A 144,179-nucleotide genomic window follows, 5' to 3' on the forward strand; every position below is an offset into this window, starting at 1 on the left:
TACAGTGATCTAATGAGCAACTAGAGTGCTAACATTCAGAATTTATGGCAAATGTGTGACACATCTGAATGCCTTCTTGATGGAACCAAAGTAAACAAGCACTGAAAATGCAATAGGTCTCGGCCTCGTTTAAGTTAAAGCAATTCTGATTGTAATTAGGTGGCTTTTTAGCTTTGCTTGTATTAGTCTTTTTCAAACTTTCATGTACATAACATGCATATGTATGCATATATGTATATGTATATTTATGCATGCATTTATATAGATATGCAGATTATATATATTTTCATATATGTATGTATATATATAGTCACTGAAAAAACCATAGGTTTCAGTGACGTTATAGTTAGAAATTAGCATTTAAAAAACCTTAGAAATTCACAGAAAAAAACATAGGTATCAGGGGTGTTATAGTTAGCTGGCCATTTGACTCGTACAAAACCATAGAAATTCTTCCGTTATAGTTAGTTCTGCTAACTATAACTCGCGCGCCCGCAATGCGCTGCTGATGATGTCACATATTGCATCATTCATGACATGGTCAGTGACATCACTGATGACATCACTGATGACATCTCAAATGACATCACTGATGACATCATCCAGTGAATTTCGTTTAGTTTGAAATTTAAATATGTATTATATATATACCAATCTGTATTGAAGATTGATTGGATATATAACAGTCTGGATGGAGGATTTAGTAGCTGTCTGACTGTCTGTTTAAGTGAGTAATTATAAGTGTCTAACTTAATACATGGATTAGTAACTAAACTATGTGAATGTGTGCATCACTGTCTCTGTTGCTGTATAACATGCTGCATCAGTTGGTCACTAACTACATGAGTGTGTACATTAGTTATTGATTAGTTGGGTGAGTATTTGTATGGGACACTGAGTTTGTGTGTGGTTGAATGGGGCATGTGTAACTATGCATAGATGTGTGAATGGTTGATTGACTAGGTGTATAGGTTTAAGAGTGCATTCGGAAACAGTTGTTTGGGTGACTGAGTGTATTTATTTGTGTGTTGGTGAGCGAATATATGTTTTAGTTGTACATCTTCAACAAAGTAAAAAAATAAAAGGCATTGTATGTGAGAGTTGGTGTATATAAATAAGTATGTGTAAGAGTCAGTGATTGTGAGAGTAACTATATGAATGAGTGTATAATTGTAATGGTGATTTTTTAACATATTGACTATGAGTTACTATGTGTTTGAATAAATGAGGTGTTGTTGGATAATTGTGTAAGTGAGTAAATGTAAGTGTGATTAATTTTTTTATGAGTGAGTAGGATGACTGCATAACCGACTAAGATGACTGCTGATGTGTCAATGTCTATATATGTGTATAAGTGCATTTGATAGTGTTCTATTAATTAGTGACTGCATGTATAAATGATTCTGTTGTTGAATGGGGAGTTGTGTGTGCAGCCTTAGGAATCAGTGAGTGGGTATGTAGTAACTGGTATTGGTGTGTCAATGGTTTCAAATATGGTACTCTGTATTTTACAGTGAGTGATGAAAGGTTATACTAGTGTAAGATGAGGTGTATCAGATTGTCACGTGGCTGATGTCATCAGTGATGTCATCAGTGATGTCATTTGAGATGTCATCAGTGATGTCATCAGTGATGTCACTGACCATGTCATGAAGGATGCAATATGTGACATCAGCAGCAGTGCATTGCGGGCGAGCGCGTTATAGTTAGCAGAACTAACTATAACGGAGGAAGATATATATATATATATTCACTGAAAAAAACATAGGTTTCAGGGGTGTTATAGTTAGCTGGACTTTTCACTTGTACAAAACCATTGAAATTCCCCCGTTATAGTTAGTTCAGCTAACTATAACTCGCGCGCCCGCAATGCACTGCTGATGACGTCACATATTACATCACTCATGACATGGTCAGTGACATCACTCATGACATCACTGATGACATCTCAAATGACATCACTGATGACGTCACTGATGACATCATCCAGTGAATGTGTGTTTTTCTGAAAATTAAATATGTTTTATATATGTATATCTCAAGGTCGATGGAAGAATAAATGGGTATATAAGTGTCTAAATGGATGATTTGTTTTTGAAAAATTGATTGTGTAACTGACTGGTTAAGTGTATCATAGTGAAACATGGCTTAGTGAGTAATGTTTAAATATGTAAATATCTGTATCAGTCTCTCACTTTGTGTATAAGTGGCTGCATGGGTTGGTGAGTAGCTACATGGGTGTCTATATAGGTTATTAGTTGGTTTTTTGAGTATCAGTCTGAGTGTCTGCATGGTTCGGTGGGGGGTATTACGTAGTGCATAGGTGCATGAATGAGTGACTCACTGTTTGTATGTGTTGAACACAGCATGTGTGCAGGACTGTATGGGTGGATGAGTGTGTGTATGGGTGTGTTAGTGAGTGAATGACTGTCTCAATAGTGTCTTTATGAGTAACTACATATGTTTTAAACTAGTATATGTGACTATTGGTGTATATATGTGAGTATATGTGAGAGTGAGAGATTGAAAGATTTCCTGTATGAATAAGTATGTGTTTCTATAAGTGATTGTTTAAAAGACTAAGTATGTGTAAGTTTCCGTAGAAGTAAGTGTGGTGGTGTGTGTATATAACTGTATATGCAAGTAAATGTATGTTTGATTCTTTATTAGCATGAGTGACTATGTGTGTGAGTAACTCTATGGATGAGTGGCATTGTGTAACAGGATGTATAGGTGCATGAGTACATATGATGAGTGAGTACATGTATGAGTGACTGTATAGGACTGTTGGTGAATGAGTGGATGTGTATGTGGATCTTAGAATTACTGAAGAGGTTGTTGTAACTGGTATTGGTATGTCCATTGTTTTGAAAATTTTAGTCTCTATTTTTTTTTTTTTTTTTTTTTTTTTTTTGAAACCGTTTATTGCAGTTTATAAAAGTTACAGGTATGGGCCTACAACCACCCGGCCGGCCGCTAGCAAATCAAAAGTATGGTACACATGTACAGTAAGAAGTCTCTCAGCGGTACATTGTGGGAAAGCAGGAGCAATCAATGGTGCAGGCCTCACCGCCACAAGCCCACAGTACGGTTCCATTTTCTTAACACAAAACAACATCAAAAAACCACACCCGCAAGGCAACCCATGATCCAAAATGACAACACGTGCTCCAGTGGTGGGGGATCCAAACCAGCAGCTAAACACTGAGGAGGGGACTGGGAATAAATCAGGGACTGGGGGACCATGTGCCCGTGGCCGGGGGAGGGGGCCCATCTAGGGAGAAGGAGCAGGCGAGGCAGCCGGCAGCTGTGGCGGCTCACAAATACCCCCTCGGTAGGCGTTCCAGGGGCCCCAGATTTTCATCCACGCCCCAGGCTTACCCCTCGCTACATACACCACCTTTTCACGAAACATACACCAATCCATGTGCTCTTTCCAGGCCGACACCGCAGGGGGCCTCTGGGATCCCCACAACTGAGCAATATCACGCTTCGCGATCATGTATCCCAGAGTCACCCACCGCGTCTGTGGAACCGAGTAGTCATTCGGTTCCCATACATTCAACAAGCACCTCCTCGCTTCAGGCAGCAGCGCTACACGCGTGACCACACGCAGGACCTCATGCACACCACGCCAGAATCGCTCCACCCTCGGGCACTCCCACAGAATATGCATAAAGGTCGCCAACGCACCACAGCCACGCTTACACAGTCCGTCACCGGCAAAACCCATACGTAGAAGCCTTGGCCCCGTCACGTAGACCCGGTGAAGGATCTTGAGCTGGACGAAACGAAGGCGAGCCGGGATGGCCACCTCTTTTGGAGAGGCCACCGCGGACATCCAATCCTCGTCGTCCAGCTCCAGCCCGTCGGCCACCCAAGCCTCGCGTAGACTAGTTAACAAGCACGCTCTATCATTAATCAGCTTCTTATAGATGAGGGAGATCGTGCTGTCCGGGACATGGCCATCTAGCACCCTGTCCTCTAGGGGGGATGACTCCGGAATGGATGCAACATCCGGGAAGACGGAGCCCAGCGCATGGCGGACTTGCAGGTACCGAAAGTACTCAGTGCCCTGCAGCTGAAACTCCGCCTGCAGCGTCTCAAAAGTTTTGAATCCCCCCCTCGTCCAGAGATCTCCCACCGTGCTGATGCCGATCGTGTCCCACTTCTCGAAGCCCTTCGATGTCCACAGGGAGCCCAGCCGCTCCGACGCATACAGCGGTGACGCCCGGGTCAAACGGTCCTTCCACCCCATAGCTGCATTAGCCGCGTGCCAGACACGCACCATGACCCGCGTCGGTCCCGTCAGACGGGAGTCGGGCGCGCCAGAGTAGAGCGCTCGATTATAGTCGCCACCGGGCAGGAGCATCTTGTCCATCTCAAATGCCGGGTTCAAGGCGGGCCCGTAAAGGCCATGATTAATTGCAGCTAGCTGGGAGGCCCAGTAGTACCGTTTAATGTCCGGGAGGGCGACCCCTCCATCGTACCACAGAAGCGTCAGTTTAGCCAGCGCAATGCGAGGTCTCCCATCCCAGAACAGGCGCCGCTGGAGGCCCTCCACCTCACGGAAGTAGCGAGCCGGCACCAAGTCCATAGTATTCTGGAGGGCGTAGAGGAAGCGCGGCAGGGACATCATTTTAAACAAGGCCGCTCGGCCGAGCGGCGAGAGTGGCAGACGCCGCCAGCGCACCACGTCCTCCTTCAGACGCTGGAGGGGGGGCAGCAGATTCCGCTCATAGCGGGCCACCGGGTCAAGAGTGATGTATATACCCAAGTACCGGAAGCCCTGGGAGGCAATCTGGATAGGACAGTCCCGCGGGAGGACCGGAGCCTCCCCGGAAAGCACATAGACACAGGATTTCGCCCAGTTGATGACCAAACCTGAGTTGCGACCGAAGGAGCGCAAAACATCAACTAGGACGATTAGTGATTTGCGCGGGGAGGCGAGATACAAAAGGATATCGTCCGCATAGAGGGACACACGGTCCTCATGCTCGGGGGTCCAGCGGAGACCACGGATAGAGGGGTGCCACCGCAGCCACTCCGCCAGGGGCTCCAGGGCCAGGGCGAACAGGAGAGGCAACAGGGGGCAGCCCTGCCGCGTGCCCCGCCCCAGCACGAATGGGGCCGAAACTCGCCCATTGACCACCACCTGCGCCAGCGGGTCCGAATATAGCAATTTGACCCAACTGATGAAACCCGGGCCGAACCCAAACTTAGCCAGCATCGCCCAAATATACGGCCATTCAAGCGTGTCGAACGCCATGGTGGCATCTAGGGATGCCAGGATGGCCGGCTCCCGTATAAATGGGGCACGCGCGAGCACTCCGTGCAAGCGCCGCAGATTAAGCGCCGTGTTGCGGTGTGGTATAAAGCCCGATTGGTCTTGGTGGACTAAGTCGCCCACCACGCCAACCAACCGGTTGGCCAACACCTTGGCGAGGATCTTGGGTTCCGCGTTCAAGAGAGAGATCGGCCTATAGGACGTGACCCGCTCACGGGGCTTCCCCTCCTTGTGGATCACCACAATTGTGGCCAGACGCTGGTCCGGCGGGAGGGAGCCCTGCGAGTGGGCCGTAAGGAACATCGCACGCAGGTGGGGCGCCAACACGTCCGGGCGTAGCTTGTAGAGCTCAATGGGGAGACCATTGGGGCCCATGGCCTTGCCGGATGCAATCGAGCGAATAGCCGAGGCAATTTCGTCCGAGGTGGGAGGGGCGTCCAGCGAATCCCTGTCCTCCACCGCAAGGGAGGGCAGTGCAATATCCCGAAGCAAGACATGTGAATCTTCCTCCGAACAGGAAGAAACCGGGGAATAGACTCCGCGGAAATAATCCGCAAAGCAGGAGACAATGGCTTCCGGCTCAGTGACACACTCACCATCCACACCCTCAATCACAGGCACCACACGGCTCGCTCGCTCCCTCTTATCCAACCACGCAATCAATTTGCCAGCCTTGTCACCCACATCATACAATCGCCCCTGCTGCTCTCTACTGAGGCCCCTGGCCGCCTCCGTGACGAGGGCCCGATAGGCCGCCTGCTTTAATTGTAGAACATGCAATTTGGCCTCCGTCACCCCGCTCCCCAGGTCATCCTCCAGTTCTGCAATCTCGGCCTCTACCCGGGTCACCTCCTCCCGCTCGCGCCGCCGGGCATGGGAAATAAAGGAGAGGGCCTCCCCCCGAAGGACTACTTTGAAAGCCTCCCACAGGGAGATGGCAGATGGAACCGACCCCACATTCTCCTCAAAATAGCGCTGCAAGGATTTGATCAAGTCGGCACGAATGGTGGGGTCGCGCAGATACCAGGCATTAATCGGGGCCACCCTGCCATCCCCCCTCGGGAAGACATCGAAATGCAACAACACTGGGGAGTGGTCAGAGATACCCCGCGCCAGATGGCGCACCTCCCCCACCCTCCCCGCAAGGGCCGCTGGAACAAGGATGTAATCGAGTCTTGAGAGGCTACCATGGGCACCCGAGTGGAAAGTGTACTGTTGCGATACGGGATGCTTTAAGCGCCAACAGTCCACCAGGCCCAGTGTGTCTAAAAGGCCAGGCAGCCACGCCTGTGCCCGGGGGAGGTCCCTAGGGGGATGACGATCCAGAGACCCAGAGGCCACCGCATTAAAGTCCCCCCCGACCACCATCAGGCCACTCGGAAGCTCCAAAAGGAGGCGCCCCAGATCCGCAAATGTAGTGGCTTGCAACCCAGGCGGGACGTACACTGACACAAAAATAAACACTCTACTCTCCATTCGCCCCACCAGAACAGTGTAGCGTCCCCTCCCATCATGGCGCACTTCGTCGATCTCCAACGGGAGCGAGTTCTTGAGCATAATACCCACCCCCCGCGAGCCCGAAGTGAAGCCGGAGTGGGCCACCAAACGATATCCCCTCCGATTCATGGCGTGAAAGGTGTTACCAATCAGGTGCGTCTCCTGCAGAAAAACAACATCTGGGGACACACGTTTTAAATACTGCAGGACCACACCACGCTTGATCCTATCCCCCAGGCCATTGACGTTCCATGATAATACAGTCAAATCCCTACCCCCCATCATACGTCGAAACAATCGATCGTCCCCCCCCAAGCATGCTACCAACATGAAAACAATTGCGGGCTTGCCTTGCGGTACCAACAAACAACACACCCCCCCCACCCCCCGTTCCCAACAAAACTCCCCCCTCCCTGCACCCCTGCATGAGCCCAGACAGCCCCCCCAAAGTGCAGTGTGCCTGTCGCCCCATAGCTAATACTAACTAGTCCCCCAGAGGAGGAGGGAAGCCCCCAGCAGACCTCACCCGACCTCCATGAGAGGGCAAAATACAGATGCAAAATATCGAAAGGGAAGAATGTCCAGAGCAGGGCCTATACAGTCACCCCTCAATTCTGATCTGGCGGGCCCTCCTCGCCAGCCGCTCCCCCCCCGCCCCGACCCCCAGGCAAAGTATCTAACCAGTCCCCAGCCGCCTCGGGCCGGTCAAAGAAGTGCGTACGACCATCCACCTCCACCCGCAGCTTAGCCGGAAAGAGCATCGAGTACTTGAGGTTTAGGTCTCTCAGACGACGTTTAATCCCAAGAAAACTCTGTCGCTGCTTCTGCACCGCCGGGGTAAAGTCTGGGTAAAAGTGCACATCCATGTTGTCCATCCTGACCGGTCCCTGCTGCCTGGAGGTCTGTAGGATGGCGTCCCTGTCCCGAAAATTAAAGATCCGGGCAATGAGAGGCCGTGGCGGGGCACCGGTCTTGGGGCGGCCCCCGGGGACCCGGTGGGCACGTTCCACCGCAAACAACTTACTCAGCCCCCGGGGCTGGAGATGGGTCAGGATCAAATCTTCAACAAAGAGATCCGCCGCCTCCGCCTCTCGTCCCTCCGGCACACCGATGATACGCACATTATTCCTCCGGGCCCGACCCTCTGAGTCCTCCAGTCGCCGGTCCATCAGGGCGCTTGCCTGGCCAAGCCGGCGCACCTCCTTCTGGAGGGCCACCACGTCCGTTGTGAGGCTCGTTGTGGTGTGGGTCAGGGAATCAACTCGGTCGTTTGTTTTCGACAAGTCCGCCCTCACAAGGCCCACATCCACCAGGACCGAGTCGATCTTCTGCGCCAAGGTGTCGAAGCGCTGGTCTACTGAGGCCTTCATTTCGGCGATAGCGCCCATGACGTCCCGGAGAGTCAAATCCACAGGATGGGCAGAGGCCTCCGTCGGGCCCGCCGGGGAGGACCGCGATGCCTCCGGAGAACCCTTCGGAAGGGTGTAGCGGTCCATACTATTTGCCTGGTGCGCCGTGCCACGGCGGGTCGTCTTTAGCTTTGCCCGGTCGCCATCTTGTTTGGTGGACATGCTGGCCCTTCCACCGTCGTGTCAAGGTCTCCAACCGGGCCGCCACACCAAATCACGGGTGCCAGGGGGGGGGCGGGGGGCGACCACCAGGCGGGCCAGTAGGGCACCCGGACAAGGCCGCACCACCGCACTCCGCACAGCAGCCCGACCTCGCCACAAGGCAGGGAGGGCGCAAAAGCGAAAGTGAAAGTGCGGGGTACGCGAGCCGCCCAGCGCCGCTCGCCGATGTTATTCACCTTGTCCCCGGATCGCCCCACCACTCCAATCCGGGGGGCCCGCGAGGGGTAGGCCGCAAACTTCGGTCGATGCTCCCACCGGTGTCCGGGGTCCAAATCGAGCCCAAAAAACGGGTGGCGCCTCTGCTCGGGTTCCCTAACACAGTCCCCTCGACAAGGACAGGATGTCGCCAGGATTAATTAAGGAGGTCGCGGAGGTCCTCGGGAGCCTCGCACCTACGCGGCCATCTTGGTTGCGCGCTAGGCTCCTCCTGTAGTCTCTATTTTTGAATGTGTGTATCAAAGGTTATATTAGGGTGAGAGGAGGTCTGCCACTCTATCACAAGGATGATGTCATCAGTGATGTCATCAGTGATGTCATTTGAGATGTCATCAGTGATGTCATGAGTGATGTCACTGACCATGTCATGAGTGATGTAATATGTGACGTCATCAGCAGTGCATTGCGGGCGCGCGAGTTATAGTTAGCTGAACTAACTATAACGGGGGAATTTCAATGGTTTTGTACAAGTGAAAAGTCCAGCTAACTATAACACCCCTAAAACCTATGGTTTTTTCAGTGAATTTCTCAGGTTTTTTAAATGCTAATTCCTAACTATAACGTGCCTGAAACCTATGTTTTTTTCTGTGAATTTCAAAGGTTTTTTAAATGCTAATTTCTAACTATGCCTACAGAGATAGCACATGTGAAGAAAGAAGAAAAAATGCACAGAAAGAAACAAAAGAAGTGCAGAAAGAAGCAACAGAAGTCCTCAAATACGAAGATAAGTGCAGGAAGAAGGATAACGTGCAGAAAGAACAAAAAGAAGAGCAGAAAGAAGCCTTGTTGCAAAATCATCCTGTACCCTCAACTTTTTCAGACGGATACTGGTGGTAACTGAGTCTGACTAGCCAGTCCTAGAGCCAGTGCTATGTTAAAAGACACTTAGAATACAGTGAAAACACCTACATACACTAGGGAACATTATGCGTTGGGGTCCCCCTGTGATTAGCAAGACCTCCTCTGTAAGCCCCTAGTACATAATAGGGCATGGGGATTAAAACTACCTCTTAAAACAGGCCACAGGGCGTTTTTGCACACGTTAACTCAGGCCCCGTCCCCTCCCTTCACCACTGTGTAAACACGCCCTGTGTCCATTTTTAGTTGGGAGATTAAGTTCATTTGAATCCTGAGGGTCCCTAGGGTCCAACTAGCCCACTAGGTACCTCCAGTAAATGCCACAGAGCTGTGTTGCAGAGAGGTGTAAAAAGTGGCACGGCCTGGACCACCTCCTTGCAATGCAGCTCAGTGGCGCTTACTGGAAGCACTTGGTGGGCTAGTTAGCCCCCAGGGGCCCTCAGTATTGAAGGGAAATTATATCCCCAATTTAAAATGTGCCATAGTGCGTGTTTGCACACGTCACCTCAGGCCCCGTCCCCTCCCTTCACCACTGTGTAAACGCGCCCTGTGGCTGTTCTAAGTTGAGAGATTAAGTCCCCTTGAATCCTAAGGGTCCCTAGGGTCAAACTAGACCACTAGGTACCTCCAGTAAGCGCCACAGAGCTGCGTTGCAGAGAGGTGTAAAAAGGGGCTTGGCCTCAGAACACCTGTCTGCAGCGCAGCTCCCTGGCGCACACTGGAGATGCCTGTTGGGGGCGCGTTTGCAGAGTGCTGCACGGAGGGGGCATGGCCTCCGGCACGATGCCAGTCTTTTATTTATTTTAATTTTTTAAGAAGGGGGGCTGTGTGGTTCCCCTTCTTATTCTAATTTATTGGCCCTGATGACCCCATCCCCCAGGGCCTGTCTCCTAATTATATTTTTTTGACCCCAATTTCTAGGGCCGGCCACTGTTTTTTATTATTTTAAAAAAATATTTATTTATAGACACACCTAGGACATGCTGGACAAACCGTACGTACCTATCACCATGACGATTTGCGGGATATTCATTAAAAGGCGACTATGCATGCAATGAATCCACGTGGAATGTATTTACACTACTAGTGAAGCTCTGACATGTCTGATGCCCTACCGTGCCTAATCCCGGTAGACACCCTTGTCGTTTATTTATACAAACATGGGTAGCTATTGACGGGCACATTTAATACACATGCACACCAAGCCATTCAAAGGGGATTCGATAAAAATTCGACCAAAACTATGCAAGAAACCCCCCTCACGGTTAATAAAACACACATCCACTGCCGGATGTGTAATACTTTTTATTTTACTCTCTGGAAAGGGGAAGAACATCACTTGAGAGTCACAGCGCGCTCCTGACAGAGCCCAATGCTGTGTTACACCCACCATTGCCTGCCGAGTGCCACACACCTCTGTGTTGTATTCCACTAGCTAGTGCATATGCTATGACACTCTCTAGCCCATGTGCACTGTAACACCACCCCGTGAATATGTCATGCCACACTTGTCTTCGCACGGGTTATATTGCCCCATCTAACGTGCCTTCCTCGATGCCTATGTTATAACGCACAGTGCTATGCCATACATATTACAATCTGCGATCCATATCTGTGTCACAGTGCATATGCAACGTTACACTCCCCAGCACATATTTTATATTACAACTTTAGAGACTAGTTAGGTTACACAACACTGCCCTGTGCATATTACACTCCAAGGCGCATATCGCATAGCACGCGCTAGTGCCTGTGCTATCTCGCGCTCTCCAATGAATCTGTCATTGCGCACAATGTATTGCATATTATATTTCACGCCCGGTTCATCTTATATCACACTTTTTGGTGCATAGTTTATACCATACACTATATCTAGTTTTCATTTTCAATCGTGCTCTCAGGACTATGTTCTATATAACACTGTGTTCACCTACCCTTTTCACGGGCATTACATTTTGCGATAGGGGGTGGAGGGTCAGGGGGTGTTTCTGCCAAGTGAGCCCGGAGTCACAGTCACAAACGTCCTCTTCTTCCTGAATAAAAGTGAGATTATGCTGCATACTTGTTCATATTTTAAGTAGTTCGCACAGACTCAATGTTTTAAAAACAATAAAGTTCCTAATACCCGCCTTCTCTGAACAGTTAGCTTGCTGCCCCATCCCCCTCCTCCCTATCCTCTGTTGTGTGAATCCATGGAATAGCCTCCTCCCTCCTGCCATGCATGGTCTGATGTGCTGCCACTGCCCTCAATTTAGTATGATGTACCAGTCCACTCCTCCTGCCCTCCATTGCCCAATTCTATGCCCCATCATTGACCTCCTTCTTAAACTCTGTGCTTAGCTTGCTGCCCCTATTCTCCTTCCCCCTGCCCTCCGATGTCTTTGTGCATGCCCCTGCTCCATCCTTTTTGCCCACCATGTCCCATGGACCTGCCACTCCTATCTACTCTGAGTGTTCTGTTGAGCTGCCACTCCCCTCCCACCTGCCTAGCATTGTCAGATGACTGTAACCTGTCCCTGCCACCTCCACCCTGCCTGTCCACATGCCATGCCCCTATCCTCTTCCTCCTGTCCTACATGGTCCATTGTACTGCCACACCCTTCTGCCCTCCCTGGTCTGTTGTGCTGCAACTGCTCCTCCTGCCTGCCCCGTGTGGTCTGTTGTGAGGTCCCTTCCCCTGAACTTTCTTGTCTGTGCACAGGTCCTGACCCTCCCTTCTATCCTCCATCGTCCTTTGTGCATGCCCCTGCACCCTCCTTCTTGCCCATCATAGCCATTGGTCTTCTGTGCTGCCATGGCCCCTCCCACATTCCCTGTGTGGTCAGTTAGCTGCCCCTGACCCCCTCCCACCTTCCCTCCATGGTCTGTGTGTATGCCATCACAGTCTCACTGTTGCTCTTCATGGTGTGTCTTGCTTCTAGTGCCCATCCTGCCTGACCTCCATGGCTATCTTGCTGCTCCTGCCCTGCCCCCTTGCCCCCAGCCCTCTGTTTACATGTGAAGACCCCTACTCCCTCCCTCCTGGCTTGTCTGTTCCATTGTAATGCCCCTGATCCGTCCCTACTGCCCTTTATGGTCTGTAATGCTGCAGCTTTCTCTCCTGTCTGTCCATTATGGTCAGCTAGCTACCATTGCCTCTTGCCCCTCTGTTCTCTGTTGTCCATGTGCATGGTCCTGTCCCCTCCCTCTTGCTTTCTATGGATTGTTGTGCTGCACTCCCGTCCTGCATGCCCTGTGTGGTGTATTGTGCTGCTGCAAACCCTGATGCCTGCCCTGCAGGGTCAGTTTGGTGCACCTCTCCATGTCCCTCTTGTCCTCTGTTATCCAAGTCCATGTCCCTATCCCATTTCCTTCCATGATCCAATGTACCATACTTGCGAACATTTTGAACTTGGTAAGAGGGAGATTTTGAAAAAAAACTGGGGTATTGATTTTCCCCTTTGAGTTACATTGAAAAAGAGGATATTGTAGACAGGAGACAGATCAAATAAAGCCCATTTGAGCTTAAAAACATTGGACGTTTCCTGGCTGAATCGGGTCTGTTGGCATGTATGGTTGTACTACCATTGCCTCTTCCTTCTGCCCACAATGGTCTATTACATTGCCACAGCCTTGAAGGAGGGTAGATTGTGTATCACAGGGGGCCCCTGGCCCGTTCTGTCCACACCTGAAGTATGAGACCCTTGTCCTTGCCCTGCCAGCCGCATTTGTAGGCCGTATTAAATTGACCAGCGGGTCCTGTGTTGCTATATAATTATCCTGAGACATCCTTACGACTCAGCCAGCATAAAACCCCTGTGTAGGCCCTTCTGTTCAATATGTAGGCCTCTTTGTTAAATTGACCATAGCTCTGCAATTTTAGTGTATAGCAGTCTGAAGGCAGGTCTGCGAGGCCTTCTGCTCCAAACTAGTAGCCCCCACCCTACCCGAGTGCTCCGTGCTCGGTATCAAAGTTCAACATCCCACTGAAGCTGTCGACATACAGTAGGCTGCATCCTGGACTGGTACTTGCTTCCTGGGCAGGTTTCCCGCTTTTAAGGAAGTGGCAACCGCAGAGCGTCAAGTTAGGAGAACTGAGGAGATTTTGTACATGAATATATTGAATTCCCGTACAATACCCATTATTTTCTGCTTGCTCTATGGAACTTACGATAAGCGATTGGCCTGAGAGACTGACCTTTTCACCCAGTCCATTGTCAGCATTAAGTGGGTAAATGACGAAATGTCTGGTAAAATCTGCAGACGAAGCTTTTGGGTAGCATACGTAGGTAGATGTAGCGTGCAAAGGAGCCCACAAAATGATATAAAAAGGGAGCACCCACAGATATCGACGGACTACCTCGCCGTCTGTATGTAGGTTAACAGGCTGTGCAGGTTTTCCCCAAGAGCTGGGAGCTCTTGTCTTCCTTTGCTTAAAATGTCTTGCTCTGCTTTGCTTGAAGTATCTTATTCTATTTTACCTATATGAAATGTCATGTTATGTTTAACCATTGTTCTCTTTACTTTTGCATTTAAAAGATTTTGTATTGTAATTGCAGGAATGCTTGCTCTAAGAGTAAACGTGAGTGTTCCTAGGTAACATTTTCCTTGGTGTAACTTGTTTCTCATGATGCATTTATAGATGTGTTTTCTCTCTCTCTCTGTCAGTACATTAATTGAGATACAGAGAATATCATGACAGCTGTATGATTATCTGGATTCTGTATTTTGTACTTTATGTCTCTATTCTGCGGTTTCTTTGAAGTTGTATCTTCTCATTAAACTGCCATTGTATTCTGCCACCAATTCCATGTCTCATATGTCTGTTTTCTTCATTTTTGGAGCAAGCGTTCCTAGGCACCCCGGCTCAAATTAAGGTGCCCCTTTTGTCCCTGACTCACTCTCCTGCTCAGTTCTGTGGTGGCTCCCGGGGCTCTGGGGACCGCCTCTAGCTTCCTTGACCCGTAATAGATCTTCCCTCCAACAGCCTCTCTTGCAAGTCCTGTATTGTTGGTTTGTTGCCCCTGCCCCCCTTTCCACTGCCCTCCATAGTCTGTTGTGCTTCCACGGCCCTTCCTGCCTGCTCAGTGTGGTTAAATTGTTGCCTTTGCACTCTCCTACCTGCCTTCAATTTTCAGAGTCCGTGCCCCTGGCCTTTGCCTCTTAACAGTATCCCAATGAACAACTAGATTGCTAACATTCTATATTTATTACAAAAGTGTGGAACGCCTGACATCATCTTGATGTAATCAAAACTGTAATACCTAGAGCATTTCCTTTAGAAATTACATATATGAGAGGGTCTTATTGGCATCAAAATTATGGTTAGTGCTCTAAAAGACTAAAATAAGGACATTTTGTCTGAGTTTTCAAATAGCGACAAAGCACTTTTAAATTATTTGTTATCTTTATGTTTTTTTAACCAGTTGACCACTTGATTAAATGTTGCACTTAGGGGAGAGGATGTGGTGTTACTTCCAGAACTGCAGACTTTGCAACTGGGGAACCAGGTTGAAGTTTCTGCTTCAGCTCGACATTCTGTGATTCTGGTCAAATCACTTAGTCTCCCCATGTCTACAACCAAAATGAATATGTGCTTGTGTGATGTAACCAATGCTCATGTAAAGCACTCCAATACCTGACAAGTCTGCACTATATAACACTGCAAAAACACTAAATAATAAGTGTTTTGCACACTTCTGTCATTGGGCTATATTTGGGCTACATCTGGGTGATTTTGGGCTACATTTGGGCTCTTTTGTCTCCGGTGGCCATCTTGGGAGATTTATTTGTTATGAAGTTTCCTAATTTCCTCATGTACTGCAGTCTCCTCAGTAGGAAATGCTTTCAGTTTTTTACGTTGATTCCATCATGAAGGTATTCAGATATGTCACACATTTGCCATAAATTCTGAATGTTAGCACTCTAGTTGCTCATTAGATCACTGTAGTAAAACTACTGTTCACCATGGAAGTCTGCTCCTGGTATTAAAAGTGCATGTTTCAGTCTGCATGTCAGAATTTTTTAATGAAATAGAAGAGGATTTGAGAAGTCACTCAAAATGTGCCCTCATTTTTTTTCTTCAGCATTAATGATAATTTCTATGGCAAAATGAACCCCCTCATTGTGTTCCTTTTTAAATTAAATGTTTTAAGTGTTACCAGTTTATTCCAATCAAGATGGCTTCAGGTGTGCCATACTTTTGTCATAATGAAGACAGTAAGCGCTCTAGTTGTTTTTAAGAACATTCTGGGACATTCTGTCATTGGGCTATACTTGGGCTACATCTGGGTGATATTTGGGCTACATTTGGGCTCTTTTGTCTCTGGTGGCCATCTTGGGAGACTTATTTGTTATGAAGTTTCCTAATTTCCTCATTTACTGCAGTCTCCTCAGTAGGAAATACTTTCAGTTTTTTACTTTGATTCCATCAAGAAGGCATTCAGATGTGTCACACATTTGCCATAAATTCAGAATGTTAGCACTCTTTTTGCTCATTAGATCACTGTAGTAAAGCTAATGCTCACCAGGGAAAACTGCTGCTGGTATTGAAAGTTCATGTTTCAGTCTGCATGTCAGAATTTTTTAATGAAATAGAAGAGGATTTGAGAAGTCACTCAAAATGTGCCCTAATTTTTCTTTCTGCAGCACTAATCATACTTTTTATGGAAAAATGAACCCCCTCATTTTGTTCCTTTTGAAATTAAATGTTTTAAGAGTTACCACTTTATTCCAAGCAAGATGGCTTCAGGTGTGCCATACGTTTATCATAGGTAGGACTGTTAGCGCTCTAGTAGTTCTTTGGAACACTCTGGGAAGCTGCAGTAGAACACAATGGAATCAACTGACAGTCTCTGCCCTTGTTGGATGTACATGTTTTACTGAGAATGTCAGACTTCATTCTCACATGACTGAGAAAGATAATGTGAATTTACAGAAAATAAGCTCTCAGTTTAGCTCATAGATCACCTTCCAAACCTCTGTGGTAAAATCATGAGAAAATATTTTTCTCTCAATCATGATATCCCAGCAGAAGGCTTTTTCACATGGTGAAATCACCTTAGAACATACCACAATTCCTAAAATGAGTATGGTACCATCAACAAATGATTTATAATGTAACTAAAGTCTTAAAACCTTCTATTAACTGCAATGCTTTTTAATGAGGTGCTATCATGTATATTGGTCCCAAGATGGCTGCCAACACTTCTTGGATGAAGTGCTGACAGCCAATCAGATCTCAGGATGAGATGTGTGGTTAGGCTCCGCCCACATATATATATGCTTTTAAATGCTATTTTCTCAGGAAATACTGAACAGATTTACACCAAACCTACAAAAGGCACTTCCTTGACCTGAGGACTACCTCTCTGCCAAATTTCAAGTAAATCTGTTCAGCCGTTCGGGCTGTAGCCCTGTCTAAAGGTCCTATGGAAAAATGCATGGGAAAAACGCATTTTGGGACCCCCCTTTTATCTCAGCCCCCGCTTGACGAATCCCCCCGAGACTTTCAGGGTAGGAGCGGAGCGTAGCGCCTCACCTATTTTGAAAAATTCGCGAGAATTCGTCGACCGGCGCCAAAGTTATTCAAAATAGAATGTTGCGGATTTCCTATGGAAAAGGGGTCCTAACTATAACTACCTACTGGCGACCGCCAGTAGGTAATATATACACATATGTTTGACATACATATATAGCTTTTGGAGTAATGACATTCCTTTCTTTTGGTGTGCATTTTTAGATTTCTTAAACCTGATTTTTGGAAGCATTCTATGGATAAGTATAAGCTCAGCAACAGTGACTATTTATTCCTATGATGGACATTTTGGCAGGACTTCTTGTGGTTTTTGTCCTTTTGCAATATACTTTATATGCATTGCACTTTCTGGTCACTGGATTTCTCTTTCTTACATAAGTCACTTGTGTTCACGTTGTTTGGTGAACCACACTCTGGGGCATATGCATCAACATTAGCATTTGCGATTCCTTATTAGCGAAAAATAAGGATTCGCTAATAAGGAATAGCAAAAGGCTATGCATGTAGGAATCGCTATTCAAATAGCGATTCCTTAACTTTCCTTAATTGCTACTAGCAAATAGCGAGTAGCAATTAAGGAACGCCGTCCCAATCATTCCTATGGGCCTCCAGGCCCATAGGAATGAATCGGAGATTGCATGAGCAAATAGCGAGTACCAGTAGGTTCTCGCTAATTGCTCATGCAATTTCAAGGGTGCAAGGGTGTCAAAATGACACCCTATAGCACCCCTGAAAATGATATGTGCACATATGTTGCACACACACATGCTCTAAGGGCATGTGTGTGCGCAACATGAAACTTTGAAAAATGCACAAAAGTGCATTTTTCAAAGTTTTTGCAAATTACCATGCAGTTCATCTTCATGGTAATTTGCTCCCCCTATTAGCGAAATCGCTAATTTTTTAACTTTGATGCATTGCATTTAAGGAATCTCACTTTGGGATTCCTTAAATGCAATCGCTATTTAAGGAATCGGTATTTAAGGAATCCCTATTTAAGGAATCGGTATTTAAGGAATCCCTATTTAAGGAATCGCTATTTAAGGATTCCTTAAATAGCGATTTCTGCTTTTGGGTTGATGCATTGGGATTGGGTATTTTTAACTTAATACCGGGAGCTATTAGCGAATCGGTATTTTACCGACTGGATTTTGGGTTGATGCATGAGGCTGATAATTGTTTAATTCTCATGTTTGAGGCATCCATTCAAAAGCTATACCTTCTTTTATGCAGACTCCATGGGGTTAATTATTATCTAAGCATTATCCTGAGGATGGTCTCACTTATTCATTAAATGAGAGACTGAAACCTTGATGTGTTGTCACTACCTGCCACCTCAAAAGCTTAAATTGCTTAAATTGGATTTCTTTTCCAAAGGATTATTGGACTCTTGGCAGGAGTGCATCAGTATTCACCTGATCCCAATTTAAAGAGATGTGTCTTAAGAACTTAATGAGGGTCATCTGAGTGTTTTGTAATGGAAAACACAACTCCATCTTCAGCTACTGAGCTGGACATATTCGTGCAATTTTGACTGGTCAATTGCATTTGTTGTTTTGTTGTCTTAATGAGTAAACCACTTTTTTGTACATGTACGCCTCTGGATTTATGTTCGCTAATTTATTACTAATTGAGTTAATATGCAATGATAGCAATTAAATGAATTGGTTATGAATGCTTAAATCTGTCTTAATAGACATTGTTCTTCTGTTTATGCATGAACCCATTGTTTGCATGTTCTGTTATTACTGTTTACTCGGACTGTTGCGTACAATGGGGTATTGGGTTTACTTGGGTCCATCCACATGAGATTGCATGGTGTACAAATTAACAATGGACTGAGTAATTACCATAGGCTGAGATTGGTTCAAGCATTCCATCCATCATTTTTTTGCATCCTGCACTGCACCCACTGCATTATTAACGCCGCTGCCGTGCTTGGTGAATACAGTGAGTTGGGCAGATTCAAGAGGATATTTTGGAAATATAGTGTTGGGGTAGAGATATCTTCTCGTCAGGCTGGTGACTCTGAAAAACCGGTAGAGCCGGTGAAGATCCTGTCTCGGCGCCAGAAATTTGGTGGTGCCTGTAGACCATCACTAGTTATCCCCACTATCTCTAAAACACTTGTCTTTCCACTGCTGTTCATGGGACCCAGGCAAAAAGGCACCCTTTGTTTGCCTGATTCCCAATGGCATACATAAGGCTCCGTTGCAAACATTAGTTGTGAAATAAATCTATTTTACCCAAAAAAACGGCAGCACAATTGACACAACATGGGCCTAACCACTCTGTTGTTCGTCTGGGACGGGAGGCCACAGATAGAATGGGTGTGGAGTCTTACCTTCCCCTTTGAGGAGGTCTGATTCTGAGCAGTGTGCGGCGCTGCCTCTTCTGTAGAGCAGGATCCTAGGTTTCCAACCCAACCCTTTTCACCATCACATAATCCATCACTCTTTAAATTTAAAAGGTACATACAGTATCTATACATAAAACTAAGACTACTGTATAACTTCTTGTTACTAGGCATTTCTTTTATAGATTGTTATTATGTATGACTGTTCTTAACCAATGCTACAGACCCCAAAATGCAATAATGTTATAAATGAAAGCCTTAGATAGGAAATGAGAAGCTCTCATAACACGGGGGTCATATGTTAGCTTTATCAAAACACCATTATTAACTGCAGCATACCCCAAAACTGTGTAATCCAGGGCAAATGAACACCCAGTCTCTGCACAGTCTGAAGGAAACACTGGTCCCTAGTGCGAGACATTCAGGACCCTCTTAGAGGTCTGCAGCTCCAAGTGACTGCAAGTGACTGCCTGTTCTCTATTTCTATCAAATCACCTTGAGGACCTTGTTTCCAAGAATCCTATGTTTAAATCTCTGCTCTTAACCAGAGCTGGTCTTTAGCATGGGCAAGCTGGGCCCATGCCAATGGTTCCGACCTGAGGAGGGGCGTAGGAGCTGTCTGCAGCAGTCTCCATCTAACTTGACTCTGGAGAAAAGTGCGTTAACCACTGTTTCTATAGCCTGCTGGCATCGGTGACTACATTTCTCCTAACATCTCTTAACTCTTGCCCACCTCAACTTCCCATACCCCTCCTATTTCTCGAACACACCAACAATTAGAGACATCAGGTGGGAGGGAGTTCCAACTTTGGGTTCGCCCAGAGAGCTGTTTGTGCAAACGCCACCTCTGATTCCAACACCACTGAAAAAACAAATGCTGATGATCATCTAGAGGCTGGCAGATGAGGGACACTTGCCAAATTTCTGCAATGAGTGGCACTCTACCTCCTCTAAAGGTGTTGGAACCAGTTGTTTTCTGTTGTTGGGGCTTATTCTTGCTCCGCCATTGGAAATCGTTAGCCAGAGACACATCCGCAACAGAGCTGAACCTCTACTGCATGCGCAGGGCTGCTCTATCTAGAGTTAACCTTTTGACACACATTTGTTGTGTTTAAAACTGCCATGTACCCCATATGAAAAATGTGTGCATTTCCCCTATGCACTGGGAAAATTCTTCCAGCACATCAGGAACATTACTTTTTTGTTTTTATAGAAAACAAACCTCAACTTTGGTGATTTATTTGTATAAAAACAAAAAAAGAGTGCCGGGCATGCCACCATTTCATGATGGGCCTCATGGCATTGGATTTTCACTGAGAGTACTCCGGTCATTTTGGTGGGGGCACCTTGGACCAAAATGCTCCACCAGAGTAGTGGCACACTAAGATGTTGTGTCATGGTTTGCCGCTGGGTTTTCAGAGGCAGGACTTTTGCTGCCCCCTCGAATTGGGCAATAGTTAATTGGGGTTTAAATGACCGCTTTAGCCATATGTCTCACTCAGAAGAAGGGTCACACTGAAATTCAATGCTTTTGGCCCACTTCTTACCACCGAAAGGAAATTTTTATCAAAATACAATGGTGTTAATTAGTCTCAAACACCCACTCTCCCCAGCTCTCTGCACTTTGCAAGAACTCCTTTATTCTTGAAATAAAATCCACAGTTGACAATTTTTTTTAAAGAGTACTACAGATAGGCCCAGATATACAAAGATGTCACACAACACAAAGCTGCAAATAAAAATGCTATACTGCGTTTGCTGACTGAGGGAGAGAGAGCAGAGAAGTGCCATATCCTTCCTCCCTCGAGTTGGTACACAATCAAGCAATCTAGTGCCACACACACCTTTGCACCATTGTTCAAAAGCCTCTGTGTCATGTCTAGCAAAGGCTTTGTACTAAAAGGTTACCCCTTCAGTACTAAATACCTTGCTTAGACTCATTTTGAAACTCTTCCCACTTCAGATGTGTTGTACATTGCAGCACACATGTTGCAAAGTGGAAAATGTTAGAAGAAATAAAATCATTTCTCCTTTTTAATGCCTGCTTCAAAATGGCATTATTTCTTGGCACAAAACACTGTCTACTATTGTTAGTGGATAAGCATTTGCATCAAAAACCACAAATGGTTGCAAGGAAATGCCCATGTACCACCAATGGAACGCCCCTTGACATAGAGTAATGCTGCTTTGTGTGACTTTGAAGTAACTTTCCACGTTTTGCACTGGAAAGTAAATCCAAAACAAATACTTTGAGTTGGTTTGAGTCACTTTTATGACACAAACTGAGATCAAAATGTTTCTAAAAGTGGGCCTTAGAGTTTTGGTATGTCGTCTTTTCTCTATTATTACTCAAATAGAGGCAGTGTGTCTGGACATGGAAGAATACATTCTTATAATGGCGAGTTGATCTTTGGTGCTCTATCAAATGAATGATTTTTGTATATGTACCTATTATGTTTTGACATAAAAAAATAAAGCACATTTTATATCTTTTTTTTATTGCAAATTTGATAGGACATATATAACTGATACTAGCTAAATACTTTGTATACATAGCCCTCTTTTTTAGGTCTTGCCTAGGCAGCGCTTGCGCTGTCTCTTCAAGACATGCTGTATTCAGGATATGGGCATAACGCCCGCCCACTTTCCGCCCATCTTTTTAATTGGCTCCTGTCCCAGTCCTTTGTAAATGGTGGCTTTTCATTAGTCAATAAGCTTAGTAGTCCCCCTTAGTACCGTCTTGTCTCTTCTTGTAACCTCCTATGAGGACATCCCCTGTTACATGTGTTGTTACTCCCTAGGTTTTAATTACAGTCTCAGAGCACTATTTTCTTAAATGGCTTCAGGCAGGACTCACACTTGGTCCTAAGGAAGGCTGGCAGTGGTTACTTTACTCAATAGCACATCTCACATTTATATGAGACTTTCTATAATTTTTCCTTCATCAGCTCCACACTGAGTACAACCTAAGCCAGAATTAATATAATGATTCTTTTGTCACATCTCAAAGCTACTAATTGTTAATGTGGACATAGATATTTGAATGTACTTGTGGTACTGTCTTGCTTGCAATGCGTTATGGGCAGGGTGGATTTACCATATCTTCTGCAGGTTGCAATACAATATGTGACCAAAAGAGGTTACCTTTGACCTCTTTTGGCCACATATGGTACTGAACCCTGCAACATGGCTAGGTAAAAAACATTGGCATTTATAATGCCAATATCTCTAACTTTGCAGGGCACAGTACTATATGTGGTCAAAAGAGCTCACATTGGACCTCTTTTGGCCACATATGGTACTGCTCCCTGCAACATGGCTAGGTAAAAAACATTGGAATTTATAATGCCAATAACTGCAGCTCCAACAAATGTGATACCGATAGAATTTTCAATGCAATAGGTCCTGCATTTATTAAAGTTAGAGCTGTTGGCATTGAAAATGACAATTTGTTTACTTTTGCTTTTTTTATACCATTGGCAATAGTGCTACGTAAAATATAATAACTCCACTCCAAAACAAAAGTAAAAAATATTGTTATATTCAACGCCAACAGCTCTAACTTTAACAAATGTGAGACCTATTGCATTGCAAATGCTTGTTTACCTTTGTTTAGAGATGTGAAGTTGATACCTAATTTCCTTTCTACTGAGGTTTAAGAATTGATTTAGTTGGAAAATGAGAATATGAATTTCTTCAGTTGCATAAAGAAAAGGTCGGATACAGAACCCTGAAGATGGTAGGCTTTACCAAAGTGCATTGGGTGTACGCTACTGAACTATGCATGCAACACAAAAAATATTGATCTATGTATTGCTGGTACTCCTAAAATATTTACATATTTTTGGTAATAGAATCGGCTAAAAAAGAAGTGATTAAGGGCCTTATTTTGGAGTTTGGAGGACATGATGCACCATCTCAAATGTGGCCTACGTCCCATTCACCTTATTGAAAGTGCAACATAGACTATGGCACTTGTGATGCAGCAGAAAGGCTATCCAGAATGTTTTGACAGGGTATCCTATGCACCAAACTGTAAATAAGGCCCAAAATATTTCCAGAATTGGTTGTAACCTATATGGCGATATTTCACTACAGAGTGCACCTCTTATACCGATGCTAGAAGTAAATTGTTAAGTTAATTTCTTCATTCAGAGACTTGGGCTGAAGTCTCTTTGGATAGGAATGAAATCATATTGTATTCTGCATATTTTAAGGTTTTAATTATTTTTGAATGCTGGGACTTACTTTTTTTGGTCTGGCCTAGAGATAGCTTTAGCTGTCTCACCAGCCTTGGATAATGAAAAAATTCATAAATAAAACACTACCTGCTACATACATACATAGAGGGGCTTTAGGTCAGTACTTTTCATCCAGTGGTGTGTTCAACTGTCATAAATTCTTTTTTTTTTCTTTTTGTGGCATAGCCGTACAATAAAAAAATGCGCACACACTTGCCAAGGCCCGAACTACTGGCTTTAGCAATGCTTGTTCCTGAGGATTTACTATTGTTTGTCTTCTGTAGCAGGTAAATGTGTGCTTAATGGTGCCACATACATGGCTAGTATCAATCATCAGGGTTGTCATATTTTCAGATGTGAGAGTGCTTGATCACCCTGTAGTTAACGTTGCTACACCACTCTCCACTCTGTCTGCTGTGAAGGCAGAACACGCACACAAAAGAGGGCATTTCTAGCTCTGTGCACGTGGTAAAGACCTGATTATGATTCACTGACACTCCGGTTGCCTTCTATTGAGGAAGAGGCCATCTACCAGGGCTGCACCCAGTCAATAAACCTAGGGATAAAAGGTGGGTGATATATACAAGCAGAAATTCATGTACTATGGGTCAGAAATATTTTATATTCATGCTTTTCCTCAAATTGAATCACATTATTGGGCTCTCTTCATGCTCTTCCTCAAATTGAATCATATTATATGGCTCTCTTCATGCTCTCTCTCAAATTGAATCACATTGTATGGCTCTCTTCATGTTCTTTCTCAAATTGAATCATATTATATGGCCCTCTTCATGCTCTCCCTCAAATTGAATCACATTGTATGGCTCTCTTCATGCTCTTCCTCAAATTAAATCACATTCTATGGATCTCTTCAAGTAAGCTATTATTATTATGACAATTTCTTGTTGTTTCTAACTGCTGTGATAATTTGCAATCCCTGAAACTTTCTTGAGGATATAGCATATACATAACATATCTGTACAATATACTGGTAACTTGTGTAATATTCATTAGGAAACTCTCCTAATAACAGAAATGCAGGTTTAATAGTGCATGTCAAAGGGTTTTGTCCAGTATCAGCAATTTTATGTATCAATTACAGCTGTTTACCACTGAGTTCTAGAGGCCTAATTCTATTTTGGGCACAAAGGTGAGCTCCAAATATATCCATTTGATACTTGAACATCAGTGTAGCAAAAACAAGCAGTACAAGGCATTACTCAGGGAGGTGTTATGGTTGGAGAGTCTCTGAATTCAATCAGGACTTCAGTATATGTCAATACATCAAAGTCAAGCCATGGCTCCCAAATCTGAGGGCATATTTATCAAAGTTTTGCGTTAGCCCTTGCACCCCACAAGGTAACACAAGCACAACACAAAACCTAGATATTTACCTAAAGATTTACTAAGCCACCCCAGGCCACCTTGTGTGGCCCTGGGGTGCTTGGTAAATTTGGAATAACGCAAGGCAGAACAAGTTATTGCCTTGCACTACTCTGCCTCAGGTAGGCGTTCCATGGGTGATGCGTCCGTGTTCCCACAGCAGTTAGAACAGTAGGACAGCATTCCAGTTCTGTGGCCAGTTCTGGGCAGTTCTGAGCTTTTGGGATTTCCATGCAGACTGGTCCTGCCATGGTTTCTATAATAAGTATGAGCTTGGAAGCAGGGGCGAGCAGGGAGTTTCCTCTCAGAAGCAACCCTTTACAAGAACACCAAGGTGACTGAGGATGCCCTACCTCTAACTACCTACTAATCTGTCAGGGGAATGGCCTTTTCCAGAGAAAAATGTGCCAGGTAAGGGCAGGGGGATCTTCCTAGCTTCAAGGGGACCTTGTGCTTCTCTTCCTTCCTTAACACTCCTGTGACTGACTCACTGAAACGTATCCCTGCAATGTTCTGGTCAGGAATCCCTACAATTCACATCTGCTATCCAGATTCTTCCACCTAACCTTCATTGTAGGTACCACTAAAGTATAGGCAAACTCAAAATGAAAACCCAGTGTGGCCAAGTCACTTGTGTACACGCTCCACATGCATCCTCTACATATGCAAGTGAGGTACATGCTCATGGAACCCATGTCTCACATATTTGAGCAAAGGATCCAATTGCAAGGGACTAGCAATGCAATGTGAAAACACAGGGGAGGTTTGTAGGCTACTCTGCCAAGCAAGTGACAGGTACATTGGGCAGTCCTGCTATTCTAATCATTTTTCTCCCACTACAGTCAGTCATCTACAACCCGGCGAGCTGACAGTAGTCACTTCATCATAAGGAAGATGCACATGGTGTGCCCCTTTGAACACAGAACCCTTCTCTGGGTATCGCTCCATATTGCGGAAAAGCCTCAGTGCGCATGTAGGATCATCATCTGTGCTGACTTTAGGATTGTTATTGGGAACTTAAGGCAGGAGCGCCAGCTCTCCAGAGTTACGCAGGGAAACTTTCTCCATCCCAACATGCATATATGAATTCTTATAGTATTGTACTGGTTGCATTATATTTACCATTCAGTGTATTAATATATACTCATTATTTTCTGCCATAGAAATTTGCGCTAGAAGACTGATTCTGACAGTTGTAGACATATGTCATTATAGTTCAAACTTGTGTCTCTAAATTTTAAGTGTAAGAGATTCATTCAGGTTAATTCATGTATTGATAAGTCTGGAATTTACATAGTTTACTTCCTCTCATGTTTATATTCTGACCGTTTCTGGTGTGGTGTGCCACATTTAAGAGCTCTGTGAATAATTAAATTAAATAGTGCAATTTTATCATAAAATGTCACTTTTAAAGGCTATTCTGCATTTTTCCCCAGTATTATGTGTTACATATATATTCACAAACACGCGCATATATTCAGTGACAAAAGCACAATTAAAGGATAGGCATGGTTCACTGAACACAAAACTGAAAAAACCCTAACGTTCACCAGTTATGGTGTGCAACACACAATGCTCATAAGTTACACCCCTGCCATGTTTTTCCCTTTATTTTTACATGCCATTAGCTAAGGGGTGCATTGAGTATGGGGAGTGAGTCATGAGTCATGATGCGCATTATGCATCGCACTCCATAACCTGCGAATATTAAGCCTTTTCGGGTTTTTTTGTACACAGAACCATAACTAACCTTTAACTGTGTTTATTCAGTACATTTCATGGGTTTGTGTGACATCCACTTGCCATGTACCCGTTCTTCACTTTGTTCAGCCACACCCATGCTTAAGCCTATGGTCATGTGCAGCAGGGAATAGTCAAACACCTGCCTGTTCTTGGATTGTGCTGAATTTCTAATATTTCACACTGATTGATCAAACAGTAACAAAGCAACTTGCATAAAATTGAGAAAACCAAGAGTATGCTAAAAATGCAAAGCCTTAGGCATATTTTGTGCAGTTCCATCAAACAGGACTAAAGTTCGAAAATCTAAATGTTTTGACCCCACCCTTTAACCTTGACACCCATTGGATCTGCATGAAACCTAAAACACCTACCTTAGGTGTAAATGGTAATTACCAGCCACATTTATTGAACATTTTTCATATATCACTAAAATTAAAAGCAAATGAACATCTTAGTTACCCCATTTCAACGTTGATCCACCATGGTGGATTGGCACAAGTTTTTGAATTACTAAAATAGAAATCACTACACGCTTGGGCAGATTGTTACACAGAGCCCAACAAGCAGTGTTTTGACAGACTCTCCCTCCCCCCCAATTTAACTGGGCCAATTTGATATAGCTTCACAAATTTAAAAACATTTTAGTGTCTGCCAGATTTCATGAATATTCATTAAACAATGCAAATGCTATAGGCAAACCATCAAATGGCTTTTTAATCAACAAGATATTCAAGCCCACTTCTTTCAAACCCTCTGGCAACGGGGCCACACCAAAAACTATGTCCTGCACCCAACCCTTCGCAGATGGCCAATCCATACTGCGCACATCCTTCAGCAGTGGAAGAGGATGTGTCAAGGTCTTGGGATGTTCACAATGGGATCTGCCCAAAAGGCCTGGCCATATTCCAGGCTCTGTACCTGTCTGCAATCTTGGAGTTTGTGCTCTCTGGGAATCATTTCAAGGGTTGCGGGGACACAGTCACATTTTTCCGACTCCACGAGACAAACATGCTATGGGCCGGCCTTGGAGACTGTGACAGATGTCCCAGTGGAGGCTAGGGAGGGGAAGGAGGGTGGAGTCACAGGGCAATACAGAACACCACTTCAGGAGCAAGTTGGAAAGAGCCAGAAAATTCTGGAAAAAATAGAATAATCTGGAAGGAGCAGTAGGCACCCAGACACATCTTATTCAGTAAGAATTATGAGGATTTGAGCAACACTCACAGCGCTACACTTCGCCTGTCAACAGCAGTTGATGGGTTCTCTACTCTGGTGGCTTAGTTTCCACACTTTGCATTTCCTGCACCTTTGTTTGTTTTGCCTCCGTTTGGTTCACTTGGGGGGATAGGCAGCTCAGGTTAATTCTTTCCTCGACAGATGATGAGATTTGTTTGCTACCATTACAGAATTCCTGCTCTAACTTTGAACACACCAAGTCATCCTGGCTCCAGACGTCCCTACGGTTTAAGGCTGACCTTCCCATTTGTTTCCTGGACTGTGTCCTGGTAGTCTGGGGCTAGTGACAGCCTCTCTGTTTCCATCCCCATGTAAACTATTCTACTGTTACTTACAAGACATTGTATCCTGTTGTACACCAGTATGTTTTGAATAATGGTATCTGGTTTTATAGGATTATGATTATCGATCCATTGAAGGCTTAGGGTCTTTGCCGCACATGAACAACTAGCTGTGCTACCGAGTTCAGCGAGCCAAGACACAGAGTGATCCTTTTACTCTTCTACCTCTCATCCCCTTTTCCCCCCTCTAAAGTTACTTCAGATTTTGGAATCCATTTCAGATCTTTATTAACTAAAACGATAAGTAGTGGTTATAGCACTGTAGTCCCTGGTCTGAATTTCAGTGAAATTCTGACAATACTCAATTATCTACAAGCAGTCAATCACATCTATGCATAAAACTTGAATCCTGCAACTTGCCACTTGGCCAGGATATGTTTTTGCATATTTTTGTATTTGCAAATTCTAATTTGGTACCCCAGAGCCAGGGCAAGCTTCATTTGCAGGTACCTCAGTTCCACCAAATGTTTATCTGACCCATGCAGCACTTTTCTATGTTTCTCAGTTCCAAATCCCTGTCTGTGAAACCTTGGTAAGATATGCATTGATAAGTGAAGCTTGCCCTGGGTTTCCAGTACAAGGACATTTAACAAAAGCACAGAAAACAACAGCTGCTTCATTTCTGTTATTCTCGTACGTTTGTGGTAATTTTTACAGTGAAAAGCACATTTTGTGATACATTTTTACTGTGGAAAGCGCGTAATTCAGCTAAGGGTGTAATGACATACATTTGAGAATTTCACGCAACAATCATAATACAAAATTGCCAAAATTACGTGAATTATGCTGGTGTAATTAATATTTTGTCCAGGCCTACTCTTGCCTGGTTTTGTGTTGTGGTAATCCTGAACCTACTGAAAACATAAATATATATCTGGGATACCCACACCCAGAACACTAACGTGAAAGCATGTGGAGTGATTTTTGCCATGAATGTGTTACAGTTTATTGGAGGGGTGAATGGAAAATATGATGCGCTCTGACTGGTATGTTGTGTGTCAATATTAATGCCTATGATTCTTCTTTTTTAAGGGAACAATCTGTAAAGATAGATGGAAGATGATAGAGCCTGAAGACTGATCAAGGAGGGTTGGTTGCTCCTTGCGTGATGGTCATATTTATCAAAATATGGGTTCATCAAGAGTTACTGCAGTAAAGATTATCTTGGTATACATGCCTATCTGGAATCATTATGCAAGAGTGCATCCTTAACTACCTTACATACAATAGATAAATTATCTTTTCAAAATGTTCACACAAAATATACAAATTTTAAGATTCTGCACAGTCTCACAAGGAAGATCTACCATTCAAAAATGTTCTCCTTAGAATGCACAGAATAAAAAAATACATAAGTCACATCAAAGCCTGTATTGTTTCCAAAAGGTAATTGGGAACCGGAATCAATATATCCACCCATATGTGATAGTTATTCCTACAGTTTTACTACAGATATGATCCTGCAAGAAGTAGTTGGAGGTTATTATAAGCTTTTGTGAAATTGACATCTTTACATATAACATTTACTTTTGGGGACATCTGATCTTCTCATGTGCATTGGTTTGCATTAGCAATAGAGGGACACCCTGCATTATATATACTGTTGAGGTACCTATGAATAAAATGTAATTTAGAAATGATTCGGTCTATGCTCTGCAAAGAAAATATGTTATATAAGCCTTGGATCCTAAAAGGAGTTTGGAAAACTGGTCTTTCATGATTATATAGAGCAAACCTTCGTGCCTGTACATAAAACAATCCATTGACATATGACTTAAAGAGAGTAAAGCAAAATACAAAAGAACAAAATTGTGTGCTAGCATTGTTGTCATTAGACCGTTTCAAAATACAATGGAGAGCTCAAAAAACAGCATAGATGGGATACAGGCAATTAATGAAAGCATATGTTTGAAAAGTCTTTTTGGGTAAATACTTTTGTTGAAATGAAAGTTCGAAAAATAAGATATTCTTGTGTAACTGACATGTCAAAAAAGTCAGAAATCCTTCCTATTAAAAAGTGTGACATAAAATTCCCATTCTCTCTATAAAATCACTGGCTTTCAGCATTGTATTTTTCATTCTTCTGATGTAGAGTGATGGGGACACATGCATTCTAGCTGTTACAAAATATTTTTAGAGATATAATTTAATTTGATTATGAAGACAATGGTTCAGCATTAGCAAGTTGATAGGAAACCACCATCCTCTTTTAAGTGATATTAAGATATTATTTCTCTGGCTCATTATTTATCAGCTTCTTTCCTACCCTTACTTCCACTACACTTACTGGCTATTTCCCTATTATAACTTCAATAATAGCCAATCTAAACAGTAGTCTTGATAACTTCAGCTGTGAAACTAGGGGATGTCAACATTGAAATAATGTGAATGGAAGTACATGTGAGTATGCAGCCAAATCTTTAGTTTGTGGTCATTATACTAAAATTGTTCAACCAAGGTACACACTGAATTTTCTTTCACTAACAACATATTGTTTAAAAAGCATTTCAAGCAAAATATCTAATATACATAGAAGCTGATTCACTGAGTAGGAGAACAGTTCAGCCAACATTTACCGAACATAAGTATCTGAAATTGAAGTCATAGTGACATGTTATTTCATTTTTGAACAATCAAAGCGAGAGAAAATAAATGATCTTAAAGTCATAGAGTGTCTGTTTGCAGCATCTAAATTATTATTGGGGAAGAATTTCCATATCCTTAACTTGGAATTGAGTGACTTGGTAAGATTAGGATTAACATTAAGAGTAAGATTCTGAAAAATGAGTTAAACACTTACAGTTGAATGACCCGGATATATCAGAAGTGTTGGTATAAAGAAAGAATAGGGAACTGTGATATTTTTTTAGAAGATTGAATACAACTATAAAATTAAAAATAACAGACAGACAATTGATGCAGGACTGCACACTTCTCACAGTTTAATGTTGATAAAATGATACTGAAAATTCGTATAGTAGGTACTTCATAAGGGCATCTGGAAAAGTATAAACTCTTGAATTAGTGATGAGGAAATATCATTGAGCTTACCTAGGTTGTGATGTGGAAGTGTACTGCGAAGACGTGTATTCACTGCATTACACCACCAGTGAGAGATTTGGAAATTATTGGACATTTGGATTTGTTTTACTTGATTTTGTGTATTTAAGAATGGATTTGAAAGAGAGAAAAATTTCCTGAAAAAAACAACAGAGCTTCCACCATTGGCAAGTATGTGGGAAAGGCCTTTGTCCAATAAGAGTGGCCAGTAAGACCACATTCAAATCAAGAAGCTGACTTAATTCCAAACTGGTCAGATACATGCTATAGCTAACATGAATAAAAAGAAACTACACCATTCCATATCATCCTCATGGATATGAGTAGAAACAAAGATGGGACAACTGTTACACCAACTATTGCTCACTCATAAATGTCCCTCAAGTTATGAGTGAAAGTTAACGTACCAAGAGCACCCAAAATGTAAGGGTGGGGGTGTTGTAGCCAGAATTTGCCACATTGCTATCTAAAGGTGGCAAAATTAGAAGGTAGTGCCGGTTAAGATATGAGACTTGGCAAGCACACCAATAAAGGAGAAAGGATCAAAAAGTAAAAAGATAATTGTTATCCAATCTTATGATATACAGGCGGACAATTTTGTAACTAGGCCGAATTGGTTTAAAGATAATCAGCAGTAGGCTTTGATTAATTTGACAACAAAACAACATAGTACATTCAGTGAATCCGTTGCTGATGTGTTCTTTTCCTGAACGGTTAACATCAGGCACATGTTTTGTCTCTTGTTCAATTTGACTTTTTCAAGTCTATGTTATGCACAGATTGTACTAGGAAGTACATTGTAGTAGTATCTTGGGTCAATAACAGATCAAAATTTCAAAAATTGCGGAATTTAAAACGCTTTACAAATAAAGTAAATATAGTAAAATAAAACAAAGTAGGTGAGCTGGTAACTGTAACGTTAAATCCGAACAGGGTTTTCAACATGAATGAAATGAAGGCCCAAAGGTTCAAAAACCTTAAGTATAATGTAAAATGTTGAAAGTCCTTAAGTATAATTCACTCACAGTTAGTGAATAAGAGCAATTGATATGAAAACATGATTGAAAGCCCCATAAAAACCGCTGTAAAATGTCAGAATGTAATGCTAATGTAACAGTACTAACAATGGCAAGTGCGTCATCTCTTTTGTGAACCTGGTAGAAAGCAAGCTACAGCATGAGCCTCTTTTACCTGATGTTTGGAAGACGAGCCATATTACCAGTAGACCCATGTTTCAAAACCAGTCCTTAAGGTGTTGTGCTGAAACACAAGTACCAATATTCAGATACATAAACCATTAACTAGATAAAACCCATCAACTTGCCAATGCTGCTGCTGACAAGAATTCTAGTTGAAACAAAGGGGCATATCTACAAGGCGGCGATGAAAAATGATCGCCACTTTTGCGGCCGTTTTCGGACGAAAGGCAGTGATAATTTCATCGCCTTATCAGCAAAGACACTCTATTGCGTGTTTTGCTGATTTAGCTCCCCTTACAACAACGTCCAGCTTCGTATCTTTAATGAGATGCAAAGTGGGCGTTCGGTGCCAAAATAACTGGAGAAATGTCGCTAAGCTGCACGTAAACAAGCAGAGCGATAATAAAAGTAGCGCTAACCACAGTTATCGCTACTTTCCTTACGTCTGCTTGTAATCTGATTTAGCCATGTAATCCAATTGGAGGTGGATTTCATGGCTAAGACCACCCTGCCCTATCAGCAAGGTATTGCTGGTCGCAGTGCGATTATCGCTGGATTTCCTGCGGTAATCACACTGTTTTCCAGCTAACGCATGGATTCCTATCGCTTGGGAGATAAGCGTTGCTGATAGCACGCTATCTCTGCGATAGAATCCAGTGTTAGCCTGCAATAATTATCCTCGCGCTAAAAGCGCTGAGCGATAATTATCGCAGGCCCTTGCTGCTATGCCCCTGAGCGATAATTATCGCAGGCCCTTGCTGATATGCCCCGAAGTAAAGTGTGATAAGTGTATAAAGTGTGTCTTCATATGAGAGAGTATTATTTTTTCTGGAATACAGAGGCCAGAACACACTTGGGATCAAATGGATCTCTGAATCATACATTGTTAATAGTAAAAAATGGCTGACATTAATGTCTAAAAGGTGCAGCAGGAATAAGTTAGAATACAGTACTGAAATGTGCACATGAACACTTTTCTTCCACAAGAAGAAAATGTGCCAAAATTATCCAGATAGCATTGAAGCTTGAATCACAACATACCTACAAAACTGAGAAACCAGAACAAGAAAAAGCGTCTAGTGATAAAAAAACTGAAATTATTCAACTGGGAGAGGTCACACAAAAACAAAGATTCAGAATGGTGCTGAAGACTTAGGGCCCCATTTAGAGTTTGGCAGACAGGGACAGGTTGAGTACTTGACGGGATACCCAGGATACCAAACCTTCGATCCACCCAATCAATTATGAGTCGGCCAAACCATCAGTTTTCTGATGGCAATGTCCCCTCTGGCTCTGCCTTCGGAAAACTTACGTCATCAGCCCAATGGAGAAGGGGCTGTCAGAGAACCTGTAGATCACTAGTGACAGTGATGAATTCCAGAGCCAGAGTGGTTTGACAGCTGGGCTATTTTAACAGGTTAACACACTTATTTATAGCTTGCAATGTTGCATTTGAGGATGTATTTCATTCACATGTATATATTTATGTAATGAGAAAAATGACATTTCTGTCACATTGAATCAGACATTCTAAATTGTAGTGTGGTGTATAAAAAGCCTTATAAATAAAAATTTGTAATTTAGAAATGTTTTTCATTTCAACTGTAGATACACAATATACTCTATTGCCATTGTATCCTTCTGGGAATCTTCAACTCTGATTTTACCAATGTCTTGGTCATTTCACACCTACAAGTAATAGGCCTTGCATATGCCTTTTTTGTTTACATTTTACCCGATGTCAGGGTCACAATGATGTTGAACTCACGTTGAAATTGAATTGTCAATAAAGAGAGGGATGCACCACAGTTTTGAATGAGAATAGAAGCACTTCTCTGTTCTACATCTCAAGAGCATGTGACTCTTAATAGCAGTGGTTAATCTGAGTGAATAACTGAATACAATCAGAATGTTTCTGGAACGTTGTGAAGTTTAAAAACATTTTGACATACAAGAGATTGGAAATGAGGGTAATGGTAAAGGTGTAACAGAATCTACAACCTGCCCCTAATTAAAGATATCAGTGATACGTTGTAAAATAAATGCAAGTTCAAAACTTTGGGCGGCCGAAGTTGCATACCTGCCAACTCATACGATGGCACAAAAGATGAGCTGGAAACCCCTTCACAGAAAGGGTTTCCAGCTCATATTTGGAGGCAGCCGATGTCCATTATGGGGTGTGAAACCTCCCCAGGACATTGACGGCAGGTTCATAGCTTTTTTGTCTTTTAAGTGTAGATATTAGATACCTAGAGGGGCCTTGGGCTGTGCTGGGCACTAAGTCCCACCCCTCTAAGGCCCCGCCACCTCCTCACACACAGTGACATTTTGTTTTAGAAGTTGAAAGGTCTGAATTACCTAGTATTTTTCCATTTTCACTATTTATTTGGGGATATACTTGATCTTGCATATGTTTTCATCACAGCTGTCCTCTTTGCAGTCTCTGTTAATTACACACAGTGAATTTAGATTGCGTGCGGCACAGAGTTGATTTCATAGTTCCCGCAACAACTTCAGGGGCAGCTCCTCCGTTGGAGCAGAGGAGCGTCAGCCCACTAAGTGAAATGCCCATTAACAAGCCCCAGAGATGAAAAATAATATCGCAATAAAGGGAATTTATTACCATTGTATTTGTCATCCTCCCCGTCCGGAACCGAGTGTCAGGACGGGCAGGGCTTGCCGAGTCAGCAGCATGTTGGAGGGTGGGCTGCCTTGGGACTTTTCTAGGTGCGCATGTTCCTGTGGCCGGTCGTCTTATGGCCAGCCAGACATGCACACTTTGAAAGCTCTAACCCAGCTGTTTTAAGACAGCTGGGTTAGAGGTAGTGCATGACTCCAGTGTCCTCAGGAGCAGCGAGAAAGGCCAGTCCCACCAATACTGGTGGTGCTTTCATGCAGCATGAGAACAGCCCCAGGATTGGTTAGGGCAGTTATTGAGTGCCCCTCGCTGGAAGACGAAAACCAGACCGGAGGCGGAGGACGTTCACGCAGGTAAGTCTGTTTTTTTTAACTTTCTGTTTTTAATGTGTCCCCTACCCATTTGCCCGCCCCACCACTCTCTAGTTCTGCCAACCACGACTGAACAATTTTCTGCTTGAGCCATCTTTCCAGCGAGAGAAGACTATTCGGTTTGGCTTTAGGTAAAGAAGAAGGGAAAGTGCACAAGTTGGGGTGGTTCAATAATCTAAATCTAGAAGAGATCATGGTTGTGTAACAATAATCAGGCACAGGACCAATCAAAAGGCAGATGCTATTTGCTTAACTTATTTCAGCAACTGCACAACCAATTCCAGAATTGTTTATGTAATATGATTTCATTAAGAGCTATGCGGACTTTCTTCACTATTGCTTATGTAAACTAATACAAGGTTAATTTCTGAAAGTTGCATTGCTTATCCAAGAAATACATTTAAACCTTCACTTTGTAACCAAAGGTTAGGGAGACTGTCCTTTAGCAAAGCACTGATAATGCATTATTCTAAAATCTACCGTGAACCACACGAGCATTATTTTACTGCAAATTTCAGGATTTTTGTTGCCCTTGGACTTTTTACAACTCTGGGTTGTATTTGTGTTTAAATAAGATGACTGTTACCACCTACTTGGGATACTGTTGGATGGAATTACATCAAACTTGCTGTCAAGGCAGAACTTTTCTTTGGTGTTAATGCAATTAGTAGTTTTCTTAATATTGGCATTACAAAAAGATACCGTACAGGCTTTGAATGCGTTATCCTTTGTATATTTGGATGGTTAGATTACACATTATTTGCAGATTCTGATCCAGAGAAGTTCCAAGAATTAAAAAATGAAAAAAGTAATTGAATTTGACAGAATGAGAGAACATTTTGTCTCTTTCACCATTACATTGCTTGAGGCTCTCCAAGGGATCCATGGATATCAGAAAATGGATGGGTTGACCATGAAAAAACTGTATTTCTTTTACCAATAACTGCTGAAAATGATCTGCAGATATTTGCAAACCCTGCATCAAACAGAGACCATTTGAGGGGATAGAAGAGGGCTACAGGAACATCTCCCACCTAAGGGAAAATGAGGAAAAATTAGGAAAAGACTAATCCTGCTCTCATCATTAAAACAAAAAATATGCATTTTGAGAACCATGGGCCCATAAGATGAAGTATCAGTCATATGAATCCGTATTGGCCCTTTAGATGCCAGATCAGCATGGTGGCCACCATCTTGCCCCTGCAGATCACATGTGAGAGATGTAGATTTTAAAAAAAGATGGACAGGCCTCAGAGCTCAGGACATTGTTGAAGGCGATACATAATTGTACTGGTGCCATGGGCCTGAATGCCACACACTGCACACACCACTCACAATCCACATCACAATGCTGTGTGCAGTAGATTATGGGTGCATGAAGACTGGATGAAGGGCATGGCCACAAGCAACAGCCTGTGCCAGCCACACCCGGTGTAGTTACGATCGTGGGGCCGGGTGGTGGGGGGTATTTTGATAGACGACAATGAGAGAAATTTAATTATTTATTTAATTTTCCCTCGTGGTCTTCTGTCGAATCCCCCCTCCAACCTGGCCCGACCGCTCTTACCGCAGCTGCCCTGTGCCCAGAATCCAATATGCCTGGCAAAGTTCATATGCCCCCGCTCTGAGTCTGTGCAGACAGATATGGAGTGCTTTGCCAATATCCCATAATGCATGGTTACATGCCATGTGCAGTGGGATTTAACTGTGAATAAGGGCCAAAGTATAACATTATCAAACACCATTATCAACTTTAAAAGCAATAAATGCTAAAAACGTTGCTAAATGAAAACTTACTAACTCAGAAGTGACAAGACTCTTTCTTATTAAAAAAAAAACTTAGAAAATTCCCTAAATAACATCAGTTGAGGGGACAATTTGTTTATGTTATAGAATCTAAATAAACACTGAAATTCGAAAGAAGAGCAATGCAATCATAACTCCTCCGCCCAATGCACAGCTCAAACCTGATATAAGACGGGGGTATTGTTGACATTTCCACCAAAGATACTTGTAGTAAGAAATTATTGTGTTTGAATTCATAAGTGCTTGTCGCACTGGGAATTAAGGTTGCCTGGCTACAACAACTCTGCTTTTGCCCGATAATGTCATCTGACTGCTTCCTACACAATCTAATTGAACTTCAGCTATTCATAATTGCTTAACTTGTAATTTCCCCATTAATTCCATTATACCTAAATAGAATACTTGGAACGCAGATTGCTTTGATTGTATTGGTCGGTGCCAGCCTAGTATTGCAGAAATAGTTCAATGCAAAGGTCTGTAGTCTCAGATTTATTAGTGATTCAGACCTGCATGCAATAAAGAATTCAGGCAGCTTTGTCCAGAAAGAAAATGCAGCCAACGTCAAGCCATGATATATTCTATAGTTATAAGTTATGAAAATGTATATTGCCATTTTTCCACACCAATATACATCATCACTCATTAAAGGGCATAATTAATGCTTTTACTGCACTTGTGTTACACTGATTACCTTCTGGTTCCTGTGCAGCAACAGAATATACAAGTGGGGGTGCATTGTTTACAAGTTTTATTTTATTAGCGTAGTTACTTAACCCCTTCGCTGCGGCGCGAATTCCGCCGCAGCGCTGAGGTGGTTTGGGGTGAGCGCGGCGCCGCCATGCTCATGACGGAACCACGCCATCATGAGTCACGGGCGAGCTGTGCTCATAACGGCGTGGTTCCGTCATGACTCCACCCACATGCGCTGATCGCCAGCACATGCGGGGAAACAGCGCCGCGTGGGCGGAGCGGTTGCCAACGGCCGCAGCATGACGGAACCACTCCGTCATGAGCACACGGCGCCCGTGGCTCATGACGGAGTGGTTCCGTCAGAAGCATGCAAGGGGTTAAAACCATTGCTAAAGAATGTATTATAAAAAATCTCATTATAAATTACAATTTTAATAAAGATTAAAAGAGAGATTTAGTAAAAAAAAAAATCTGTTAAATCAGTTCAAATCAGTGAAATCAGTTCATCTTTCATATTTGAAATGCAAGATTTAGTGGTTAGTTCAATAACTTAGCAGCATTTAACCTTTTTGCATTTAGGCAGTAAAATTGCTTTGTCCGATTTAGTGCTGAGGCGTGCCTGTAGCTGTTGCGGCATTTTCTTCTCTACTAGCCTCAAAAACATTACCAGGCGGCAGTTCAGCTGTGTGTCCTCTGGTGCAAAACACACCAGCACTACTTGCCTTCGTGTGCGGATGCCTCTGCGATTAAAAAGTGGTTTAAAAAGCTGTTTTCGTTCCTGTGTCATTTCTTTACAGACGCAGAGCAGGTGCAGCATGTCTTCCTGCACTTTGCCGCACAAGTGGCGGCGCATTGGGAGGTGTCAAAATGTACACATTATAGGATTTTGATTAAGGATGACTCAATCAGTCAGTCACAAAAACTTTATTCAGGCCATTACGGCCATAAAAGTACAGATGACAAAAACATTCCATAAAAAAATAAAGCAGCATTACATGATTCAAGTCACATTCGGGGATAATACAGTTATTTTCAAAGAAGACACAACATAGAGTACATAACTGTGACAAGATGCATAAAACATGGGTCACATATTAGAGACTAGAAAAGATTAAAAGAGTTAGAAATTAGATTAGGGCCTAAACATACAAATATAATACAAGTGGGGTAGTTATATGGAACCGTATTTGTTTCTAACCCCCAGTGAAAGGCAGACAACATTTCCAATTAAGGATGGCTCATCCACACGGATGTTTTAGTGGTTGATCTGTGCCAAGAAAGGCAAAATTATATGGTATGGTTAACAGATGTCTGTATTGTACTTTCACTGAAAAGTCTTGCACTAGTTCATCAGACTGGCATACATCATATAGTGCATATAAGAGTGTGAGGAACCTTTGTTTTACCCCATGTTAGCCTCTGCAGAATGTGCATATATGTGTGGCAGGGCTAAGGCCATAGATCCATTTCCAAATCCAACTTCGCTTATGGTCAGAAAATGTCTTGCCCTGAGGGCGGTCCATGCCAACCCCCGGCTTCCACTTCTTTCTGGCTCACAGAGTCTCAACCAATGAAAGAAGGAGGTGGAATCCTTGGTCTAACATTGGGGGTGCTGCAGCCATTGCTACTTACGTCTGTTTCTGCCCTTGGTATTGCCTCTTTGTCTCTGGTCATGACCATCAACGCAGGCCAGAATCTTGCACCCTCCCTTACTAAAAGAAACACAGTCATGGATCCAGAGAGCAGAGGTGGTCTATGATGAAGCTTGTCACATTGAGTTAGTGAGTCCACCTCATCCAATTCTTGGAATTGCAATTCCCAATAGGAGACACACAAACATAATATCATTTTGTGGATATAAAAATATCAGATCCATAATCCAGACCTGGGGTATCTCTTCTCCAGAGGCTTCTGGTGTACAGCTACAATACCAATGTTGTGTCATATAGTTATTTTAGAGAAAGGTGTGGCTGTCTTTCAGCCTCTTTTTTTTCTCCCATTGTGTTCTATACATTTCATGCATCACCCACCACAGCAGGTCTTGGTCAGGGTTCAGGGGTGCCTGTTATACATGTTACCACCCCTCCTACGATTCCATTATCTCTTCTGAATGATTCAAAGGAGATCCCATGAAGTTTGCTTCGTTCATTAACCAATTTCAAATGCATTACATGTGCAAAGCATCATGTTTTCCCAATGAACAGTTAAAGGTGACAGTCATGTTATCTCATTTGGGAGGCATTGTTGGAAAGGGGGTTATTGGTAGGAGTAAGTTTGCACCTACCACTAGTAATAATGCCACCAATACGGAATAGGGTCAAGTAAAGATCTCAGTAAATTAGCCCCTTGCTCAACCCTTGGTAGCTGACAACGAGCAGCCAGGCCTACATTAGGAGACAGGAGTGTAAAGCATTTAAAAACACCAATACATTAAATAAGTGAGACACAACACACAATAAAAGTCCCCCACCAACTATATAATAGAATATATTTTAATGAGCAAATAGACACCAAAATAAGTACAATCCAGATGTTAACTTTTAAAGATTAACCACTTTATAGTGCTTAAAACATATAGTGTCACTCAGGAACATCTGGTCGCGCTTGGCTGGGACAAAGCTTTTTCTGGACTACAAATCCCACAATGCACCTGCACTTGGCAAATCCTTAGAAGTCCACTGGAGGCATTCCATGATAGGGACTCTTGGTGAATATGATGCAGATGGGCTCTGTTAATCCCTAGCTTAATCCTTCTTGAAGCAAGCCACAGTCCCCAGGACTGTAGTAGAAGATTGTAAAGCAGACACAGATCTAGATTCCAGCAATTCAGTCCTTCTTCTGCTTGTAGCTTCAGGCAGCAGTTCTGAGAAACATATCAGCTTTCACATATTTATTCAGGGGTTCTTGGGCTACAAGCAGTGGGGCACCTCTGTTCAATTAGATGCTGGGTGCCACACAAAAGCATGACAACTTCCTCCAAAGTGTGTCATATTCTTGTCCCACAAAGCTCTGCACTTCCAAAATCCAACATGGATGATTTCTCTTCAGAGGAGTAAGATCTGGCTAAACCAATCCAGTGTGGCTAATTTCCATTAGCTCTCCTCCCCCTCACGTCTGTAAATTCCTGTCCTAAGCCTGCTATCTGGCTGGGGGCACAGGATGTGGGGTAGGTATGCCTTTCATTCCTTACTGATCTGCTCTCTCTTTGAGCTCAGTTTGAGTTACTCAGCCTCCTCTTTATGACCTATCCTCCTCAGCTTCAGAGCTCTCTCCATCAGATAGCTTCTGCTCCAGCCATTCCATTGATTACCTAATCAATGCAGCCTCGCTAAGCGTGTTAAGACTGACCAATCAACTGAGGCTGCAAGAAGGCTGGAGTTTGGCTTACAGAAGAGAAAGCTCTATAACTTCTGTTCTGTACTAGTTATGATAAATTCATCAGTGGTAAGTTGTTGAATTTTTATAAACCAATCTTTTAAGTATTTGAAGGATATTGTAACTCCTTTCCTAGCAATAGTTACACCTAAATAAAAAATTTGCAATGTTAGCCTATAGAGCTAAGTATCTACAATGAGTAAAACATTAAATGGGCAGTTGTTCTCTCACCTCACCAGGGCATATAAAACATATTTTATAAGGTCCCTGTTTATAGTTAAATGCCACCCACCCTGAGACTCCTAGCGGAGATCTTGGGGGTGCCTAATATGTAAAAGTAAGGTAGATTATCACTTTGAAAATGTTCATACCACCAAAGTCGTTTGCATACAATTTACTTTTAAAGACAGTCTGCAAAGCCAGGCTGCCTTTAATATGACAGCAAGCACTCAGCAATGGACACATTCGAGTTCAGGAAATCTCACGGTCTTCTAAACTTCCATGCCCTATTATATACTAGGCACGTATAGGTAGTTTGAACACCCTATCCCTATAATATACTATGGACTGATAGGGTCTATCAATACCAATTGTGAGAATTTACTGGTAAAGACAGGCTGCAAGGCTGGACTACCTTTAAAAGGACAGCAGGCACACAGCAGTGCACACATGCAAGTGCAGGAAATCTGTTGGGCCTCTAAACCTCCATGCCCTGTTATCTACTAGGGACTTGCAGGTAGATTGCACCTCCTGGCACTATTATCTGCTAGAGACTTATAAAGTCTGTCATTGCCAATTGTAATTGTTCCCTATTACATGTACCTATTTAAACATAGCACTGGCCCTGGGTCTGGTTAGCAGAGCGCAGGGTACAGAAAAAGGCAGTTACCACCAGTATCATTTAGCAAAACATGGGGGTGAACAGGGCTAAAGGATGACTTTCTAACACACATGGTCTATTCCATTGATACTGTAATGATGCCTTCAAATGCAAATTAAAACGGCTCTTTGATCGTCACACGTTTAAGCAATCTGTGGACACAGAGCTGAATTTACATCATGGCAATAAAGACCTTATGATGTTTGTGTCCATTTCAATTGGTTGGGTGCGGAAGCCAATTGGCCAGAAAATAAGAGTTGTTCACTGTTTTATATGGGCTTGAGAAATTAGCTAAAGATCTTCTATCTCAGGTGGTTGATCCACCTGACTTATGTAGTGCTTTGATTGATCTAGTGGTAAAACCGGACCATCGTCTTTTCGAAAGACGTAGAGATTGGCCACATTCCAATGCCAGAATATATATCCTATGGGACAGGAAACCTGAACCAGATGAAACACCTGACAAGCCAGAACCTATGCAAATAGGTCCTTTGTAGGTGTGGGCGGAATTTGCGAAATTAACTTTCGCAAATTATCGCGAAAATGTTTAAAATTATCGCAAACAAGCGGAAATATCTCGAAGATGCGGAAGTTTTTTTCCGGCATGTTCGCGAGATTTTCTGCATGGTTGCGAGAAGAAAGACGTTATCGCGCGACGCATGACGTCACTGCGGGCGCGAACCGCCGCGAGACAGTGCAAATGGCTAAAAACAATACAACATCTCATGGAGAACGCGTCCGGATCAAGAAAACTTGTCAGCGAACGCAGGGATTCAGGTAAGGCGATTGCGCGCGCGCGAGAATGTATTATTTTACAGCGCAAGCAAGAAACAAATTATCGCCAAGCTGCGGAAACCGGAAATTTTGACATTTTCGCGCTCTCCGCGGAACGCGAAAATGTCAAATTATCGCAATTTCCGCGAACTGAACGAAATTTACGCCCAGGCCTAGTCCTTTGAGAGGGCTGTTATGTAATGAAGAACGTCAGAGATGTCAGGATACGAAGTAATGCCTGTATTGAGACAAAAAGGATCACTTCTTACTTGAATACCCTCTGAAGCCCAAAAGAAGGGGGACTTGTTGAACTACCAGTCCTGAAACCTGTTTAGATGAGCGTTTTGGGTGATTCTAGTTTTGCAGTCTCTCACACATTACCTCAAGTCACTTCCTTGCAGTATTTTCAACACTTCTTTGTTCATACTCAGGTTGTCTGGGGAACACACTCCACAAACCTGTGTATATTAATTAAATCCGGTGCCACCAGAAGTTTCATGGATATATTAACCAAGAAGTAGGATAGTCCCATATCGCCAAATGAGATGATGGATAAAGTTAGGGGAAGGATGTGCCCTAACGGCTAAAGGGGTCGACCTCGATGCTGGGGTACCAGGTTCGAGTTTGTGCTATATGAAACTCCCCCAAAAAATAAAAAGGTAAGACTATTGACGGCAGTGCCATTACATAAATGTCCATCACACATTCCATGGAGGGTCTGCCAGTACTCGTGCAGGAAAATCACAAAGAAGCGGTGCATTTTGATTTGATTCAGGCTACCCAATTCCAACTTGGTATTCCATGGTTAGAGAAACATAACCCTGATATCAACTGGACTAAGCCTGCCATGACATTGCAGTCTAGTTATTGTATGAAACATTGCTTGTCAGATAATCACATGCTTATTCCAAAAAAGAGATTGCGGCAACCACGGAAGTTGTACCTTCGATCTTGTCTCCATGGTACCAGGATCTCGCAGAGGTATTTGATGAAGGGAAGGCTGCGGTACTTCAACCTCACCGTCCTTATGACTGTCAGATTTACCTTATTCCTGGGGCTCAGATACCTTGTAGCAGGATATCTGCCTGAACAGAGAAGGAGAACCTTCACTTATATGAATACTTAGGTGAAATGCTTCTGATTGGGTTTGTACGACCTCCGCGCCTCTACACCTTTATTTTTTGTGCCCAAGAAGGGGGGAAGGCTCCACATTTGTATTGAGTACAGCACCCTCAATAATGTGACCAGAAAGAATCACTACCCTTTACCGTTGATATAATCTCTGCTAGACCAGGTCAAGAACGCTAAGGTCTTCAGTAAGCTGGATCCATGGGGGGTATACCATTTGGTATGTGTCAGACGAGGAGACAAATTGAAAACCGCTTTTATAACTAAATTCGGTTTATATAAATGTTTAGTCATGCTCTTCAGCCTCTTTAATGCCCCAGCTTCCTTTCATTTTTTTTATTAACAAGGCCATGCGGGAATTCTTGGATCGTTGCACTGTGGCTATATTGATGACTTAATGATTTATTCCTCCTCCCCACAAGAACATGAAGAGCACATTAGAGCGTTGTTACAAAAGTTCAGAGACCATTGCTTATTAATCAAGCGTGAGAAATGCAAATTCAATGTGACTGCTGTTTCCTTTTTGGGCTACATCTTTTCAGCACAGGGAATCAGTTTGGATCCACAACAAGTGATGTCGCTCACACAGTGGAAGTCCCCACATACAGTTTAGGTAGTACAGAGTATTTTTCAGCTTTGTTAAAATTTATCGATTGCTTTTCTTCTGTTGCACACCCATCGCAAGATTATTGCATGAAGGCAGGAAATTCAGTGGACAGAGGAAGCTGAAACAGCATTCCTACAGCTGAAGAAAGCCTGTACTAGCACCCCCGTCTTACAACACCCAGACCCCACCAAGCCATTTGTTGTAGAAGCAGACGCCTCACAGGTAACGGTGGGAGGGGTCTTAGCCCAAAGAAACAGAGAGACTGGGAAATTCTATCCTATTGCTTTGTTCTCCTGCAAGTTAAACCCCGCTGAGAACAACTATTCAGTTAGAGACAGGGAGTTGTTGGCCATAAAAAAAGCATTTGAGGAATGGTGGTAATATTTGCTGGGATCCCTACACACAGTCACTGTTCTGACAGATCACAGAAACCTGAAGTTTCTAAAATTAGCTTGTGCCTTGTCCATGTGTCAATTGCACTGGACACAGTTTTTCTGCGATTTTGACTTTGTCGTCTAATTCCAAGCAGATAGACAAAATGGTAAAGCAAATGCCCTTTCTCACTTGGGATTTGAGGTTGAGGAAACCACAGCAGAACAACCATACATCATACCACCTGTTCGTATGATAGGGGCTTTGTATACTGAGAAGCAGTTTACTCAGGAGGTAGCCATGGCACAGACATCCCAAGAAGTAGTGGCTATTGCTCATACACATGATGGCCAACTGATACACAATGTGTTGTATGTCCAGGGAGTTCATATGTTCCCACCATTCCTCTACAACAACAGACTTTAGAATGGTGCCATACACAAATCCTTGTATGACATCCAGGTGATAGAAAAACAATTGAGATACTTAGAAGGAACCTCTGACCGCCTCCCCTTTCCACTGACACTAAATCGTTCAAAAAGAAGTGTAATGGTGGTTCACAAAGTAAGCACTACCACCAAGACCCCGCAGGGTTGTTAACTCTGTTGCCCACTCCTGCTGCACCATGGCACACCATTTCCATGGATTTTATAGTTGGGTTGCCTAAAACAGAACAAGGACAAGACATACTACAATTCTTGTCATAGTAGATCTACTGACCAAAATGGCATATTTCATTCCCATGAAGTGTTTGCCTAACTTCAGAGAGCTATCAGAAGCATTTCTACACAACATTGTGCGCCTTCATGGTGTTCCATCCACAGACAGATGGGCAGCCTGAGAGGATGAATCAGACTCTTGAACAGTATCTACGTTGCCAACTATTGCATAACGTAATGGACTGGAATGGGTTTCTATGGACAGCTTAATTAGCCTACAATAACCTTATACATACTTCCAAAAGCTAATCACCATTTTACTGTAACTATGGTTTTCATCCTTGTTTTCTGTTATTATTGTCTTTTCTGGTACCTACGATCCACCTATACAAGACTTCGGTGATCATTTGCATGAGGTACAACAGACAGCCCAGAACAGACTGATTAGGATTAAGGAGGCATACAAAAAACATCACAGATCCAGTCCTGCCTATGCAGTTTGTGACAAAGTGTGGCTATCCAATCAACATATTGCTTTGAAAGGGTTCCGCAAATTCAAACCTCGGTTCATCAGGCCCTATAAAATTTCACAGAAATTCAATGATGTTGCTGTGAAATTGGAACTGCCCACCACTTTACGTATTCATTCTGTTTTTCATATTTCCTTGTTGAAACCAGACGTTTCTGGTACCCAAATCCTGCTAAACCTCCTGCTGAATTGAATCTGAATTGAAACTGAATTTGAAGTCCAGGCCATCCTGGACTCTAAAATGATTCGGCTAAAACTGTGCTATCTCATACATTGGAAAAGCTATGGAACTGAGGATCACACTTGGGAACCTGCTTGTCATGTGCACGCCCCGCGTCTGCTTCATCTGTTTCATCGCAGATAGGAACACTTCAAAATAGTCAAAGAATTCTCCAACCCGGAGGTCACAGAGAACACCATCCACCCCTCTCAAGAACTCTGCGACCCCCTCTCAGACTACTTCCTCAGCAAGATCACCAATATTTACAACAACTTCAACCTACAACCCTCCAACCTCAACCCCAACAATGACAACCAACCAGTAAACAACAGATAAACCATTACCACCCGGTCTACGCTCACTGCCCTGACCAGCTCAGCCATCGTGTCTTCTATCCACTCCTGGGCACCCACCGACCCCTGTCCCAACCACCTCTATAAACTTGCAACAAACCCAATCAGCACTCAACTCACCAGCAAACTCAACACCTCCATCTCCACAGCAACCTTCTCGGACAGATGGAAACACACCGAAGTCAGACCTCTCCTAAAGAAAGCCTTCGCAGCCCCCAGTGATCTAAAAAATTATCGTGTGATCTCCCTTCTCCCCTACCCAGCCAAAATACTCGAGAAAGCCATCAACCAGCAGCTCACTAAATTCCTGGAACAAAACCACATACTGGATGCCTCACAATCAGGATTCCGGGCAAACCATATCACTGAGACTGTGCTGATTGCCACCACCGATGACATCAGAACACTCCTAGACGGTGGAGAAACTGTGGCCCTGATCCTTCTCGACCTCTCCGAGGCATTCAACACCATCTCACACAACACCCTCATCAACAGACTACAGCACAAGCATACAGCAAGATGCCCTCAAATGGATTGCCTCCTTCCTCACAGGACACACTCAGAGCCTCCGACTGCCTCCCTTCACCTCCGCACCCAAAGACATCATATGCAATGTACCACAAGGATCATCTCGCAGCCTCACCCTGTTTAACATCTACATGACACCCTTCTCAGATGTCATCAGATCCCACAGACTCAGCATAATCTCCTATCCAGACCACTCTCAGCTGATCCTCTCATTCCCCAATGACCCCTCCAATGCCAAAAACCAACTTCTACAACGCCATGGCTAACATAGCCAAGTAAGTAAAACTTTTGTAAAGCGCCCACATACCGAAGTGTCTTAGCGCTGGGGTAGTAACTTAGAGAAAGCAGGAGAGAATTGAGAATGCTTGTCTAATTCCCAGGCGCAACGAACAACCATTTTTGCAATAGTTTCCTGAAATGGGGAAGGCTAGGTTGAGTTCTTAAGGATGGAGGAAGAGAATTCTATAGTTTACTGCCAAGATAGAGAAAACGTCTACCACCCCATCTAGATTCATTTTATTTTAGGGACAGTTGCTAGATAGGCTCTGATGAGCGAAGGACCCGCTGGTGATGGCACCATGAGAAATTCTAGTTTCTAACTATAACATCCCTGTAACTTTTGTTTTAAGTGCATTTTTAAGTGTTTTAAATTGTATTTCCTAAGTGTAACCTGTTACCTTTGAAAGTGAGTGTTTGAGTGCATGATGTCTCAATGAATGTGTGAGTGAGTGCATGAGTGTCTCAATGGGTGTGTGAGTGTCTGAGTGGGCTTGGGAGTGGCTACATAAGTGTCTCACTGGGTGGGTGAGTGAGTGCATGAGTGTCTGAGTGGATGAGTAAGTCTCTGAGTGGGTCTGTGAATGGATGGGTGAGTGTCTAAATGGGTCTTTGAGTCAGTGCATGAGTGTGTCAGTGGGCCTGTGATTGAGTGCATAAGTCTCTAAGTGGGTCTGTGAGTCAGTGCATGAGTATCTGAGTGGTTCTGCGTTGAGTGTGTGAGTCTCTTAGTCGGTCTGTGAGTTGGTGCATGAGTCTGTGAGTGGGTGTGAGTCTTTGACTTGGTCTCTGAGTGGGTTCATGAGTCTTTGAGTGGATGTGTGAGTCTGAGTGGGTCTGTGAGTGGGTGTGTGATTGTGTCAGTGGGTCTGTGAGTGAGTGCTTGAGTCTCTGAGTGGATCTGTGAGTGAGTGCATGAATCTCTGATTGGGTATGTGAATTGGAGCATGAGTCTGAGTGGATCTGTGAGTGGGTGCATAAGTGTCTAAGTAGGCCTGTGAGTGAATGTGTGAGTGTATGACTAGGTCTGTGAGTGGGTGCATGAGTCCCTCAGCTCTGTTTTGCCTTTTCTGCCTTCTGTTTTGCCTTTCCTGCTTGTGTTTCTACCCTCTGTGTTGCCTTTTCTGCTTGTTTTTCTGCTCTCTGTTTTAACTTTCTGCTTGTTTTTATACCCTCCATTTTTCCACTTAAAAGCCCCAGTGACCACCACCTCTCAAGGACAATACTGCTATTCAGGAGGGGGCTGCGGGGGGCCCCTCCATTTAGCTGCAAGAGCCCCGGAGACCCCCTTCTCCCTGGGGCATTATTATACTGAAGGATTGGGACTCACAGACCCCCCTTCTGGGCCGTTCATATGCTCCAGGGGTCACCACCTCCCCAGGGCTAACTGAATATTACATGGGGTGCCGTGCAGGCCCCTGGAGCCCTGGAGACCACCACCACCACCCCGGGCCAAATACTTTCTTTAAAGTGGGTGGGGGGCCACACGGTCCACCTCCCCAGGACTCCATCCTCTAGGGCCCTGCCTCTTGATCGTGGGTGACCTAGAGTCAGGTGGATACCCAGTCACCACCATTAAGGGCCACAGGATGGAGCCTTGAGTCCCTCATGGTCCCTGCCGGCTTCCTGCCTCCTGCGGTAGCCGGCATTGCTCTCACAGATAGATAGCTGCTAAACATACAGCTCCCTTTCTGTGAGAGCAATCTTTTCATCTGTTTCCCTGCCCATTTGACAGCGGGCAGGGAACCAGACAGAAAATCTTCTCTCAGCAAGAGGAAGCAGTTTCACAGCTGTCGCTTGCTGAGAGCGGAGTTGTGTTTGCTCTTACTTGGCGGGAACTGCTAAAACTCAGGTCAAGTTAGAGCAAACAGCTATGTCCAAAGGGTATGCACCCCGGGACATAGCAGGAGCCTGCCTTGGGGGGTGGTGTTCTCCAGGGCCATATATAGCTCCAGGAGGGGAGTTTCATGGCTGCCCTCCTTCTCTGAGCACAGGCCTGCCCCAGGGAGATGTTAGGGGCACACGCTCCTCTCCCATTCTTTTAGAAATTATTTGACTCCTAGGAGGTGGTGGTCCCCAGGACTCGGGGTTTCCGTGGGCCCCCCATTTTGTGTTATTTAGCCCAGGGGAGGTGGTGGTCCCAGGGGCTCAAGGGTCCAAGCGAACACCCTAACAATACTTATTTAGCCCCATGGAGGTGGTAGTCTCTGGGGATCTAAGAGCCTTAGGAGGGGGGACTCGTTTACCCCCCTCCTTTTTTTAAAATAAAATGCCCCTGCGACCTTGCTTGCCCTTTTGAAAACAAGCACAGGAGCCAACACTTTTTTTTAGCAAATTTTGTGAATTTGCAGCAGTTTTTTTTGTAATGCTTTTTTGCCCTGTCAGGGACCCCAAGATCACGGCTTGGGGGTCAAGGTATCCCTACCCTGCCCTCTTTTCTTTTTTTTCATGTTTATTTTTGGGACTCAGCTGAAGCTGAGTCCCAACATGGCTGCCAACACTTCCTGATTAAAGTGATGGCAGCCAATCAGAGCTCTGCAGTTCTCTGCATGAACTTGTTATTATTTGCAAATTAGCCGTGGTCGCAGATATACAAATTAGATTTTCCTTAAATTTCTTAACAACTGAACGGCTCTACACCAAATAACAAAAAGCATAATTTGCAAACCAAAAGCTACCTTTCTGCCAAATTTGATGTAATTCCATCCAGTGGCTCATGCTGCAAGCGTGTCTAAAGAGTTTATGGGAATTAACATGGGAAAAGCACTTTTTCTGACCCCCCCCCCTTTTTCTCAGCCCTTCTTAACGTATTGCCGCAAAACTAACCATGCACAAAAAGATTAATCGGGGCACTTTTAAAAAATAATTCATGAAAATTCATCGAGCGGCTCCAAAGATATAGGCAAGTCAAAAAATGCTTTTGCTATGGAATAATGGTCCTAACTATAACTTCCAACTGGCGACTGCCAGTAGGTTATATAATGAATAATATTGGTGGCCATTCAAATTGCAAACACCAATTATTTGAATAGGCAGTAAAACACATGGCTGGTAAGCCAATTTTTAGGTACATTGAATGAAACAACTCTCAGTGTTGCTACTATGTTTTCAGAGATATTTTCAGAATGGTCATTACAAGGTTCTTCTGACCTTCCTGCAAACCCAATGGTGCGTTAGCCAATTCATTTGAAAACTGTTCCGTAAAAAAATAATCATCATTTGGTTCCATTTCTTTTCAGAATTTTATTGGGACAAGGGGGAAGTCTGGCTTGCTCACTTTGGAGCAGTTGTTTAGGCCACACTAAACTTTAAAATTATACACTCACAATTAATTTTGATATGTTTCCTTATAACTCAGAAGTTGACATTTTCAGGGCACATATGGCAGCCCAAAACTTTCAGTTAGGATTCCCTTCCCCTTCTGGAAAGAAATGGCTGCACTGGGTTTAATGGAGTCAATAGGCATCCTAGGACCTTTAAACATCCTTGCTTGCCTGGTATTCTAACACTAAGGAGATCCAGAATAACATATGTATGTGTTGACCTTTGTCACAGATTAATACCGTGAGGGCTGAATGGCATTATCGTCTTTTAGAAAATATTGCATATTTCAATAAATCTGAAAATGGCTATTTTATTTATGATTTCCCAGCCAACCAATCACGGTGAAGTAGGTCTGCCATTCACTTGTTTTTTAATGCGTAAATAAAATATATATTTTAATATATTTCTTTATGGTATGGGGTGGATATCAGAAATCACATAAAAGGAGCCCCAAACTGTCTATTAGCTTTATTCCCTACTATGACGCCCACTTCTGGAATAGCACTTGTGACCACCACAAACCCATTGAGTCACTATGCGCATTATATTTAAATATTTAAAAGATACAGCACAACACATAAGTTGATTGATCTTTGCCCCTGGCATGCTCCTGTGGTAGAAAGGTCTGAAGAAAATGTCACCTTTTGGAAATTTGCTGAAAACCTACAGTTATTTTAGATGCAGCCTACAATCCATTGAAAGACACCTTAGCTGATGCTGAAAATATATAGGGCCAGATGTACGACAATAAATTGCATGCGTAAACGGGTTTGCGACCCGTTTGAGCATGCAAAATGGCCCAGGGCCATGTACAGTTTCTAAATAGCGAGTTGTACATGGCAAATTGCACTTCGCAAATTGCGATTCGCAAATGAATCGCAATTTGCGAGGCACAATTTTCATGTCTTACATCTGGCCCATAGTTCTGAGATGATTCTCTGGGGACTAGAGAAGATGCTAAGGCTGTGGGAAATATAACATTTGTAACTTTAGGTGAAGTCTAAAAACTTCATAATTAGGCAAGGATTCCCAACTTTATCTGACTTCAAACAAGGCAAAGTTTAGCATCTCTGATAGAAGGATGACCTAACATGAAGGGGCTTGGTACACCAGGTTGAAGGCAATGTTTTTCTCTGCTACCAATTAGGGCTGCACTTTGCCCTGTCTTGCAATAGTGAAATAGTAACGTACCATCCACTACACATCTTCCAGAAGTCCCTTCCTGAGGCTATAGGTCGAGAATATCGAAGGCAGAGTATTGATGTGACAAAATATCATGCCAAGAACATCGAGGGACAAAATATTGAAAGTTTATATAAATTTTCTATAAGCAATTGCACATACCTTCAAGGTACGTAGATGTGGAGTTAAGAATAGTAAATCCTTACCTCTCTCTGTGCAATTATGGCTTCGATATTTTATCCCTCGATATTCTTGTCACAGTATTCTGTCCCACTGAAACTCTGCTTTCAATATTCCGTACCACAATCTTTTCTAAGAGTCGTATCTTCCAGCTGGCAGGAGGACTTGTCTAAGAGTGGTAATGCGCAGGGGGGGAAAGGCAGTGGAAAGGTGCAACAGTGCATTTCCCACTGTAACATAGCACAATATATGTTCGATTTTCTTTAAATATTGGTTGTTTCAATCTTCATAAAATTGGCAAATTTGAAAAAGAAATTAAGTGAACCTTTGAAGGTTGATGGTATGCACCTTCGGACATCTATAGTTCAACTCAAATACGGGAGCTGCAAACTAGAATTTTACTAACTTGTGCACTGTCTTGGAGCCCTTCAAACCCATTGAAAACCCATACGTGCCTGATATAGTAAGGAGACCCAAGTGGATCAACTTATGGTGCCACTTTCCCTATTGACATATTTCAAACTATGCAAGGCTTTGTGATCAGCCGCTCAGGGCAAAGGAGGTGTTTCTCCTACTAAAAGATTCCTTAGATTGCAAAGGGGCAAGAAGTGTGTCTCTTTTATAGTTTCTATGTGGACCAGAGTTTTTTTTATATCAAGTATACGTTGGGTTGTGAGTCATAACTCAAACTTCTTCACAATTCACTAGTATGCACACATTTTACATGATTTACTATGCATAGGAGAACTCTCTGGCCAAGATTGGCTTTAAGTCCATGATTTACATTTGTCTGTATTAGATGCGTTTGGGAGTTTATTGGATTAGGAAGTGCAAGAGGTGGATGCACATGTTTATAGTTTGTGGTGTACTGGCAGCTCTGATTAGCTCTGCAGGTCCCTTTGTTTTGCTTGTATGTTTTTTTTACCTTCTCAATCAGATTTCCTTTGCTGGGTGTGGCAAGGAGGTCATCCTGTCTGAGAGGAGAATCGAGATCTGCTGGGATTTACTGCGCCACAGTCTTCCTTTATATGGCTAAGAACCGTCACATCCTATTGAGGACTTTTCTTGAAAATATAAAAATCCCTTTACATTTACTACAATGTCTTTACAGAGAGAACATTGATAAGGGACTTACACCAACATATAGCATGAATGTGTGAACATACATAGAGACCTGTGCCTGAGAATGTCACGCAGCTCAACAAGTCACCTTGCTGCGCTGCACTGCATGACAGGGAAAGGCCAGGAAGCACCGTAATGGAGGCAATATGGGACAATCCTGCCATTTCCACTGTGCTGCAGCCCTTTTCGCAGCCTAGAGCCAACTCAGGCACCCTTGCACCATGGTGCAGGGGTGCCTTCGTTGCATGGACACCTTCCTGCACAAAAGCAATCCTGAGCGGTATATTCCTCTATCTATGTGCGCTGCAGAATGGAGCATAAATAGAAAGAGGAAGTAACGAGGAGAAATAAAGATATTTCTTCTAGGCATGCCTCACCTGAGCAGGCGTATCTTTTTGGCACATTCCTAGATCTACCAGTTCAGGTAAATGTGGGAATGCATCAAAAAACCTTGGGAGTTGCTTGGGAACACCCACGCAATGGCCATGGAGTGATTTCCCAGGTTAGAGTAAGGCAAAAGAGCGATTTGTGCTGCGTTGCCTTCCTCCAGATTGGATGTTACTCAGGGCCACGCAAAGTGGCCTTGCGGTGCATTCATAAATCACATGTAAGGCTTACATCACGCTTCCACCACATTGCGTGGTGTAAGAACGACGCAAAACAGCTCTTAAATAAGCCCCATAGTTTTTAATGAGCACACAATAAGGTGAAAAAGATACATGTGTTTGATTGGCCTTAAAATATTGACCTTTGATTGTTGTTAAGAAAAAACTTTTTTTTAAAATACTGGCACAGGGCCGTGCGGCAACTACCTTGGCAGTGGATGGATGGGTTCAGCACGATATAGGCCAAGCGGGCTGAAAGGTGAGTACCTTTTTTTAGAAATGTCGGTTAGGAAAGAGCACACAGAAGGACAGCATGAAGTAGGATGGGGCGATGTGTGTTAATACATCCAGATGTCAGCTGCTCCACTTTTCTATTCCCTACTGGACAACTCCTGGAGGCTGACAGACATCAGGTCTCACCATCACTTGCTCAAATCAGTGCAGCCTGGGGTGCCTGTCTGTCAGGATTAGCCTCTTGGCCCACTTCCCTTCCCTAGCACAGTACAAAAAGTGTGCCAGCCTCTCCCAGAGGACCATCGGGTGGCGGTTTAGGGCAGGCAGCTTGGCACTTGCTGTATTTGGAACTGGTGGCAGGGCTGAAGCTCATACTGTGTCTGTGATTCATGTGTGACGCCAAAATCGGTGCGTTTGGCAGGTGTTTTGGAAGCATGGATAAACGTGACATGAATTTTAGTGGGTTTCAAGTTTAAGTAATTTCCCTTCAGGTAATGGTTTTTAAGGCAATGTTTATGCTTTTTTTTAATACCATAGGTTAGTTTGTGATCCTATAATCCAAATTCATCACACAAGTTTTTCAGGAAATGTTTGTATGTTTGGTCCGAGGTTAACCGTTTTTTTGATCATGAGTTGGCTAATAAACATATTTTCTTTACAATATTTGGTTCTGAAAATAAAACAAACTATACGTGGAAGCTGTTATTATTGCTTTTGTGTTAGATTGTTCCTCAAGAGCGTTATCCTCACTTTCAGTTTTGAGATTCGAGTACCATCAGATCCTAGAAGTCAGAATCTGATAAGAGCACACTTAACTTTATTCAGTTTATATCACCGGTGAAGGATTGTAAAACTACTCCTGTGGGCAACGGGCTTCGTTCACAAATGTTTTTGCATACATATTTATTTATTTAGTTGCAAAGTTTAATATAGCGCTGGCTAGACTCAGAGGTATCAGAGCGCTTTACATGAGGATCAGCGAGTTACAGGTTACATAATTACATCAATCACAGGAACCAAGTATAGACATAGGAGAAAAACATGAGATTACAGAATAATATGAGTTATTAGCAGGTAGCATAACCAAGACACGTTTTATGGGGAATGAAAGGTAGAGGGGGAAATGGTAATCAGGGGTAAGGAATACAGATACATCCAGGCAGACCGGCAAGGGGAAAAAGTACTTCAGTGAGAACAAAACAGTCAAAGCAGTCAAAATGAAAGACAGACAAAACTGACCTGAGCATTGGTGAAAGTATACAAAGGGAGGGGTGTGGGAGACAATAGGGGGGGTGGACTAGAAGAAAAGGTCAATCAGGTGAACAAGGGGCAGACCAGTAGAAAAGAGGATAGGTTGAAACTGCCATGATGGAGGACCCACAGAAGCCGATAGCATTATCCCAAAATGGCGGGATTTACAAAATAAAAATAAAAACAATAAAGGCAGCTGACTCCACGATTCCACGCAGGGTTGGAAAAGGAGAGGCAGCCAAAGAATCATGGAGGGAGGAGGCAGCGGAGGGAAGGAAACACAATGGGGAGACAGGGGAAACAATCTCCGATGTCCGGCTGGGTAGGTGATGGCCAAGGGGGTGAACCACAGACAAACTCCTCTATAGCTGCATAGGACAGCTCCACCGGGCATCGGCCAAAGTTACTCGGGCTCCTCGGTAAGTACAGACAGTTATGGTTTCTGCCCAGGGGGCATCGTCATAGTTCCATCGAAAGCACCGGTCCGGGTGTTACTGGGAAGCGCCGTCTGCCTCGTCCTCAGGCTCGCCCCCAGGTCAAGAGTGGTGAGAGGAGAGGTGGAAGGGACAGTTTCAAAGTCTGCAGATGCATCATGGGTGGCTGCCATATTGTTAATAGCATTTGCGTGCACCACACGTGCAGTAATTTGAGATTACTACAGCTCCCAGGAGATTCGCACAGACGCTGTATTTGCGATGGCCTCCCGTGGTATAGTCGCGTTGGCCCTTCGTGAGTGGCCTCACTTCTAGGGATCATTAGCGTCCTCCATATTAGAGACAGGCAAATGTCAGGCGATGGTGTGCCAGTTGTGTTGTATTAAGGCGCTTCACTCTATACTTCACTCTGAACGTGATAGCCCTTGGTTAGTGATCGTGCTTGTATAGTGCTTTAGTAATAGAATTATGATGCTCCTTTTTTTGTGGCCTCACTTTGAAAGATCGATTTTGTTAGCATCTGCCATTTTAGGGTGAGGCAGATAGACAGGCAATGACGCGTCGTTTGAGTTATATAAAGAATTCTCCACTCTACAAATAACTCATGACCTTACAAATAACTCATGACTTTACTTGTTAGGATACCGCCGATAATCTGTAGGCTGCGGCTTCCGACTTAAAACATCGGTATCTCCTCGGCACCATTAGGCTGCGTTCGGCACGGCGGTGAGGCAGGAGAGACCCGGCTCCGCGTCCAGCAATGAGCGTGTGTCGTCTGATCTCAATGGGCTTGAAAGTTCCCCTGATCAAAATGAAGTCCTGTATCGTCGTTGCTGCCTTATCGGTGAGCATTTACCACAGATTTATTTAGGTGGAGTTGTTTTCCTGTGAGGAGGTGCAAGTTCAAGCCACCATCTTCCTCAGCTCCAAAACCACTGCATACCGAGGTGGCACAACATAGGTGCATGAAAGCTTCACTTTATGAAACTAAAATACAAACTCTGTCCCTGATTCACAGAACCTGCACTGGTGCATTTGTTTTGTCACAATGATATGTGTTCTTGTTATGTTACAGGTACTTGTGAAGTGTACGTTCACCCAAGGCTTCACGGCAATGAAGCTACAAAAATAGAAGATTTAGAGGTAGGCATTATGTGATCAGAAAGAGCTGGACCTTCAACACTTCTGGAACAAGATAGAGTTCTTCAATAGCTCTGTCACTCAAAGAGACAAGTTGCAAATGTTTGTTCCTCATAGCAGAGAAAGGGGGTCCAGCTTGGTGCACATGAGCGATTCATGGGACGAGCCACTAAAAGGGTTTTTACAAACATAGACAATCTGGTGGTATGGTCAATCCCATTAAAATTGAACATTTGCTCTAAATATAGCTGTATTCCAACGTGAGTAACATTGTGACTTTTTCAGATACCTTTGTGAAAAAGGTTAGTTCTATTTTTCCCCTTCGGCAGTTGGGAGCTCTGGTTAATGAATCCTTTAGGGGGTTGGTTCGCCACAGTAATAGTGCAAGAAGTTCTGCTAGCACCAAAACCTCCTAATACTTTCCATTTTTTGAGAGTCCGTCTATCAAAAGGTGTTCATCTGTGTGTGTGAAGGTGATTTTATGGCACGACCCAGAGGCTAATATTATGTAGCTTCCTTTAATGCCACTACTCCAGCAGCTCCTTTGAAGAACATAGAACTTAGAATTCCAACATGATAAAACCAGTGAATCTTCACTACGCAGAACTCCCCGAAATGACAAAAAAACTCCACGAATTTCCGCAAGTGGCGGAGTGCAGTGGGAACTGCCTTACATGCTGGTCTTCCTGCCACTCGTATAGAAATTCTACCCGAGCGACAGATCGCGCTCGCGAACTTACCGTTCCCAAGTGCGAGTAGGGAAAAAACTCAGCTGAACTACGCGGAGTGGAGTTTTCTGCACTTCCCGAGCTCAACGGAGCGCGGAGTGCAGAAAACTCTTCAAACTCCGCGAACGGAGTGGAATTCACCACCCAGGCCAACTTTTTTGCTGCTGCTCCTGCAGTTAAGTACTTGTGTGGAGAGCAGTGACGGCCGGTGCAGGTAAGGGCGGTGGGCTAGAGGGGCGGGAGGGAGAGTCGACAGATGGAAAATAAAAGAAAAAGAAAAGAAAACCACTTACCTTGTGCTTGCGATGCCAGTGTGGCGAGGGCAAGGTAAGTGTTTTTCTTTTCTTTTTATTTTGTTGACCCTTGTCCTCGTCTGTCAACTACCCCCCCTCCACCGCTCTTACCTGCACTGGCCGTCACTGGTGGACAGAGTGAATAATTTGTTAATTTGGTAGCGTACGCTGGATCATTTTAAAATAAAAGGAATGTTGTAAAAACGCAGAAAGGTAATAATAATTTGTCTTTAATTTGAGATATTTTCATGTTAATACAAATTTTTACTGAATGTGTGAGTTTGGGTATGTTTTTGGCTTTGTATAAGCCCTTTTTGGGGTTTTAACATTTAGACGTAAAGTAATAAGGGACTGTTAAGTGGTAGACATATATAAGGAAATGCATTGCTTTTACCCCAGGGATCCAGGGGGGCTGTTGGTGCGGTGGTTTGAGCTTGTGTGCCTCTGCAGAGTCTGCACGCACCTTTGCTCTTGCAGGCCGCGCATTGTAGGTAGAGCATTGGGAGCGCGTGCAGCTCTTCTGCTTCATCGCGGGGCACATACAGTCTTTCCCAGCATGCGTTGCCTCCTTGTTGACAGCTCTGGGGGTGCCAAGTCTGCATTTCAAGGAATGTTTTCGGCACCGCCCACATAGACTGCGTCAGTGGGCGGCGCTTTCTGTATAGCAGTCTGCACATTCTTTAGGAGGCAGTTTGGGTGCAGGATACCCTGTGTGCACTGTGCTTCAATCCAGTTTGAAGTAGAAAGGGAGGAAGGTCTAGCCTTCCCTGATGATTAGTTTCATTGGTTCACGGCACAAAGGTGTCATTTGGCGGCAAACCTTTAGGATTGGGGAGGATTCTATTGAACAAATAATATATTTTGTTAATATAGTGTGCCAGTTACTTTTGACAGTTACAGCTGTTGCCCTGACACTTGACAGTCAGCTGAGGTACTATCTGCTTGAGGGGTGATTATAGATTAGGGTGAGAGTTGTGGTTCAGTTTAAGTCAGTCGATGAAAAGGAACATATGAAAAGGTCAGCTTTGGGTTGATAAAGGGGATTTGGTTCTGGTGTAGGATATTGCCACTTATTATTGTTGTCTTCAATTCAGTATCAATTATATTGACGCTCTAAATTTGTATTAGTATTGGAAGAAAAATGAGTGAAGGAGCGGTCACAGTTGGATGAGGTTCAGTTTGAGGAGAAACTGAAAACAGCAACTGAAAAATTGTCTGTAGATTTAGGAACAAGAATGGAGAAGAAGTTGTAGGCAATGTTTGCAGTTACTAAGGCTGGTTCTGAACAGTAAAAATGTTGGTCAGCTGAGGACACTTCTCAGTCTCAGAAGAGAGAGAGGGCGGCAAGAAAGCGAAGGCATCTTTCAGAGGATTTTGCTGAAGCCAAAAGGCTGAAGCCTGCAGTGGCAGATCATGGTGCCTGTATGAGCATGAGACACAGAGGTGTCGAGGACACAGATGGGGGATCTGAGAGAGGAAATAACATTAAGAATATTAAAGAGGCTGTAAGCACACTGTTGTGCTTTGTGATGAGACTTCAGGAAGTGTAGAATTCGAGTTAAGTTGCTCATCTGAATTTAGGTCTAATGATTCAGGAGGTGATGAGGTTATTAAGGCCAAGAAACCAAATGGAAAGGCAGAAGGAAATAGATACGGTAGTAATAACGGACCTTTTGAGGATACAATGTTTAATCCTTTTTTTGATTAGGCACCCTCTGTCACTAGCGTGGATGCCTCTGGAACATGTTGCTGAATACGTACATACCTGACTCAGGAAGCAGATTCCTAAAGAAGTAAGGGTCAGATTGAGGTCAGAATGCCCTAGTCCTTCTTTAGAGGCCAAGGGTATGGTGACCCTGGAGTTAGACACCAACATTTTGTCTTTTAAAGATAAAGGTGGACATGATCCCTATAAAGGAATGGACAAGAGGCTATGTATGTGCCAGGATCTGCTTTTAGATGTCTCTGGCCCTTTCACAAAAAATTTGTATTTGCTGGAGGAAAGCGGTACAAAAGGGGGTGGTGATGGACGGAGCATCAGAACCAATCAAACACTCACACCCAGTCAACAGATCTGGTTTTGATCCATCACCGTTCTTTAGCCCACTCTGCCACCCCAGTTCAGACATGGCCATATGCAAATCAGTCTGACCCTGTGCCTCATGGGAACAGTCCAGCCCGAACTGCCAAGCCATGCCTTCCCTGGACAGGAAACAAGCTTCCTAGGACCGGTTTCTGGCATTTCAGCCGTCTTCAGCCAGGCTTGCTTGAATCCAGTGGCAAAGTGAGCAAGGGACTCACGTCTGAGCATACCCTGCCAACTTATGGCGAACAAAGCGGTACAAAAGGGGGTGGTGATGGACGGAGCATCAGAACCAATCAAACACTCACACCCAGTCAACAGATCTGGTTTTGATCCACAGGGTCAAGACTGATTTGCATATGGCCATGTCTGAACTGGGGTGGTGTAGTGGGCAAAAGAACGATGGATTTAACCCAGATCTCTTGACTGGGGGAGAAGGTCTGCATTGTCAGCATTCCGTCCATCATTTGTTTGTTGTAACGCTATTTGGTGGAGGAGGCACATATGAGCAAGGAGAGTGTGGATACTGATGAATTGTGTCAGTGGGTCCAGTGGGCGATTTGTCTGTTGGGCAATGCAAATACTGCTCTGTCGGTGGAGCGCAGAAAGAGTATTTTGCTCTAGATCAATCCTAAGCTAGTTGACTTCACCAACAATGAGGATGTGCTGTCTGCAAAAGGACTTCTTTTTGGAGGCAATTTTATCAAATCAATGTCAAAATTTGTAGGGGTTTATTCATCAATTCGGAAGTCACAAAGAGATATTAAGAGGGCCTTGAATGACTGTGTTTTTGGTTGGGCTATGAGATGTTTTCCCTGCTGGTGACTGGGAATTATGAGGTCTTTGTGTTCCCAGGGAATTGGTCACTCACAAGGACAAGAAGCATGAAAATCCCTCAGCTTATGAATTGAATTTGAATTTTGAATTTGAATGCAGATTTGTAAAGCGCATAGCTACCCTAGGGTGTCCCAGCGCTGACAGTCAACCAGTAGCTTCGGGGGGGGGGGGGGAGTAGTAGTGATGGGTTATGGGAAGAGCCACGTTTTTAGTTGCCTACGAAAGGCAAGTAGGTTGTGTTCTCTTCGAATGGGGAGTGGGAGGGAGTTCCACAGCTTTGGAGCATTGTAAGAAAACAGTCGTCCCCCGGAATGGGTCTTTCTTATTCTGGGGACGCTGGCCAGGGATAGGGAGTCTGATCTGAGTTGTCTGTTCGAATGATGCGATTTGACGAGAGATCTCAGAATCGGCGGGCCTCTGCCTTGTAGTATTTTGTGTGTGATGCAGAGGGTTTTAAAGGTGATCCTTTCCTTAATCGGGAGCCAGTGTAGGGATCTGAGGGCTGGTTTGGCAGAGCATCTAGATTTGGTCCCGGTCAGGAGTCTGGCGGCGGCGTTTTGGGCGCATTGCAGTCTGTTGATGACCGATGCGGGAGCCCCTAAATAGAGAGCATTTCCGTAGTCCAGTCTGGAGTTAACTAGCCCCTGCATGAGTAGTTTCCTGGACTGAAAGGGGATTAAGTGGAGGATTTTTCGCGCTGTCTGAATAAGGCCAAAGAATGTGCCGGAGGTTTTTCTGGCATGGGCTTTAAAGTTGAGGTCTTGGTCCAACCAGATACCTAGGCTTTTGACTTCGGACTTGGGGGTAGGGGGTGATCCCATACAGAGTGGCCAGGAGAGGGATGGGGGGAGTTTGCGTGGGTTTCCCAGAAGAAGGATCTCGGATTTCTCTCCGTTTAGTTTCAGGCGCGATTCGCACATCCATTGAAAGATATTCTCGAGGCATGATGACAGGTTGTCCAGACTTTTGGCTGCATTCTAGGAGATGTGGAAGTTGGAGCAATCGATGGTTGCAAGGAACAGGTAAGGTTAAACCTTACTTCTATCTCTGTAAAGTTGAGCAGCAGACTTGCCCAATTTAATCACAATTGGTTTCAGGTAACAAGGGATCCTTGGGTTTTGGAGACAGTGCAGGATTATTGCATCATATATATAGAGGAACCGGTTCAAAGATGGGTGCCTGGAGTAGTTCAGTTCAGAGTGGAGCAGGCAAAATTGGTGGACAAAGAGGTGTTGGAGCTAAGGAAGAAAGGAGTGATTGTGGAAGTATTCCAAGAACAAGGTGGTTTTGTGAGCAATATTTTCTTGGTGGTGAAAAAGGACAAAGTAATGAGGCCAGTAATAAATTTAAATAAAAGTTTAAACAATTGGGTTGTGTATCATCATTTCAAGATGAAAGGAATGCACTTGTTGAGGGACATTCAACAATCAGGAGATTGGTTAACCCACTTAGATTTGAAGGGTGCATATCAAACTTGTCCAGTTTGAGAAACACATCAGAAGTATCTTATGTTCAGGTGGGGCTGGAAGATTTGGAAGTTTCTGCACCTTCCATTTGATCTTTCTCTGGCCCAGTGGTGTTTTACAAAAATGTTGTGGTCAGTGGTGTCTTTTCTGAGAGAGAGAGGCGTCAGGTTGCTAATTTATCTAGACAACATCTTGATCAAGGATCAGAGCAAATCAAGAGTCTTAGATTATAGAAGGATGGTGGTCAGTTCTTAGGAAACCTTGGGTTTTGTGGTCAACAGAAAGAAATTGTTTGGATCCAAAACAGGAGACTCCGTTTTTTGGAATTTTAGTGCACACTGTAGAAGGGGTTTTAAAACTTCCAAAGGAGAAGTTCAAGAAAATAAAGAAAGAATTGTGAAGAGTTTTAAAGCAGGGATAGATTTATCTGAGGATGTTAGCTTGTATGGTTATTCTTTTGTGTTCTACGATACAGGCTATTTTTCCTGGACCTTTCAACTATCGGCTTTACAGAGATTAAAGTCAATGTATATGGGAAGTGGTTTGAAGTATTCAGAGGAGGTTGTTTTCTTCAGAAGAGGCAAGAGAGGAACTCAGATGGTGGTTGAAGAATATGAAAGCTTGGAGTGGGAGAGCAATATTTGGAGAGAATCCTGGGTTAATAGTAGAGTCAGATGCGACATTTGATGGTTGGGGTGCACAGTGTTGTGCAGTATCAGGAGGGGGTCATTGGACAGAGGAGGAGAAGAAAATGCATATAAATTGCCTGGAGTTGCTGGCAGGATCCTTTGCGATAAAGTGTCAACAAACTAGGGGGTCCAAACTCTAAGGATTTGGCAGACTTAGCAAAGGTGTTTTGGGATTATTGTCTGAAGAGGAGAGTGTGAGTGCACACAGAACACATCCCTGGGGTGAGCAATGTAGTGACAGATTGGTTTTCACAGATTTTCAAGGATTCCAGCGATTGGCTGTTTAACAGGACAATATTTGTGCAAGTAGAAAGGATTTGTGGAGCTTTGGTGTGGATATTTTTTTACAAGAGGCTCAATACCCAAGTAAGTAGGTTTTTGAGTTGGTGTACAGATCTGGAGTCAGCGGGGGTTGGATACCTTCCAGCAAATTTGAAAAGGGTCTAATTTCATATGCGTTTCCCCCTTTTTTGATGATTGCTTGGTTGACAATGATAGTTGGGAGGTGGAAAGAGACAACGTAGTAATAACTCCGCTATGGAGGGCTCAGGTTTGGGGCCCAGTTCTGTTGGAAATGTCCATATATTTTCCCATTCTGCTGCCTTGTTTTCCAGAACTCCTGCGGGGCCCAGAAGTAGAGGTGCATGATTTATGTGATCACAGAACAATTGAGGTTGGTGGCTTGGAGAATTTCAGGAGATTTCGGTATGTACCAGGCAGTGGCGGCTCGCCGAGGGAGTGCTGCGGGGCAGTAGGCGGGGTGGGGGAGGGGCAGGGTAGGGAGGTAGTGCACTCAGACATATGACAGACAGGAGTATGGTAAGTAATTAAATAAATAAAACCATTTACTTTGCGCTCGCTGCATCACCGAGTTGGCGATGCAGCTAGAGCAAGGTAAATCGTTTTATTTATTTAATTACTTACCTTACTCCTGTCCGTTGTATGTCTGAGTCCACTACCCCCCAGCCTGCCCCTCCCCTGCCCAGCCCCACCGCCCTGCAGCTCTCCCTTGGCAAGCCGCCACTGGTACCAGGCCTTTCACAACTGGCTTTGGAACTCTTGAAGGAGTCCTGGGCTCCAGGAACAAGAAAGATGTCTTGGCAGAAAAGTGATTGGCTTGGCAGAAAAGGGTTTGCTGGTGCTTGGAGAGTGAGTTTGATCCAGTTTCAGTGTTCTCAGTGGAGGTGGTGAATTATTTATCAGAAAGGTTTGCGGATGGGGTGTCCTACAGAACAGTAAATGTGTATAGATTGGCGATTGCTTCAGGTCATGAGTTTGTAAATGGATTATCGATGGGACAGGATCTGGTAGCATGTAGCCTTATGTGAAGCATTAGAATAGCGAAGCCCCCGGTATCTAGATATCATTTAGTATGGGATATTACTAAGGTACTAGACTTCTTGCTTGGTTGGGACTCGTTGTCTCAGAGTGATTTTTCTTTGAAATTGACAATTTTATTGTGTTTGGTGTCTTTTAGGAGAGTGTCAGATGTGCAAGTGCTCGATATAACCAGCAGGATTTAGTCTTCTGAAGAGATCTGTTTCTATTTAACAAAGAACAAAAACGAATTGATTTTCAATATTTTACCCATTTTTTGAAGATAAGGAGAAGTTGGATGTAGGTAAGTGCGTGAAGGAGTATGAGAAGAGAACTGCAGTGGCAAGACCGGTTGGTGTGAATCAGCTGCTTATTTCTTTGAAGAAGCCTTTTAAGGAAGAGTCTTCTACTACACATGCAAGATGGGGGAAAAAAGTAAAGTGTAAAGCAGGTGTGGATTTGAGTATGTTTGGAGCTCACTCAGTGAGAGGAGCGGCTAGATCTAAGGGTTTCATGAGGGAGGTTCTTTGCAATACATTTTGTGTTGTGAAGATTGGTCTAATGATGTGACTTTTAGAAGATTTTATTTTAAATCAGTTGAAAATATGGCAAGTTGTTTCTTGGAACAGCTTTGAACTTGCAAAATGTTAACCTCAGAGTCCTACCACAAAATGTAGATTTTCCACAGCCTGATGGGAAGGAAATCTGGATTTTATTAAAGATATGGAGGTTAATATTAACCCTCCCGTTTACACAACCCTAGTTAATTGCTGTTTTTGATTAACTCGTTGCTCGAGGGGCGGCTTAATGGCTGTTGAGGATTAATGTCACAGAGATGTGGAGGTTCGAACTTCAAAGGACTTTTCTTTGGAATAAGTTTGAAGATGGAGAAGATTCCACAACAGAGACTGTTTAAAATACTGTTTTAGAGTTTTATTAAGTCAGTTGCAGTTGCTAAAAAACAGAAGTCAGAGGGTTGGGTGTTCTTTGGTTTTATTATGTTGGAATTCTAAGTTCTATGTTCTTTAAAGAAGCTGCGGAAGTAGTTTAATTAAAGGATGTTGCATAATATTAGCCGCTGTGTCTTTAATAAAATCCAGATTTTCTTCCCACCAGGCTTGGAAAATCTACATTATCACTGGAAATCTGCCTATTGTTGCTTTCACAAATACATGTGGAAAGAATGTTGTATGGGCAGTGATTTGTGAATGAGTAGTGGAGCAGATCCTGTAATCATATACTATGAGGAAGTTGTTTAGCTCAGGCTTACCATATATATGACCCCTTGGTGCTATAGCTGGACATGACTGTGCAGACTGCAGTGAAAGATTTAAAGATTGCTGGTAACCTGCTAACTTTTTGAGATGTTGCAGTATCTGAATTTACAGCCTGTGTTCCCAGCCACGACCCGTATCGGGCGTGCCACCGGTGATGTGGGGCGGGGGAGGGGCAGGGTGGGGGGGTTGTAAAATGCATCATACGGATGATTTCAGGTAAGTAACAATTTTGTTGTGCGCGCTGCATCGCATTTGGCAATGCAGCGCGCGCAACAAAATTAGTTTTTTTATAGGCGAGCTGCAGTCTAGGTTGCACGTTGGTTATGCGGAATGCTGTGGGTTTGAGAGTAAACAGTGGCATAGATGTATGGATATGGAATGGAGCAGGTGTCAGGATGAGGAATGTTGCTGTTTTGGTTAAAAGCAAGTGTTAATTTTCGAATAGTGGTTAAGGTTTGTAGATAAACAGTGATACAGTTTTACAAACGGGGAGTGTCCAATTCAGACATGCGTGTGGGAGAGTTGTGGAACCGATCAGACTGCATGGAGCCCGGCTGAGACAACGAGCGGAGTAATGTATCTCACAGTGGATACTGTTAATGCCCTATTGACAGCAGATTACCTTTCCAATGTATAAGTGACAGGAAATGGATAGAAAGAAGCTGCTGTAAAGAAACAATGGGGCATATTAACAATTTTTTAACGCCCGCTATTGCTGGATAATATCGCCTGGTTATCGCGTTATTAACAACGCTAACCGCCTAGGCGATAACAAATCCAGCGATAGCGGCATTTTGGGAGGTTATCGCTGGTAATGCAGCGATAAAACTACAAGGATAGGGATATCCTTGTTGATAGCCCATGGTGGACTTAGCCCTGTAATCCACCTCCCATTGGATTACATGGCTAAGTCTGGAAATTAGCAGACGTAAAAAAGCAGCGTTAACTGTGGTTAGCGCTGCTTTTTTTGGCTCTAACAGGGTTAGCGAGAAGCTTGATAATAGGAGAAAGGTCGCTTAGCAACATTTCTCCTATTATTTTGCTCTGGAACGCCCACTTTGCATCTCATTAGAGATGCAAAGGGAAGCGTAGTGAAAAAGGGTGCTAACATGTGATTTTGTATGTTAGCACCCTGTTGTTGATACGGCGATATTTTTATCTTCGCTTCTTTGGCTTTTAATAGGAGATAAAGCCCTTGTTAATATGCCCCAAAGTGCTCTTTCATACCTCTCACGGGATTTATGGGGCTGCCCCCTTCAAGACAAAGGAAGATGTCTTTTGCCAGTTGCCACTTTGAGAAGACGAGAAGCTGAAACGCAAATGTCAGGCAATTGTTTCCCTCCCGGTCTAGGACTCCAATACCATATTCTAATATAAGAATCGCGGATGCACTGTGTTGTGTTGCCATCTGCTTGAAGATAGCTGGCTCTTATTGCTGGCTACCAGCATAGCTCTTCCCAGCTGCCTGTTCATGTTCAAAATGTAATGGTCACTCAGGGGATGCTGGCCAATGAATGCAATTATTTCTTCAAAACCACACTCTGGCAAAGCCAATCAGGGGATTTACCTGAGACATATGGGAGATGTCACCTGTGAAGATTAATTGTATTGATTTTTGCATTTGTAAAATGCCACATGCTCAGGGAGAGGCTTTAAGGTGCTGGAGGCAAAGTTGTTAGACACATGAAGTCCAATTGGAAAGAGCCTTGTCAAGGGGCAGACAGCAGCAGGAACAAAGAACGCCACTAGGCAGGAAGGAAAGAACAGAGCAATCAAAGACGACCAAACTCAATCTAAAATTGCCTATAAAGGCTGATTGAAGAGTACATGAGATAGGCCAGGCCAAAGGGGAGTGGAAAGGAGTTCAGATATTCACGTTTGCTGCTGAAAACGCGCAGCTTCCTCTAATGGCGCTTTTAAAGAAGCATTGGCAAAACCATTAGTTTGCTTGTTTTTGACTTATTGGCTTTACCAATGACTGTTAGCCATGCTGCGCAGTATTTCCGATGCTGTACAGCATGTCTAGACAAAAACAAAACATTTTTACAGGCGCAAGTGTCATTTTGTAAGCGCCTGCAACATGCATGCAATCACTTACGAACTGACGTGAGCCATGTTTTTTTGTTTTAGTTATCGCTCTAAGTTGGATTGGTAACTAAAAATAAAACAAAATGGACAAAAGTGTTTTACATTAGTTTTTAAGCGGGCACGGTTAGGTTGGAGTAAAGTAACAGAAACGGAAACAACACAGGCAGGGCAGGGGTCACTGAAGCAACACTTGGAGGGCAGGTGAACACTGAAGCAACAGAGAGAAGGGGGACACACAAAAAACAAGAGGAGGGTGGGAGATGCAGAAGCAACAAAGGGAGGACTGAGGGTGGAGGTAACACGGAAAAGCACAACATTAGAAGCATACGGGAAAAGGCAGCAGTACAAGTGGCAGAGAAGTGCACAAGGGAGGATGCTCAAAAACACATGTACTCCCTATGAGTGCTTAAAGAAAAAAGTAGTTCCATGACATCGAGCACAGACACCCAGCAAACACACACATGATAAAGAGGCAATGCTCCATGGGAGGGACAAACAAAGATTAACAAGGTGGGCAACAAATAAAAATTGGACAAATGAGAGTGACAAGGAAAGCCAACCACTGGTATGCACTGGGTGGTGTTATGTTCATGTTGGTGGGTTTAACCAATGTGGCAACAACCAGGAAGGGTGTTTTTTGGCTCCGCCCCTGCTCGTCCAGTCGGAATGAGACAGGCTGCTACTTAGCAGAAGGGCGAGTAAATTATAAACTGCACCCGAACCAGGGCTATGAAGTTAATTAGCAACACGTTTTGGGCTCCATTTATTTTCACAATATTCCTATTGGCCTTTATGTCTTGGCAGGTCTGGTAATGCAGCAACTTAGCGACAAGGGCGGTCTGGACTCACCTCGTGCCTGCCATTAGATTCTGAGGATCTGCTCGCCTAGAGGTGCCCAAGGAGTCGGCAACTCCAGCTCCGCAGGGATAGGCAGCAAGGGGGCCACATGCCTGGCCTCAGCGGGCATCTCAGCTGGGTGTGCTTGTCCCAGCTGATTACTTAGTACACACCCTCGTGCTGGAGTGCTATCGTGCACATGTGCTCCTGCTGGTAGCCTGACAGTTACAGCCTGTGTACCGGCCCAGTGAGGTCGGCAGAGTCTGTCTGGCTCTGCCTGGAGATATGGCCACCCGGTGGCTGTTACAGAAGGCGTGTTGTGCCCTGACTGCAAGTCTTCCTGGAGTGGTTCATAGCTTTTATCACCAGCCCCACATTTTTCCTCCTCCCACATCGTTGTCACACTCAAGCCTGCAAGGTGTTTCTGGTGTCCTCCGTGTGTCTCATCAGTCTGCCACTCCAGCTCTACCGCCTGAGGGACATCCGGCTTGCCCAGTACCTCCTGATACCTAGGCGGGTGAGAATTTTGACTGCAGCATCATTTCCACATGCGCAATTCTTCCTCCCACAGTGGCAAGATCCTCCGCTGGTCTGCCATATACAATTGTCACAGATCACGCCTAGTGGGGCTGTTTACAAATCGACCCTGTGGAAGCAAATGAGGAGTGAGGGCAGTATGTGCTATACATAGCACCACCGCCATGTCTGCAATTCTGCCGGTGGAGCCTTTCCAAATTGAGGGTCCCCTGTCTGTGCACGCTGCAAGATGGAATAAATGGGTGGAGCACCTGGGGACCTACTTTACGGCCATCAATCTAGATCCTCATCGACGATGCCCTATGTACCTACACTTGGGATGTGCTGCGATACACAGACTAGGGAAATCAGTTGCTGAAGCGGGGCTACCCTACACATATGTCACCCTTAAATGGGCATTAACTGCCTAATTTGAGCCACTGGCCAATCCTGATTATGAACGGTTCTTGCTGAGTCAGGCCAGACAGCTACTGAAGTAATCCATTGACACCTTCTATCCTTGCCTGATGGAGCTAGCTACAAAACTCAGGGAGAAAATTCTGCAAGTACCCAGAATGCCTATGGCGGATATGCTGACCTTGGGAAGATCAAAAGAATTGTGCATGGTGCGAGCAGCTCACATGGAGGGGGCACTACAACCTCAGGTTAAAATAGAACCGGTCAAGGCTGTGGCCATCTGAAACCAGGACAAGAAGAAAGCCTGCACCAAGACGACTTAGTGTGGAAAACGTGCTATGGATGTGGAGGTCCCTATCCACATCAAGGGGTCTGCCAAGCTCAAGGAAAGCGATGCTCAGCATGCAACAAACTGAACCATTTCGCCAAAGTCTGTCAATTGTCGGCTCTCACCAAAGGTCAGAGACTTAAACTGACCAATACCCTCCATGATGCAGAAGCCCAGGAGGATGAAGGAGACATATACGATGAGGACATCGAAGATGCTGTGCACGTAATACATGCTATGCAACCAGACAGACACCCCCAGAAGCACATCGCAAGGTGCAGCATCCTTGTGGGTGGTCATCAAGTGTGGGCACTGGTTGACACTGGGGCTTCCATCAATATCATGGGTCAGTCTCTGATGCGCACAGTTCCGATTCAACCCACTCTCAATCCCACTACCACAAAGGTGTTCACCTACAGGTCCAACTCCCCCCTACCCCTAGCGGTAGTGTTCACAACTGAGATCACTCATGGATCTCGTTCAAGCAGGAACAAGGTCTATGTCACCAAAGGGGGAACCAGGATGTTACTGAGTTTTCTTTTTTTTAATCAATTCTGTTTATTAAACATGAATAAAAGGGTCATGCGATACAAATAATCAATTTGCGCATTTACAGGGAACAGTGTCATTACAAGCGTTGGTGTTTTGCTTATGTTATCAAAGTTGCAACAATAGTACATGCAATTGGTTGCAGATCGTCAAGTGTTCGTCAGAGGAGGGAACAATAGGGGGCACGCACACTCCTTCCTGGTATACATTCCACTTAGTCCAGATTGCCATCCATTTCCTGGGGCATCCACGGGCAACGTATACTGTTTTCTCTCTTGTCAAACACCAATCCATGTCCTCCCACCATCCCTTCACTGTTGACGGTGTCGCAGCCCCCCATAGCTGTGCTATGTTGTGCTTGGCAATCATCTGCCCGAGTGTAACCCAGAGCCTTCCCTTCACATTTAAGTCTGTGGGCTCCCAGATGTTCAAAAGGCATCTTTTAGCTTCGGGCCGAAGGGTCACCCCCCAGACCGTACTCATACACCCTAGGATTTTCTGCCAGAAATCTTGAATTAGTGGACACTAACAAAGAACGTGTAGGAAGGTACCCTCCAGCCCGCATTTTCTCTTGCACATCCCATCCTCACTTCTGCCCATGAGCAGTAGTTGCCGCCCCGAGAGGTAAACCCTGTGTAAAATTTTTAGTTGTACCAATTTCAGTTTTGCCGAAATGGCGACTTCTTTTGGTGAGGAAAGTGCCTCTTGCCACTCTTCATCATCAATCTCCAAACCATCCCTCCCCCATTTCTCCCTAAGTGTTGTCAAAGGGTCTGGAGTGTGGTGAATGAGTTTTGTATATGTTAGGGATATACTTTTTTCTGGTAGGTGTCCATCAAGGAGTCTATCCTCGAGAGGGGATGACTCAGGTAGTGACGTCCCAGCCGGAATGTTGACCTGTAGGGAGTGTTTGACCTGTGCGTATCTAAAGTATTCTGAGTCAGCCATCTCGTATGTCTGCTGTAGTGTGGTGAATGTTGCCACTCCATTCCACCCGCAGAGGTCTCTTATATGTGAGACACCTATGAGGTCCCATTTATCAAACCCTTTCATACGTCCTAGAGTTCCCAAAGGGGAGTCGCTAGCGTGAGTCTGCTGGCCCATCCCAGAGCCCGATTAACCACGTGCCATAAGTGCACCACGTGTTTGGTAGGCCCAGTGAGCGGGAACCTAGCCGGTCTAGAGTATAGTGCTCTTGTAAAATCCCCTCCCGGTAGTGGCCATCTATCCATACCGTACGCTGGGTCGTCCCCGCTTCCATACTGGCATTGGTTTATTGCGGACAACTGCGCTGCCCAATAGTACTTCTTGATGTCTGGTAGCGCGATACCCCCGTCGTACCATTCAAGCGTTAGCTTCCGGATTGCTATGCGCGGTTTCCCATCCCATAGTAGATCCCTTTGCAAAGTTTCAATGTCCTTAAAGAACGTGTGAGGTACCGGGTCTGGGTAGTTCTGAAGGGCATATAGGAATCGGGGTAATGCCATCATTTTGAAAAGTGCTGCTCTCCCGAGGAGAAATAAGGGCAGCTTCTTCCAGGTGTCGGTGTCCCTTCAAAGCCTCTGCAGGGGCGGGATGAGGTTCCGCTCATATCGAGTCTTGGCGTCTGTGGTGACGAATATGCCCAGGTATTTAAATCCCTCGACAGCTATCTGGATTGGGCAGTTCCTGGGTAGGGGTGGGGTTTTCCCATGGAGAACATAGAGCATCGACTTGCTCCAGTTAATTTGGAAGCCCGAGTTTCTTCCGAAACTGGCAAAGATGTCCAACACCACCCTTAGTGATCGTGAAGGGGAGGCAAGATGAAGAAGGATATCATCAGCGTATTATGAGATCCGATCCTCCCACCCCTCAGCCCATCGAAGTCCCCGGATCGAAGCATCACTCCGTATCCAGGCCGCGAGCGGCTCGAGGGAGAGTGCGAACAGGAGTGGCGACAGCGTGCATCCCTGTCTGGTACACCTGCCTAGTGTGAACACATCTGAGGTTTTGTTGTTGACCGTCACTTGGGCCAGTGGCTCCGCATATAGCAGGTGTATCCACCCTATAAATTTGGGGCCGAAGCCCATCTTTTTAAGGACTGCAAAGAGGTATGCCCATTCCAGAGTGTCGAATGCCATAGTCGCTTCTAGTGAGACCACTATCGCGTCTTCCTGGATATCGGGGCATCGTCCCAGTACTCCATGGAGATGCCGCAGATTAAGGGCCGTATTACGGTGGGGTATAAATCCCGATTGGTCAGGATGTACCAGCTTAGCTATAATCAGCCGGAGTCTATTGGCCAGTCGTTTAGCGAGTATCTTGGCTTCCGCGTTTAGCAGGGATATCGGTCTGTATGAAGTACATTCGTCTTTTGGCTTCCCCTCCTTGGGAATGGCAACCAGTGTGGCTATACGTTGGTCTCTTGGCAATTTCCCTATTTTCTTGCTATCCTCATACATGGCTTTCAGATGAGGCACTACTTTATCTGGCTTGAGCTTGTATAGCTCAATGGGGAGGCCATTAGGCCCTAGGGCTTTGCCCGCGCTGAGATCTCTTATTGCTTTGGCTAACTCGTCATTTGTGAGATATCCCTCCAATTTTTCACGGTCCTGCTCAGAGAGGGTCTGTAAGTGAATATCTGCCAAGAAATCAGAGGAATCTTTTTCTGTGAGGTCCGAGCCACTCTGGTACACTTTTCTGAAGTGAATAGCGAACTTTCTAGCTATGTCGTGGGGCTCAATGAGCACCCTGCCAGCAGTGTTTTTTAGTTCAGACACCACTCTTTGCGCTCTCTCTTTTTTATCTAGCCAGGCTATCAGTTTGCCCGCTTTGTCGCCCTGATCATAGATCCGTCCATCTTTTCCCGTAGGAGGATTTTTGCAGCATCAGTCGCGATTGCTTTATATTCAGCTGCTTTTATTTGCAGTTGATGGGAGATGGCATGGTCCACGTTGTGCCCGGCTCTCTCCTCAAGGCGGAGGAGGTCGCGTTCAATCTCAGCCAACTGCTTTTCTTTGTCTTTACGTCTTCCTGCCACGGCCGATATTGCGCGTCCCCGCAGCACCGCCTTGAATGCTTTCCACAAAGTAGTGGGAGAGTTCACCGTACCCTCGTTGTCGAGGAAGTATTGTTCAATTGCCTGGGGATTTATCGGCACAACGCCGCCGATTCTTTTTTCCCCAATAGTAAGGTGGACCCATATGGGGGAGTGGTCAGAGATACCCCTCGCCAAATGCTTGATTTCACGTGTGTTCACGTCTGCCTGAAAGGGCGCGAGAACGTAGTTAATCCTCGAGAGGGTATGGTGGGATCCCGATAAAAATGTATATTCCCTGAGAGTGGGGTGTCGCAGCCTCCAGAGGTCACTGAGGCCAAAAGCTTCAAGAAAGTTGGGGAGCCATTGCTGCCCCGAGCCGATGTCTCGCGGTGGGTGTCTGTCCAACTCCCCTGATGCAACGGAGTTAAAGTCTCCCCCAATCACGAGGTGTCCCTCAGGTAGGGCGAAAAGAAAGGTACCAAGGTCCTTATAAGATTGGGCCTGTAGGCCTGGGGGGATGTATGCAGCCACTAATGTGAGTGTGCGCCCTTCCCACCTCCCTGTGACCGCTGCGAAGCGTCCTAGTGGATCTGCCCATGTGTGCTTCGCATCGAAGGGGAAGGTGTGCCTTAGAAGGATCCCCACCCCTCGGGACCCAGTTGTGAACCCGGCGTGTACCACCATTCTATAGCCCCACCTGTTAAGCGCTTTACAAGTATTACCAGTTAGATGTGTCTCTTGGAGTAGTGCGGCATCCGGCATGTGTCTTTTGAATTGTTGTAGCACTATGCTCCTTTTTATTTTATCACCCATCCCGTTGACATTCCAACTCATGAGTTTAATACTTTTATCCCAGTGCATGCCTGTTACAATAGTGGAGCTTGATGAACCACCCATAAAGCCTGTGACCCAACCCCTCTACCAATGACTGTAGATTGCATGACCAACGGAAAGAAAAACCCGTTCCCTCCCCCCCACAACCAACAATAAACATTTTGAAACCCACAATCTTCCTAACCCCTGTGTTTCACCCCCCTCCCTGCTACCCTGCCACGTATGTTCGAAACTACCCACATCCCCAACTAGCAGAGTGCCTATCGCCCTAATAGGTGATCAACTGTGTCATGGGGAAGTGGGCAAGAGCCAACTCCGGCCGCCTGAGGTTCTCCCCCTGTGTTGCTTGAAGTATTGCGAAGAGTGGCGCCCCAATAATTGAGCAGTAATGATATGCTAATCAGGAATGCATCCTGCATATTATAATTATCAAATGGGTCATACCAACGTTCGGGTGCCTTCCCAGCACTGCAAAGAGTTCTTCAAAAGTTAATAGGTCGTCTCTCAGTTCTACGGACCCCAACGTCGGTCGCCCCATATATCAACAACATATCTACTTATACATTACGGTTTGATGAAATAACCTCCGGCTTCAGTTCTGGAACCCCAGTTTTGTCAGTCTCTTTGTGCCGCTGCCAGACCCGGACTGCTGGACCTTGATCTCCAGGAGCACATGCTACGCCTTTCTGTGTCAGTCCGTTCCCCGGGTGATCCTGTTTTTCGAGTGTTAGGCTCCTTCCGGCTTCCCTCAGTCCCAGAGGTCCTCTTCTGTTCCGCCTTCCCATCCAGCCAGTCCTGTACCTCAAGGGGGCTGGTGAAGAAGAGTGACTTTCCATCCGCGAGTATTTTAAGCTAAGCTGGGAAGAACATCATGTATTTATACCCACGTTGTCGAAGAGTTGCCTTCACCCCTTCGAAGGAGCGCCGCTCCTGCTGTACCTTGAGAGTGAAGTCCGGGAAAAACCGGATATTAGCGTTGTCGTAGTGTAGGTCCCCTTGGACCCTCGCTGCCTGTAGTATCGCATCACGGTCTCTGTAGTTGAGGATCTTTGCAATAATCGTCCTAGGGGCCGCACCTGGCTTGGGTTTGGGGACTGGTGCTCTGTGTGCCCTTTCCACCGTGAAGAGTGAGGAGAACTGTTTTGGTTTGAGGTGATTTAGAATGAGATCCTCAAGGAAGAGATCGACACTCTGTCCCTCCAGTCCCTCCGGGACTCCCACCACTCTTATGTTACTACGTCGGGCCCGCCCTTCCTGATCCTCGAGCTTTAGGGCCATTTGGCGGTGCTGGTGGGTCAGGGCGTTAAGTCTCTTGTCCACTTTGACTCTCTATGTGGTTTTGCTCATATCAGCTCTCATGAAGTTCATCTCGATGGACATTTTGTCCATTTTTGTTTCGAGGGTAGTTCCCCGCTCCTTGATGGCTGCCATTAGAGACTGTAGAGACGGCTCCACTTCGCCCGGCTGGTCCTCCTGCGCCCCATCAGCCTGCGACGTCATTTAGGGGATGGCATATTTGTCCAACTTGTTAGATTGCACTGTAGCGGTATTCTTAGGTCTCATGGTGGTGGTATGAAGGTCACTCGTGCACCCCTCCAGGTGTTACTTCACCCTTTCAGGTGTTATAGTCTATTGGGGCAGCCGCTTCCACCACGATCCAGCCACCGGATTTCACCGTCTGATCCTCCGCCACAAGTCGGGTGGTTGACAAGGCCGACCCCACCCCTACCATCAGAGGTGCACAGGCCAAACCACCGGATGTAGCGCCGTACCGCTACTCATATATGTGTTTATTAGACAGGATATTCCGTCTGGCGCTCATTGAGGCCCAGCGTCAAGAAGGGCTCACGAGTCAGACCACCATCCCCTGTGTTGTGTTTCCCTCGGTCCATGGGCTGGCAACGCGTCCGCCCCTCGACCTTCACCAGTGCGTCCTGTGGCCTCAGCGCGTTGTGTTCCAGCAAGTTCTCCAATGTGCCGTCCGATTGTAGCCTCTCACTGCCTTTTACGGGCAAAGCCCAACCCCGTCCAGGCAATGAGGGTGCCCCCCGCACCACCAGTTACGTTCCTTCCTACTCCCCGTCGATATCCGGCAAGGGTCCCAACAGTGGTACCTGCAGTCTATTTTGGTCCACTCCTATCCGTATGGTCTCTTCTGGACTTCCCTGCGAGAAATCACCCCGGGGGCACAGTGGGGACACCCCACGCCGTAGTAAGGATGCCCGGCGACAACACTAATGTGAGATGCCGGTTCGCAAAAGTCCATCCACCGGCAAGAGACTGCACTACTCCTCTGCTTCACCCTGGATGTAGGCGCCTCCCCTGGTCTCCTAGTGCACCGCCGGCCACCTGTTGCTCCAATCTCGGCGTTCTCAGTCGGGGGGAGGGGGGAAGGGTATGGCCCGGTCCCTGCTGTCGTCCCCTCCTCCGCAACGCACACAGCGCGGAAGCCGGGCGCCGCCCCGGTGTTCCCAGGTCGCGCTCCCTCCAACACTAAGCCTGCGCCGCGCCCTCCACCAAGCCAGCGCCGCTCGCTATGCGACTTCACCCAGGCGGGGGGCCTCCAGGTCAAAGTATGTGCCGGTGTGCAAAGGCCCATCCGCCGGCAAGGGACACCGCCACTCCTCCGTCCTACCCTCGGCGTCGGCGCCTCCTTAGGTCTTCCAGTGTGCAGCCGGCCACCCTTCACTTCACACTCTGTATTTTTTGGGCGGGGGGGGAGGGGCCCGGCCCTCATTGTCATCTCTCCCCCCGCGATGCGTACAGTGCGAAGGCCGAGCGCCGCCCCGGTGCTTCCTCGGCAGCGCTCCTCCCAAGACGCTGCCGGCGCCGCGCCCTCCGGGCCTCCATGCGTCCTCTGGCCTCGATTTGTGCCGTAATTTCGGGGCTCCCTGATCCAGTCCGCCGCCGTAGGTGTGGGGCGCCGTTCTGACCCCGCCCCGCCGGATTATGTCGGAGATATAGGGGGTTTTGATCCTCGGCTCCGACTGAGCTTTTCGTTTAGTGTCGGTGCTAAGCCACGCCCCCCCGGATGTTACTGAGTTCTCATACGGCAGAACTTCTTCAACTCGTCATATTTGCTTTCTGCATACACGAGGAAAGCATGGAAGATACGGTGGCTCAGTTCACATCATTACTTGAGGGCATAGGGCGCCACATAAGCTGTTTGATACACCTACACATTGATGACTCGATCCATCCTGTGGCTTTGAAACATCGACGGATCGCCTTTCACCTCAGGCCCAAGGTGAAAGAGGAACTGAGGAAGTTGAAGCAGGCAGACATTATAGAAAACGTGGGGGGGCCCGACTCCGTCGGTGTCCCCAATCGTAGTGGCTTGCAAACCCAAACAGCCAGGAGAGGTCAGAATATGCGTGGACATGCGCCTACCGAACATGGCCATCAAACGTGAATACAATCTGACACTCACTGTTGATGACATCATATCTGAAGTGAGTGAGTCAAAATGGTTCTCAAAGATGGATTTGAGAGCTGGCAATCACCAGTTAATGTTAGACCCAGAGTCTTGACCTTTCACTACTTTTTCTACCCATGTAGGATTATGGAGGTACAAACGTCTCAGTTTCGGAATATCTAGAGCTGCTGAGGTTTTTCAGGACACCATCCAAAGTGTGCTGGCTGGCCTAGACAGAGTCCTTATCGTCAGTGATGACATTTCGATCCATGCTTCCACGCTCGAAGAACACTTCGATCTCCTGAGATCCACTTTTCAAAGGCTCAGAGAAAACGGTCTCACCCTTCACAGAGACAAGCACGCTTTCCTTCAAAAGGAAATATTGTTTGTTGGGTATCATTTTACCCAGGAGGGTGTGCTACTGGATTTGGAAAAGGTCCAGGAGATACAAGCTGCCCCAACTCCCACCACGGGGACAGGCGTAAAAAGTTTCCTCGGCATAGTCATCGACTGTGGTCGATTCATTCAAAACCTCACAGACCTCACTGACCCCTTGAGAGAACTGACTAAGGCCAATACTATCTGGATTTGGGGGCTAGACCAGGAAGAAGCTTTCCAGCCCACAATGCGAGCACTTTCGGCTGATACAACATCAGTCTATTTTGACCCAAAAAAGTACTCTGAGTTATCTCTAGATGCCATTCCTTTGGCCTTGGTGCCGTACTATCCCAGAAACAGAGCAACAGGGAGTGGGCTCCAGTGGCCTATGCCAGTCGAGCACTGACTGACACTGAGCGGCGCTACTCCCACATAGAGAAGGAAGCCATCACCGTGCACTGGGGATGTCGCCCTTTCCATCTGTATCTATATGCCAGCCGTTCGCAGTCCACACCGACCACAAACCCCTCATCCCTTTGTTCATGGGGTCAGCATCCAAACCCCACCCAGGATCAAACAGTGGATCTTACAACAGCAAGACTACCATTTCACAGTTGAGTTTTGCCCAGGTGCTCAAAACTCCACAGATTATCTCTCCCGGCAGGCCAGACCGGCCACAGAAAGCGAAGAATAGGATGCACAAGAAGTGGAAGAATACGTTCGACTGGTCGTTTAACGTTCCTGACCACCCCCCATAGTGTTAGAGGAGATCATTTAAACCACTTCAACTGATGAGTGCATCCAGCTGGGCATCTCGGCTGTGAGTTCCAGAAACTGAGATATCCTAAAGAATATGTCTACCTATTGTACAGAAAATGTGAAGTTGACGCTAGCTTCCTTGTACAATGTTTGCACTGAGTTGGTGATGTCTCTGGAAGGCTGTCTTATGAAGGTTTCCCAGCTAGTCGTTCCCAGAGCTCTTCAACAATTAGTGGTGGACCTGACTCATTTGGCCTACCAAAGAATCTTCAAGACCAAGTCTCGGCTGAGATGAAAAGTCTGGTTTCCTGATCTTTATGACCTGGTGGAATGGACTATGCGTCAGTGCTCCCTATGTCAGGCTACAGGGCCCGCTGATTCGCCAGTGCCCATCCTCATGGAAGACATCCCACCTTTTCCCTGGCAAAGGGCTAGTGCTGATTTTGGCAGCCTTCCGGATGGTCGGCACATGTTTGTAGTCATGGACGATTTTTCAATTGAGATCATGGAATTCACCACCACTAGTCAAACAATCACTTGTTTGGAGAAATCATGGCCACTCATGGCCTACTTAGAGAATTACTTACTGACAACTGACCCCATTTTTTTCCATCTAGGAATTCACTAAATATATGTACAATCCAGGGGCGTTATTCACCTGAAGATCATGCCGCAATGGCCTCAAGCCAATGGGTAGCCCGAGTGCTTCATCTGCACCCTAAACAAAGTACTCTGAATGGCAGTGGCCAACTGCCATAATGTAAAATGTGCTCTCTATGCGTTCCTGAGAGAGTATCGCCTAACTCCTCATACAAAGACACAGGTCAGTCCAAGTGATCTATGAATGAATTGCACCATGGACGATGTAATTTCCTCTGTGGACAGGCAGTCTGCTTTGCAACATCAGGTCGATGAGAACTTGCGGAAACGCAGAATACGCAATGAGCACATGTCTTAGACTCGGGCGAGATTTAGTGCCATCCTAGTAGGTGATCTGGTGCTGGTCAAGAACAGACATTCCTGAGGGAAGTTCACTCTACCTTTTGAGCACCAGTCCTAGAAGGTGCAAGCAAGGAAAAGAACTATGGTTACTGCTCGGAGAGCCAGAGAGACCATCACGAGGATCGTCTCATTCTAAGAAATTCCAGACCACTGCAAGCAAGCCGGGAGGCATTCCAGATACCTCATGGGATGTAGCCACACCTGCAAAGGGAGAACTGTTAGAAGACATGTTGCCAGATTAGAGTGCTGTTTCACTAGAACTACCAATAGTGGTTACCCTACTGTCCGGGGGAATCGGACTCTGTCCATCTGCTGTGCCATCCTGTCTTGGTGCTGTGCCACCTGCTGTCCTGCCGAGTGGAGCAGAGAGAGCATCCAATCGGAAAGGAATAGAGAGATACCATCTTCAGCCCTATCCGGCAAGATCCTCTAGTTTAACTGACTTTATACTGCATTAGATTGTGTGAAGTGATTCAAATTTCTCTCTCTCTCTCTCTCTGTCTCTCTCTCTCTCTCATGTCAATGAATGGCCCACAGTTTTGTTTGTTGTTTACTGTTGTATTTTGCCTCTGAGTAAAGGAGGAATGTTATGTTCACGTTGGTGGCATTAACTAATGTGACAACAGCCAGGATGGGTGTTTGTGGCTCGGCCCCTGCTTGTCCGGTCGGAATGGTACAGAATGTGACGTAGCGGAAGGTCGAATAAAAAAGCAACGGCACTTGACCCTGGGCTACGAAGTTAATTAGCAACATGTTGTGGGCACAATTTATTTACGCAATATTACTACCGGCCTCTATGCCTTGGCAGGTCCGGTAATACGTTGAAATCAACAGGAGAGGGAGGGAAAAATTAGGAACACTCTTAATCCCCCAAGTTAAATCTAATCATATCAACAGAAGAGTATGCCTTGCCAACTGTAAATGTAGAGCATGACAGAAGAATCCGAATTTGGATCTTAATAAAGCCCTCACTCACCAACCTGGTTGGTGGCATGCTTCATCATTGTGCCCCACCAGGAGGGGCCGAATGCCACCCTGGTGTGCTACAACGCCAGAATTACTGCAGAGCTGGTTATTCGTGTGTGGTGAATAGTGAAGGAGTGAATATTAAAAGTATCACGATTGTGTCAAAAAATACAAATTTATTAATAGCCAATCGGACACATTAAAAACAAGGTGGAGGACGGAACGCTGAATAAATTGTTCAGCAGAGTCCACTTTAAGAGGTGGTCAACATGTCTCTGCCTATGTGTTTGTAATTTAAACGGGCATTCTTCAGGACCAAAAAGTGTAGACCCCGGCGGTATGGGTGCGCTAAGGCCCACCCTGACCTGCGGTACTAAGTGTGAAAAAGAGATAAAAAGTGTAAGAATCTATACACACATGTCATCTGGTATCCCTCGTGTGTGGGAGGAACAGAGTTTATTCTGGTTTGGACATAACAAACAAAGACACACAAAGAGGAAAACAAACATAGTCGTTAGCCGTAATCCAATCCGCTAATTTGCAGCTGAAATAACAAATATTAATGCTCTACGCAGTGCACATAAACAGTAACACTTAGCAATACGTGCTGCTTATCAGGAATAATGTGCACTACTGGTGGTCAACCAAAATCAATTTAGTGGAAGAAAACTCGCAGAAAGATTTGAGAAATATGCCCATCGTGAGTAGTATCGATAAGCAAAAACTTATGTGAGAAAAACTAAGCGTAAAGCTTTGTAAGTATAGCGCATTTGGGCACTAAGTATTAATAAAAATAAGGAAGAAGAAAATATCTCACATAAGATGCAGTCACTAACTACATCATGGGTCTCGGGAGGGGGGTGGTAGAAACAATGGCACACCCTCAAGTTTGAAAAGAAGAAGAGAGAGAGAAGAAAGGAGCGCGGTTATTAAAGGCACCAAAAAATGCTGCGTTACTCTGGTCAGGCGGAGGAGGAGGACTCATTGGCATTGTGATTACACTGTAAGAGATGTTCACTTAATTTGGTGGTGATTCTACCACAACGGATGTTGCTGCGATGTACTCCAATTCGTAATTTCACTTTTCTCGTCGTCATGCCCACATAACGTAAGGATGGCGCTTACATCGAGCGCGTTGTTTCCCTGACAACCACCCTTCTGCTACAAGCCCTCTGATTGGTCCAGAGATGACGGTACGAGCAACCCGATTCGGGATTGGCTAATACACCTTTTGGCACCCATGTGACCACGTCACTTGTGACGTGACTCCGCCCACCTGGCAGCCTCCGGTAACTCAGTTTAAAACAGCAGCTACTTTCCCCGTTACCCCGTCATCGGGGTCCGGTTCAAGAGGGTATTTGCAGGCACTAAGCGGGTGTCAAGCACTGAAGGCGTGAGTCCGCCTCCTCCGCCTGACCAGATAAGTAACGCAGCATTTTTTGGTGCCTTTAATAACAGCGCTCCTTTCTTCTCTCTCTCTTCTTCTTTTCAAACTTGAGGGTGTGCCATTGTTGCTACCACCTCCCTCCCGAGACCCATGATGTAGTTAGTGACTGCATCTTATGTGAGATATTTTCTTCTTCCTTATTTTCATTAATACTTAGTGCCCAAATGCGCTATACTTACGAAGCTTTACGCTTAGTTTTTCTCACATAAGTTTTTGCTTATCGATACTACTCACGATGGGCATATTTCTAGACTCTTTCTGCAAGTTTTCTTCCACTGAATTAATTTTGGTTGACCACCAGTAGTGCACATTATCCCTGATAAGCAGCACGTATTGCTAAGTGTTACTGCTTATGTGCACTGCGTAGAGCATTAGGATTTGTTATTTCAGCTGCAAATTAGCGGATTGGATTACGGCTAACGACTATGTTTGTTTTCCTCTTTGTGTGTCTTTGTTTGTTATGTCCAAACCAGAATAAACTCTGTTCCTCCCACACATGAGGGATACCAGATGACATGTGTATATAGATTCTTACACTTGTTATCTCTTTTTCACACTTAGTACCTCAGGTCAGGGTGGGCCGTAGCGCGCCCATACCGCCGGGGTCTACACTTTTTGGTCCTGAAGAATGCCTGTTTAAATTACAAACACATAGGCAGAAACATGTTGACCACCTCTTAAAGTGGACTCTGCTGAACAATTTAACAATTTATTCAGCGTTCCGTCCTCCACCTTGTTTTTAATGTGTCCGATTGGCTATTAATAAATTAGTTTTTTTTGACACACTCGTGATACTTTTAATATTCACTCCTTCACTATTCACCACACATGAATAACCAGCTCCGCAGTAATTCTGGCGTCGTAGCACACCAGGGTAGCATTCGGCATCTCCTGGTGGGGCACAATGATGAAGCATGTCACCAACCAGGTTGGTGAGTGAGGGCTTTATTAAGATCCAAATCCGGATTCTTCTGTCATGCTCTACATTTACTGTTTGCAAGGCATACTCTTCAGTTGATATGATTAGGTCCAGTAATACAACAGGCAGCTCCAAGCCCCTCTGTGTTAATGGTAAATCACAATATGCCTCACACCAGACTGAACATGTGCTGTTTAACAGGCTCGACCGAAGAAAGCATCAGACCAAGACCAGGAAGTACATTTCATGACCTTTAATCATTCCAGGTATAAAACGGTCTACTTGATGTCAGTGGCTTGCAGGGATCCTAAAGCCGGGATGGAATGGGCAGTGGTTTCTCCGCCAGCTGATTAGAAAATCACAGCTATATTTGAGTTCAGTAGGCCCCTTAAAACCCTGGGCCCCGGTGCTACAGCACTTGTTCTACTAATGAGAGCTTTTGTCTAATTGGAACACAGCTACCAACAAACTAAACAGAGCATACTCTTGTAGAAAGGTTTGCAAAGAATTCATAAAAAGCATTAACTAAAGTGTCCCACAAATCTTAATTCTATCTTCTCCAAAAACAATTCCACCAGACTCTTTAAAAACATGCTTCCATTCTTTCCTTTGGTCTATAGGGTTTATACAAGTGGACTTTGTTTCCATTTTGTAGGAAACCATGGTATGTAATGTTACCAGCATTTGTTTAGCACATCTCTGCCATTCGTGTGACCTTGTGGCTAATAGCATTTTGTTGGTAGTAACAAAAATGGCAAACAGGGAAGAAGTTTCGATTGTGGAAAATAACCAAGACCAATAAACAAGAACTGTGAGTGAACATTAATCCCTTGTGTAGAGTCTGGATCCTTTTTAAAGCTTTACTTGAAGAAAACAATTAATGACAGCACAAGAAGTAACTTACATTCACAAATCGACCTATATTTATTTTCCTGAATCGAGTACCCGCAATGTGCCAGAAACTGATCACCACTAAGAGAGTGAGCTATATACAGGGCAAACAATTTAGCAATTTTCTTTTTGGAATTTAAGAACACAAACTCAGTTTTAACAGCCCTTAGATTTAAGTAGATCTCTGTTATCTAGTGGGGAATAGCAGATATAATATGATTGAGTGAGGCACTTCCTGAGGCAGAGTGACTAATGATTTTCAGAAAAACATCGTCCTACCTGCATAAGTGGAAAGTCCGTGTAATGGATCGTTTGAGGAGCATGTGTACATGTTGAAGATCAAGGGAGCTTAATAAAACTATGCAGGATATTGCAAACAAATTTTGCTAAATTCAGACAATGTGGTGACTAAATTTACGATAAGCCTTCATGTTCTCAAGAATCCATTCAGTGGGTGAGTGAGTGAGTGAGTGAGTGAGGGAGGGAGGGAGGGAGTGAGTGAGTGAGTGAGTGAGTGAGTGAGTGAGTGAGTGAGTGAGAGAGTGAGTGAATGAGTGAGTGAGTGGGGGAGGGAGTGAACAAGAGAGTAAGTGAATGAATTGGACATTTATTGAGCACTGTTGCTTCAAGACCTCCTGTCTAAACAAGGACACTCAGCAGAGGTGATTAAACAATCATAGCCATCCAAATAACTCTTAAGGCTGCTTGAAAAAGGCAAAAGCATCTCCAATTGCTGCAAGATCATGGGCAAAGACATTCCACCTTTGAGAGATAACGATGGAAAACACCATTAATGTAAATATTTTGAACTGCAATGACCTTCATCAGTCTAGAGAGAACAGTGGGGTCGATGGTATCCACCTTGTCCAATATTTCCGGGGTTGCTTCTACCTGGTGGGAGATGAAAGTATCCCCTCTCTACTGTGAAGTGAACCTGATTTGGATCCTATATCTCGACAAAAAAACATAGGCTATCAATCATTCACAAAGTTCAAGGGTTACCATAAAAGCCTGTAGCTGCAGTTTATCTCCTTTTCTCACAGTTTTAAAAAAGGGGATATTTCAGATCTAGCTCTAGGTGGCCAGTGACAAGGAGTCAAGTATAGTTTTCTTTACCCGTGCTTACTCAAAGAGCATTTTTTCAAAATTGATGAAACCAACTATACCTTGAAAAATGCATTGATCAGCATCATAATGAAATTGGAGCAGGGTACTTCACAAGGAAGAACAAGCATTTGCAGTGCAATAGGTTTCACATTACTGAAAGTTTGAGCTATTGGCGTTGCATCATTATTTGCAACGCCAGTAGCTCAAACTTTAACTACTGCCAGACCTATTGCATTGCAAATTCTTGTTGTTTTTTTGCCCCATCTTAGAGCCCCTGCATTTCCACTCTGCCTATGCTGGAAGAATTCCCGCCTCGGTTTTTTTTCATAGCCCCCGCCCCCCCACCATGAAATTTGTCACTAGTTTCGCCTCTGGTATTTACACAGAGGCAGGGTTTACCTCATTTGCATAGGGCCAAACCACTAGCCTGTGGAATTGAGGGAACACCCCTTTAGGATTCAGCTTTTGGTACATGTGTGCCGAGACACTCAGTATTACAGTAGTGGACGCACATCTGTAATAAAACCTGGGTACCCTGGGGGGTGCAGAATGCACGCACACTGTCTGTTACACGGTAACACCCTATGGACACTTATTGTAATACAGACTCTGACAGGGATAGAAATAGACCTGAGTAGGATAAGAAATCGACTGCCAAATAACAGCGAAAAAGTTAGGAAGAGGGGAAAAAGTTAAGAAACTAAAGTAACCAAAGTAAGCCAGCAGTTTTTAAAGAAAAAAACAGACATTACTGCCAATAATGACGTACAGCCGAAACGCACACTATCCTCCGCAGTGAAAACATATTAAAAATATCCTTTCCAAAAACATGTGCCCACAAGGACTAACGATTATGTTCTCTTTTGTAAAGTCTTCAGATGTCATGCCCGCTGCAAGTGTAATTAACAAGCGGCACCGAAAGCGATCGCTTTTGTGATCACTATTTAAAAAAAAAAAGCACGCCTGCTAGTGGTGCGCGCCCGCGCGCCACAGCGAGCCATATGTTTTCAATCATCGCGCCCGTATCTGGGCACGATATTTGAAACCACATGGGCTGTGGTGCGTGAAACAGACACCAATAGGCCATGGGCGGAGCAATGCGCCCGCCTTTGGCCTATTGCGTGCTCTGTTTAAAAAAACATGCACTCAAAGCCCAACAACGGAACCCAAAAGGAAAAGCACACACACGAGCGTGTGCGATTCCAGGGTCCGTTTTCAAACCCCGGACAAAAGGGCTCTCGCCTCCGCGAGCAGTGCTGCGCGCTGCAACGCAGGGCGCGAGCCCTAAAAAGCAGGGGTTGCATGGACCATGAGCGATGATTGCACATTAAATTCAGCGCCTCTGGAATTATGTGATCATGCGGTTGTGGCTTTAACTATAACATTTTTTATTTACCTTACTCACTGAATTATCCGTCATTTACTGCATAATTTGCAACTTAGAACAAAACATATTTATTTCTCGCTCAAACGGATCAAAAGTTACCAAAGAAGGACAGCACTTGTGGTAGAACAACTTGTCCAACACTTTGCTATTGTTAACTGGTCACCTTTTAGGAGCTGAGCAGTGTGTTCAGGTGTTTAAAATGCATTAATGAGGTCAAACTATTGTTCAGTCAGTATTCGTTTCCATGAACAACTGCTGAAGGGCCTTTCTTTGCATCATGACAAAATCCCCACACATTAAAATTTATAATTAATGATTTCTTCTGTCATAAAAATGTTTTGCTTCATTATTCATACAAATTTGTATTGCACCAAAGACACTCTTTTCTGAGCAACAGTTATTTCAAAAAGGCACCCCGATGACAGATCAATTCAAAATATTGTACTTCTCCATTTTCGGGCTGATATCTTAAATATTACAGTGCCTGATGGCGAGACATCATAAATATGTGATATGCAAGACGTCTCGGTAGAATTATTTTTTAATGGAAAGAGGAGCTTTAAAAAGGCATGAGTGACGAAGACCAGTCTGAAACATTACAAGGAGAGTAGAAATGTGAGCTTGTTTTCTTGCATAAGCGTGCCATACTGAACATGTAAGAAAACTTCGGTGCACAAGCCCAAATGAGCACACTCCTTGTAGTACACGCAATCACAATCAGAGAAGGAACAGTGTTAATCAGACAATTTGTGTTAATAGGACATGAAAAAAATCACCGAATGTGGTGCATAATGATGTACTTTTTTTCTACATAATTAAGAAAACGATGTTGCACTATTTGGTTATTCGCTGCTGCATAATTCCAGTGAATCTGACTATATCACAGTTAGACTGTCTTTTGGCCAGAAGGACTAAAACTGAAATAGAGGCAGGCTCCAGCTCCCCAGCGGAGGTTTCGAGGCGGCAAGGGGCCGAAACATTATAATCCCCCTAAAACCAGACTACAAAAATAAAGCAACCGAAATAGAGAAGAGACTTAATGGATGGATGGAAGCGCTTGACATAACGTGCAGTTCCCTTATTTATGGGGGTTGAGCTTTGCTGGCACGATGCTCTGTACCAGAGCAATTTCATGGCGGGGAAAAGGGGAATAATTTGGAGAGATGGGTTTTATTAGCAGGCGGCTTGCAGTTATTCAGATATGCTCTTTCTAAATTGCTCCTTTGGTAAATTGGCGTTTAGCGGTTCAGGGCACTGTGCATGTTCGTCCTCTCTGGGATGTGCCGTAACGACGCTCTCAAAGCTCCCCACGTCGTTATTTATTCATGAACAAAGAATGTGACCTGGAAATCTGCCAGCTTCAGAGTGTAGCGCCAGCGAGGCATCTCCCACTATGAGATCTGATCATCATTGGTCTGACAGCTTAAAATGGCGTCGCAGGGCAATGGCAGGTATCAGGGCGTGCTGCGAGACTCCGTCAGACGTGACAGCAGCTGTCCTTGTAAGGCTCGCACAGCAAGAAAGGAGCTACTGACCTGGTGGTGTTAACAGGACGAGGAAGGTCGTGTCCTTGCCATTCTGAATCTGTGAGGCAACAAGGCTGCAGGAAGCGGCTTCGTTGTAATGTTTCACGCAGTGGCAAGGGCAGCCTGGGCCTTAATGTAAACAAGGAAAACGGACATCCCTATGCGGGTTACATAGAAATATAGGGGCATATCAACAACAACTGGCGATAATTATCTCTAAGCGCACTTAGCGCTAGGATAATTATCGCCGGCTAGCGTGAATTTTTATCGCTGAGATAGCGTGCTACTAGCAACGCTTATCTCAATAGCGATAAAAATCCTCACGCTAACAGGCTAACGTGAGATTATCGCTGGAAACCCAGCGATATTCTCACGTTACCTTGTTGATAGGGACAGGCAATCTTAGCCATGATATCCTCCTTCCATAGGATATCATGGCTAAGTCAGAAAAATACCAGATGTAAAAAAGCAGCGTTAACCGCGGTTAGCGCTGCTTTTTTTGTCTCTAACAGGGTTAGCGACATTCTTGATAATAGGAGAAATGTCGCTTAGCGACATTTCTCCTATTATTTTACTCTGGAACGCCCCCTTTGCATCTCATTAGAGATGCAAGGGGAAGCGTAGAGTAAAAGGGTGCTAACATGCAAATTTGCATGTTAGCACCCTGTTGTTGATAGGGCGCTAGTTTTATCTCTCCTTTTTTGGCTTTTAAAGCCAAAAAAGCAGAGATAAAGCCCTTGTTGATATGCCCCATACAGCTGTATTTGGAGTGCAGTGTGTCCCTCGGACCTCTGAGCCCCGGTCAGTCCCGGATTATGACGGCCCGCGGGAAGTGAAAGTCGCAGACCAGTCTTCCCCCGGGCAATTCGCGCAATGGCCGGAAGGACAAGGTGGGGAGCAGGGCCGGTCCTAGGATATGTGGGGCCCCGGGCAGAATAGGAACAGGGGAGACACCTAAGCAAATACGAGGAGGGATCGGATCGGGCCAGTTAAGAAAGTAATTTTTTTTCCTTTAAATTAAAATTACCCCATGCCCCCACAGTTAACAGCTAACAACCATTGACAAAACGCAACCGCGGCCGACTCATGCCGGCCGCGACTGGGTTTTGTCAATGGTTGTTAGCAGTTTAAGCTAAATGAGTAATTACAATAAATGATTTTACTTTCACCTTGTTGTTTTGACCAATAAGTAGCACCTTCACACACACTTGCACAGAATCACAACTGCAATGCAGGACCATTGCTCTTTGTGCTCTGCAGAGAGGCCATATTTTGAATGGTCATGTAATCTGAACACCTTTTTGACCCACAGACAGGCACAGTGTGAAAGTTGTACTCCCTGCAGCCTCAAATCCAAAGTGCTCAACTGTAGCCTGTTATAAACACCTGGAGGTGACTCAGTACAAAGGGTGTATCATCCAAGAGTAATATGCTGTGAAATAAAATACACACACATGCTTGAAATAGCTAGCACTCTTGGGGAATGCAAGATTCAGTAAAGCATGAGAAATATAAACAGGAACAAAATTACTGCCATGGATTACCCTAACAGCAGGACCACTGGAACTATGTGGCAGGAGAGAGTTAAATTATGTGGCAGGGTGAGTAAATTATGTGGCAAGAAAAGGCAAATTATACGGCATAACCCAGCACATTTTTAAATAGTATTACTTCATTTTTTTGCCATTTTAAACTTGGTAACACTGTTTGGGCACTGGTTGCACCCCATTAGTAACAATTTAACACCCACATTTAGTAGTGGGAAACAGAATGTTGACTATTCCAGCTTTTCAAAGGGCCTTCCCACATGCGGCAAGACGTGTCGCTGCATTTTTAGTAACCTTTGAACTGTTTGAGATAGAAAACAATTTTGTTGTTAAAATCTGTAGATTATGCAGCAGCTAATGGATTATGTGGCAAATGCGTCAAATGCATAATTATGCAGAAATCGCAGCCACTGCATAATCTCATAATTCCAGTGGCCCTGCCTAACATGCAGCATCAGACTGGGACAGAAAAGAGGCCTCTGTACCAAAATAAAAGGGTCCCCATTAGGGAGTTAGTTAACTAGAAAAGTGTCCCATGTTTGCAAACTAGCGAAGTTTTCAACTTGTAAACACATGCCGTATACGTTTATTGTTTGTAATGTATGGAAGAATGCACTGATTTGAGTTTGCTGCAGGTAATGTTTGCTTTATTATCATAAAAATCAACAGGAAAAACCGGCTTACCTGACCAGAAAGCAGGTCAACAACTAGCCAAATAAACGGCTTACATACTGACCTGAGAGCAGGGCTTTAAGTGGGTTGAAAAAACCTGTCATTGCCTCCAGATAAATATTACAACAAGTAAAATTATACCTAGAACAAGCCAGTACTATTGGCTTTGTCAGTGGTTATTAGTTGCATAAGATGAATAAGCAGCATCTACAGCTTCCTTGTATATAATATTGAAAATGCTCCAGTTCTGACATGATGAGACTGTGTAAGAACTATAAGGAGTCTCGTTGAAGTTACATTAAAGGCAGCGAAGAGTGGCACTGCTGCAGAGTTAAGATTTGTTTTTCCCTCTGAGGGTGAGGGTAAAAATGCAGAGTGGGCCGTCTCATCACCTGTTTTTCAGAACTTTCGTTCATTGTGCAGACACTGGATCAATGTTTTTTCAGAAAAGTTAAGGACATGAATATAGGGCCCCTTTTCAATGTCCATTTTAATTTACTACAGGGTCTAAGACTTGAGTGACCCAGCAGACTTTAAACCCTGCTCCATCCACTTTTGCATGCGGATTCTGCTCCTCTGTGTGCACCTCTTGTCTCAATGCCGCACACACACCTATCTGCTCCCCCCCACTGTATTCCATTTGTCTTGCCCCTTTTATTTGCCTCTCTGCTCCCATTCCACTTGTCCTTGGTCAGCAGTTTCCATTGTGATGCGCCACTATTGCCACTCTATCCTTTGCAGTGCCCCTGCAGGATATTCTGTCTTTTATTTAGACAGGGGCAGGGCCACTTCACAGGCAAGGGCACTCAAATTACCTGTCTGATTGCTGTCATCAACATGCGGTTGCAGGCCATTAGGCCCACAGAGACAGGCCAGCAGGGGAGATTGACATAAAAAAGACAAATATAAACTCTCAGGGAGTCCCCTGGGCCTCGGAACTTCTGATGTCTTTAAAGGTGAGAAGCCCCATGGCTGCGAGCAGGGGCAGGGCCCTGGGCAGCAGCCCACGCTGGCCATGCCTAGCGCCGGCCCTGGTGGGGAGGGATTAAAGAGTAGAGGAAGGGGCTGGAGTTGGGAGGGTACAAAGGTGTCAGGAGAGAAGGATCCAGCCTCTTCCTGACACCTTAGCACCACCGGAAGGGCAGAAGGAAAATTTGTGGTACCATGCAGGGAAGGTTAGCGGGGTCTATTGGGCAGTGGGAGTGGGGCGTTCAGTACGGTACAGGTGCCCATGGATAATTAGGACCGGGGGAGCTGACCTCTCTGTCCGGGTGGCTATGGCGAGTGTGGTGAGGCGCTGCTTACAGGCCTGGTATTAGGCCATGTGGTGGGGGGGCGGTGGGAAGCCCACTCATGCGGGTACCCGGTGTGCTGCGATAGCGGTGGTGGCAGGCAAAAGGGGCCACCAAGCGCTGCTCTGGAAGGCGGGGGGAGACACTCCCGAGACACGTGCGGAGGCGGGGCAAGAGCCTGCCTGTATCGGCTGAGTGTCTTCTATTTTCGAGCCGCTATGGGCATTCGGTGGGGCTGCAGCAGAGGCAGGTTATCATAATGTGAGCCGCCGAGTGATTTCGGCAGGACGGTAGGCTGGTGTGGGAGGGGGGGGGCTGGTGGCAGGATGCTCTGAGCGGAGGTGGGGCAATGAGCGTGCCCGCACGGAATCACATAGTCATAGCCGCGACGATTAGCGAGGGGAGGAGCTGGCCCTAGGAGCCGGCACCTCAGCAGGCGTGCCGGCGGCCCTACAACTGGAGTGGTGCCTTTTAGGAGGGTGGGCTGTGAGGGTGTCCGGTGGCCAGATGGGCCCTGTATTTAAGAAGCCCAGAAGGGCCCAGAATGGGGAGATTGAGCGGGGGAGGGTGTGGCATGTCCCAGGAGCAGGATGTTTATGCTGGGGGGGTGCTGTCGGGAGCAGCAGGCGGTAGTCGCCACTGGAAGGGGTTGTGGCCCCCCCCTTGCCACCTCAGCCAGCGAGGCAATGAAAGGGAACTGGGGTGGGGGGATTGCAGGGGGCCCTGGTATTTTTCTGCAGTTAACTGGGCTCTAGGGAAGGTGAGAGGGACTGCCAGCACGGCATTGAAGCCCGGTGGTGCTCAGACTCACCAGGTTGTAACGGCCTGGTGGGGGGGGACCAGGACCGGCGTTTGAGGCCGGCAGAAAAGGGGGCAATGGCAGCGGGGCGTAAAATGGCCCCGAGGTGCTGGCTGGAAGCAGTAGGGGGATCCGCGGCGGCCTACCATCTAACGAGGGATGTCACAGCGAATCTTACAACTTTATGATTGCATTTTGAGAAAGATGGCATGGAAGTTAAGAGGATAAGACAGTGTGATGGTGTACGATGGGGATTTGAGTGTGAATGGAAGGTAAAGTGCGAGGGTAAAGGTTTGAATGAAGGGTGCGGCTGAGTTGTGTTTTTGGGGGCGGGGGAGTTGAGGTAACCAGAACGATTGGTGTTTTTGCAGGAGGCAAGTGCAGCCAAAGATGGAGCCGAGGCCAAGGAGCAAAAAGAGAACAGCAGCTCTGGTCAAGGACGAGGAGGTCCCAGGCAGACACTCAGTTAAAGGAACAAGGCAGATGACATGGGCACAAGGGAACACAGGATAAAAAAAAAATCAGCTGGTCAGCTGGGGTGTGAAGGGGGCGGTGAGTGATTTGGCAGAGATACAGGGCAGCTACGGCATGCTTCGGGACAAAGGGGAAACTTGGGGCCAAGCGATTGGTAGGGATGGGTCCAGACGGACAATGTGTTAACGCACGAAAGGAAGAGATCAACCAATGGGTCACGCATCACTAGTTGCCATGTTGGAGGAGAGTGGCAAATGGGCAGGGGCGCCAATTCACACAAACGGGGACATCAGTGTAAATAATTGGGCCAGCATCTTACAGTGTGGGGCAATTGCCCTGTGGAAAGCCATGAATAGCAGATGAATGGAACGTGGGATGGGGGGGTCTTCGTATGGCTGAGAAATTGTTGGAGAAGGGCAAGGGTCAATCCAAGCTTGGCTAAACCAGAGGGGGCATCAACGCAATACTCAGCTCCACGCAAAAGCTGCGGCTTGCTAGCTATTTTATCGGCCCTTTCAAAGGGATCACTGAGGCAGGAGCAGAAAGGCTGGAATTGGGGTGACCGGGTTACCTTGGAACATCAACAAACAGATAGGTTTCACCTCGGGACAGCGGAGACCAAGAAGGTCCCTGCGCCAGATATCCAAAGAAGTTAGGAATGAAGGGTACACAGGAAAGAAGTGTCATCTACTCATACAGGGTCAAGTTAGGCCACCCTGAAAGAACAGGGGAAGGCCATTAAAGGAAGGGGGGTAGTCCAGCCCAAAAGGTCCTTACCTAGTTAGCTTGAGGCCATGGGCCCATGGCGCTCGACGTCGCTCGACAGGAAGCCGGTACTACAGTAAGGAAGTGTTGAAAACTAAAACGGCGATGTGATTAAGCATTCACTAAAGACATGACTTCTTTCTAGTTAAAACATGTTTCCTGTCTTATGTTGACTAATGTCCGGACTCCATTTTGTATTGTCATGCCTCCGCGTGCTCAGCACGAGAAGAGTCCTATCTTCGTGTTAGTTGCTCTTGTAATCTGCCTAGTAACAGTCTATAAATAGTTCCTTTGTCCGTCTGGCGCATGTCCAGACTTGACCACATCTGTTATCAGTTAGTCCTTGCTTGACCATGTTTTCGCGGGCTTAGGAGTGTGTTAACTCCGCCCACATATTGATCCTGTATCGAAAATGTCCATAAAAGGTAATGCTTTTCGCCTCATGTTGTATCCACCCACTTACGAGCCCCTCTGTTGTGTATAAAAGGGGACCGTGTATGCAAGTTCTTTGTGCTACTCTATGCAATACTGAAGAGTGTTGTATGGGTTGTAGGACCACCCTTAAGGGTTAATAAACCTTGTCTTTGTATTTGCAGTTTCCGTGCCAACTTCCTTCTAGTTTACGTTACAGGAGAGCGAACCCTAGTATTCTGCGGGCCTAGCTGGGGTCTGTATTCATCAATTGGCGCCCGTCACGTGGGGCTCATCGGCGACTCGGATGCTCGAAGGACTGGTCGTGACGAAGGTGAGGAATTTGGCCGGGGATGTGATCACTGCCAGCGGCGTTTTAGTCCTGGCATCCCGAGGTTTTCTTCCTTCCCTTCCGAACTGACCGTCTGGGTGGCGCCGGTCCTCGACTGAGACCTCTTCTGTCGGTCTGCCGCGACAGCCGTTTGGGCAAATTTTGGAACTTGGCAGTTGGAATCTGGACACTCTTGATTGGTAAGAACCGGTGTACGGTACTTGCTCCGAGTTTTGAAGCCTGGGTTGGCTATTTGAGTTTGATTTGTGATGACCGGTCATATTTTGTATTGATTACTGTGAGAATATATGCGTTGCAACACATATAGGCAGGTAATGTGGAGATATTTCTCCGGAGCTGTGTAAATCTGAACGGCGCAAAGTTTAAGTGCCATTTTTTTGATAATACTGCATATTTTGCATTATTTTTGAGCATGCCTGCTTTTAGCGCACTCCGTAAGTGGTGCTGCTGTTTTGGAAATCGGTTAAACCTCGAGGAATCTGCTCCAGCCCCCCCAGAGGGGACTCCTAATAGGGATATGTATGTGAAGCATGGTCTTTCCTCTATAATGTACAGCACAGTGTGGAGGAAATACACCAAAAAGGATCCTGAGTTACGATGGCCTTTGTATGGATCGTTTGATATGCGTAAGATTGAGTATGTGGAACAGTGTATGTGTAAACGGCGTGCTCGCCAAGACATGTTTGAATGTGTACGGTTATGGGTGAAGGAAGTGCGTGAGCGAGAGAAACGTGAGAAAGCGCTGTTTGATAAAGAGCAACGGAAAAATGATCATGTGAGAGCACAGGAAGCGAAGCGTCGGGAGGAAAGAGAACTGGCGGAGAGACAAGAGAAAGAGCGTAGGTTGCAAGTCTCGGGTCAATATGCTGTCCGCCAGCCACTTTATCCTGTCCTTACTAATCTTGAAGATGATTTTTATTTATTAGATCGCTCTCCGCCCCCTTATGTTGGCGCGTCCGCCCCGAGATCACAGGATTCTGGATCGGCTTCGGATAAGGTAGACACGCATTCCATGTTATCAGTTGAGCGTATGGGTGAGCTTCGGAAAATTTCTCTGCGCGCGCTTAAAGGCAAGCTATCCCTTGCTGAATTGTTGGAATCTTTGGAAAGTTAGCAGGATAGAGAGAAGCTGTATTTTGCTGCAACCTTTTCTGATGACGTGATTACTGCCTTTCGGAAATATTCAGATATTTTTGAGCCTGATGATGTAGTAGCAGATTCTAAAGCATTACGTAACGGTGTTTTTTCTCCCTCTGAGGTACCCGATGCGGTCCGACGGCTGTTTACATTGCGGGACGTGGCGAGTGAACTTAAAGAGAGAGCGCGCCTACAGGCAGCGGAGAAGGAGCGATCGGATTCACATATCAGCGGCGGCCAACCGTCTACTTCCCATTCAGATAAGAGCGAACTAGTGCATGCTAAACCGATGCGAGAGGCGGCACCTTTGTATATTCCTCCTAAAGGAGCGGGAAACAGTTCAGATATATCTTCCCCCGACGCTAGGGGATATTTTGTGATTAATTGGGTTTATACTCCCTGGCATAGAGCTGATGTTATGGCATTAAAGAATGCATTGCCTGACCCCCGCAAGAATCCAGCGGCCTTTTACGAAGAGGTTGAAGGAGCCTTGAATTCTTGTACTATGACTTTAGCGGATATAGATTTGTTCTTTGGGCTCATTTTACCACCGGATATGTGGCGATCTGTGCGGAGGGTGGATGATCAAGCTGCTTTCAAGGCCAAGTGGTCTGAGATTGAGGATGAGGATAGGGAGAGAAAACCCGCGCAAAAACCGCCCCAGATTATTTTAGATCCCCCTGCTGCTATCTTGACCAAATTGAAAACGATTATTCCCCCTAAAAAGATTGACTGGAATATGTTAGCCTCGTGTAAACAGAAGGTTGATGAATCAGTTTCAGATTTCTTTACGCGCTTTGAGGAGACATTTCAGGATTTCAGTGGTCAGTCACTTACGGACGATACGGGCCGACATCTTTTTGTGGATAAATATGTGGCGAATTTATTACCGGGAATAGCAGCTTGGTTAAAGGCGAGTGAAAGTTCCTGGTCCACCTCGTCTCCGGCATCCCTCCTGACTATGGCTCAGTATTATGAGCGTCAGGAACAAGAAGCGAAGGGGAATGAGGAGAAGAAATCGAAAGATTTGAAAACTAAGGTGATGTTAGCACAAGTATATGGTCCGCCTCGTCGGGGTGGCGAAAGAGGTAGAGGAGGATTCTATGGTCCCCCTTCGGGTCGGTCAGATGTTAATAGAAATCAATGTGCGTATTGTAAACAGTCGGGTCATTGGGCCAGAGATTGTCCGGTATTGTATGCATCTCGTCAGGGACGTGGCCAGGGACCGCCGAGAGGTAGAGGGGGCTTTTCGATTTTTAGAGGGCACTCTAATGATCGTGCTCGGTTTGAGCCTAACGCGCAGCAACGCGATAGACCTAATGTATTTGATCGGCAATATCAGTATCAAGTGTCTGGGAACGACCGTTCTGGGTACCATGACTCACAGCATGCGTAGGATTGCGTTGGATGGGGGTTAGAATCAGTTGAAGTGCCGGTTGATCAGAAGGGTCCTTATGTTTCAGCAAATGTTCTGGGTTCTACTGATCGGTTCCTAGTTGATACAGGAGCTACTCGTAGTGCGCTGTCCAAACAATTGGTTCCGAGGGCTCCCCCATCTGGCTTAATGGTTACATCGGTAGGGTTTGATGGTACACTCTCTCGAAGCCCTCTTTCCCGACCCCTTGCGTTCCATGTTGACAACTTTTCTGCGCCCTGTCCGTTTCTGCTTGCCCCGAACACGCCCGACAACATTATGGGTCTTGATATGCTCAAGCACTTTAGAGCTACGATCCGCTGCTCCCCTACTGGAGTGCGTGTGATATTAAACGATAATCACCCAATGACAGACCGGATGTGTGTGGTTGCGGAGGATACTGTATTGGCTTCCCTCCCTCATTCTTTGTGGGCCACTTCGGATACTGATGTGGGACAGATGGTGATTCCGCCTGTCCACATTAGTGTCCAGGAGGGTGCGGTGTTACCACGCCTCCCTCAGTATCGTATTTCCCAAGAGGGGGAGGAGGCACTCATACAGATTGTGCAGGATTTAATTACGGTGGGAGTAGTGGAAGAAGTTCCCTACAATGTCTGCAACAGCCCTATTTTACCAATTTTGAAGAAAGATACCGATACCAGGGTTTATCGTTTTATCATTGACTTAAGGGAAGTGAATAAGATAGTGATACCTCAGTATCCAGTGGTTTCTGATATTACGACGTTACTCACTTTGGTCCCGCCAACGGCGACCACGTTTTCAGTTATTGATTTGAAAAATGCTTTCTTTTCGATTCCTATTCATCCTGATAGCCGATACCTTTTCGGCTTTACTTTGAATAATAGGCCTTATAGATTTTGTAGAGTCCCTCAGGGTTATACAGAAAGCCCTAGTATTTACAGTCAAGCATTGAAACGGCAATTGGATTCCTTTGTTCTGCCTGAGGGTGTCGCCCTTATACAATATGTCGATGACATCTTGTTGGCGGCCGACACTCCTGAGCTGTGTGAGAAGTGCACGTTATCCTTGCTTTCCTTTTTGGCATCGCACAATCACAAAGTGTCGAGGAAGAAATTGCAATTCTGTAGACCAAAGGTGACTTATTTGGGTCACCTTTTGTCTAAGGAGGGGCGTGCACTTACACCAGATCCTATTCAAGCAATTTTGGATACGCCAGTACCTTCCACACAGAAGGACGTGCGTGCATTTTTGGGTCTTGCTTCTTTCAGTAGGCAATGGATATTGGGGTTTTCACACATAGCTAAACCATTGTTAGCCCTTTTGACAAAAGACACACCGATCCCTCATCCCTGGTCAAACGAGTGTGAAATTGCTTTCCAGCAATTACGACAAGCCCTTTGCTCAGCACCAGTGTTAGGTACCCCTGATTATACGAAGCCCTTTTCACTGTACGTGCATGAGAAAGATGGATGTGCATTATCAATTTTAGTGCAGATGCACGGCGACAAGCAGCGCCCTTGTGCGTATTTTTCGGCTGTACTTGATCCTGTTGCCCGAGCATTGCCTGGTTGTTTTCGCTCGGTTGCGGCGACAGCTGTGTCAATACGCCAAAGCGAAGGAATTGTGTTATCTCATAAGTTGTTGGTATTAGTTCCCCATGCTGTTGATGCCCTGCTTAATCAGACAAAGACGCAGCATTTGACCAGTGCTCGTTTAACGGGATATGAGTTGACGCTTTTGGCTCCTCATATTACGTTAAAGAGGTGTGCAACGTTAAATCCAGCCACATTGTTGCCGTTCCCGGAAACTCAGTCTGAAGCACGGAAAGCACATGATTGTATTCTTGTGACTGAGGAACAGACAAAGGGTCGTATTGATCTCCAGGATACGCCCTTTACAGATGTAGATGGATAACTATGGGTGGATGGATCATGCCTGAAGCTACCAGATGGTACGACTTCAGCAGCGTATGCAATTACCACATTACAAACAATAGTGGAGACAGCACGCATACCGCAGAAATCAACCCAAGCAGCGGAACTGATAGCATTAACACGAGCATGTGAGCTCAGTACAGGATTGTGTGTGAATGTTTATACAGATAGCCGCTATGCCTTCGGAGTAGCGCACGATTTCGGCCTACTCTGGAAGGAGAGAGGGTTTCTAACGTCACATGGAGCACAGATAATGTACGGGGAGTTAGTTCACAACCTTTTGACTGCATTAACATATCCAAAGAAGATTGCTATAGTTAAATGTAGTGCCCATAAGAAGGTGGTTGATAAAGTTGGAGAAGGGAATGCTTTAGCAGACCGGGTGGCACGAGAGACTGCGATGCAGCCTGGTGCTACTGCAATGTATGTTGTGAAGTCACAGGCAGAAAGATGGCACGACGCTAGGAGAGAAGTGCTGGAGATACAGAGGACCGCTTCCGATAAGGAACGGGAGCAATGGTCCAATGATGGAGAATTAGATGATGAAGGGTGTTGGAGAAGTAAGCAGATGGATAAGTGGAAGTTACCCACAGCCTTCGTACAGCCTATGGTTCAGATGGCACATGGACTAGCGCATGTCGGAGCTTCCGCGGTTGTCAAATTACTCACACGAGTTTGGGAGCATCCGGAGATCGCTAGTACGGCAAAGAGGGTAGTGCAGACCTGCATGATTTGCCTGAGGTATAACCCGGGAAAGGGTACACGAACTCCAGCAGGAGGATTTGCGACACCTACTGCACCCTTTGAGGTTTTGCAGATGGATTACATTCAGCTTGAGCGCTGTAACAATCTGAAGTATGTTCTAGTAGTGGTTTGTGCCTTCAGCAAATGGGTTGAGGCATACCCTACGAAAGACAATACTGCAATGACTACAGCCAAGATGCTATTGAAGGAGTTCGTCCCTCGATATGGTGTTTGCAGATTGTTGTGGAGTGATAATGGACCTCATTTTATAGCAGACGTTATCAAGTATGTCCTGAAAGGCCTGGGAATTACCCAAAAATTTCATGCAGTGTTTCACCCTCAGTCTGCGGGATTAGTCGAGAAATATAATGGTACTCTGAAGCTTAAGATCGCGAAGATCCAAGCTTCGACTTCTTTGACTTGGCCAGATGCTTTACCGCTGGCATTATTGTCAATTAGACGGATACCGCATTCTCGGACCGGTCTCACACCTTACGAGATTGTATTCGGACACCCAATGAATATTTGGGGTCCACCAAAACCAAAGTCAGTGCATGATGTACCTTGTGTAATGATGAATGATTATCTGGCACAGTTAACGGATAATTTGGTTTCTATTCATCAACAGGTTCGAGAAGCGCTCCCTGATCGGTCCACAGGTGAAGGTCATAATCTCCGACCTGGCGATCAGGTTATGATCAAAGTATTCGAAAGGACGAACAGTCTGGAGCCGAGATGGGTTGTGTTGGAAAAGCCCACTCCCACACCGGAAGGGTGGTGGTGGTCTCCCCGACACACTGTGGTAGCTTGGCTCGAGTGGTCAGGAATCAGGCACCGTGCTAAGCATACGTCATACCCATACAATAACCATGCGTGCATCCGTTCCAAAAACGACTCTACACCGTAAAAATTATGAAAATATCTTTCTTTATCTTCTTTTTTTCTTAGTTGCTGATTAAATAAATAAATAAGACAATCACAATATACAAGGCTTTTTAAATAGGGCAGGTCAAATAAATACTGTCTTACTGATTCAATAAATAGGGGTGATCATAAATAATTAAGGCATAAATATAAGTGCAATTCATACAGGCAATTAAATATTCTGAGGCAATAAATACTGCAAACCAATAAATATTGTGCGACAATAAATACTGTGGAACAATAAATACAGTGAAGCAATAAATAGGTTAAATACAATAAATACAGTGCTCTCAATAAATAATTAAAAGCTGACAGTGACACTTATAGAATCAGATCACATTTAGATTATTATGGGCTGATTTGGCCCAGGCACAGCTTGTGGTTAGGTGGATGGCTTGAGGGTGTCTACTCCCTGACTTGGACAAGGCTGAGGCCTAAACTGAGGTAGATTAAGGGGGGATTCTAGAGATCTGGCTCTCCCACTCTACACAACCCCACTGAATTAGTCTCAGCTCACCCCTGGCACAGTCCAGCTGGTTCCAGCACCTCCCTAGCCCCTTAGAGTTGTCTCTCAGGTCTCCACAGGGCCTTAGGCGCCCTCTACTCCACTTACTGCCCTTTTTCTGAAGCTCCGACGCCACTGGAGTCATGCCGACGCCGTGAGGCGGTTCCGGTTCGATGTCGGCGACCTCGGCACAATGTCAGTTCTTGACGACACCGGTAGGCGGTTCCGGTTCGATGTCGGCGGCCTCGGCTCGATGTCGATCTCCGGTTCGATAACGTCGGGCAGTCTTGGCTCGGTGTCGACGTCGGGCGGCTCCGGTCCGATGTCGACCTCAGGTTCGATGACGTCGGCCGGCCTTGGCTCGATGTCGACTTCCGGCGGCTCCGGAGTGCGATCCCCACTCCCGACCTCCGGTGCTCCTCTCCTCAGGTTTCCGGCGACTCCGGAGTGCGACCTCCACTCCCGACCTCCGGCACGATTCTCCTCAGGTTCCGGCGACTCCGGAGTGCGATCTCCACTCCCGACCTCCGGCACGCTTCACCTCGGTCTCCGATGACTCCGGAGGGCGGACTTCACTCCTCCGATGACGCCGCTCACTCGACCTCGGGTGACTTCCTCCTCGACCTCTGGTACTCTCCACGACCTCCGTCGGCGCCCTCTCTCGACCTCCGGCGGCTCCGGGTACGACGTCTGCTTTCCAGTCAGCGCCGCTTCTCCACCTCGGGCTCCAGGTCTCAGGCTACTCGACGTCGGACTCCAGGGAAACCAGTATCCAGGTCAGGATCTTGCTGTTCTCTGTTTCTAAGGCCTGTTCCTGCTGTCCAGGTCCTTAGGATGGTTTTTCTTGCTTCTTCCCACACAGGGCTCCAGGCTGGGCTCAGTCAGTAGGGACTAGTATCAAGGGTGGGTTTATGGACCCCACTCCAGGCACAAGTTTCCACCCCTGCTGCTTCACTCCTTCCTCCTTCAGGTTTCTGCTTCTCTCCCTTCACCAGTCAGGTGCCAACTGCCAGCTCCAACTGTCAACTCTGGCTTTTAGCTTCTCAACATTCTAAACCGCCTCCAACTGTCACAGGGCTCCAGAATGTTGCAGAAGGTTCTAGTAGGTTCTGATGATGTCACAGGTGGCCACCATTTTGTGCTCCAGGCCCTCAGACAGAAGTTCCAGGGGTAGATAAAATGGCTCCCTGAATCTGCATCAATACTAAAAAGTCTGGTGGTTCCCAAAAAGGAAAAATACTAACAGGGTTTGAGGCAAAAGTGGGACAAAATAAATAATGATGAGGAGGGACCACCCAAAGGGCTGACAGGTCTAACAGGTTGGTCCTAAGCAGGTCCTGCTGGCAACGAGGACAGCTGTGCGAGTTTCCAATCGGAAGAACTGGATTCACTCCTTGCACTGGCGTAAAGTGCCGCCTGGATTGGTGGAACCTGCTGTGTTGACCGACCATCGAGAGATCCTGACTGCGGAGAAAGGCCGTGCTGTGGAACCGAACGACACTGAGGAGCTCTTCCCGGACCAATCGATTCCTGGAGGAGGAAGATATCATCTCAGACCGAGGAAGTGATTTTTTTTTGTATCCAAAGACGTTGTCAGAACGGCCCTTAGGTTAGTGAAACGGAGAGCCAATGTGGCAAGGGGGGGGGGGATCAGCCCTGCATTAGTGTAGTGACACCCGTCTTGGCCCGCTGGTGAAGAAATCAACGGCTGCCTAAGGGGAAGAGTTCTGACAACCTTTTAGTTTCAGGAAGATATTGACTTTTTAATACAAGATGGAAAAGAAGAAGATTGTTTGTGTGACGAGCTTTATTATCATTGTGGCTATTATTGGTATAACCACATGGTTTCTTGAGGATGTGACTCCTGCCCGTGAGTTGCTTGTTTTGACCACTCCAGTGCCTGAGGAGCATTACTTTTATACCCTTCCGTATCAAGAATTGAAACATCGTCAGTCTTATTTGAATAACACTTTCATCCAGATGTTGCATCATACCCATGTTGCTACGAATGCTACGAACTGTTGGATATGTGGTATGATGCCAGCTCATCAGAAGAAAGGAGGAACGCCATTTATACCTCTTCCTTTCTCTCATAATGGCTCTTGTAGAGCATGGTACACTTTGCTTTTTGCCACACGGAAGCCTACAGTGGGACGATTACTTTTCAGACTTAATAAGGAATGTCATCAGGATAAGGATGGTTATCCACAAGCGAATGGAACAATATGGGAATGGGAAGAATATCGACCAGACAATGAATCGATCCCCTACATTTTTACGAACACTAGAGACACAGTAGGGAAAGAAAAATTTGTGATTCAATTGGCACAAGCTCAAGCGGATCTTTGTGTTCAGAGTGTGGGTTATATTCCTGTTGGTGTTAGTGATTGTATTATTGTACTAAATATTGATGGACTAAATAATAGTACTTTCTTAGCCTCCCATAATACATACTTTGTATGTGGGAATAAGGGTTATTATCGTTTGCCAGCCAGCTGGTCTGGAGTATGTTATGTAGCGTTTTTATTGCCCCCTGTATTCTTAGCGCCTGCATCCTATCATAAAGATTTGAAGTTGTTGAATAATGTGACTGTAAATAGGTATAAACGTACTCTATCCATTGATGATGTTGATCAAACTGATACTAGCTTACAGCAGTATATTGATTTTAACTTAGGATTGTTTTTCTTTGTTGGAGCTGCCCTAAATAGTAGGAAGGTTCGAAGATTAACGAGAGTTGTAGAGGCTGTGAGGAATCAAACCGCTGCTGCTCTTGGGAATCTTACGGAAGAATTACAAATTACTAGAATTGTTGCATTACAAAATCGTATGGTATTAGATGTTATGTTAGCTGACAGAGGTGGAGCATGTAAAATTATCGGAAGTAGTTGCTGTGTGTTTATTCCTGATCATACGCCATCAGTTTATAATGCTATTAATAAATTGCATAAAATCGCAGCTGAGATTCATACGGAAAATGGCACTTGGACCTTTTCTGGATGGTTTTGGGCATTGATCACTACATGGGGATGGAAGGTTTTAACTGGTCTCTGTATTATTGTGGCAATTTTGTTTTCCTGCTGCATCTGTGTCCAGTGTGGTCCTTTACTCTGTTCTTTATGTGTGTCATTCTGTATCCCTGATAAGAAAGCTATTGCCAATGTCACCTATCAGAAACATTTAACCAAAGAGGTGGAAGAGATGATGAAAATTGACATATATGATGATTATCCTAATAAGCCGAATGTCTTCAGTGAATGCTGAAAGGGTCGTCTGTAGCTGTGGGACTAGGGGGGTCACAGTAATTGGCGCAAGCATGGTGCAACGTGATGGGGCAGATATATAGGCAAGGACTTGCCTAGGGGTCGGACAAGTATGGGGTGCCTTGTCGGAAACTGGGTAGCATACTCAGTGGGGGTTTTTTTTGTCTTAGAAGAAGCAGTAGGGGCTCTGGGGGCATCGCGCTAACTGGGCGCAAAAGGGTGCGAAAGACAGGGAGCCCATGAGGTAGGTGAAGGGACAGGACAATGCTTTGGGGAAGTAAACAGGGGAGGATCCTTGGTCCCGCAAGAAACGGTTTGGGCCCAGGGCAGTCTAATTGGTTATTTGAAGTTCGCAATTTAAAAGAGGGAGCGCGTTTGCCCAAAAGAAAGGGGAGGTGCACAAGTTTCTCTTGGGGCGAAAGGCACTTGAGTCGAGGTCAGTATATAAGGGAGGGTATAAGGTAGTGTATAAAGGGCCGGAGGGAGTTACACAAAGGGTAAGCGGGTAGGAGGTAACAAGGAGACATAGTGCTGAAGACCAGGCATGGCCAAGGTGGGGGGCAGGTTTGCTGTACCATATGGTGTGGTTCTTGTGGGGTGGGGGAGAACTGTATTGGGGTGTGGGAAAAGTGAGGCAGAGTGTAAGGGTGCCAATAGGATGTTGTGGAGGGGGGACATTGGTTTGGCAGGTGCAAAAATGGTGTAAGCAACATGAATTTGTAAAGTAGGGCATGTGTTGGTACGGTAGACCGGGAACCAAGACGGTTACCTGTATAGGTGGTCATTCTCTTGTGTGTTGGGGTGGCAAAGGATTCAGACTAGCAGGTGTACGGACGTCATTGGGCTGGAAAACAACCACCAAGAGGTGACATGGTGGGAAAAAGGAGGAATGCAATGGGGGCATTGTTGCCAGTATGGGCGAAATAGGGGTAAAAGGGAACTGCCCGGATATGTCTATACGTGTGGGAGATAACGTTTTCAGGAGTCTGTCAGGTCTGACACTACGCAAAGATACATACAAGGGGATCTGGTTCAATAAACAGGAATTTGCGGGTATGTGGTTACGGTGAATGTATTATGCCTCATAGAGGATGGAAGGGGGGACTAGCAAACATGCTTCTAGGGAAAAGGCCAGCAGGAAATGGGATAGAATTGAGGAGGAACAAAGGGTCTTGTTCAACAGAGGGGGTGCACCTTTGGCGGTTTGGGAATGATACAGGATATTATTGGAACACAGGACATGATTATGAAATGGTGAAATGTCAGCCACATGGTGCAGCAGGGTTGGCTGAAGGGAGGCGAAAGGTTCACAGGAATTGAGGAGGTGGTAACTGCCCTACGGGGGTTCCCTGGTTGGCGGTACTTGGGAGGGGTGGTGAGTAACATACAGGTGGATCCACCCCTCGGGGGGAGAACGGTACGCAGGTGACTGATAGCGGGGCGCGGGAGGCAGTGAGCAACAAAGGAAATTCAACAGAGGACACTTAGAGGGCAACCGAAGGTGACAATTGGGAGAGGAAGGAGGTCACTGAGTGAATGGGGAAGAGTCAAGCAGGTGAGATGGTTTGAGGAGGCTGAAGGGATTATGAGTCGGTATGGGATGGAAAAAGTATATTCTTGCATTTATGCACTGTTAATAAAGTGTAAATCATTGCAACCTTGTCCTAATAAAAATGACCTTTTACACTTCAAGTAACAGCGTGGAGTGCAGTTATTGCACAATGATGGCCCCCGGGGGAAGTGAAGGTTGCAAGCCAGTCTTCCCATGGGGCAATTTGCGCAATGACTGGAAGGACAAGGTGGGGAGGAATTAAAGAGTAGGGGAAGGGGCGGGAGTTGGGAGGGTATAAAGGTGTCAGGAGAGGAGAATCCGGCCTCTTCCTGACACCTCAGCACCACCAGGAGGATAGAAGAAAAATTAGTCCACCCACCCACCCTACATGTTGTAGACAAGGGGCTTGGGGTTTTGGATTGATCTTGGAGTGCCAGTTTATGGCAGGTTGCAGAGTAATGGCGTTAACGGTACTTTGGAGGGGTGGTGAGTTACATACAGGCAGATCCACCCCTCGGGGGTAGAACGGTACACAGGTGACTGATAGCGGGGCGTGGGAGGCAATGAGCAACAAAGGAAATTGAACAGAGTCTGCTTGGAGGGCAAGTGAAGGTGAGAATTGGGAGAGGAAGGAGGTCACTGAGTGAATGGGGAAGAGTCAAGCAGGTGAGATGGTTTGAGGAGGCTGAAGGGATTATGTGTCAGTATGGGATAGAAAAAGTATATTCTTGCATTTATGCACTGTTAATAAAGTCTAAATGATTGCAACCTTGTCCTAATAAAAATGGCCTTTTACACTTCAAGTAACAGCATGGAGTGTAGTTATTGCCCGAAACCCATGGAAGCCCCTAGGCAGTAGAAGTGTTGTGTCCTCTCCCCCACAGTTTATCTCCTAATACATTTTTAATTATACCAGCCAACAATTTTAATAAACCAGTTCTATTACATAAAACAAAACATTAACAATTATTAATGTTATTAAACAAAAAATCAATTTTTCAAATTTTAATAAAGCAACACAACTTTAATATTCAATGGGTACATTACATTAACACTGCATTTTCTGTATAGAGTTTTTAATATAAAGTTTTTCGTTTTTTAAAATCTTTTGGAAACTATTTAGGAAAGCTTGATTGTGATTTTCTTTCTAGATCAAATCAATATTATTTTGATTCATTGTCGCAGAGTCTCTAAAAGTAGTAGGGCTCATAGGCCGATGCCTACTTTGCCTACTTTGCCTATTTCGTAATCCGGAACTGGCCCTGGTACCACTACACCTGCTGCACCCTGGGGCTCAAGGGTAGGGTTAGAGGAGTTGCTGTACTTGGAATTCTGGCACAGCAGGGCAGGATTCCTGGGTGCTATGGTATGCTATGTTTGTGCTCTTTCCAAAGCGCATGGCTACCATTTGAAGGGCATAGTGACGCTTTTTGGAGTCTGGGCATACATTGCATTTTTTAGTTCTGCAGTGTTCACTGACTAACCAGATGTGTTTGGTAGTGTTTGCTCACTAAAGACTGGTTTGTCCAGAGTCTTACATAATAATGGCACAATTTGGTATAAATGTGCCCGTTGTGGTGGAAGACTGACCTTTTGCACGGGGAAACAGCGCTCTGAGGACTGCGAGGCCCAGCAGCCCTCCGCTTCCCTCCGCTTCCTGCTGCTGCTGCCTGCCTCTTCCTCCGGACCCGCCCCTGGACACCTGGACATTGTTTTAAAGCTCGCGGCCCCCGCTTCGCGGGAGCCGCTCGTGGTGGAAGACTGACCTTTTGCACGGGGAAACAGCGCTCTGAGGACTGCGAGGCCCAGCAGCCCTCCGCTTCCTGCTGCTGCTGCCTGCCTCTTCCTCCGGACCCGCCCCTGGACACCTGGACATTGTTTTAAAGCTCGCGGCCCCCCGCTTCGCGGGAGCCGCTCGTGGTGGAAGACTGACCTTTTGCACGGGGAAACAGCGCTCTGAGGACTGCGAGGCCCAGCAGCCCTCCGCTTCCTGCTGCTGCTGCCTGCCTCTTCCTCCGGACCCGCCCCTTGACGTCACAATATTTCCCAGCACACACTGATCCGCAGCGCGGATCGCAGCGCGGGCGAAGCCCGGGACAAGGGCGGGACCGTCCTAGGCCGTCAGTGGCCGAAGGAGGCCGGGCTGGGCCCTCTCTCTTGATTCCTTCCCATGCCATAACTAAGGAAATGCCCTCGCCTATACACCGGGAAACCCCCTCTAGGGATGGAGCCTCCAGCTCCGGGACTTTGGATAACTATTTCAAACCCAATAAAGGTGAGGCGGACATGGACGGTTCACTAGAGAAACGCAGGGCGGACCGCAGGCGCTCCATTGAATCCATAAAAAACAGGCCCTTGATCGACATCAGCCCCTTCCCCATCACTCAAGAGGGAGGCGTGCTATCCAGCAGTCTAAATATTTCGACACTAGAGGACTTCCCTGTCCTATTAAGGGAAATCCCCCCCACCCCAGGGATAGCGCTCGTACAAAACATAGAGCCAGTCCCCTCAGAGACCTCTCATTCTCCCATCAACCTGGTAACCCAAATTCCACCTATCCAATTGGCCAATAAGAGTAAGCCCAAAATAAACGTAGTGGTGGAGTTACATAGGCCCCCACCCAGTAAACGTGCCCGGAAATCAACGGGGGGGCGGGGGAAACCCAAAATATCCCATCTGGATTTTGGCAAGAAACAGCCAAATATTGCTCTACCGGGGAAGCACACGGAGATAGTGCCTCCTTCTAAGCTCTCAAACATCGGAACCACTGCCATCACCAAAGAGCAAGAGGGCACTACGCCAAATCCAAATAATCCACTCTCTGCTAAGGGGAACATTGAATTCCTACTCCGCTCCCTTCTACAGCCCATCACCGACAGCTTAAAAAAGGTCGAGATTAGGCTTACCTTACTAGAAACTTCTCTTACCACCCTGAGCACTCTAGTAAGTAAGCAGACAAAGTTAGTGGAAATCCCTCCCCCGGCTGAGGAACCTTCCAAAGAAGATGCCGCAATTAATGCCAATAGAGCCCCCCCCAGAAGCATGCCATCTGTTCCCCCTCTGCAATCCCTTATGGCCACTCAAATTCAGGCACGGCACAACAACCAAAGCCCCAGACCTACTCATCATGCGGCTTTAATCCCACATAGCCCACAAATAGAGTCCTCTGGAATGCATCAAGGCCAGGTCAATGTTCCCCCACTCACGCCCGTTTGTCCAACTCCCAGACCTCGGAGGCCAGACCTTCCACCTGAGGCCAACAGATTAATGGTGGTTCTAGCGGGTGCCCCTCACTTAAGATCAGGGGAAAACGAGGATTACCAGTCACTTAAGAAAAAGGTAATCAAATGGCTCAATTGGAACCGACCTTTGCCTCCCCAGTATAATAATGAAATCATCATGGTGAGAAGGGTCCCATGGCTAGGGAAGACCAGGAAAACTATAGTGGGGGACTGTATCATGGTAACCTTTAAGGATCCAGGCACGGTTCGACATATTTGCAGAGGAATGAACCGTTCCCTGGACTCCACCATACAGACCCTCCCAGTATCTTTTTTCTTTCCCCCGATTCCTAAGCGTCAGGCCCCAATATACGATGACTGGACAAGGGTGGAACATAGACGTAATCACAAAGGCTCTGTACAACCCCTGTATTTTCAACCACCGGATACACCTTTTTGCGATTTCAATCGCTTCAACTGTCTGGACGGCTTGGATGGGGTCGACTGACTTACTGCCTGTAAGACAGCGTCAGGGGCTTTGGGTTCTCGTGGGTCGTTGGAGCATTTCACTTTGTCCTCCGGCCCAAGTTTTGGCCTATTGAATGACCCACCTGCCATAGATCATGGTAGAATCGAATTCTCTCACCAAGCCACTGATGGAGTAGTTGCTGCCGAGGGGATAACTTTGGTTCCCCTCCCTGTTGGCGAGGGGGAGAGGGGAGCCATGGTGCCATATGAAACTTACGCTGCCCTCGCTCCAGGCTTTGCAACACAAGAGGTGCCAGGACCTACCTCTTCCAACCCTTGCGTTTTGACACCTCCCACTTCTGAACATCTGAGGATAATCTCTTGGAACATCGCGGGATTACCAAACAAATTGGAAGAGCCGACTTGGGAAAAGTATATAGAATCTGGCGACATATGCATGTTCCAGGAAACCTGGGCTAGAGAGGACCATGGACACCAAGGCTTCATATCATTCTTTATTCCAGCTAGGTGGGAAGGCAAAGGCCGCCCTTCAGGGGGCCTTGTGATATGGGTTGCTGTCCATCTGGGCTGTGTGGCATCACGGCTCCCATGTAACTCTGATGACATCCTGGTGGTCTCATTAACATGGCCAAACAAAGTAAACCTCTTGTTGGTTAACATCTATTCCAGGCCGATGGGAAAGGCAAAAGAATCACCGACTTTTAATGAACTCTCGGACTTTTTACTTGAACTGTCGACTGATTCATACTATGTGGTGGGTGGGGATTTTAATTCTCACTTTGAGCCACTCCCCGGCCTTCAGGAAGGGTTTTTATCAGATGAAGAAGCTAGGTGGGCAGTACCAGGGGTTGATGTTCCATCTCCGAAAGCTTGGACCCCATTAGCGTTGCAAATCACTGCCCTTACCTTAAGGTATGGTCTTAGAGCGTGTAATGGGAGAGTTAAATCGGACACACCAGGCAAAAATACCTACAACCGCAGGGGGAGAGAGTCACACTTGGACTACATTCTGGTCCAACTAGCGAGGTGGTCAACTATACAGGATTTTAGGGTAATAGATAGGTTGGATAGTGACCATAATGCCCTCGAGTTAGATCTTGTTCATCCAGCACCGCAGGGCTTAGTGACCCAGGAAGAAGGGAACCACCCCACGCTCCTTATAGACAACAGTAGGAGAAGAATTAGGTGGGAGCATCTGGTCACAAAAAAGGACAAACTCCCACTGCTTTATGCAGAGATTACCCCTATCCTGGAAATTGTTGGGGACCTTGATAGTGTAGCAAGAAAAATAGACATAAGGAGCAAATTGTCTGATGCCCACAAGGAACTTATAAAAGTTGCGGCACCCCACTTCACATGTAAGGTACGAAAGCCAAGAGAGAGGTGCCAAGGCAAAACCCAATGGTACAATGTGGCCTGTAGACGGGCCAAAACAGAACTCCTCGGAGTAATAAAGGAGGGCAAAGGAGGGGAACGCCTTAAGCAACATAGGCAAGCCTATAAGAAACTTCTCGCCCAGGCTAAAATAGAATGGGAGGAAAACCAGTGGGAAGAACTCACTAAGGCCCTAGCAGTGCAAGATCAACGCTTGTTCTGGAGAATGGTGAACGGGGGATCAGGGAGTTTACATTCGGCAGTGGAGCCTAACATAGCTCCTGGAGTGTGGCAGGCCCACTTCCAGTCCTTATACAGCGCTGAGTCCGGAGAACTTCCTGTGTCAATTGAACCAGAAAGGCAGGGCTCTCAGGTGGACCAAATAACACTGAGTGAGGTCACTGCTGCCATTTCAGGCCTGGCTTCGGGGAAGGCCCCTGGGCTGGATGGGCTACCGGGAGACCTGTACAAGCAGGAGCCCACCGTCTGGGCGCCCTACCTCGCTGCTCTTTTTAATGGTATCCTCGGTGGGATGGAAATCCCTAGTACTTGGCTGGGGGCTGAGGTTGCCCCGATTTTCAAAAAGGGATCCCCCCTCCTCCCAGCCAACTACAGACCGATCAGCCTGATAGATGTAGCGCAGAAGTTGTTCGGCAGGGTTCTCCTGAATAGGCTTCAGGAATGGATCGAGGAGACAGGCGCCCTCAGTCCATACCAGGCAGGCTTTAGGAAAGGGGTATCGACTGTGGACCAGATCTTTAGATTGAACCTGGTGTACTGGAAGACAGTGAGGTTCGAGGGTGGCAGTTTGTACACGATTTTCGTGGACCTACGTGCCGCCTTCGACCTCGTGCCCAGGGGAAAACTCTGGGTCATTCTGGCAGGGATTGGCGTACCACCAGACATCTTATTGACCTTGCAGAGGCTGCACCATAACAACTATGCCCAGGTGAGGTGTGGGAGGTCGGGGGAGCTGACGGACAGATTCCCCGTGGGCAGAGGGGTAAGACAGGGCTGTGTGCTGGCGCCGACCCTGTTTTGCCTCTTTGTCAACGGGGTAATCGCTCATCTGAACGCCACCGACTACACAGATGCCCCCAAACTAAATGGCAACAGTGTGCCCGCAATAATGTTTGCGGACGACACACTGTTGGTATCTAAAACTCCCATGGGCATCCAAAGGATACTTGATGCCTTTGTGGCCTTCTGTCAGGACAGAGGACTGGAAATCAATGCCACAAAAACCAAATATATGGTATTGAATCCAAACCCCAAACAGCGCCCGAATCCCCTGCTGGGAGCAGCACGGCTGGAAAGAGTAGCCACGTTTGAATATCTCGGCGTGACACTCAACGAAAATATGACCTGGGGGACCCATCAAACCAGGGCTAACCTTAAACTAGTACAAATTACCGGGGGTATCTCCCGGATGATGACCGGTTCGACCTATCGCCCATTGGGGGCCCTAATTCAGATATATAAAGCACAGGCCAGGGGGGCGATCCTCTATGGGGCTGAACTGTGGGGCCATACCCCATGTCGGAATCTGTCATCCACGGAAAACAGATTCATAAGACAAATTACCGCACTTCCTTCTAGCACCCCACTTCTCCCTTTGAGGCTTGATCTAGGGCTACGGCCTCTCGCCGACGAGATAAGTCTAAGACCCATTGCCTTCTGGCGCAGGCTTTGGAGCAGCGACGATCTCGCCGACTATAGGGCGGAACTGGTCGAACTATTAAAACACCCCAAGGCGCTCAGTATCCCCTGGGTCCAAAATATCCAGTCAACCTGCACAGATCTGGGGCTCCCCGAACTGTGGACTAAACCAGCAGATACAGCACCTAGAATCTCTAAGAGATTTTTGGCGAATCTGTATCATGAACACAAAAGGGTAAGGGCTTTAGCTACCCAGACAGAGGGGTCCCTTTCTTCTAAATTCCTGCAAAATAAGGATCTCTATGCACTTGAAAAGGCTTTTGATCCCATATATCCCGTACTCACTAGAAAGTTATTTCTCCAGTGGAGATACGGTACATTGCCTTTGCGCTCCTTTTCTAGCACCTGGTCGCAAGTCCCTTCCACTAAGTATTGCCCCCTTTGCTCTGACAAAGAGGAAAATGACTTACATGTGATCTTTTTCTGCCCAGCATATAAGGCAGCCAGAAAGTACTGGCTGCTGCCTCTGATTAAGAACTTGGGTGGCAGGGAATATATACCTATGTACAGGATTTTAAAATGCGATGTTTCCGGCCCAATCGTTTTTGCGCTTGCCAAATTTTTTACAAATGTATGGCATACGCGTAATCGTCTTTTAAAAAATGCTGGGTAGTCTGTAGATTGCTCTATTTTTAACATTGTTAATAATGTTTGAAGTGGATTTTTAAACTACGCACTGATGTTTTATCAAATGTGACAGAATTTTTGTGATTTTTATGTATGTGTATCTTTTATGACCAAATGGTCGAAATAAAGATTGAAAAAATGAAAACAATGAATGTTCATGGTGTACTAAGTGAATACATGTGTGTCCTGAAGGATTTTGTCATGTATTTAGTTCTACTGGGGAAAACAGATATCTATTACCTGACTTGAACAGCTGTTCTGTATGTCTGCAGTTTTAGCCTAGTTAATGGCATAGCTGTGATACAACGTTGAGAGTTATCCATGTGAAAATGAACTTGATTCAAACAGTTGTAAGTGTTGGGAAAGGATCAGGGATACGTTTTTGTGTGGTGCAAGGGATATACTGTTGGGGTGGCAATGCTTTACCGACTATACGACTTTGGCATAGTATTATTTATATGTGACCATCAGGAGGTCTGTCTAGGAAGTTCTCTTGGGCAGTGTGTATTATTAGTAGGTCTGGACAGAAAGATGGTGCATTGTTTGTCTTTCTTGTGAAGCCGACACCAGAACTTAACATAACGTGTATTTGTAAAGCTCACGTTTATCCGTAGGCATCTTAGCGCTGAATAACAGATGTACATTGTTCCCTAACTCAAAGGTACTCATTTTATCGACCTCAGATGGATGAAAAGCTGAGTGGACCAGCTGGGATTTAAACCTGTTACCATAAGGTCGAATAGAGGCCTCTGCAGTGAATGCATTGGTCCAATGAGCCACCAGACCGGGCTTTAACATGGTACTATCCATTTAATATGTACATTGCAGAAAGACTGATATCTATGTAATGTGGATGTTGTGGTGAAGGTTAAGGTGAGCTGATGTACTTCCAATGCTGACGTAGCGTAGCAAGACACACAGAGGGACATTCCTTGTAATTCCAGCAATACAGGACATCTATGTAACCTTGCATCCCTTTAACATTTCATAACCACGCCCACATCAGCTAAGGCTGTTGAGAAAAGCATGTTTTGCATGAGGTGTATACACAGACGCGTGTCTCATGTTCACTATACCATAGGACTCAAGCTGCACCTAGTGGCGAGGACCAACAAGCTTGTGTTCCTGTTCAGCAGGGACTTTCCCTAGCAGTTTGGGCTATTCTGCATCTTTTAGCTAATTTGCATGTGTCTGGTTCTTGATTGAGGTGGCATGGATGGTCAAAGACCGATCACCCCAAATGCGAAAGTAATAACCGGTGGATACGAATATTTCAAGTATTCCTATATCTTTTTTGTTTTTTACATTTATAATGAAATACAAGTGATGTATGATAAGGCTTCAAGTAGTGACGTCACAATACTGACACTTTTGGGTGGAATCTTGACAGTCGCTGCTTTCATAAGCTTGGTTTTGGAAGGGTTCAATTTCTCGAACAAAAACAAGGCATTCTCCCCTTTCCTACCTCCTGCTCCACAGCTTACACCCAGCTACTCCTCATATATATAATCTCCATTTCTTTCAAGACTATTATGCACGCTGTTTTAACTCAGATTTGCTAATTTAATGCCACTCTACGTGTTCATGTTGAGATCTACAATACCCAGCGTTTCCACAGTTTCATAGGAGAATTGGATCAACAGTCCCACCTCCCTGTATAGTATTAATTAAAATAAATCTCTTCCGCTGGTTCCAGCTCAACCAGTATGTAACACAAGATCTAATTATTCTTATGCCCTTCTCCATACATGAAGTTGATGCCTTTATATCCAACACTGGTTTGCCTGATCCTAGCAATCCTCAAATATGAATACTAATAAAGTTCTCCAAGCCTATACTGGACGTTTTCCTCACAAATCTTCCTCAGATACCCAAGATTGAAAAATCATTTATTAAAACTGCCCTGTCTCCTCACCTATGCAAAGCCAAAATAGTAATTTTAGGTCTCCAATATCTCTCTCACCAACATTGAAGACTCAAAATTTGAAACATGCCATCACGACCCCCTTTCAAAAAATATAGGTTTTGATATAAATGGAACCGCTAGTTGCAGATCTGCCCCTAGCCTTGCCTGCATAGTTAAAGTGACAAGGCAGTTGTGTCAAAACAATATTCTGCAAATCTTAAGAGGGCAAAACATGATTGAATAATTTCTAATCTGGTTTACGTCCACATCATGAAATCAACACCTACCCTATTTGGGATATGATGTAAACGTCTCATCACCACAGCTAACGGCTATGCCAGTGCCCTTAAATTACTGGACGTGTTGAAAGCATTAAACACTAGAGATCACAAAATTCAAATTGATTGATTTTCTATCAATGCCGCTTCCAACTCAACAAATATATATCAAAAGCCGAAACAAGCATCCTGGGACCGGTTTCGGGGTATCACCCCTCATCAGCCAGGCTAGCTTGAATCCAGTGGCACAGCGAGCAAGGGACCTACATAGGGGCATACCCTTGTTTCCTGTCCAGAGAGGACCTGGCTTGGCAATTCGGGCATGACTGTTCCCATGAAGAGCAGGGTCAAGACTGATCTGCATTTGGCTGAGTCCAAACTGTGGTGGCGTGGTAAGCAAAAGAACGATGGATTAAACTTCATTTTTAATATATATAAATCACCCATAGGGTAGGCCATAACAGCCCAAAGGACAGGGTGCAGTGTATTTAAAAAGTTGGAAATGTACTTTTAACTTTTACATGTCCTGATAGTGGAAAATTCTTAAAGTAGTTTTTCACTACTGCAAGACCTACCTCTCTCATAGGATAACATTGGGTTTCCTTATTACATTTAATACATGATAACTTTCAATTGGGAGCAAGTAGCAATGCCAAGTTTGGTGTCTGAACAGTTGTAATTTAAAACCCTCTGTAATAGTAAAGTTGAATTTTAAATCACAATTCTGAAAATGCCACTTTTAGAAAATTGACATTTTCTTGTCCCAACAATTTGGTGCCTTCAGCCTGTATCCTGGGTCACAGGACTAGGTGTAGCTGGCAGTGCGTCTTTTTTGTATTATTCCAAAGCGAGATAAAGGGGTAATAGATGTTGGCAGGATAGGCCTTCTCTGACTTGATAGGGATGGGGAACTGTTACCTCTACACTTGCACAACACACATCCTCTGCCTGAGCACACTCAAAAATAGTTTCACACTAGTCTTGTTTTGCCCCCAGACAAGTTAGGGCCAGGGTGGGGTGGCAGGAACTTCCAAACACCTCTAAGGGTGGAAACGTACGCAACCTTTTTCAACGACAAAGTGGCGCAAAGTATAAATATTGGACCATCAGACCCAGTTCTTCAGTACAGTTCTGGACCTGTGCAAAACTGAGAAGGACTGCTGTGATGCTCTGCTGGAAGTAGGACTGCTATTATGCTGCCATGCTACTCTGCTGCACAGCTGCCTGAGTAAGAAAGAACTGGTCCTGCACCATGAACGCAAAACCACCAGAGTGACTCCAAAGGCTAGTTGGCTGGCCTCCTGTTCAAAACATTAGGGACAGAAAAGGCTTCAACCACCTTGAACCCAGCACCTGGATTCTGTCTGCTGTAAGTCTTACCCTCAAGTGCTATCACCCTAGTTTTGGACCCTTGGAAGTGGACCTGAAGCTGCTCTTGCAGCCCAGCTTAGGTCTCTGATGCAGAACTAACACAGCACAACGCAACTCCTCCCAGCTCTGCATAGGAACTGCTATGGCACAAAATACCCCTGACACAGTACCTCACATCACAGCACAAAACTCATCAGAAACAACACTGCAAGATGCATTCCCAACATAGGACTTCTCATGGCAAGCCTCTGTCAATGGCACCTCGGTGACAACACAAGACCTCACTTCGCAAGCCTTGTCGTTGGCTCCATCAGAACCGCCACTCTTCGCAGCGGTGCCTGCAGTCATCGCAACTGCCACTGTGTGACACATCTTCAACACCAGATCTCGCAACGCTCAGCAAACAGGATTCAGCTGGCCTAAGTGCGTCCCTGTATCCAGCCGACATGCCATCGCGGCCAGCCTGAGATTGTGACTTTGTCCCAGTCTGGCACGATCAGATAGCCACAGTTGGTGCTTTGTGCTCTTAGGCACCATTTTCAATTAAATCTTTAAAATACATATCTCCGGGTCTACCAATTGGATTATTGTTGCTTTGGTCTTAAATTATTCAATCGAATTTCAATCTATTTTTCGAAATTGGTGTGAGATTTTACTTGTGTTGTGTTTTCACTTTATTACTGTTTGAACTGCTGCATAAATACTTAACACATTGCCTCTAAATTAAACCTAACCGTTTTTCGGCCAAGCTACCAGAGGGTTAAACACAGGTTAATTTGGTGTTGCTTGTGACTTCACCCTCACAGAAAATGTGATTGCTGCTTGAATAGAGTTTTACCCCCCTCAACCAGAAACCCACTTCCGAAATTCCTTCCTAGCAAAGATAAAACCATTGACACATCCCAAGCCTTATACCCACAAAGTAGGATTGGCCCTCCATGCTGTATGCAATGAGATGACAGGATCCACAGCCTGCACAGTACTGATTGCCACTAGCCTAGCTGTTTACATTACCAGCCCACCAGCAGTGTGGTGGACCACAAAACTGGCCGACCACACCATACCACACCACAAAATCAGCCCAAACACATCCTCAAAACCAGCCCCCACTCTGACCTGTCACATTGGTCCAGCTATCACTGTCAGATTGTCCTGTAGGCAGAACCCTGTCTTTGTTCTATTTATTCTCAATTGCATGAGATTAAACCTGGAGGGCTGAGAAACTTAATTCTGCAATGCCGACTATGAGATCTCTCATTCCAGCTCATAAATCCATTCTACAAGACCCTATTCTTAATTTTTTCTACTGTTGTAACATTCAGCACACACTTACCCAAAGTACATGTTTGATGTTGTTAGATTCCTCTAGTATTGCATTGAAATTTTGCACGGAGAATGACATGAAACAAAACTTTCAGAACTATGTTGATCTCATAAAAGAGAAATCATGTGAGCTCTTTTATCTCCAAGGCAGTCCCACATCATAGTGAGGGGTGACTTCTGACATCCACTTTAGCACGCCGAATTCACCTTCTTTGGACGGTGTGTGAGCACAGGGGACTCTCATTGGGGACACTCTCTAAAAAAAATCGGAAACAAGCATGAGAACAGTCTAGAGCAGGGGTACTCATAGTACGGCCCGCGGGCCGCCAGCGGCCCGGCAAGCCTTTCTTGGCGGCCCGCGGACCTTGCAGACATCGTACCGGTGTTTTTTTTTTTTTTAACAGTGTCAGCAAACAGACTCTGTTCTGTGGGGGCCGGGCGATTCAAGCGATAGTCCGAGTGGAGCTGCTGGGGTGCTAAGAGGTGAAATACAACAAAGCCTCGTTATCATGCAAATGGTCTCTTAAAGACCTGTGAAGTACTCGGGTGGGGCTGTGTGTGTGCCCTGGAAGGGAAGCTGCCTCAGCTGCCACACAAGCGGAGGGGGGAGGGCGGGGGGGTAGAGGTGGCAAAGAATTACAAGAGAATAGCAGGGTGTGAGAGTCAGGTAAGGGGACAGAGGGTGACAGAGGACAGTAGGGAGAGACAGAGACAGATAGAGATAGAGACTAACAGAGACAGGGACAGACAGAGACAGATAGGCAGAGACAGACAGATAGAGGCAGAGACAGACAGAGAGGCAGAGAGATGGAGAGGGAGACGGAGAGGGAGACGTAGAGGGAGGGCGACAGAGAGAGAGGGAGACGGAGAGAGAGAGGGAGGGAAACGGGGAGAGAGAGGGAGATGGGGAGAGGGAGGGAGACGGAGAGGGAGGGTTATGGGGAGAGGGAGGGAGACGGAGAGGGAGGGAGACGGGGAGAGGGAGGGAGACAGAGAGGGAGGGAGACTGAGAGGGAGGGAGACAGAGGGAGGAAGACTGAGAGGGAGGGAGAGGGAGAGAGAGAGAGGGGGAGAGAGAGAGGGAGGGAGACAGGGAGGGAGGGAGACAGAGGAGAGAGACAGAGAGGGGGAGAAAGAGAAGGGGAGACAGAGGGAGACGGAGAGGGAGGGAGAGGGAGAGAGGGAGAGAGAGAGGGGGAGAGAGAGGGAGGGAGACAGGGAGGGAGGGAGACTGAGGGGGAGGGAGACAGAGGGGGAGACAGAGAGGGGAGACAGAGGGAGACGGAGAGGGAGGGAGACGGAGAGGGAGGGAGAGAGACGGAGAGGGAGGGAGAGAGACGGAGAGGGAGGGAGAGAGACAGAGAGGGAGTGAGAGAGAGAGAGGGAGGGAGACGGAGGAGGGAGGGAGACGGAGGAGGGAGGGAGATGGAGGAGGGAGGGAGATGGAGGGAGAGAGAGGGAGACGGAGGGAGAGGGAGGGAGACGGAGGGAGAGGGAGGGAGACAGAGGAGGGAGGGAGACGGAGGATGGAGGGAGACGGAGGAGGGAGGGAGATGGAGGAGGGAGGGAGGGAGATAGAGAGAGGGAGAGAGAGAGATATGTGTATGCCGGGTCCGGTGGCTGAGTGGACGAAGGCGTCCGCTGCAGGGTCCTGTGTTCCACCTCATGGTCACAGTTTTTTTTTGTTGCTCTAGCCCCGCCCCCTCCCCCAATGACCCCGCCCCCAAGGTGCAGCCCTCGGCCACAAACCACACTGTAAATTTGGCCCCAAGAGAATGCTTGTGAGTACCCCTGGTCTAGAGCCTCAACCTCCACCATTTTAAACATATATTTTCACTTTTTATTTAAGTATGTTTGAGCACTAAAGTCTAGCTGCTGCATAAGTAAGCACATAATGGTATGTACATTTTCTTCGTTATTTTTGCATTTTACATTTGTTTGCACTTTGAGGCACCCCCCTGGTGTCACCCTTGGGAAACTTGTAGGCGTTTTCACATTTTGCAAAATAAATTGCTTCACTGGTCGCATTCTGACTGCCCCAGCCATAGGTTGGTAATTACCTTTCCCCCATAGTTACCAATATGGTGGTTCAGGGCAACTGCAAGTGGGATTCTGAGGGACCCCTGAGGGTCCTTTGAGAAATAAATTGCTATCTAATCCATTGGTTGTTTGGATCTCGATTCCATAGGTTATTGTTCATGTGCTCCTGTGTTTCACACAGGACTCTATCTGCTTACAGCAGGACTGCAGTGTTCCCACAGGACTCCACTCCATTGGAGGCCATGCCTGACATTCCCAGTCCCACTGGAATTAAGAGGGCAATCAAAACAAAATCTACTGCATTATTTGTGTTTGATACACGATGCCTCTTAGCTTCATTGCTCGCAATTAAACATATGTTGATTGTTTGGAGTGTGCTCTCTTAACCCTACTGCTTAAAGTTTGAGAGCAAAGGAACTCAGATAATGTCCACAATGCAACGCTGGCGTTTCATTTTGTACTGCTAATGTCCTATTTTTAGGTCTCGCCTGACCCAGCGTATGCGCTGGTCTGGCGAGACTTATTGAGAGGGCTCCAAAAAGTGCTACCAGGCCAGCCTAGAGGTACAGTGCATGTGCGCGGGCGTGCGCCCCGCACTTTACCGCTTTGATGTTTGATTGCGATCATTATCACTTTCGCGGCCGCACGGCCGCTTGGCATAGCCAATAGTGTAGTGTAGTGTTCTAGTCTTCGCGTGTGCGCGATGACGTAGGACGCGGCGGCCATCTTAGGAAATAGCGCAATTAGCGCGGAGCCGCGGAGCTGATCGGACGTCTCCCGGCGCTCTCCTATAATTACTGTAACTTAATTATAAAGTCACATATTAAGTAATAAGCCTGTGCACTTATCTTTACCTCAAAGTGGGGGGTCCCAAATCACTACAACTGGTGACGAGACTGGGACCTGGGACAAGACGAAAACCGAGGCACAGCCCTGAACCCACGTGGGAACGAGGGACAACTCACCCACAAACAGAGGAAGCAGAGACCTACCCACGCAGGCACAAACAGTAAGGAGAGCGCGGCAGAGGGGAAGTGCTAGGACATAACGGAGCACAGCACAAAGCATACTTGATAAGACCAACTGCAGCTGATGCCACAGCCACGTGCGAAGGGACAGTGAACCATGCAGCCACACCTCTAGGCAGGGAAGAAGTGAAAAGAGCAACAGTACAGGACAGACATTGCCCACCATTGAGGAGAACCTAGGGGCAAGGCAGCGACTGGGGGGAAGCGCAGAGGCCAGCTCACCGGTTCACGTAAGACAGGTGGACTGCCGGAGGCCTGGCGGAGCAAGCAGGACACAGACCAGGGGGTGGAGCAGCGGTGCACCAGAGTCCCCCACGCACACCAAGGCAAAGTGCGCCAGGTAGCCCCGGGGGTGAAGAAGAGTCACCGGGAAGAAGAGCAGACATGTGTGCCCAACCGTCCTCACTCACGACACCCATTTCGTTCCTGCTGAAACCTGGAGATCCATCGATGAAGTGGGAAGACTGGAGAGAATACTTTATGAACTGCCTGGAAGCCCTGGAAGACGAAAACGGTGAAGCATTTTCCAGTAAGAGAAGGAAGAGAATACTACTTCACAACCTAGGCCCAGAAGGCATCAGAGTGTTTCAGAACATAGTCCCAACGCCACGGCAAGCGGCAGACGATGATGTATTCCAGCATGCTATTGATGACCTGAATAAGCATTATAGACCGGCAGTGTGCACGTCCATAGACCGATACAACTTCCAACAGAGGAAGCAGGCAGTGGGGGAGTCTGTAGACGAATATGTGGCCGCGTTGAGGAAATTAGCAGCCACGTGTAAATTTGGCGCGTTGCACGACAAATTCATAAAGGATCAGATCGTGATGCACACGACGAATGCGACGATTCAGGACAAGCTGTGGGTAAATGGAGAGGCGACCCTGAAGGAAGTTATAGCCATGGTGAAGAAGGCGGAGCTGTCTAAGAGATGCGCGGAGGCGGCGAAGAGAGAGACAACAGCTAGGCCCATGGTGAACAAAGTCACTGAAGCGGAACCACCGGAAAGAGGCAAGGAGGCCGCGGGGGACGCAAGAGGACCAGCGAAATGGATGCCCAAGTCAGCACCGTCGAAGAAGCCGAGTAATGAAGGCAAGAACACGTGCTACCGGTGTGGCAGTCAGTCCCATCCAGCCTACGACAAAAGATGTCCTGCGTTCCGAGCGAAATGCATGTTTTGCAGAATAGTAGGACATTACGAGAAAGTATGTCGCCGAAAGCAAAGGAAAGCAGCAGTAAAATACGTTGCACAGGAAACCGAAGCGGAAGGTGAAGCGGAAGAGGAAGACGATGGCGTGTTGTGCATAGAAGAACACGTACTGGGGATCAACTGCAACCGTTTCAAGAAACCCCAGTGCGGCCTGGTAATAGGAGGTATACCGATAAAGATGGTGGCAGATTCCGGATCCCCGTACACCATAATACAACAGACGGTATGGGAGGAACACTTCAAAGAGCACCTGGGGAAGCACCTGGAGTCCCCAGACATTCGACCAGTCACATTCACAGGAGACCCTATCCCCATGGTGGGTTACAGAAGATTGAAATTGAAATTCAAAGAGCGGAGTGCGAGATGCAAACTGTACGTGGCAGAGAAAGGCCCTTCGGTGCTGGGGTGGATCGATCAAGGAGATCTGGGGATACAATTGAACCCAGAAGGCACCACACAAGTCTTGATGACCAGCGAAGAACAACAACCAGTCTCAGGGAAACTGAAAGAAGAGTTCCCCACAGTGTTTGAAGGCAAGGTAGGCAATTAACTAAATTCACACACAAGATCGTGCTCAAAGCGGAAGCGAAACCGGTGTGTCACAAAGTAGAATTACGCAGACCATAGGACAATGGCATCATAGAACCGATTACCAGCGCGGAATGTTTTTTTTTTTTTAAATTTTCCAAAACCTTTATTCAGCATGAACACACAATACACAGCACCATGCCTACAACCACCGAGTGGCCGGCAGCGTGTTATGAAGAGAAATTCAGTGTTGCACACAGCTGCCTGCCTACAACCCGCCAGGGGCCGGACGCGGCTCAATAATCACCGATGGGCAGAAGGATAGTCCAATGGGCCATATAATTTCTAGTGTTTCGTGACTTGCACTGAGCAATTGTTCCGTGTTAACATGTACGAGTTGTACCGAGGTGAATACCATCATGTGCACTGGCACCCCCATCCATATCCCAAATTGTGTAGTATATCAGAAGCACAGTGTGGAACCAATCGATGTGAGGGAGAGACCCCAATCCCGCCCCCCGGCGACAACATCCCCACACCTGCCCTCTCAATCAGGTTTCCCCAGTGGAAATAGGGTTGTAGAATCTGAGGAAAGAGGGACAGGGAAGGCCCGTCATAACTGCGGATGCGACAACAGATACGCCTTAAGAGGACCCCAGATATCAACCGGCCTGGATGCGGCAGGTAGGAGTTCTGCATATCGGAGCAACGTGTCTTGACACTGTACCATGTCTCTGATCCAATCCTTGAATTTAGGAGCCCTGCCCCTCCCCCACCTACAAGCTATTAGTCTCTTCGCCATGAGAAAAGCAACCGTGGCAAATCTGCACACCGGTTTCTTAATGGTCTTCGTGTAGCCCAGAAGTGCTTGCGTTGGAGAGGGCGACAATGGGACGTCTATCATCTCTGAAATGCCAGAATATACCTGCCGCCAAGTCGGTTATTTCCCGGCATCCCCAGGCCATGTGTAGAAAGTCCGCCGCCGGCGCACGACAACGCCAACTGAGATCGTCCCCTCGGAGGCCCACCTTATACATGTGAGCTGGAGTACAGTAGAGCCTATGTAGGAATTTATAATGAATGACCCTGAATCTACTGCTGGAGGAGATCTGTTCGGTTTGCAAACAGCAATAGCTCCAGAGTGCATCGTCAATGGGCAGCCCCAATTCCGCCTCCCATTTGGCGCGTGCTTTGCAAGGGACTGGGTCCGGTGCAGTACGTAGTGAGTGATATAGGGTAGACACCGCATGTGCCGGAGTAGCAGCCTTGAGTAACTGATGTAAGGGTTCTAAAGTGGGTGGTTCGTCAGGGTACTCCTCCGTCAATGCCCTAACACCACTACGAAGTCGAATGTAAAGAAATGTGTCCATGGGAGTAGGTGTGAGGTCGGCTAACATGTGTGTCTGCGAGCGGAAGCGCCCGTCCTGATAGAGATCTCCCCATGTCTTAATGTTGAGTTTGGCCATAAAATTCTTAAACAACTGTTCCTGTAGAAGGGGTAGTAGGGGGTGGTATGCCAGGGGAAGCAGTGGAGAATACAGCAGTGTCGTGTGGGTTTTTTTTTTCGTGATATACCGCCATGCTAGAATGGAGCTAGAAATCGTGGTATGGTGCGCCGCCTGTGTCTCCGGTGCACTAAATATAGCCCCCTCCAATGGGATAGGAGCAGCCAACCAATGTTCCACCGCTATCTGCGGTAGAAAGGGAGTGGGGTGAATCCAATGATGAATGTAATGGGCCTGAGCGCTATAATAGTACATTTCAAAGTCCGGTAAGTCAAAGCCACCCTGCGCGAAAGGACGGGTCAATATTTCCCAACTCAGACATGGCCTCCTCCCTCCCCAGACCAGTCGAATAAGCTCAGACCGTAGAAGTTGAAAGAAGGACTTGCCTGGATAATACGGAATATTTAGGAAGAGATAGAGGAGCTTAGGAAGAACCACCATCTTAATGAGAGATGCGCGGCCCGCAAAAGAGAGAGGCAGCGTGATCCATCTGGTCACGCAGGTTTGAATATGATCAAATGTGCGGCCATAGTTCATCCGCATCAATTCCTCCCGCTCACGAGATAGAAGTATGCCCAGATAGCGAACCTCATCCTCATCCCACCCTAGAGGGTAGTCCAGGGGGAACGGCTGAGCAGCCTCAGTGAGCGGAAAGATAGTGGATTTTCCCCAGTTAATATGAATACCAGACATGCCTGCAAAGTGAATGAACTCCCTGAGGATGGGGTTGAGATTAGTAGCGGGGTCACGAATATAGAGTGTGATGTCATCCGCGTACAGGGAAATGAGTACCTCCCGCTGAAGGCAGCGCAGAGCCTTGTCCCGGTGGTGCTGTCGGAATCGGGCGGCCAGCGGTTCCATCACTATGGCGAACAGCAACGGAGATAGGGGGCATCCCTGACGAGTTCCCCTCGACACTGCAAAGGCCTCCGACAGCCGACCGTTCAACCCCACCCTAGCAACCGGCCGACGATATAGGAGACCGATCCACTGCGTGAATCCTAGTGGCATTCCCATGTTCCGCAAAATACAGTGGAGATAGTCCCAATCTAAGGAATCAAAGGCTTTGGTGGCGTCCAGAAAGACCGCCACCAACGGCAAGTCAGGGTCCACATTATGCAGGATGGAAAAGAGTGTCCGAAGATTATGGGAGGTAGCCCTGCCAGGGACGAAGCCCGCCTGATCCGACAGCACCAAGCCCCCTAATTTCAACTGCAACCGATTGGCCAACACCTTGGTCAAAATTTTGGCATCACAGTTAAGTAATGAGAGAGGACGGTAAGAGTCGCAATGTTGAGGTGGTTTCCCAGGCTTTAGTAGGGAGGTAATTAGTGCCTCCCGCATGGAAGGGGGGAGCATGCCAGACTCATGAGCCTCCATGAAAACCTCTCGGAGTACCGGTGCAAGAATATCCACATAGGCCTTGTAGAAGTCCATAGGTAGACCGTCCAGGCCTGGGGCCTTCCCGGGTGCCATCTGATTGATTGCGTCTCTAATTTCATCCAGGCCTATAGGTTACACCAAAAACTCCCTTTGGTGGTCTGAAAGCCAGCCCAGGGTGAGCTCCCTCAGGTATTCGTCTATGTTTAGTTCACCCACTCTTGTAGTTGAGTAGAGTGTTGAATAGTGTGTAGTGAAGGCAGCCAAGAGCGAGTGTGTGTCGCGTATAGGAATCCCACCATCCCCCACCAATTCCAACATGAAATTGGATCCGTGTGGTGGGCGAACCACCCCCGCCAGAAACCTACCGGGTCGCTCTGCCTCCCCGTATGCCTGAGCCCTGAATTGTTTGCCCCGGAAGTTGACCTCACGTTCAGCGGTGGAAGTGTATTCGGACAGCGCCTCGCGGTACTGTGCCTGTGCATCGGAGTTGACGGCATAGTCTGGTCTAGTTTCTAGTGTGTGCAATGTGTTCTCCAATGTATGTAGTGTAGCGCGCAAGGCTCTCAGCACTCCTGAGCTTTTAGAGATACAGAACCCACGTACTGTGACTTTTAGCGCCTCCCACAGGGTGGCCACCTGGTCCACCGATCCTTTGTTACGGGAGAGGAAATCTTCAAGTTCTTGACAGAGTTCGGTACGAAAAAGTTTGTCGAGTAAAACGTTGGGCTGAAGTCGCCATGTCGTGGGCCTACCCATTATGTCCGGTAAGCGGAACTTGGCCAGCACCGGGGAATGGTCAGAGAATGTGCGGCCCACATGTTGCACCGCAACCAGGGAGGGGGCCAGTGCCCTATTCACCAGAATGTAGTCCAGTTTGGCCCACGTGGCATGAGCAGTATTCCAGTGTGTGCCTTCCGTTAAAGTCGGGTGTAAGTGGCGCCAGGTATCCACGACGTCCCGAGTGTCGCAAATGTCCTTCAGGTATTTGTGAGTGTTAGTGTAGTGGTGTGCGGAGGGGTTGGATCTGTCAAGAGCGGGGTCCAGCACAGCGTTAAAGTCTCTTCCCCAAATGAGATGTGTCGAGCCTACGTCCCTGATCTTATTCCAAAGAGCAATGAAGCTGCTCGGGTCATCGCAATTAGGGCCATAGGAGCAGGCCAGGGTTATGGTCTCGACACCTATCCTGCCCCAAGCTATACAATACCGGCCCTCTCGGTCCGCGACGGAGCCTAGGGGAGTATAGGGAGCACGTCTTTTTATTAGAATAGCAGTGCCTCTCGCATAAGACGAGTATGGCGCTAGAGTTGAGTGCGCTGCCCATCTGGCAGCAAAGGCACCTCTGCGGTGGGGGTCCATATGGGTCTCCTGCAAGAATACAATCTGGACATTTAGTCTATCCAATGCACCCAAGATTTGCCTCCGCTTTCTCGGGTCCCCCAGTCCTCTGACATTCCAGGTAATAGCGGAGAGCATTCCCCCCCCCACCCGGATCAAGGTGTGTGGCGTGGTTCAGGATTGCAGATAGGGGAATCATAGGTCAAGGAGCCCATCAAACATTGTCTCCACAAGTGCAAGTGTCTATCAGAGGTGGCAGCCTGTGCAACATCACTATGTATTTCGCCAGTGTCCATACTGAATTTGAACAAAACAAAAACAACCCCGTGAGAACCAACCCGCCCACCCACTCTGACATCCCAAACATGTCGGGCATCTCCCCCACCCCACAAAAACCCACAATGTCCTGTCATTACTGTGCCGGGGAACACCCAATTGGGGGACACCAGGGGTCCAGACCCGCCATCCAACTCCCCCGATATTGCACCCGCTATCCCCTGGGACCAGTAGCCAGCGGAAGGCGCGGGAGGGGGAGGTAGGTGCCAGGGCGAAGTCAAAGTTAAACAACATCAAGGAACCTCTAAGAGCAACAGAGCCCAACTAGTGGTGGCTCATCAATATAGGGCTGAAGCACAGAGCTAAGTACTTAATGAGCACTAGAGCCTTGCAGAAGGTGGGAACAAGGCAAGGCTACACCAGAAGATTGTCAAAGGAGATAGGAACAGCCACTGGAAAGTTCCCAATCAGTCAGGGGCAGAAGTGGGCGAACGGGAGCCCGCCCTCTCCATCAGGGGTCGGGCCGCCTCAGGAGATCTTTTATGGTCCTTCAGAAATAGTTCAACCTGGGAGGGATCCTGAAAGATGTGAGGCTTGCCATGGTGAACCACCCGCAAACGAGCCGGGTACAACATGGAGTATGGAATCCCATTTTGAATTAGTCGCTTCTTGACCTGTCCAAATTTACGGCGCGCATCTTGCACCGACTGAGTAAAATCTGGAAAGAAGGAGAGCGTGGTGTTTTCAAAGTGGACAGGCTGTTTCTCCCGGGCGAGGCGGAGCAGGGTATCACAAACTCTATAATTCAGGAAGCGGATGACGACAGGCCTTGGGGGCACCCCAGGCACCGGTCGAGGGCCCAGGGTGCGATGCGCCCGCTCCACCACCAATTGCGGAGAGAAGGCATCCGCGCCAAAGAGGTCAGACAGGATTTTTTCAATAAAGAGTTCCATCTTGCCCACAGAAGTACTCTCCGCCAGCCCAAGAAGGCGCACGTTATTGCGACGTGATCGCGCTTCTAAGTCTTCGTTCTTGTCGGCGATCACCTTCAGCAATCTCTCCATCTGCGAAACCCTGGACGCGGTAGCTGTCGCCCCATCTTCTAGTCCAGAAATCCGCTGCTCCGCCTCTTTAACTCGCTCCTCTTGTTGGTCTAGTCTATGCACTACGGAGTCCAGGCGGCGAGACATGCCGTCTATCTTAGAGTCCATTGAAGTGAGGCTAGTCTGCATATTAAGTAGGAGCGCCTTCCAGTCCACCTCTTCAGCTTCCCCTACATCAGAATCGCCGTCTCCCGGCGGCGGGGCATGGTTTTTTTTCTTTTTTTGGGATTCGAAGGGGAGCCGAGATTGCTTAGTGTCCGTCTTCCCCATTATGGCGTAGAAAGATCAGACCATCACGTAGGCACACCAGCACGGAGCAGTCCCACCGAGATAGCCAAAGCCCGGTTGTGTGTTGCAATATGGAACTGTTCTGCTCAGCGGATCCACTCCCACGGGAGTTTCACTTAGTGTCAGCAAAGCAAGTGGCCCACCGACAATCAGTAAGGGGGGATTCGCCCCCAACAAAGCGCCCCAAGCAATGTCCTCCGCCAGGGAAGGAGGTCGACCCACGGCAGCAGCACCCTCAATGTGCACCCCACAGGGCTAGCAGGAGCCCAGCTTCAATGGTTGGTCCAGCCCAGGTGGCGGCTCGGTCCCGGTCAATCCCGTGCCTCCCAATCTCCGGGTATGCAGGGGTAGTGATGGCAGCGTGTGGGGGGCAGCTACATCGCCCTCCTCAGGCCCCCAACACTCCTCAGGTCACCCAGCGATGGTAGCGGCGCCCACCCTCCGCGAGGTCGTCTCTCCCGGTAGCTCCCCGCCAGGGCCAAGAGGATGCAGGGTAAATGGTGGGCAGATCCCTGCTGTGAGTCCGGGGGGGGCCAGCATCCAAGAATCCTCACCCCTCGCCTCTTCTAGAGCCGCCCAGGACGGGACAAGCTCTCCCCGCTCCGGCCTCCGAGGACGAAATCAAACACACGGCGGCAGTCCCGCAGCCCAGAGCTTTCAGCGCCGCCTCAGCCCGCCTCCACCTTACCGGTGTTCCGGATGGTTAGCGATGGTCAGAGGAGGTCTCCGCATGAGTGTCGGACGCCGTCCGTCTCCCCCGACAACGGCCGCGCCCCGTGGCCTGAAGCACACGTTGAATCTACGTTGTTGCGTACGCCGGCCTCTGCGCTCCAAGCGGGCTCCAGCCGCTGCCGCAGGAAAAGTCGGTAATGATTTCTACCAGACCATCGGACAAAAAGGCTCAAGACTTGCCACAGGTGCTCTCTGGCTGTAGCCCAACGATCGGTACTGGTTAAATATGTGGTTCCAGGATGCAGGATGAGCTGATGAAGCAGCGAAGCGCCCGGCTGGCGAGAGCCTCACAGATGTGCGGCCATGTCAGTCTGGCACCCTCTAGCGCCCCCCACCAGCGTGGAATGGTTGGCTCCATTGGTAGTAGCAATGAAACCGAACGGCAATGCGCGTCTATGTGTGGACTTGAGAGAACTGAACAAAAACATAATAGTAGAAAAATTTCCACTACCGAGGATAGACGAAATGCTAGCGATGACCAAAGGGGTGAAATGGTTCTCTACCATTGACCTCACATCAGCCTACCATCAGATAGCCCTACACCACACATGCCGAAGACTGACGTCGTTCATAACTCCATTCGGATGCTACCAGTTTCGCAGGATGCCATTCGGACAGGCCTCGGCAGCGGCAGAAGTCCAGAAACTCATGCACAAACTATTTAAAGAAATGGAAGGAGTTCAGTATTTCCAAGATGACATCTTGGCAATGGGCAAAGGCAAAGAGACACTCAATTAAGGCTTTGTGGGTCAGAGATTGATGAGAATGGGAGGGAGGGGAAATCAGGATCTCACTGAGGTCTTACTTAAATGTAAGTCTAGTTACTTTTAGGATGATCTATGATCCAATATTTGAACTTGTAGAAAAGCTACTAAAGATGTTAACGTTTGGCAATTGCATCCCTTCAGTGATACTAAAAATGTTACTATTGTTACCGTTATCTCTAGTCTCCCAGTAGGCTAATCTAGATTTTGAGCCTCAGAGAAGTTGTCTTGCAAAGTAGTTGCTTTGTTTTTGCACAATTTTCCTGCAAAGTTACTCCTTGCGACCTAAACTCAGCCACTGATTGACAAATCAGTTGCAGTTCAAATCCTCCTTTGAAAAAAGTTGCTGAAAAGACCACCATCATTAACGTTGGGCATAAAGGAAATCTAGATTATATCAGCATAATACATGTAATTTTGGTAATTTCGCATTCGGCTCGTTACACGAAATCCACAAAATTATCCCAATACGCTACTTCAGATAATTACATGCCATTCAAAATATTTACAACAAAACACACCACTCACTGTATAAAGTTACTGTAAAATGTACCATTTGCTGAAACAATTAACCATGACCACATGCAAACAACAGGGCGCGAGTTTCTTTTGTTCACTGTGCTTTAATTAAATTTGTCCTTGAGCTCAAAATTGATGTGAGGATACATTTCACACTAAAGTATCACACAAAATGATGAATTTGCATTTTGCATAATTGCATGTAATTTCACGTCATTTTGCCAAAATTCCTCATAATTTACGCGAACACAAATAACACAAATTTTGCATACACCTAACTAAAATACATGAAGCAGGACTTCTTTTGTGACTCATTGTGAATGGCTGTAAATGCCTGGATGGAGGCCTGTGAGGGACAGCAGATCCCCATCCCTACGTACGGATTTGCAGAATTATTATTTTTTTAATTCCAGCCTTTACTTCAAGGAACAGGGGATGGAATCAGTATATATATAAAAAAAATGTTTAGACGGGGTTCCCATGTACTACTGCCTTCTCCCCCTGATTCACAGATTGGAAGCTGTTTTCCACAGACAATTTCTAGTGTGCAAATCAGAACCACCCTCTTTAAGAGTTCAATAACCTATCAATGATGGCAACAGCAACTGGGGTTGCAAAGCACTGATAAAGTGCATTGCAAAATTGAAGGAGATAGGAGAAGCCCCTTTCACGCCCCCTGATTCTTCCGATTCACAAAGTGAAATTTCCAAGTCAGAAAGATATTTCCAACTCAAAGGGGCCATTGCATCAAAGTTGCATTTTGCGATTATAAAATAGTGATTTTTAAGAAATCGCTATTTGGTAAGCGCAGAATGCAATGCACCAAAACAGGCTGCAAATAGCGATTCTCTAATTGCGATTCCTTAAGAATCGCAAATGTAATTAGGGGATCGCTATATGCTATTGCGACTTTATTCTTTCCTCTGGGCCTCAAGGCCCATAGGTGAGAATGGTCTTGCATTGCCTAAATTGCGATTACCTAATTGGTAATCGCAAATTAGGTAATGCAATGGCAAGGGTGCCCGGAGGCCTAGGGCCCCCCTGAGGCACCCCTAACAAAAAAAGGTTCACATGTAAGGCACACATATGCAGGGCATGTGTGCACCACATGGCACTTTGAAAAAATGCAGGTTTGTGCATTTTTCAAAGTATGCACATATTACAATTAAAGCGTTTCCTAAATACACAGTTCGCATTTAGGAAAGGCTTCTTACATATGCATCAGAGAAACGCAAATTGCGATTCTCTATTTGCATTCGCAATTTAGGTAATCCCCAGAGATTGCGATTAACTAAATTGCGAGTCCCAAAAACCTTTATGCATTGCAAAAGGCCATTTTCGGATCACAAAAGGCCAATTTTTGCGAATCGCACTGTTTGCAATCGCAAAATACCTTGATGCATGTTCCCCAAAGTACTTTGGGGCATATCAACAACAACCGGCGATAATTATCTCTAAGCGCACTTAGCGCTAGGATAATTATCGCCGGCTAGCGTGAATTTTTATCGCTGAGATAGCGTGCTATTAGCAACGCTTATCTCAATAGCGATAAAAATCCTCACGCTAACAGGCTAACGTGAGATTATCGCTGGAAACCCAGCGATAATCTCACGTTACCTTGTTGATAGGGACAGGCAAACTTAGCCATGATATCCTCCTTCCATAGGATATCATGGCTAAGTCAGAAAAATACCAGACGTAAAAAAGCAGCGTTTACCGCAGTTAGCGCTGCTTTTTTTGTCTCTAACAGGGTTAGCGATATTCTTGATATTAGGAGAAATGTCGCTTAGCGACATTTCTCCTATTATTTTACTCTGGAACGCCCCCTTTGCATCTCATTAGAGATGCAAGGGGAAGCGTAGAGTAAAAGGGTGCTAACATGCAAATTTGCATGTTAGCACCCTGTTGTTGATAGGGCGCTAGTTTTATCTCTCCTTTTTTGGCTTTTAAAGCCAAAAAGCAGAGATAAAGCCCTTGTTGATATGCCCCTTAGTAATTTGCTGTTTTGTAGTCGCAAAATCTGTAATTTTTTAACATCCTGAACTTTGCATCTGTATACCACAAAAATCCTACTTTGTGACTGCAAAACAATTTAGTACTTTTGACTCTCGTTTGATTAATCTGCTTTAGGACCCTTTATATTCTTTTTTGTATAACACAATCTCTGAATTTCTTAAAGCTGAAATTGCTGCCTGCATGCTGTGCCTATAATTTACAGATTATTTCAGATGTATTATCCTGTGTCAAATATTCCCCAGTCACTGGTCAAAGAAATATTCAAGGAGTATCTCACAAGCGCCTCTGGGAGAAATCGAGAGAGGTAGAAGGCTTAATTGAGAGCTCATATCAACTGATGGCTCAGTGCTTCTAATGACCGAGCAGAATGGTAGTCTGGTTTAATCTGACCTTTACTGTATTCAGCCTTGGAGTTGTCCGCGTGCCTCTCTTCTGTTTCTGAATCTGGAACTGAATGTCTTTATCTCTGTGTTCTTTTTTTTTTATAGCCTGTACATGTCCAGAGGAGAAATTTAATTGCCATCTGGTGTATACGCCAACTGGGGTTAATTTCTGTTGCTGGCATTTTTATGCATTTCAATTTAGAGAAAATTCCCACTTCCATTACACAGAGTGGCCTTGATATTAGTAAAACTTCACTGATCCTTCTCAGGGCAATAACTCTGAGCACATTGTATTTTATTTTCATTTTGCAAGGGCATTGGCAGCTGGTGTGTACAGTCTAGAGTGACAACCTTGGAAAAACATGATGGCGGAAGCCATCAACAGTGGCAGCAAAAAATTAAGTGTTCCTTCCATCACTTTGTTGTTTGTTCCAGTTGACACTCTCAGTGTGACGGGATGCACATACCTTAGTTATGTGCTAACTGTGGCCAGGGCCATACTGGCCATAGCTGCACCGGGCATTTTCCTCGGTGGTCCGCAAGGGTGGGGGCCGGTTTTGTACATGCAGGGTGGTTTTGTTACTGGGGGCCGGCTTTGCAACAGTGCTGCAATATCGGTACCCTGTAACAAAAGCGCAAGCGGTGCTTCTTACTAGCACCCCCACCACCCCGCTCACGGGGCCGGTCCGAGCAACAATTCGTCTGGCCTGGTTACTATTCCCAATCCGGCCCTGTCTGTGGCACTGTATTCAAACTGTATCTCACTGATGAGGCGAAAATGACCGACCCAACCTGGAGCTGCTTGTGTTCCGGTCTGGAGAGGACCTGGCTTGGTATTTCAGGCTGGACTGTATCCATTATAGAAGCACCAAGATTGATTTGCATATGGTTGGTCTCTGTCTATAGTGGCCAAAATGTTTACTGCAGTTTCCATTGCCTGGGTTGTGTCTCCCTGTGTACAGAATGATCAGCTGCGGCTCTTCTGCTAAGGTTGAGGAGCGTTGCCCCACGGCTCTCTGAGCAGTTAAAAAAGGAACAATAAAATGATAATAATACAATGTTATTATAATTTTATTGTTCCGTACTGGCTTAGGTATTGGGCGGAGCTGACCAGAGCAGGGAGGGAGTGGTGGGCACTCTGTAAGTGCGCATGACAGTTTGGCTCACCATCTTGAGCCGGCCAAACAGAGATGCATACGTAGCATGTTCTCCACAGGCTGTAATGCACAGCCTGGGTGGAGAACATGCACGGGCTCCCAGTTCCTGTCTGAGCGCGGACCAATCCGAGGCTACTGTCATGCTGGTGGCAGCAGTGTTGTGATTGGCTAAGGGAGTCTAGGAGCCTGTGTGCTTCCTGCTTTGTGGACGGAGGACAGACCAGGGGCGGCTCCTCCATTAGGGCAGAGGAGCGCCGCCCCACTGCTTTCTCGCAGTGTGAGAAGCAGAAAATAAAATGGTATTTTAAGTAACATTTTATTTTCTGCTTCTTGCGCTGTGAGAAAGCAGAAGGCAGGGGTATGCCTGATTGGGGGCAGAAGGAGCATATGCCTGGTTGGCGGCGGGTGAGTCGGGGAGGAGTGGCTTGCACCACTCTGTGTACCCTGACTGTTTGGTCGGCCCTGGGGCCAACCAAAGCAGTCATGCACACTCTACATTTTCTCCATGTAGGCTGCATGCAGCGAGGGAGAAAATGGCCTCTCTACAGGTGTCCGGCTGGGTGTTGTCCGGGACTCCACACCAATCACAATGCGCCATTGCAGCGTTGTAATTGAATTACAGGAAGGGAGGGAGCATGCCTGTTCCTGTTCAGGATCAGGAAAACACGGACACGGCCCTGGAGCAGAGGCAGCACGGGACTGATCAGGTAAGTTTTATTTTCATTTTACCCCACCCCCCCCCCCTCGCTGTAATCCCCACACGGTAACCCCCACGCAACCCCCACCCACGAGAATTGCGAGCCACGACTGGGACAGGCAACGGAAAAGAGACGTCAGCAGTACCCAGGTAAGTGCTTTTTCTTTTTATTCTGCTCACCCTGCCACCCTCAATCGTTAGCAGCCACCAGGGGCGGCTGGTGTTCATGGCCGAGATGGGCGCCGCCCTGCCACTTGGGGGATTCAAAAAATATGAGCTGAAACACTGAGCAGCTAGCAATAAATTTTGCTGGCTGCTCGGTGAACAAACATGGGCAAATCCGGGTTTTCCTTTGAGGGGGTGGAGGATGATGGCATTGGGTCTTGGCTCTCGGCTCTCTCTCTGCTGTGCATGCTTTTGGCTGGGCGAAGATTTCTTCGACCTGAAGCCAGAAAGCAGAGCAGTGACGACACACAGGTGGGCAGGATCTGTGTATCACTGCCAGAATACAGCTTTTCATTTGGGCAAATTTTGTTTGGCCCAGGGAGGAGTCAGAAGCTCCCCATTAATTCCAATGGCTAGGGGGCAGCCAAGTGCAGCTTTAATAAAGTTGTGGGGTGTGGCTGTGGCCTCTGCCTCTTCTGAGCGAGAGAGACCCAGTAACAGTTGTTTAGAACAGTGATTGGTGTGCTGGGGTCTGGGGGAGGGGTCAATCCAGAATTTTCCAGTTCGTTTGGGATGTTCCTTATTGCCAGGCTGTTTTCCTGTAGTCACGATTCGTAGGCCAGCGCAAGAGAACATATCGGGCTCCAGGTGTCTGGAATTGAGGTGGTAGAGGCGAGCACTCTGTACCACTGACTGACTAAGTAAGTATATTGTATTAATTTAAATAATGAACACAGCCGAGCCGAGTGTCGCGACTTGATGACATATTTAGAAGGAACACTGTGCACGCTTTCATTGAGGCAGCCAGCAGGCAGACGCGATGCCTGGTACAGTTTGCTTTGATCTTCCAACCAGTTCCCCCCACCCTGTGCTGTTCAATACCTGCCGGTGCTCGTGTGCTCCCAAGGGCCCATGCTGGGTCCACATCACAATCCAGTTTTATTGTACGTCGATTATTTAAAATCATTACAATGTTTTAAGGTAGCGCCGACCATTCACAATAAACATCGGTCTGTTGTCACTGGCTGGCGTTTAAAAATAAGGACGCCCTGGACATGATAGTAAAACACACACCAGTAACATCTGCGAAGAGTTGTGATTATAGATTTCTGCTGTATTGATGAACTCCCACGGTGACGTATGTGGACCCGCAGACTGGATGCAGTTAAATGATCTCCCAATTAAATTGAACTGTATAAGAAATTAAAATGCTCCAAGTCACAGTTTTAAAATGCATTATGCAACAGGGGTGAAATAATGTAATAGTGCTCAAATGTAGAACTTTGAACAGTGTCAATACTGGTAATAAAAGTCACTGCAGCGATTGCGAATATGACTTAATCTGCTTCCTTCGATCTGGCAGGGGTGGGGGGTTAGGAAGGGTGGGGGTGGGTGTGTACAATCCGTGAATGCAGGAGCATTTGCATTTACAGGCCTATGGTGTTATTGTGCTGCCTGTATGTGAGTGTCAAGCTGAGGGGTGTTTATTTGTGGACTGCCGCATGTGTTTGAGAGGCTGCTCTTAGACGTGCATACATACAAGTCAGTTCTTGCAGTCAGTGTGCTTGCTGAGAATGTGCTGTTGTTTCTCGGGAGCCTGTTGGGTTTGACTCTCTTTCTATGTGAGTAAAATGTGCCGCATAATGCTTTATAATTTGTCTTTTATTGCTGCATAAAATACTCAACTGTTACCTTGCCACATAACTCGACCCTTCCCTGTCGCATAATTACAGTGGCCCTGACTATTTTTTATCATTAGTGTGGCTGTGGCATGAGTGTGTGTGCGAATGTGTGTCCTGTCTATTCTATGTGAATGCACAGTGAAGGTTTTTGCATGTGAGGTTGAGCTATTGTGCACATGTGCATGCATTATGGAAACACTTGTGTGTGTTGGAGGTGTTATTTGTGACACATAATGTGTATGTGGGTGCCAGGTTTCTAAAGCTCACACCGCGAACCAAATAGTCTCTTGTGGTCCTTTAGATGGCACGAGTCATCAATAACAAACTCAGTAGCAGTGGCACCATTTTTACCGACCCAGTAGGGATAACAGGCTGAGCCTGCCCCGTCAGGTTTGAGCCCGTGGTTAGATGGTGAATCTAGAGCTGGCCTCTAGGACACCCGCCATGTTGACAGTTGCCTCACATGGGTTATAGGACAGTGGAGTACCTGAAAAGAGGGAGACAGAGAGAGAGGGAGACAGAGGGAGGGAGACAGAGGGAGAGGGAGACAGACAGAGGGAGACAGACAAGAGAGAGAGAGGGGGACAGAGGGAGGGAGACAGACAGAGGGAGACAGATAGAGAGAGGGAGACCGAGACAGACAGAGTGAGACAGAGAGAGAGGGAGACAGAGAGAGAGAGGGAGACAGAGGGAGACAGACAGAGGGAGGAGGGCGACAAACAGAGGGAGGGAGACAGATAGAGAGAGAGAGACAGGGAGACAGAGAGAGAGGGAGACGGAGGGAGACAGGGAGGTAGTCAGGGGGAGAAGGAGACAGACAGAGGGAGACAGATAGAGGGAGGGAGACAGGGAGGGAGACAGAGACAGACAGAGGAAGGGAGACAGAGGGTGACAGACAGAGGGTGACAGACAGAGGGAGACCGAGGGAGACAGATAGAGGGAGACAGACAGAGGGAGGTAGAGGCAGGGACACAGAGGGTGGGAGACAGGGAGGGAGACAGAGGGTGGGAGACAGAGGAAGGGAGACAGGGAGGAAGAGAGAGACAGACAGTGGGAGGGAGACAGAGAGGGAGACAGAGGGAGGGAGACAGACAGAGGGAGAGACAGAGGGACGGAGACAGAGAGAGGGAGACAAAGGTAGGGATATAGAGGGTGACAGACAGAGGGCAACAGAGGAAGGGAGACAGACAGAGGGAGACAGACAGAGGGAGGAGGGCGGCAGACAGAGGGAGACAGACAGAGGGAGGAGGATGAGAGACAGGTGGGGAGACAGAGGGAGAGAGAGAGGGAGACAGAGGGAGGGAAACAGCGGGAGGGAGACAGAAAGAGGGAGACAGAGGAGACAGAGGGGCAGACAGAGAAAGACAGAGGGAGGGAGACAGACAGCGGGAGACAGGCAGAGGGAGAAGGGTGAGAGACAGGTGGGGAGACAGAGAGAGAGGGAGACAGAGGGAGGGAAACAGAGGGAGGGAGACAGACAGACATAGGGAGAGAGAGAGGGAGACAGAGGGGCAGACAGAGGGAGACAGAGGGAGGGAGACAGATATAGGGAGACAGACAGGGAGACAGAGACAGGGAGACAGAGAGAGAAGGAGACGGAGGGAGCAGGGTGACAGACAGAGGGAGGGAGACAGAGGGAGATATACAGAGGGAGGGAGACAGGCAGACAGACAAGAGGGAGACACAGGGAGACAGACAGAGGGAGGGAGACAGACAGAGGGAGACAGAGGGAGAGAGGGAGACAGAGCGAGAGAGGGAGACAGAGCGAGAGAGGGAGACAGAGAGAGGGAGGGAGACAGAGGGAGGGAGGGAGATAGAGAGAGGGAGGGAGAGGGAGGGAGACAGAGGGAGGGAGGGAGGTAGACAGAGGGAGATAGACAGAGGGAGGGAGACAGGGAGACAGACAAGAGGGAGACACAAGGAGAAAGACAGAGGGAGGGAGACAGACAGAGGGAGGTAGAGGGAGGGACACACAGGGAGGGATACAGACAGAGACAGAGGGAGGGAGACAGAGAGGGAGACAGAGAGATAGAGGGAGGGAGAGAGAGGGAGGGAGAGAGAGGGAGGGAGACAGAGGGAGGGAGACAGAGAGAGGGAGAGACAGACGGAGGGAGAGACAGAGGGAGGGAGACAGGGAGCTAGATAGAGGGCGACAGACAGAGGGAGACAGAGGGCGACAGAGGAAGGGAGACAGACAGGGAGGAGGGCGACAGACAGAGGGAGGAGGGTGAGAGACAGGTGGGGAGACAGAGAGAGGGAGACAGAGGGAGAGGGAGACAGAGGGAGGGAGTCAGGGGGAAAGGGAGACAGACAGAGGGAGGGAGACAGAGAGGGAGACAGAGACAGACAGAGTGAGACGGACAGAGGAAGGGAGACAGAGGAAGGGAGACAGAAGGAGGGAGACAGAGAGAGAGGGAGACAGAGAGAGAGGGAGACAGAGGGAGACGGAGAGAGGGAGACAGGGAAGGAAACAGAGGGCAACAGACAGAGCGACAGACAGAGGGAGAGGGAGAGAGACAGACAGAGGGAGAGGGAGACAGAAAGAGGGAGGGATACAGAGAGAGATGGAGAGAGAGAGAGGGAGTTTGCAACAACTTGCAGTAAATATGTGGTGTAAAAGCCGCTATTTGAAAAAATTTCTTGCGGGGGGAAACCCACCCACACCCTCCTTTTGCAGTTCAGGCTTGATCGCTTCGCTCGCTCACTACACTACAATTTTTCGCATCACCACTTTCAAAATTAACCAGCCGCCCCTGGCAGCCACCATTGCGCATGATTACGTTTTTTGACATGCCTGTATGTTTGGTTTTCTGAAGGTTTTTGCCAAACTACGAAGGCACAGGTTTTTTTATATCAACGGGTGCACATATACTGATTTTTGCAGTGAGTAACATTTGCATAGCTGGCTGCATGATGGCTAGGTAGACAGGTGCTCTATGTCTCTGCTAAGTAAATCTCAACTGATGAAGGACCAATACTGAGACAAACAGTCCTACCAGAGACCTTACTTCTAACAGGTGAGTTTCCTTAGCCCAGACACACACAAGGCATCTGGACAAACATAAGCTTTAACTATACACCAATTTAGTGCAGAATATATTTAGAAAGCAAATTATTAAAATATTAAACATATTGGCAACATAAAACGTAAGGAAAGTAAACAGAATGAAGACACAGCATTGTTATTAGTTATGTGTTTTCAGTACATGCCCTATCACTGATTAGAAGTAGTTTGAGAACCTCCCTCTAGGAGAAAAAAGATCCAACAATCGCATGCCTGAAAAACAAGGCTAAACTCAGCAGCACACAGCTCGGTACCGAGACGTGTCTGGGGAAGACGCAAAATGTCCTTGGTTATGTTTGTTCTTTCTTAGATCAGTCCTGTCTGCCTGACAACAGAGCATGGTGACACACGCGTGCAGGGATCTGCGCAGGGATGTGTGATAGATGTTGTGTATGAAAACCTGACAGAAAAACCGTCACGTGTGGGGCTCTGTGGTCAGCGACGTAACGTAGGCCCCTGCAGTCTCTATGGCTGGGGGCCAGTCTCACAGCTCGGAAGAGAGGCCCCAGTATATGGTGCGCATGCGTGCGATGTGCCTTCAGTTCAGCTGCGGGGTGCAGCGGAGGGCTCCAGTGGCATAGCAAGGGGGAGCGGGGGGGGGGGGTGGATGGTGCGCTCCGGGCTGCACAAGTTTGGGGGCCGCAGCCTCCTCAGTTTACCTGCCATCTCAGGGGTGACAATCGTACCTTTGACTGGTCTTTTCCGTTTTTGACTTTGAATTAACTGTTATATTGTGCTTGTGAGCAACCCTCAAACCACCTCTGGTAAAGCTTATTTTATTCATTCATCCATATAGACCTTAAACCCTGATTGCTCTATGCACTACCCCAGGTAAGGCAAGGATTCCTTTGCTTAGCTGAGGGCTTCCCACAAAGCACACGCCAAGGTAACAGGGAGCGTACAGAGGCTCATCGTTGGGAGTGAAGTCTACAATGCTTAATTTGTAAAATATAAAGTGCCAGGGCCCTCATCAGGAGATCACTGCTGCTTGCACCACCCGTTGCTCCTAGCAGCGCTGCCAATAGCAGGACCAACACAACTACTAACCCCCACACACATAGCAGCGTGACAATTCAGACTATTCTAGGGCCCCATAGATATAGGAATGACTCGTGCCACAGGTTTTAAACATTTTTAATGCATATTGAATTAATAAACAAATGTTGCTGTGCTGATCTCTAAATCAGGGCAGTCTGCCACATGGCGGCGCTGTTTGTCTAAGTGCCAGTTTTGACAATTAAGTGCTGGTGCTGAGAACCAGAAGAGACCGGTACAGTTTAAGCACAGGAAGTCTACTCTGTATTGGTTATGGTCTGGTTAAGGGTCTGGAGCAAATAAAGTGGTGTCAATTTAGCAGGAAACGTCCAAGAGAGATGGAGTCCTTCTCAGAGGGCGGAGCATTGGCCTGGAAGTTTTAAAGGACACACTTTCATCTTCAGTGTCTGTCTAATAAATGTGCAATCGCGTTCTTGGAATGGCTGCATGGTTTGCATTGTATTGTATTGCAACATTAATTTAGCATTTACTGCCCCTGTGTGGGGTGCTGATGCACTTGCCTACATGGGTAGCACGCTACACTATGTCAGATGTGCCGTTTGAAGTGTGTTGTCTTTATTTTGACCCTGTGTGGGAAGTGTTTTCATGTCATGCGCCATGACTATTTTCCCAACATGGTGCGTTAACTGTCAAATATCCCCAAAGTAGAGAACAGCAGGGCAGTGGAAAATAATTATAAATGGGCTACTTCCAGTGCGACCTGGTTACGGCTGGGCCTGGTTTTACCAGGGTTGCTTTATTTGTTTTTTTGTTGCAGTTTTATATAGCACAAACCGGACCGGTGAGCACCAGTTACAGATTACACAAAGACACATTCATTTTTGGTAGTCACCGGGAGATTCAGTGATTTGCCCAGAATCACAGGATGTTGAGCTGAGGAGACTTGAACCTGGTTCCCCAGTTCCGAAGTAGGCAGCTCTGGCCGTTGAGGAGAGCGGCGCAAGCACCGGGGCACCAGTAGCCAGTGCAGTAGCGGCTCGTGGTGGGAGTGTTGCGTGGCAGTGGGGCGGGACAGGGGAGGAGCAGGGTGGAGGGTAGTGAACTGCGGCATATGGCTGAGCAGAGGTAATTAAACAAATAAATAAATAAAACAAATTTCATTGTGCGTGCTGCATTGCCAAATGCGATGCAGCGCGCGCAACGAAATTCGTTTTATTTATTTATTTGTTTACTTACCTCCATTGGGCCGTATTCTGTAGTTTACTACCCCCCACCCTGCTCCTCGCCCGCCCCCCCCCCCCTCCCCCCCCACCGCCCCTCAGCACTCCTACCACAAGCCACTACTGAGCCAGTGTAGTGTGGGGACAGACAAGGCCATTAGAAAGGTGAAGCAAAACCTCTGAAAACTCAGAAACCTGTCATCTGAGAATATCTTCCACGCGGACAGGGTCAGTTCGGGCCTGAGGCGATGCTGGAGGCTCCAGCCGTTACCAGGAAATGCAAACGCCTCGATAAACACCAATCTGCCTGTAGGGTACTGAGGCTGGTACTTGCTGGCACCCTTCCAGGGTGCTTTTACCCTGTCACTGTCCGGCGCACTGTGTGGCAGGAGCTTGGTGGGCAGTCCGGGGGCTGGCACGGGCAGTAATGTGAAGATTGCATTTCAAACTTCACACTAATGTAATATGGAGTTTTAATTTGATTATAATGTTTCAGTTGTGACGCCTTTGAGTCTGTTCTAACAACCACATATGTATTGTATTGTATTGTGATTATATAGCGCTTACTACCCCTGATGAGGCGTCAAAGCACTTTTCAGCGAGTAGCATGCTACTCCGGAACCCAAAGAGGATTAGAGGTGAACTAGTATAGGGGAATATGAAATTAATTTGAGGGGGGAATTTGTTATTTGGATTGAAAAAGGAGAGTGGAGGGATAGAAGAGGGAAGGGTTTGCATTGGGTCCAAAACACATGACAGCAACTGGATCCAGTAGACTTACTTGCACTGGTTAAATAGATTTTCTGACAGTGCTCCTTGCAAACATTCCTATTTTTGAAGTATTGTAGTCTGGTCGTCATGGCTGGACTAGGAATGCAAACAGGCCCTGGCGATTAACTCGGAGCGGCAATGGGGGTAAGGGTTGGTAGGAGGAGTGGGGGGTATCTAGTGGGAAGCCCAGATGCTGCTTTTGGTACAGGGGGCTGATATTGCAGCACTGCTGCAAAACCGGCCCCTCGACCAAAAACGGCCCCCACCGGCCCAAAACCAGCCCCCTTCCTTCTGGCCCACCGGGAAAAGGCCCTGTGCCCGCTACGGCCAGTCCGGTCCTGTTGGTCGTTAGGACTATAAGTAATAAACAGGGACAGATAGTGGAGGAGCAAACAGTGCATGCAGTAATTAGCTCACAGAGAAGGGTGGGGAGAACTAGGTGTCCAAGCAGCGTAAGGAAGTTCAGACAAGTGACAATAGAGACAGGCTACGAGTAACACAACATGTTTGCTAAATGCTAAGATGAATGGCATGAAAATTGACAGGGTGCACTTGCTGAGCAAGAAGCAGTTGGAAGCATTGATAAAGTTTGGATGCTGAAAGAAAATTACATCTACATGTTGATATGAAGCATACTTTCGCAACATTTTAATGGAATTCCGAGAACATTCATAAGAATAAAATAAAGCGATTTTGCACACCCATGCTCATTGAACGTCATGGGTTTAATGACTTAAGAGTAAAAGGTTTACAACGCCCAAATGTGAGTCACCCGCACAATGTGCAGTACAACACTGCAATCCATTCATGAACGGCTTTTTCTAAATTTACAATTATCACTATATTTGGTTTGATGTCTGATTGGGGCATGGCTCAAAGTTTCGTTGCAGGTAATAGAGGAGTGAAGTAAGAACATGCTACATA

This window comes from Triturus cristatus, chromosome 9 (assembly GCF_964204655.1).
Source record: "Triturus cristatus chromosome 9, aTriCri1.1, whole genome shotgun sequence".
In the NCBI taxonomy this organism is placed as follows: Eukaryota; Metazoa; Chordata; class Amphibia; order Caudata; family Salamandridae; genus Triturus; species Triturus cristatus.